The sequence below is a fragment of the Corythoichthys intestinalis genome, chromosome 14 (assembly GCF_030265065.1).
Source record: "Corythoichthys intestinalis isolate RoL2023-P3 chromosome 14, ASM3026506v1, whole genome shotgun sequence".
Taxonomy (NCBI): Eukaryota; Metazoa; Chordata; class Actinopteri; order Syngnathiformes; family Syngnathidae; genus Corythoichthys; species Corythoichthys intestinalis.
This window is the reverse complement of record NC_080408.1, coordinates 44,243,255-44,360,498: the sequence shown is the minus strand read 5'-3', so window position 1 is coordinate 44,360,498 and position 117,244 is coordinate 44,243,255. Positions and strand designations below refer to the sequence as shown.

The 117,244-nt window shown below is 39.8% G+C and overlaps 1 protein-coding gene across 1 annotated transcript; it reads left to right on the top strand.

The window, feature by feature from the left end:
- Positions 1-15,523: 15,523 nt before the first annotated feature.
- ptch2 (patched 2) lies at positions 15,524-73,852 on the top strand. Its single transcript, XM_057858395.1, has 23 exons — positions 15,524-16,116; positions 17,875-18,067; positions 38,483-38,672; positions 38,759-38,828; positions 38,915-39,006; positions 43,915-44,023; positions 44,110-44,196; positions 44,276-44,397; positions 46,356-46,503; positions 48,803-48,934; positions 49,029-49,184; positions 51,519-51,611; positions 51,670-51,795; positions 53,905-54,277; positions 54,357-54,878; positions 55,282-55,424; positions 55,505-55,685; positions 56,797-57,077; positions 59,596-59,733; positions 60,075-60,217; positions 65,883-66,261; positions 69,669-70,164; positions 72,528-73,852. Exons 1-23 carry the CDS (start codon positions 15,973-15,975, stop codon positions 72,560-72,562), a joined length of 4,353 nt encoding a protein of 1,450 aa, XP_057714378.1. The 5' UTR covers positions 15,524-15,972; the 3' UTR covers positions 72,563-73,852.
- The last annotated feature ends 43,392 nt before the right edge of the window (positions 73,853-117,244 follow it).

Sequence of the window (117,244 nt, the reverse complement as noted above, 5' to 3'; positions counted from 1 at the left end):
CTTTAAAAATCAACAATGTGATTTTCTCTTTTTTTTCCCCCTTTTTTTCCCCCACATTCGGTCCCTCATGGTTGAGGTTTACCCATGTTGACAATTACAGGCCTCTAATCTTTTCAAGTAGGAGAACTTGCACTATTGGTGGTTGACTAAATACTTATTTGCCCCACTGTACATCTCGTCATCTCGTCAGATGAAAACTGGCATTCCTCTCATTATGTTTTATGCTTCCAAGCAGAGGTTGCGCTAGACTTTTTCGTTGTCTGTCATTTTGACTGACAGGGTCATAAAAATCCGGTCATAATCTATTTTAACCCGTCACTTAAATTTTTAAAATGATGACAATGACATTGTGGTGACCCTTTGTTTGGCATAATTCACCTTCCATACATGTGTGTCCATTTGGCCGAGCGAGTTAGCGGCTACGACACAGTCACGTGACAGAGACACTTAAGAGCCGCGCGCGTTCCGGTGTTGTGCCGAAAAATAGCCGCCCCGCGTGAAATGTCCCCCCTGACGGGAACGCTTATTTCTAACGCTTCATTGAGCGTTTATTTGATTTATGTGTTTATTTATTTTATTATTGAGCGGCCACACGTCACTCGTACATCTTTTTCTTACCAATCAATGGACCTGGAAACAATTTTCTTGTAGCGTGAATATATGTATTATTTTACTCTGCTTGAACTAATAAATGTCATACCTGTGTCTTTGTCATTGAGATATGGTCGTGAAAACCTGTAGACTAATACATTTCTGTTTAAAGATGGGTTATGTGGCCCAGTCCACGATTTGTCACTAAAATAAAGTACTAGTATTTTGTCTAATTTATTTATTTAAAACTGATTTTACAGTCCTAAATCGATTGCTGTAATGCGTCCATGAAAACATTTGATGTTTTCACCTCAATAAAGCGTTATAAATGAGCGTTCCCGTCAGGGGGGACATTTCACGCGGGGCGGCTATTTTTCGGCACAACACCGGCTTGAATAGAGAGTTCACAGAGAGCAGCAGAGCTACAGCGGCTGGACGCAGCAATTCGAGCTAACAAGACTCTTAACATTGCATACCGCTTCCACATATTCAATAGTATTTGGTTTTCATTCATTTTAAATTAATATTCTGTCCAAACAAGCTTAACAGAGAATCCACACCGTGCCTTCCATCAAGCAGATGAATATGTAACTTTTTCTCCGCAGTGACAAAAACAGCTGACTGTGGCCCCAGTAGGTAGGCTACATTATGGAACAATGAAATTAACAGTTCACCTGCTGTGGCCTGAACGGAGTCTTACACCTTCCTCCTGGTGCACATGGACTTGAATTGCGTGCCCGCTTGCGCAGTCCCTGTTTTTTCACCTCTTTTATCAACACCATCGTCGTTTGGGGGCTTTTTGAAGAAACTTCGGACACTCAGTTGCCTTGACATTTTTCAGAGTAAGGCCAACGACGTCATGCATCATGAGAGACAATAGCGAGTTAATATGCTCACTCGCCACCCTGTGGTCTGGGGTGTGAATTGCAACCTGCCAAAATGACAGGTGGACTTCAGTTTTTCCGTCACCATTTTAAAAAATTGGTCAACGACGGAAAATATTCGGTTAACGCGACCCCTGCTTCCAAGACACATTTTTAGCTTGTAGTCGTCAGGTCATCATCATGAAAAAATTTGTAGTCAAGGAAATATTATCTTTGTCATCGTTGACGAAAACAGCAGTGGTTTAAATAATTTTTTTGTTTCGGTCCATCGAGCATGTGTTTGTCTTGCGGTGAAAATGTAAAAGAAAATAGGTACAAATCTTTTTTTTTTTTTTTTTTTTTTTTTTTTAATAATAATAAAAAGAGAGAAAAAAAAGAAAAAAACATTTTTCAAGAAAAGCTAAAAAATGTAAAAAGTTAAATCATCACTGGAAAAAAGTACAAGTAATATAGAAAGGTTTAAATCTATTGATGAAAAAAATGGAAACCTTATCAGAGTATAGATGTAATATTACTAGATCAATGTTTAATGGTTTTTTTGTTTTGTTTTGTTTTTTTCCAAAAATTGGCAACTGATTTGTCGTTCGTCATTACCTGTCGTTGGCTTTCTCCTTTTGTGTCGACCAATCCGCTGCCTCTCATGTCACCCACCATTGTCTCGCTACCCCATGTCTGTGTATTTAACCTTCCCATGTTCAGTCAAATTGTTGCGTCATTGTCCATGTCAGAGGTGTTTCCTGGCCTCCAAGCTTGCCGTGTTCCTGATTCCTTGTAAATTGATCATGATACACAGTCTTTTGTTTGCACCCCTGAGTTTTGTTTGTACTCAGTTTTTCTGGACCTTTTCCTTAACCCTACCCAGCCTCCCTGTTTCCTTGCATTTGGGTCCACCCACACCTTGTTCCTCGCCTGCTCGTCCTAGGTACCCTGACTAACATATTTTTAGCTTTATTCCACTATTGAACTAGTTTGAACCTTGTGTCAAGAATACGATAAATGCATAACCACTGGAAATATGCTGATATCAATCTAATACTAAAAGTGTCTTGTTTTCTTTTCACTGTTTGAGGTCCTGAAACAATAATTTCCATCCAGTTTACGACAAAAGAAGGGTCGGGAAGGCTTTTTCTTTCTTTTCTAAATAAACACGTTGTGGGTCTGAACCTTCAGGGTGTTGGCTGTTGCGAGGCTGCTGGATACCAGAGTGGTTCCGTAGCGCTGCTTATGGCACATACACGGCCCCGGTCGGAAACCCAGCCATGCATGCATGGACGAACGGACAGATGGATGGAGTCACTGGGGAGAGATGAAATGCACACTGCTTGGTGGTATGAAGTCAGAAAAGGAAGAAAGGGGGGGATAAGACTGACGGAAAAAATTGAGGTATCAAGAGAAATAAAAAGTATGAATGTCGGAGTAGAGAAGAAGTGAAGAGCCAAGGGGGAGCATGTGGGACACAGAGTCTTGGGTGGTTTGTGTATACGCTACAAGGCGCTGCGATGGCAGATATCTGCACAACGCATGGTCATCCCAGACGGTTTATTTATCCAAGGCCTCCAGACCAGGCCTCGGACCTCCCTGAGTTTGTTAGGCTTGAAGGGGGCCCCTACCGCACAACGCAATTCCTCACATTCCACTTGAGCTCCCATTTCCAGCTGCCTGTTTCCCTCTACCACTCAAACCCGAACCGAGCCTGTCAAGCCATATTCCAAAGCGGTGGAAAACAATAGGGGAAAAGGGCCCTTCCTCAAATGTGAGCGTATTCCTGCTGATGATGCCTGCCTCCAGATGCACCACTGATATTGAAAAAGATTACAACATACAAACCCTAGCAAAAAAGTATTTGAATCACCAGTCTCAGACGAGCACTCACTCAGACATTTTATCATGTTGAACAAACTCTGATAAAAAGCTTGAAAAAAATAATGAATTAGTTCAAAAGTGCAACTCTTTAGCATTCAGAAACACTAAAAGACATGAATAAAAAACATTGTGGTGGTCAGTAAATGTTACTTGTATGGAGCAAGTGTAGGGGAAATATATGGAATACCTCCATTCTGAGGAAAAAAAATATGGAATCATGAGAAACAAACAAAGAAATAACAATCAAAACACATCTCTAGTATTTAGTAGCACCACCTCTGGCTTTTATGACAGCTTGCAGTCTCTGAGGCATGGACCTAATGAGTATTCTTCATTAATTTGGTGCCAACTCTCTTTGTTTGCAGTTGCCAGATCATCCTTGCAGGTCGGAGCACATGTCTACCACATGTTTTCAATAGGGTTGAGATCTGGGCTATTTGCAGGCTATGACATCGACTGGATGAGTCTCCAATGAATGCTTTAACAGTTTTAGCTCTGTGGCATGAGGCATTGTCATCTTGGCAAATGACAAACATATTTTCATTTGAAGGGATAAGAAGGCTGTCTAAAATTTCAATGCAAACTTGTGCATTTATTGAAGATTTAACCACAACCATTTCACCAGTGCCTCTGCCTGACATCATCAAGGACTGAGGGAATTTTGATGTTTTCTTCAGGCAGTCATCTTTGTAAATCTCACTGGAACAGCACCAAACCAAAGTAATTTAAGAAATGCATAAAATTGCGAGCATGTCATTATGTTCAGACAAATGATGAGTCAAATTCATCATTCAAAATTCATTCTTATATTCTAAATTTTTCAGGGTGTATCCCGCTGGATAGGAAAGGAAACCATAATATTGGTATTAGTTGTGAGTAGCTATATGCCCCTGTTTTGCTTGGGTTTGTGTATCGTGAATATACAATATACAACCGAAAGACAGATAAAACATACTTTCCTTAGAGATGCAGCTGTAATGTAGTAATAGTAAAATGACACAATAAAGGGGTTAATGTGCAATCGCTTTTCCAGCTCTGTGTACAGTATTGTGGCAAGTGACGTGTAGAAGAATGAGAGAAACAGTTTTTATGTTTCACACTTGCTGCTCTTGTACCCCATACACCGCCTTTACCACCGACAGCGCCTTTATTGAGCAGAAAACACCAGAACATATCAGGGACAACCACCACTCCGTGTCAGGGTTGCCAGAACTACCCATGAACGATTGCGACCGTAACACATAATGAATAGTTGCGACAGTATGAATATACGGCTAAAATGAATCCCGTTGTAATATTCCGGAAAATTGTACATTTTAAATTCAGCGTCTTTCTGTGGAGTACTCAAAGCCACAATGAATCTTCACAGCACATTTAAATATGTACATGAAACCGTAAAGTTTATAAGCCCACTGCGACATTACAATTGCAAGAGACGTGTGTTTTGCCCAAAAGAATGCTCTGTCACCTCCACAATCAGGGATTTTCTATGCTAATTTATGGACTTTCGAATTATTTTCCGGACTAAATGGAGGCCTTCAGAGATTACACAAATCTATGAATACTCCCATAAGGACAAAGTACAACTGTGGAAAGTACCCAGCGTTTTCGGAGTGCATTGGGAACGAACAGACACACCCTGACAAAGTTCCATTTATATGTAAGTATAGATTATTTTTATTAGAATAAAATCGTATTAATAAAGAAAAAAAATAGTTTGAAGTAACTGAGTTACTTACTCAATTACTTTTTGGGTGAAGTAATTTGTAACTGTAACTTATTACATTTTTAAAGTAAGATTAACAACACTGCAAACTGATTCATTCATTCTTTGTAGTAATACTATTACAGTGATCCCTCGTTTTTCGCGGTTGATGGGAACCAGAACCCACCGCAATAAGTGAAAAACCGCGAAGTAGCGTTTTTTTTGTTGTTGTTTTTGTTGTTTGTGTGTTTAATGTATTTATTCAGACTTAGCATTGGAAAGATATATATATATATATATATATATATATAGGACGTTTATATATATATACATATATATATATATATATATACAGTGCCTTGCAAAAGTATTCGGCCCCCTTGAATCTTGCAACCTTTCGCCACATTTCAGGCTTCAAACATAAAGTTATGAAATTTAATTTTTTTGTCAAGAATCAACAACAAGTGGGACACAATCGTGAAGTGGAACAACATTTATTGGATAATTTAAACTTTTTTAACAAATAAAAAACTGAAAAGTGGGGCGTGCAATATTATTCGGCCCCTTTACTTTCAGTGCAGCAAACTCACTCCAGAAGTTCAGTGAGGATCTCTGAATGATACAAAAAGATTTCCCAAGCTTTAAACATCTCAAGGAGCACTGTGCAAGCCATCATATTGAAATGGAAGGAGCATCAGGCCACTGCAAATCTACCAAGACCCGGCCGTCCTTCCAAACTTTCCTCTCAAACAAGGAGAAAACTGATCAGAGATGCAGCCAAGAGGCCCATGATCACTCTGGATGAACTGCAGAGATCTACAGCTGAGGTGGGAGAGTCTGTCCATAGGACAACAATCAGTCGTACACTGCACAAATATGGCCTTTATGGAAGAGTGGCAAGAAGAAAGCCATTTCTCAAAGATATCCATAAAAAGTCTCGTTTAAAGTTTGCCACAAGCCACCTGGGAGACACACCAAACATGTGGAAGAAGGTGCTCTGGTCAGATGAAACCAAAATTGAACTTTTTGGCCACAATGCAAAACGATATGTTTGGCGTAAAAGCAACACAGCTCATCACCCTGAACACACCATCCCCACTGTCAAACATGGTGGTGGCAGCATCATGGTTTGGGCCTGCTTTTCTTCAGCAGGGACAGGGAAGATGGTTAAAATTGACGGGAAGATGGATGCAGCCAAATACAGGAACATTCTGGAAGAAAACCTGTTGGTATCTGCACAAGACCTGAGACTGGGACGGAGATTTATCTTCCAACAGGACAATGATCCAAAACATAAAGCCAAATCTACAATGGAATGGTTCAAAAATAAACGTATCCAGGTGTTAGAATGGCCAAGTCAAAGTCCAGACCTGAATCCAATCGAGAATCTGTGGAAAGAGCTGAAGACTGCTGTTCACAAACACTCTCCATCCAACCTCACTGTGCTCGAGCTGTTTTGCAAGGAAGAATGGGCAAGAATGTCAGTCTCTCGATGTGCAAAACTGATAGAAACATACCCCAAGCGACTTGCAGCTGTCACTGGAGCAAAAGGTGGCGCTACAAAGTATTAACGCAAGGGGGCCGAATAATATTGCACGCCCCACTTTTCAGTTTTTTATTTGTTAAAAAAGTTTCAATTATCCAATAAATGTTGTTCCACTTCACGATTGTGTCCCACTTGTTGTTGATTCTTGACAAAAAATTAAAATTTTATATCTTTATGTTTGAAGCCTGAAATGTGGCGAAAGGTTGCAAAGTTCAAGGGGGCCGAATACTTTTGCAAGGCACTGTATATATATATATATATATATATATATATATATATATATATATATATATATATATATATATATATATATATATTGATAAATGGTTTTTAAGCACTTCAAATGTAATAATTTTGATAAGTTTTAAACATGTTACTATCCCACCGAATTATTTTTAAACAAGAATAAAGCAAAAAAAAAGCTTTGCTTTATTAAATGCTTCATTGCGTGAGTCCACTGAAATCCGTTCAAGCTGCTCACGGACACATAATGAGTTGCCACAGCAACTGTTTAACAATTTAAACGATGATTGACGCATCCGGTGCTTTGATGTCTGCTTTTCTGGCAAGTTCAAACATTAAACGTCTGGCAATCATTGTTAACTTTAATAATAAGCAACTCCAGTGCACTCACTGCCTGACCAACAGATGGCAGGGTGAGGGACGGAGGGAGTGAAAGTGAGACTACATGATCGGCTCGAGACAGTTCATCTGTTTCTTTTTTAAAATGATAAAAATAATCTGCAATGGACTGAGGGTGCAAAATTTGAAGCGCGAAGTAGCGATGGATCACTGTATTGTAAGCATTTATACGGTATTTTTCAAGAAAATGTTTAAAACATATTAATAGCTTTATTTCATTCAGGAAAAATGATTTGAGGTACGAGTGTTTTGAGTATTGTGGCATGGCCACGGAACGAAGTCAAAGGCAACACTATAATCGCTCTTAATGGCTCCTACAGCTGGGATGTGCATTCAATATTGATTGAAGTAAATCACATCTTTTCGTTTCATTACAGGCTATGGCACATAACTCGTGGTAAAGATTCCTTCTGCCTTGTTAAGGCCAGAAAAGCCAAGCCAGAGAACGTGCGTGGTCCCCAAACGTGCAGCCGCCAGTAGTGGACCAACACCTAAATCCAATTACTTCACATCCGCTTCCAATTGTTTTTAAGTCAAGCAAAGGGGCTCAAATTAGCACCAGGCGCCTGACAAATGTTCCGCACAGCAGCAGCGCTCGCCCTGTGAAGACAACCCTGCTAAGTTGTGACCCATTTGTTTTCCCCCGTAGTTTTTACTTTGCAAACTACACTTTAAGCTATTTTTTAAGGAGTAGGGGATTATAAAGCAGTTTTGTCTGGGAACCTTCTTTCCTGGCTCATGTGAGCTGCTTTGTGAACTCATGAAATCATGCATGTCAAGACATGGAAATGTTCCAACGAGTCTCCTTAGATAAGAGTGTCACTCTGAACCAGGCAGCCACCTCTGGGGGTCTTTAGGTGGGGGGTTGGAGGAATAGGATACATGTGAATTATAAGATCTGTCTTGCTTTAATGTCTCTACAGTGTTCAGAGAGCTAAGCTTAGTGCTGTGACTTCTACTCATTAATGTTTGCAAACTTGCATACACAGCAAAGGCTTGTGGGTTGATAAAAGAGAACGGATGCATAATTGTGGTTGTAGGGGACCCTGATGGAATAGTTTTAGATATAGCATGTGCGTGTCCCATAAAAGTTCAATCCAGTTTGAAAATTAAAGGTTATTAACAGTTTCCCTCAACTGTAAATAAGTCACTGGAGTAGAGCAGGATATTACTGTATAGTACAACACAGTTCACATTTAAAAAAAGACAGTAATTGCACAACATTTGTCGTTATTTATGTGGTGATAAGTCAAAATAAGTGCTGATATTGCACAATTATAGCATTAGAATTAGATAGGAAAAAACAATGATAACTTTTACTAACAAATTGCAGCAAAAATACATAAATACAAAGGAATTGCACTAATCTAGGTCATTTCTTTCTGTTGCGGTTGCAGTAAATGCTGCTTTGATTTAATATGTGGTGGTATTTGGTTGGATTTTTCAACTTGAATTAATAAATAGCATAAGCATTGTAAAAATATTGTGCATGCGCGAGCAGAATACCCGGACCTAAACTGCGATTAACAACAGAATAATATATGCGAGCAGGAAAATAGTGACCAAAAACAAGGAATATTGTACACAAACAATAAATTGCAGGAAACAACAAAGAGGAATAATGTGGACTAGCAGGCAACAATATGAATAATGTAAATGATGGTCAATAACGGTAATTTCAACAAGAGGAAAGCAAGGAGTAAACAGAATTTCCACTACTCAGAGGTGGGTAGAGTAGTTAAATATGTTCCTCAAGTAAGACTAATGTTACTTCAAAATATTACTCAAGTAAAAGTAAAAGGAGTCGTCCAAAAAGTTCTCAAGTACAAGTAAAAAAGTAATGATTAGTGTTGTGAGTAGCTGCTTACGATTTTTTTTTTTTTTTAACAATGGTATTTTTTTCTCAGCACAAAGTTATCTACATTAACTGTTATTATTATTATTTTAACATATTACAAAACCACATTAAGCCAAAGAAAATAGGGGAAAAATTTGAATTCTGGTGAGAGAAAAAATATCTACAGAAATGTCATTTGTCCAAAGATCATGAGTGCCCTCTGGTGGAAAAAGCATATTTCCGTTTATGAAATTTACACGATCATATCGCCGTTTTTTCGTGGTCAATCGGTGCCAAATAAAAACTTGGAGAGAGGTTAAAATCTGCGCTTTCGAGACATGTTAATGGCAGCGCTCTGTCAATTTTTTTTTTACAGTGCTTTAAAGACGCAACGTGATTGAACAGGCCGGCGTACTCATAGAACGGCAAGCTTGAATCTGGTTGGTGTAAAGGAATCATGTGATTATTGTTGTGACATCTGATTAGTGAAACTGGTAAACCCACTGTTGGCATAAGAAGCAAAAACTGGGAATATTGTTATATTGTTATAACAGTAACAAGGAACAAGGAATATTATGCACAAACAAGGATTAATGTTCAATATTTATGCTAACATGTAAGTATAACCAGAATACTGTACTGTACTTATATCAGAAACGATATAAAACTTATGAAAACAGTAAATGATATTTATTGTACACTAACAGGCGCCATTATACACAACCAAGGCTAATGACCATATGTACAATCAGGAAGTAATGTGTATTAAATTAGGAATATAATTTTGAATACTGTGCACAGTAGAATATATGCATATTTACATCTACATTCTGCAGTATTTTACATTAGTAGGAAATATTGGGTACACTCTGGGAATGAAAAGGGAATGACACAATATGGAATATTACATAACATGCATAACATAACAACATGCATAACTTAATCCCTATAACTGGGAATAATGTACACTATCAAAAACAGCAACAAGAAATAATACACCCAAACAGGAAATGAGATTAAACAAGGACACTATGCACTCACAGAGAACAAATGGAACATTACCCATACTTGGAGTTATGCACTCTTACAGGGAAGAATGTAATATGTGAATGTGAACTAAAATTCAAGTTTAACTGAATAATGTGCACAAAAAGAGAAAAATGCATAACAAATCTCAGCGCTGTTTCCGTCAACGATGACGATAACGAAAATATTTCGCCAACGAGCACTTTTTTTATGACGATGACGAGATGATAGCGAGCTAAAAACTTGCTCTGGGAGACCAAAACATAACGAGCCTAATGCCAGTTTTCGTCTGACGAGACGAAAATGCGCAATAGTTTCCCGCACATGTTCACAATGTGTGACATTGTATATGTAGTTAGACTGAATCGTAGCTTTGTCTGGTTGTGTCACTCATGTGACATGCTGCGCCCCCCACCCCTACCATCACCACCACTCACCGCACGCACTGTAAGATTTGTTTTCTTATCTTGGTCAAAGAGAATATGCAATGTTGCTCTAGCCTTTGAGAATCTGTGCTAAGTGATCATCACACACTAAATGTAACTCGTAGCGTTAGCATAGCGTTCGCGTCAGCATTAGGCTAATGCTAACGGTGAGGATGCTCTTAAACTTTTTTTTTTTTTTTTTTACCTGTAATACCTGTAATACCTGATAAAATCGGAATTTTTTCAATTTTTTTTTTCATTCACTTGTGTTTTTTTAATTGCAAGCAAAATAAATGAAGATATTACTACCAAACAAAGGAGCAGGTTTGCATAGGGACGGTAGGGACATAACATTACCAACTTTTCAGGATGCTCAAATTTTCCCCACCAACCTTTAAGCAATCTATATGCATTATATAATTGAGTTCAGTTATACAGGTAATTTAAATTGTCTTCCCGTATGTTGTAAGGATAGAATCGACCCTACCATTATTGAGTTAATTATTTCATTATGTTTAAGCTTACATTTACCCCTTTTCACATGCTGAATGCACCATTCCCCCTCCCTAATTGCACGTTTGATTGGCTGATGACTTGACCCACCCCCAACACACATGCACGATCACACTCACACAGCTCCGACAGAAATACATGTCGACAACATGCCGCCTCCTGTACCCCTTCGAAGATGAAGGATATTACAAGTTTTTTTCAGCCAGCAGCAGCCACTGTAAGTAATTCTAAAAGACGCCAATGTTGTGGGGGTGGGAAACACATCAGTAATTTTGCTAGTGAAAGTCCGACCTGCATCAGAGTTAGCATAACTTAAACTGTGTGAACTTGCTAACCTGCAAAACTCAAGTAGGAAGCTGCTTAGAATTGTCCATCTGTTTGTGTTTTCTACTTTGCTAACGTTAATTAAACTGTGAGAAATGTAGAGAACCAGAAAAAGGTGAGCAAGAAGCTGCTTGGAGAGAGACTGGTGCTGCATAACTTCATATGTTGCTCACACAACTCAACATACACACAACATAATCATAATTAGCTATGTACATTAAAAAAAAGGTTTTGGGGGGATGCTATGAGCTACCCACACTAGCGTTCCAATTGACTGGTCGATCGTGATCGACGTAATGAGCACCACTGATTTAGCATATCGATTCATTACTAGTGCTGTCAAATTTATCGTGTTAGCGGGCGGTAATTAATTTCTTAATTAATCACGGTATAAAATATTTGACGCATTTAACGCATGCGCAGAATGACCCGCTCATGCATTGCCTCAAACACATTACAATGACGCCGTTTTTTGAACATTAAGGTCTAAGAGGCAGAGAAAGGCAAGTGGACACAGGCGTTCATTGGACCGCGCCCTTTATTGGCATAAGCTTCAGCAACTCCTTCACAACAAACATAAGTATCATTTTGTGAAAGCATGGCAAAAATAATATTCCTATCCCTCAAAAAAAAAAAATTCACAATGAGAAAAGCGCTTCAATCTGTATTAATGAGGCCCTATTCTCACACAGCTAAACAACAATGCAAAGATAACTGGCATTCCCAATCAAAATAGCTATGCAAAATACACATAAAACTTACTCAGACTTTGGAAAAACTATTCAAACATTTCGTTTAGCTCTTGTTTAGCTCAGCAAATACACTGGATGGCAATATTTAGTCACAATATACTGTACTAACTATCGGAGTTCTCGTATGTTGTGAAGCCAGCACTCAAATGACCGTGAAGTACAATGGGTGGACAAGTAAACAGAGAATTACGGCGTCAGTCGAGGGACAGAACACACTCATTGGCTTGATTTCTAAGTAATTTAAAACTCAGCATTGACACCTTATGGTGTATTTCAATCACTACCTGACGTAGTTAAAGACTGTGGACGAACGGCAGGGAGCCCATGGGACGTCACCGCTCGGCGACGTCAACAATGGCGAGCTACTAGTTTATATTTTGATTGAAAATTTCACAAATTTTATTCAAACAAAAACATTAAGAGGGTTTTTAATATAAAATTACTATAAATTGTTCTAAAATTTATCTTTTAAGATCTACAAGTCTTTCTATCCGTGGATCCCTTTAACAGAAAGAATGTTAATAATGTTAATGACATCTTGTGGATTTATTGTTATAATAAACATATACAGTACTTATGTACAGTATGTTGAATGTATATATCTGTCTTGTGTCTTATCTTTCCATTCCAACAATAATTTACAGAAAAATATGGCGTATTTTAGAGATGGTTTGAATTGCAATGAATTACGATTAATTAATTTTTAAGCTGTGATTAACTCGATTAAAAATTTTAATCGTTTGACAGCCCTATTAATTATGTTCATATTCGTTAGAAATGTAGCCCTGACCACTGTTCACCCAATCTCTTTGGTCTTATTAATGTCCGATCCCGAGCAAAAAGTGGACATGCAGGTTACGCTGTTATATCGTCCCTACCAATGTTAAGACCAAACCTACGCCCTTGCTACCAAAGCATTTGCAATTAGGAGCAGGAACCTCTTGGTACCTCACGATACGATACGGTTTGCGATAAAAAGCTCACGATAACGACAATCTGACGATATGGCGATACAACGATTATCGATAAATTGGTCAGGAAATCATTCTAGGATATTCTAAAAACAACTAATAAACAGAAAGACAAGTTTATGCTGTGAATTGGAATGAGTTTATCACTAGTAGACGTCCAATCCATTTGAACGTCTATGGCCGTCAGTAGCAGCCAGTGCCAGGCAATGAGGTAATTTTGGGCCAATTAAGGTCATTTACTTGTTGATTTTCAGTTACTTCCTGTTGATTTTGGGGTATTTTATGGGTCACTTCCTGTTCATTTTGTGTCACAGACCTAGGAATCACCCAAATGAATAGGCAGTGACTCAAACTCAACAGGGAATGACCTGGAAATGCCCTAAAATGAACAGCAAGTGACCTATAAATGCCCTGAAAATCTGACAGAATGACTGTGAATGCTCTGGTTTTGAATGAAGGAACGTTCCCAGTCTAAATGGATTGGGTGTTGAGCACTGTCAAGGCAGCCTTAGAGTTAACTGAGACACTATTATGGTGGAAGATTTTGGACAGCAACTTCTTGTTTCTTTTTTTTTTTTTTTTTTTAGACATTGACAGGTTTTTAAAACGATATCTCGATTCTTGACACCTATTTAACTTATTTGCTCCCAAAAACGTTCTATTTTTAATTGTTTCAGTGTCCCAAGGATGTATTTATACGTCTTTTACGTTTTTTTTCATAAGAGACATCTCTGGGTTCTGATTCAACTGAGTTTCAAAGCACAAAGCTGAAAATCCATTTTAAAGCAATAAAACTGGCCACTGGAGAGCAGTAGCACATTTGGTAAGACCCACAACCTGATTCAATGGCAATGAATGGCCGGAAGGATGCCAGGCGGTGGATGACTGAGCAGAACAACCGAGAGGACGCCCGGGATGTCAGGTGCTGGACGACCGAGCAGAACGACCGGGACCACCAGTGCAGCCGAAGATGCCGTTGAGTCCGTGCTGCTCGCCGAGCAGACCGCGCAGAGACAAAAAAAATCCGTCTTTATGAGACGTGCAGCAATGAGGGAAAGTTTACCCAACTGTCGCGACGACAACAGCGTCATCTTGGCGACAACAGCGTCATCTCTCAGTTAGTTATGTGTAAATTGTTACTTTGCTATCAAAAGCTGTATTTGTCTTGTTGTTTATGATATTTTGTAAAAGGAAAACATTCAGATGTTTGGGATGTAACTAAAGCCAAAAATAGCTGTGTTAAAGTCAAAGTTGTTAGGTTTTGTGTTGGTTCCGTCCTAGTGTGTTCCTGTGATTGCCCATTGATTTCACCTGTTGTACCTGCTCCTAGTATATATACACAGGACTGTCTCAAAAAATTAGAATATTGTGTATTCTAATTTTCTGAGACAGTCCAGTAAAACGGCGCCATTGTAGGCTGTTTGGGGCAATGAGTGAATGAGTCGTACCGCGAATGTGTTAATTGCGATAAATATTTACAAGGGATTACTTTAAAAAAAATAATTACCGCCCGTTAACGCGATAAATTTGACAGCCCTACAACAACAAAAAATAAATGCATTCATTTGGGATGAAATGCATAACTGATGCTACAACAATCTAACGATATAATGACAAGCGGGGTGGCCAGTGGGGTGGCCAACCAATTTACAGGGGTACCTGGCCACCCCCTGGTGGCGCCACTGTTGAAATGTATGCTTTCACAAAAAGCTCAATTTCTTTGTTTTTTCATCAGAAATTGGAAAATTTCTCAAACTAAGATATTTTCTAATGCTGATTTCTAAAGAACAGAAAAAGATATGAACTTTTTTTTCCTGCTGAAAGAAAAGTCTCATCTTTCTTTTGGTGGATTCCATGTTTATATAGCAATAGAACAGAATTTTCTGTGGGCCTTGCAAAATCAGTCAAAATCCAGTAAAACGGCCAGGAGCGAAGGGCCTTGCGCCGGTGAAAATGGCTGGGAGTGAATGAGTTAAAATGATATCTCGATTCTTGCGGGAGCATATCGATAACATTTTGGGATACAAAGTATCACGATATATCACAATTCCGATATTTTGTCACACCCCTCATTTTCTGGGAGAAATTGAGCATTATCTGACAGAATTGCAGGGGTGCCAATAATTTTGGCCAGCAGTGTAACTGGGAATAATGTCTATAAACTGGAAGATGTGTGTACAAACAGGGAATAATGTGCACAAGCATGCAGTCAGCAAGCATGCGTGCGTGTGCGGGATTTATTGAAAGAGTTCCTCTCTCTCCCTCCCTCCCTCCCTTGCTCCCTCCATCCCCCCGCCTCTCCTCTCCCTACCCAGGCAGTAGCAGCCTGGGTGGTCTCCCACTCTCTCTCTCTCTCCCTTCCCTCGCTCTCTCTTTCTTTCCCTCTCTCTCCACTTTGGTGAGCTGTTGCTTAGCAGCTAATAATAGGCGATGTTTGCAAAGTAATTTGCCTCTTCCTCGGCCAATGGGAGCCGCGGCACTTTTCCATCAAAGCTCCCTTTTCAGGATTTGCCGAGAGGCGAGCTCCTCCAAATGTTGCCGCAGCGCGATCGGAGGTAGACGTGACGCGCGACCACCAGCAAGACCGCCGCTACAACTACTACCGAGACTTTCGGAGACGCTGTTTTGTGTTTTTTTCTTAGTTTTTATATTTGGTGTGTGTGCTTTTGAACAACTTCGCGATCGAATGACGACTGAAGGATCTTTACGGATTTGGGCGCATAATGTTGGGATGGAGTTTGGCGTCTTGTTCGGCTCCACGGAAGACTAGCAGGACACTTTCTTCCAACTCGTCGGCGCCGGACGCGCTCCTCTCCCATGTCGGATTATTGCGGCGCTCTGTGAAATCGCAGCCGCTTTGTGTGTCGCTTCGCCCCCCAAACCTCTTCGGACCATGGCCTCGGATCGCGGGGTCCCAGGGGCCGGCGTCTTTGGAGAGTTACCCCCGAGCTACGCGCGCTCACGGCCGGCTGCCGACGCTCTACGGACACCCGGCGGCTACTGCCACGCCGCTTTCGCACTTAAACAGATTTCAAAGGTGATCACTGGGATTTGAGCTGCGTTTTTGTTGGTTTTCAATGTTTTGGAAGGATGGCGTCTTTTAATCGGGGCTCCAAAAGCAGGCAGGTTGGAGCCAACTTCCAGGAGGTTACATGTATGGATGACAAGGTTTGATGTTTGAGTGTCAAGGTTTGACTTTTTACTGACAACACAGGTTATTTATGTTACAATGGTAGCTTTTTTGATGGTGTAAGGAGTTTGAGAGGTATATAGTCCTTTACCACTGGTCCCAAAAACCAGCTGTCTGGGAGCCAACATCCAAGAAGTCTCAATGTATGGAAGAACTATAGCACTACCTTCATAGGGTTTAGTTCACGTTATTGCATTTTTGTTGTTGTTGTTTGACGGTTTAGGAATTTGTATAGTCTTTTCCTGGGTCCTGCAGAACAAGCACTCTGGGAATGAACTTCCTTCAAGTCTCACATATTGACGATGCACCAAAAAGTCAAACCTTGAAATTGTATTAACTTTGTTCAACTTACACAAATTACAAGATTTTGTACATGAAGCAGCTAAATTTGTTAGTGAAGTGTCCCAAATCCACTAAAAAGCCAAAGCCTAAGTCTTTTAGTAGTGATTTTAGCAAGAACGTCATTGAACTTACACAAGTTGAGGGTTTAACTGCCCCCTCCACCAATACAATAGGAAAGCTAGTCCTTCTCCAGAATCATAGATCTCTCTGTTTTTTACACGATTTTTGTGGTTGACTCACATTCCCATTCCATGTTGTTATAATGTCATCCTAGCTTTCCCGTGCATTTGTCTTTGACTTCAGGCAGCCTGTCAGAGCAGCATGGTGGGCTCCACCAGGCTGTTGTTTGGAAATGTGGTGGGTCCTGTGAAGGAATTCACTGATTGAGTTTGATCTGACAAAGCATCTTTTCGGACCGCCCGGATGCTTGGATGTGTTTCAGCGCCGCGGAGAGGAGGGAGGGGAGAGAGAAACACAGCGGTGACAGTTGCAGCGCTCACAAGCGAAACTATCAAGCAAATATGCAAACAATCCAGCAAGATAAATGAGCTACAGTCTTGTTTTGAATATGTAGAAAAGTTAGTAGGCGGCTTGATTAATGTGGAACATTTGCGACTTTCAATAGTGTAAATTGAAGCCATTCGGAGGTCTGATGTTGGCCTCTAAATCGTCTTAATTGCGTTGCGTCATGGGAGATCCTGCCTCAGCTTTGGACCCAGTTCACGTGACGGATACTGGGTTCTGACAGAAGATTGCTCATAACCCTTGCAGAATGCACACGCTTAAACATCATGCAATTGTGCAAGAGTTGACTTTAGGGGTGTCAAAGGTAAAACAACATAGATGAGCTGGGTTAGGGTTAGGCTTATCAAAGCGTGTTTCTAGACCTTAGGAAAGAAGGGCCTTGGCGACCCATCTACAAAAATATTAACCAGGCTAACAGAAGATTTTTTTTTTCTTGATCGTTTTTAAATAACTGAAATCAAAATTTAAATGGAAAAGATGGACCTACAATCTGCAAAAAGGACAATCATGACATGTCATTTCACTGTCTATAGTAGCATTTTCAATTGTATCGCTGTTCTTTGTGGCATCTCCCTGATATTCACCCTATCATATCACAATTGTCCCTGCATTTGATTATGATTGTTTTTATAGCTAGTCAAGGATTTGTAGAAAGTTAATGCAGGCCATGAGTTTGACATCTGTGGTTAACAGTACACATCGTAATACTGACTGCCCACCTCCTTACTTCCACTCCAGGGGAAGACGGTAGGTCAGAAAGCCCCCCTGTGGATCCGCACCAGGTTCCAGGCCCTCCTGTTTTCTCTGGGCTGCCACATCCAGAGGCACTGCGGGAAGGTGCTCTTTATCGGACTCTTGGTGTTCGGGGCCCTCTCAGTGGGACTCCGAGTGGCCGCCATCGAGACGGACATCGAGCAGCTGTGGGTGGAAGGTGAGTTGACGTTTTTTGCGGGTCAAACAAAATGCAAGAGCCGCCGTGCTTCCTTTGCTGGTTGAATGGTCACTTAGCTGTTTGGTGTCTTCCCAATTTGTGCAAATGGGAGCTATAATGGTACATGTGGCCTTATGTCACCTCTGTTTATTGGGATGGCACTTTTGGTGTCACATGCAGCCTCTGGGTGTGTTTGGTTAAAATTACAGGGGGTCCTCATTTTACGACGGAATTCCGTTGCTCTGGCTGAATTACGCCAACACAGTCGTAAAGTGATTACAGTCAATATTTGAAAAACACCTCTAGGCCATAAATATAAAGCAGTGGTGCAGTGGTAACAGTGGTGCCCTTTTGTTCGATACAAACAAGTACTTTGCTAACTTTGGACCAGTGTTGTTTTCATCAACGACAACTATAACGAAAATATTTCGTCGACATATTTTTTCATTACGATGACGAGACGATGATGAGCTAAAAGGTTTATTGGCAAACTAAAACATAATGACACTAAAATGCGCCATAGTTTTTGTCACATGCTCACAATGTGTGTCTGGTTGTGTCACTCATGTGACGTGCTGTGCCCCCCCATTTCACTCGCTAGTGTCCTCTCTAGTCTCCCCATTGCCTGTTTTGAGATACACACGCTAATATTAGTCTTCTTTTCTTGTCAAGACGAAAGAATATGCAATGTTGCTTCAGCCTTTAATGCTCTTTGCTGAATGATCATCACACACAGTAAATGTAACTAGCATTAGCATAAGGCTATTGCTAACGGAAAAAGACTCAGACTTTTTTTTTTTACATACGGTTCGTGGCATCCTGGTGCGTATAATTTTATTTTATTTTTTTCCCATTTTACAGACGAAAACATTTTTATTAAACGTCAACTAAAACTAGACAAATTTAGTCTTGAGTCTTCGTCAACATAAGCTAGACGAAGACAAACACATTTTGAGATAAATTTGACTAAGACTAATAAGTATTGTCGTCCAAAAGACTAAGACGTAAATTAAAAGGGATACCAAAAACATCACTGCTTTGGACAGTCTGTCTTTACCTTGGTAGTTTACAGCTGAGTCCCCGATGTAACGTATGCTAACACTGAAAAAAGTCTTATTTAGCATTTGATGACATATAACCACGCCACAGTGTAATCTGTCATAAATTTATGCTACAACGAAATGCAAACCTGGGAGTAGTGCAATACCTGAGGATGACAGTTTTCTTGTGCTGCAGTGTTGTGTCTCACCAACATATGCTAAAACTGTGGGATAATAGTAATTACAGTAAATATTTGTTTGAAAAACGTCTAGGTATTCCATGTGAAATGATCAGATGAAAAACATTTTGATGATAATGAGCATGAGGCAACTACTTTGCAAAAGGATCAGATTTTGAGTGTTGCAAATTGAGGACCTTGACTATGACGGATTCAATTGCTAAGATTCTGTACTACCAGTCAAAAGTCTATACAGTTATTTAAGCAGATTAGAAAATGTTTCCAAACCTTTGATAGGTAGTGTGTATTCGAAACAAATGGGAGCTGCACTGTCTGTCTTGCTGTGGGCTCAGTGTCAGCTCTCTGATGTCAACTTCCCACAGCTGACGTCATGTTGGCACTTCTTTAGACATCAAACTCGATGGGAATGAATCAACATTTTGCTCCGTCCGGCCTTCTTTTGGATCTCGATGCGATTCATCAACAATCAATTCTTAATGGATTATGGAGTCGGAATGATTTCATCTGTGTCTATTAGTATTAGGCGCTCATGTGTCCTGTCAAGCGGAACATGACCGTGTCGCACCTCACGCACGCTATTCCTCGGCCCGGCTGCCGCTGAGTTTTAGGTCAAAGTTATCTGCGCGTTATTTATTTTTTTCAGGGGCAGAAGCAGCTTTATTTGGTTTTTCACACTGGCCAAAATTCCTTTTAAACCCCCAGGCTTTCAGTGGCGGGGCTGATCCCTGCAGCAGATGGACTGTGTGAATGGTTAGCCATCTTTGAGAGAGGAGGAGGGTGCTGAGGGGTGTCGGACCCTCCCCCCCGCACACACTCACCGCTCTCTCCCCCCCGTCCTCCCCTACGGCTCCCTGTGTGGTCCCTAACTATTCTTGGATTCCATTCAACAAGAGGCAAGGCAGGCAGGCACCCCCTCCTGAAACCACCGCCTCCTGCTCTACCTCCTCCTCCTTGAAAAATCTAAGTAAATGCAGCTGAAGTTTACCCACCTGTTTTGCACGCTCTAAAAGCGCCACAGCAGTTGGTGAATATAAACACACCCTATAGGGCCTTTTTTTTCGGCCCACCATGTCAGCACAGGACAGGGTGGGGGTTACGAGACGGCTCCGGCCTGAGCCGAACTGTCATAGGAGTCGCACGCGCTTGATATTTAGTAGATGAATGTAGACCTTTTTGCTATTTAACACACATTTATTATCAGACTGTTTCTTTTTCCTTTGACTGTAAAGATTACGGATTACCAATTGAGCTAATTGGCCAGGCTGTGTTTATTTTTTTATATTGGAGATGTTGAAACACTTGTGTACCAGTTGTTTTGCTGCGGGACTGAAAAAGGAATGGGGCAATGAGGAGGGAGAACTGCACAGGAGCAGGGGTTCCTATAAAGGAATGCTGTGCCTTTAAGAGGCCGTGGCCATGTTTCTAAAGTTTCTGCCTGCCTTGTTTCCACCAATAGCCCATTCACAAAGCTGCTAGGGGCCTCAATGAAGAGTAAAGTGGTTGTGAGACAAGGAGCGGTTAGTTCTCGCATGCACAAATTCAAGTAAACACTTGCACGGAAGCACACAACAAACCGCATGACAAAAGCTGATAAGGCCTGCGTTATCTCAAAGCAGTTATTTTGATTGTTTCGATTAGTTTAGGAGGAATTGGACACTTTTTGAGTCGCGTGTAAGTGTGAGTAAAATAGTTTTAATATTCAATATACAAGATGCTAAGTATGCATAGGAAAAAGTGCGGTTTGATTGCAACTTTCACTCAAAATTCAATATAAATCTGGCAAATATTATGGTTAAGTAAATCATTTTTTATTAAAAATAGCAGCATTTCAAAGATATGACATGAATACATTTTTTTAAATTAATTTTTATCTTATTAATCAAAGAAATGATTGGTAAAATACTCAATTCTGCTGTAGATAAAATAAAAATACACAAATTAAATACAATAAAATGAGTACATAATAATACAGTAAATTATGGCATGTTTGCAACAAACTCTGTGTCATTTTTAATAACCACAGTATTGAATAAAAAATTATTTCAACACAAAAAAAACTTTTAAATGGTTTTCTTTTATATTATAATTTTACTCATAAAATAAATAAAATGGAGTGCAACATGTATTAGCAAAATTTAGCATTTAAAAGAACTTTGAATAGAATATAGTGAACATGTTCAATATGTGTGTGGGTATATCATTCAACTAGATTGTATTAGACCAATATGGGATTTTCAAATGCCGCTACAGATATAAAAACAAAAACATTTCAGCCGATTGCCAAAGCCGGATTTGTAAGCCAATATTTGAGGCCGATATACAAGTAGATTATGAACAGCTTCAAATTGGTCTAGTGCTACCAATCCAATGAACTCAGCACTTCTTTTTATGATTATACACACTCAGCAAAAACAGTACATTATTTTCAAATAAATTAAACCCACCGGGACGTCACGACAAGATGTAAAAAAGCACACCGTGCTAATGCTAACGCGAGTGCTACGCTAACGCTATTAGTTACATTTAGAGTGCAAGGACCACCCAGTAAACACCTTAAAAGGCTAAAGCAACATTGTATATTCTCTCATGCAAGATTAAACAAAAAATCTTACAATATTTACAAAACAGGCAAGCCTGTAGCGGCCTGCCTTCACACTGGTGCAGGGTCCTTCTGGGGTCCTATCGTCGGTCAGCGGTGGCCACAGTTGCCCACACAGATGCCTGATCAAAATCCTTTTTTATCGGCTTTTTATTTTGTTAATCGGCCGATGTTGGAAAAAAAGTCCATATAAAGGCCCGATATATCGGCTGGTCGACATATCGGCCCACCTCTAGATTGAATGCTTTAAACTCAGAAAAATACAACTACCATACATTTTAAAGGCAACATCAATGGAATTTTTAATGCAGCTTAATGAATTTCAACCTCTTTCTTTAAATGATTCACAAAATTCCATTGGAAGAATGCTCTTTAGGGTGTCAGGAATGCCACGTTGAAGGGTGTTGTTTTGAGAACCATCCTCACACAACACACAATCACACTGTCATCTTTGTCGCCTTTTGTGTACACGGACAGATTTGTCAGCTGTGTGTGTATTTTGCGATTTTAGGCTTCCTGCCTCCTCTTGACACCTGCGTGCTCGTATAAAAGGTGTTAAGTCTGATGAGGGGCCACAGAGAAAACACTGTATGACATCCTCATGCACAACATTTGGGTACTGTAAACAAACATTACCCCGCTTTCAAGTGTGTAACTTGATCTTAGCAAAGTGTGACCCAGCCAGTATTGTCCTTGAGTGAGGGTGTATGAATGGTGTTGTTTGGGAAAAATAAAAAGATGCAGGAAGGCAAGAGTGATGGGAGTAGACACCCAGGAGGAGGGGGGAATGGTTCAGACAGGAAGACTGGAGGTTTATGACTTGCTGACACTTTTTTGCCTTGCCTTGTCTCATTTTAAAATATTACATTCCCGTGAGTGGTGAGGTGTTGCTATTGAAGAAAACATCTGTGGGGGGAGGGAAAAAAAGATAGAAAAGGCCTCACTGTTTCTGTAAACAAATGCTTCCTAGCTGGGTTTGAGGTGAGCCGTGACAGAAGTGTTCAGTGATTCCAACTGTCCAAACACGAGTGCAGTGGAGAGAAGGCCGAGCAGGCGGGCCACATGTCCCATAAAGAGGATGTGAGTGGTGGGAGTAGGGGTCTCAAGACCGCAGTAATGTTCATGCAGTACAGTATCGTTGCATTCAAATGGGGCTTGATGAGAGAGAGAAGAAAAAGAAAACACCTCCGAGTTTGAACAAATGAACTTTTTGGGACAACCCCTCCCCTTACCCCACCTTCCAAACAAACCACAGCAGGTAAATGCTACAATTCATGCAAGTGCACACAGCGGCCCAGTTTGGACAGAGAAAGGGAGCTCTATGAGGCATTATTGGAGGTGAATAGTGCGCGCTGGGTACCCCAGCTAGATAAATAAACTCGCACCGCTCAGGGCCCAAGACCTCACTGGTAGAGAGAACAAACAAGAGCAGAGTTAACCTGGGTCACCTCCAAATGTTTATTTCACCCCCCTTTTTTTACACTCCATCTTTCAGCCTGAGTCACGCCTTGCCTTTCTCAGCATCCCCCGGTATAGGACCTCCCCTCAAATAAACATCACATTGCGCAACTTTAGACACATGTTAATATGACAAGTTTGTCTAAACACCCTGAAAGCCCTCTGTTTTCTTATCATGGATCACTCAGGGTAAAAATGCAAATGACAAAAATGGATGTAGCCCACTCTTGTTGTCAGTAGCAGAATTTTTGAATAATCATTGCTAGCCATCCTAGTCAAGATGGATTGGACTTCTTTTGTGGTCAATGGTAGCCAATGAGTTAAAAATGACATAGATGAAGGTAGCCCACTCTTGCTCTCAGTAGTAAAAGTTTTGAATGACAATTGCTCGCCATTCTTGTCAAAATGGATCGGATTCTTTTGAGGTCAATGGCAACCAGTGAGTTAAATATGAGGAAAAAATGGAGGTAGTCCACTCTTGTTTTCAGTTGCTCAATTTGTGAATGATCATGTCCTTCCCTCCCAGCAGTGGTGGATGAAGTACTCACTTTTTTTTATTTAATTAATTGTACAGATATAGGTACAAAAAAATTACAAATACAAAAGTACTTTCTTTGAAATTTACAAGTAAAATGTAAAAGTATTTTCTCCTCATGCAAAAAATGTAATATAGTTATATATTATATATACATCCATACATACATACAGACAGACATGCAGAGATGTGAGTCAATATTCAAAGAAAGAACCACAAAACAAGCAATAAAATTGAAACAACACCCAAACTTAGTTTAATGGCGTGTTGCAAGCAACTATCAAATGCATACCACCAACTACCGTACAAAAGTGTGGTGGTTTTTATTGGTCGATATCTTGTTCACCTGCCAAATCTCGCTTGTCCTCATGTTGCTGCCTTTCGTGCTCAATTACGGTATAGTTGCACAGAGCTTATCGATTGCACCGGAGGCATGGAAACGATACTATCAATTCACAATGAGAAAAAAATGAAAGCAAACAGAACTAACGTGTAACGCAGGCGAGAATTTAAAAAGTAGTGGATTAAAAGTAAAGATACTTGCGGTAAAATGTAGTGAAGTAAAAGTATAAAGTACCACTTTGTATTTGTACTCACGTAAAGTACAGATACACATGAACTACATTTACCTCGCTACATTCCACCACTGCCTCCTAGCCAAAATGGATGGGACATCTATCAGTGTCAATGGCAGCCACTGAGTTAAAAATGAGAAAAATGGAGGTAGCCCCTTCTTGCTCACTGTTCTCTGCTCAATTTATGAATGATCATTTCCTCCCCTCCTAGCCAAAAGTGATTGGACATCTATCGCTGTCAAAAATGGAGGTGGCCTCTATACTTCATGTCTGTCATGTAGTGCCCTATTTCTATCAATTGCATACAGTTGACAGAATCTACACTGCAAATATATAACATCTTAATCAGATTATTAATTATTATTAATTATCAATCATTTTCCCCCATCTTGTTCGGATAGTTAAAGACTATTTCACAGATTAATGCGTCAGATTATTCCACTTACTTTAAGTAAATCTTACCGTAATTTTTGGACTAAAAGCCACTACTTTTTCCCTCAATTTAAATCCTTCGGATTATCTTCCAGTGTGGCTCATTTATTAATTTATTTGGGTTAATAGGTAACATTTTATTTGACATCAGCATCATAAGACTGCCATAAGACCGTCATAATTATGACACGACACTATCATGGGCATTGATGAATACTTATGACAAATGACATTTTGTGTCATCCGGCAAATTATGTCACTTACTCCATTTATGTCTAGCTTGGATCTTTTACATCCATTGAAAAGTGAGATAATTTGCCAGATGACACAAAATGACATTTGTCATGAGCATTCATTAATGCTCATGGCAGTGTCATTTCATAATTATGATGGTTTTATGACAGTCTTATGGCGCTACTGTCAAATAAAGTGTTACTAGATATCATAACTAGTAATTAATGAAACAACTAGAACAGTAACTGAAGAAATAATTAGCACAGAACATGAATTTTAATTGTTATTTACATCTGTAGCGCTGCAATGCATGCTAGGAGGCATGTTGGATGACAACAGTGTTGATAGCAGGTGGCAGCAGAGGTTGACTGTCTCCCCAAGGGAGCAGTGATGGCCAGATGAAGCTTCATGGAGTGATGAAGTTTTCTGACGATTGGTTCAAAGCTTCATGGTGGTTCATTGGGTCTCATGATAGTCTTATGATGCCACTGTCAAATAAAGTGTTACCAAATATCATAACTAGAAATTAATGAAACAAATGGAAAAGTAACTGAAGAAATAATTAGGATAGAACAACAGTTTTGATTGTTATTTACATCGGTAGTGTTGCAATGCATGCTCAGAGGCATGTTGGATGACAACAGTGTTGATAGCAGGTGGCAGCAGAGGTTGACTGCCCCATGGGAGCAGTGGTAGCCAAATGAAGCTTTTTGAAGCAATGAAGCTTTGCAGCCAATTGGTTCAAAGCTTCATGGTGGTTCATTTGGTCTTCTGGAGTCTAATTAGGCCGCTGTCAAATAAAGTGGTACCTGCTAATATCTATTGGTGTAAATATCTCATAATACAGTGAGGACAGCTGTGGCTTATCTATGAACAAATGCCGTTTTCTTGTCAAATTTGGTGGGCTTATAGTCAGGTGCGCCTTATAGTCCGAAAATTAGGGTACTTTTTGTTCTTATTAAGCCCATACATCTAAAAGTTGGCGATTTTATACCCTAAATTTTGGGAAAAAAATTGAATTGAAATCGATATTAGTCTTGAATTAGGAACATTTCTTACAAGTCTTATTTTCAGCTAGCTATTTTTTCATTATCAAGAAATATTAGTAAAATTTACATGAAGCACTGACAGATAATTTCACTTATTTCTAATAGATTTACTCGGAAAACAAGGGAATTCAACTAGTTTTAGGGAGATGTGTTTTTGCAGTGTAATGTGATGTAACGCATACATTTTCCTGATATATTTGGCTCCCGAGCTTTTATGGAGGCCGTGGCCCGCAAATATAGGATTGTTGTAAAAGCTATAAAGCGACTCAGAAAAAGTGGCATAATGAAAATACAATCATTATTGGGTGGCACTCACTCACTCTTTGGCCAAGGAGCCAACCCTTTACAGAATAAAGCGACACCAGTCACCTTTGAGCTTGCACCATTTTCCTTCGTCTTTAGATCGTGCTTGTATAAAACCTCCATGTGGAGGAAAACTGGACGTTCTTTTGGTACTTGTAAGAGAAGGAGTGTATGCGTGTGTGTGTGTGTGTGTGTGTGTGTGTGTGTGTGTGTTGGGGGGTTAAAAACAAAAAAAAAAGAAAAAGAAATGATTCCCGGGCTCAATAAATTCATTTCTGCTTTGAATGAGACCAGCAACGTGGAAAAATTTTGCCTTTCAGGCGAGGATGAATGTATGTTTCAACCACACATTAAGCAGTATTAGCGGTCAGTGGAGTGTCTAATGTGACTATTTTTCACAGTGGCCAACACTGGCCACGATTAGCATAATTAGCAGAGGCAAGCCTATACATATGGAAATAGAAAGTGCCTAAATGCCAGCCCCGGTGGAAATTTATGTGTGGTGGCTAACACCGCTGGCACATCTGAATAGAATGTAAGTGAAACAGATTTTTTTTTAATGTTGCTTTCTCGTTTTTCTACTGGAAGCGCACCTCTTTTTCATGTACATATCTATCACCTATTTCATTTTAATACGTCAATTTTCAATTTGATCCAACATTAGTTTAGGATGATACGAAAGACGACAAAAAGCTTACACTGTATTTCTATAGGTAAGGTAGCTAAATGCCAGCTTGTCTCTTTTTTTTGCGCCCCCTCTCAACCTCCCACTCCCACAGTTGAGCCTGGCATTGTTTTACAGGCTGGGAACGTTTTGGTCCATTTGCTTTTTGTTGTGAGAAAGAGGGAAGAAGGGAAAAAAACTCCAGCTTTATTTTATTCTGCTGTTTGTTGGGAAACATCTGAAAGAAATTGAAGGGTTGACTGACAACAAAAGGGTGGTGCATTGGGAGTGGAGCTACACTCTGGAGGGCCCTGCCCATCTGCTAGCGGCAGCACGGTTAAGGCTGTGTGGGCAGAAGGAACCGTGCTAGTTGAGTCCACATGTTACAAATTGATTTAGAGGATTGGCATTACTAGAGAGCTGACTTCCATCCTTCTAATATCTGGAGGTTGTCCTGACTGGAATGGTTGGTGCTCAATCGCAGGTCATATGCAATAAAGAAACAATGATAATAGGTACGGTAATTTTCGGACTAAAAGCCTAATTTTTTCCTTCGTTTCAGTCCAGTGAGGCTTATTTGTTGATTTTTTTGGGGAGGTTAATAGTAGGGGTGTAACGGTACACACAAATCTCGGTTAGGTACGTACCTCGGTTTTGAGGTCACGGTTTGGTTCATTTTGGGTACGGTAATAAAACAAAATGCAAAATATAAATGTGCTAGTTATTACACACTTTTGTGCTTTCCACAATAGGAACATTAGCCTATAAAGAGCTAGAATTCTGCTCAAAAATAGAAAATACAATATTCTGAAACTTAGATATTTTAAAAAACAAAATAAAAATAAATAACATTGGCTCAGACTTTTTCTTTAAAAAAATATCTGATGTGCGAAATTGAACAGTTGCAACACTGAACAGTTTCATGTTTCTCATATTAACTAAGAAATAATTAGCACAGAACATGGCTTTGGTTGTTATTTACATCTCTAGCACTGCAATGCATGCTAGGAGGCATGTTGGACAACAACAGTGTTGACAGCAGGTTGTAGCAAAGTTTGACTGTCTCCCACAAGGGAGCAGTGATGGCCAAATGAAGCTTCTTGAAGCAATGAAGCTTTTCAGCCAACTGGTTTAAAGCTTCATGGTGGTTGATTTTGGTCTTATGACAGTCGTATGAAGCCGCTGTCAAATAATGTGTTACCAGTTCATATCTTTTGGTGTAAAAGCTATGTTCACCCAGGACCAAAACCATTCATACTCACATTTATACTAAAGGACAATGTTGGAGTTTTCAAATGAACCGATCATAGACATTTTCAGAAAGTTGGAGGAAGCCAAAAAAGATGAAGAAATACTTCGAATCCAGAACCTCTAACAGTGCTGCTAAAATGTTTTTTCATTATTCTAGAAAATGCAACACTTAGTTACAGTATGTGAGTGACAGAAATGGTAATCAAATAGCTTGGTAGTATGACACTAGTGTAGAAGGTGAAGGTTAAAAAAAAAAAAAAAAAAAGCCGACATGTCACGTTCAGCCCTCCTCATCTCGGGTCTTCCTTCAGAACAGCGTGGGGCCTTTCAGAGGCCCCCCCTAATCCAGCTAATCTACCACACTGAACTTTGAAGGTGGCCTGCCCTGACCCAGCATGGCCTGAAACAAGGGACGAGGGCCTGTACACCACCAGAAGAAATAGAATAGAATAAATAGTAGGGATGTAATGGTACACTGAAATGTAATTTCTGTTCAGTTTAGGTTTTTGAAGTGCTCGGTTCGGTTCATTTTCGGTACAAAAACCCTGAACCTTTGTGTAGTGTTTCAAATATATTACACTCTGAGCTCATAAAATTAAAACATAAATAAGCAATTTTAGCAATTATAAAATGAACAAACAAAACTAAAACATAAAAATTCAACATTTATTGTCTGATTGTGCCGTTTTAAGTGGGTTACCATATCCCTGCAGCAATTATCGACTTAACTATAGATTTATCCACTTGCCTTTGTCCTTTGATAAGTTTAACAAGGAAGCTAAAAACACTTCAACAGCATTGGTACTGGCGGAAGCGTCTTTAGCCGCGCCCCCAGTCGCTTGAGGCGTACCGGCCTAAAAGTAGACGTAGAAGTAAGACATTGATTTTTGTAGCTCAAGCATCTCGCTAGCATTTGTCATGCTGCCATTTGTCATCCTCTAAACTACCCTGAGTGTCCTGCACTCAAGGCTTCCCTGCAGAAACTCCAACAGGACTCTAGCTCCGCATGCAGCACTTCACTGGCACTAATAATAGCTATTATGAGGAAAATATATGTATTGAAAAAAAAAAAAAAAAAAAGAACGGTACGCAAGTACCGTTATACAGTGGTACCTCTACATCTACATTTGGAATTTTCAGGTTTAGACATGCCTCACGGGAAAATATTGCCTCTTGTTAAGAAAGAAATTTCTGGATACGAAAGGCAAAAAATACAGTATGGGCTGCTACTCGCAGCTCCTAGAGTTTACTGAACGTATCATATTTATAGCTGCTCTGCCATTGGCTATTGCTCAGCATCTTCCTGGCATTCAATTGGCTAAGAGGGCCCTCTACTGTATATGATGTGTATATGTGTATCCGAGTGGTCTTTTCATTCACCCCTCGGGCCATGAGATGTTCCGACAGCTTTACATGAGTGTATTAACATTTACTATTTTTCTTTCTTTATTCTTAGTTTTTTACATTCTGCAAACCTTTATTTTATGTTTATTGTGCAATAATCTATTTGTACCATGTATTTGTGACTTGTTTTGATACATTTTTATGCTTTATAAAGGATTTATGTCTGAATTTTGGGGGCTTGGAACGGATTTACATGTAAAACGCGTCTCTACTTATGGAATTTTCAGTTTAAGAAACTACTTCCACAACCAATTAATTTCGTATGTAGAGGTACATACTGTATATGTGTATATGTATATGGACATATATTTGTATATAATCTATGTATACCCATAATTTTCGGGCTATGAGCCGCTACTTTTTTCTTTCATTTTGAGTCCTGCGATTTATAGTCCAGTGGGGCTTATTTGTTGATTTATATGGGTTAATGGGTAACACTTTATTTGACAGCGGTGTCATAACACTGTCATAAGACCGTCATAATTATGACATGAGACTATCATGGGCATTACTGAATGCTTTTGTTATTGTCATCTGGCAAATTATGTCACTAACTCCATTTATGTCCAGCTTGGATCTTTTACATCCATTTAAAAGTGAGATATTTTGCCAGATAACACAAAATTACATCTGTAATAACGCATTCATAAATGCTCATGACAGTGTCATGTCGTAATTATGATTGTCTAATGGCAGTCATATGGCACTACTGTCAAATAAAGTGTTACCAAATACCATAACTAGCAATAGATAAAACAACTGAAACAGTAACTGAAGAAATAATTAGTATAGAACATGAATTTTGATTGCTATTTACATCTGTAGTGTTGCAATGTATGCTAGGAGGCATGTTGGACAACAACTGTGTTGAAAGCAGGTGGCAGAGGAGGTTGACTGTCTCCCCCATTGGAGCAGTGATGGCAAACGAAGCTTTTTGAAGCAATGAAGCTTTGCAGTCAATTGGTTCAAAGCCTCATGGTGGTTCATATGGTCTTATGACAGTCATATGATGCCGCTGTCAAATAAAGTGTTACCGGTTAATATCTTTTGGTGTCAATATCCCATAATACAGTGAGGACAGCTGCGGCCTATAGTCCAGTTCTGTCAGTACGGGATATTTAATCTTAAAAGGGGAAGGAAACGGTCATGAATAGAGGAAATGACTGAGGTTGTTTGAGTCCAGACTTTACGCCAGGCCACACACGTTCATCTAAACATTAAGTCTGTACAATCCAAAGTCATGAAGCCATGTCAGGGCTTGTTTTGACTTTTCCCTTCACCTTTTCAGTGTTGTATTTCTTTGCTAGAGATGTTGAAAGACTGACGATGTTGTTTCCAGGCATGTTTTATGGCTTTTTTATTCACCTTTATTCGTGAAGCCGACTACGGGCTAACAGATTAACTGTAAGCACCCAGTCTCTTCACTGGAAGGTGTATATTCTTTTTAATAGCCTCTGGGGAAAACATTTTCCGAGGAACGGTTGCGGTCCACGGTTTGCGAAAGTGAGGGAGGGGGGCACGACGACGCGGAAAGACGAGAGGAGACTCAAAAGAAAAGACAAGTGGTCCATCTGGGGCCGAGCAGGAGTGAGCGAGTGTGGTGGTTTGTAAAGTTGAGGTGTTTGGGGCCGGACCAGGGGAAAGAGTGAGCGAGAGAGCTAGGGAGAGAGGAGGCGAGAGGAGGGCGGATCGGGCCGCCTGGGTGGTCCAGATGGGAGGAACGAGACACAAATAGCTATAATTTACTTCAGGAGGCCTGTAATTACAGAGCCAGAGTCTCTCTCACTGAAGCCACCCAGTTCCTGTTGGGATCAAAAATCCCGGCGCTATAGAGGTTAACATCCAAAACGTTAAAAAGGTTGTATCAGATGGAAGCAGTTCCGCTTTGTATTTATACATTTGAAGGTAGCCGTAGGGCATTACAGTCAACTCATCGATTGCTCAGATTTTTGTGGAATTCTCATATTCCGAAGCAAATGAGGCATACATAAATATCGCTTCAGTCCTGATTAGTTTACTCTATAAAGAAGTGAAATGCGATATGTTAGGTCTGTGCGATGGGGAAAGTCTTCCTGGTGTCATTCTTCAGCTTATTGCAAAACTGGGATGTTTTTAATTATATCGAAACAAAATTGATCGTCGTTCAAATCTGGCTCGAACAGTGGCTTCCGACTGGGGTTTGTTCAAAGTAGTAGTAGTTTGTCAAAGTAAGAACCTGGCTTTGCCCGAAATGGCTGCTTCGAAACAAAATGCCCAACTTCTTGTACAGTTGATTCCGAGAGATTTTTTTGTGTGAATCCTGTTACAGCAGACATGTCGAACCAATTTCATGTCGATTGATGAAACTAGTGCACAAGGGATTGTTTTAGTTTCTAACTTTGCAGGAGGTACTATACACATTTGAATCAGGATACGTACCCTAGCTAAAAGTAGGGAGCATATCGAGGCCCCCAAAACGGTGATTCATTTGTCATAAGAATAATAAACAATTCCAAGAAGGCCTTCACACCACCTAAAAGAAGCAATTTCAATATTGCATGTATTAATAATAGATCCAGTTCTCCCTGTGTGAGCACCAGTTAGTGCAAATGTGATCCACGAGGAAATGACCTAAACGCTCTTTTTTTCTACTGTTGCCGTTCTCGCCAAATGAAAACTTCTATGTCAACATTGGGAAGAATGTCCATTTTGGGGGATGCGTTCAGCTCCGCGCCGGCGACTGCAAATAAACGCGGTGATGCGATATCCTCTGGTCCCGCACGCACCGAAGGTAATTAAAGCCTTGAAAGCGCGGAGAAAGAATATTGGAACCCCCTTTCCCCGAGGTCCAACTTGATCTCACACGTTCATAGGCCTCGTCGTTTGTTTTTTCTTTTACCCCGCGTCAATTACAGGCTGCATGGGGGAGGTGCACAGCTCGCGAGCGTATAGCGAATCCCTATTTTATCATCTTCGATATGTTCCAGACTCATCTGCGATCAGTTTTTATACAATTTTAAACTTATTAAAATATACTTTTTGGGCTGCGTTTAGACTGTAGGCATATCTGATTCCAGTCAGATTCCTCCTCAGATCTGATTTTTAGGGCTGATTGTTCAGACTATTTGTATCATGTGTCAAAATCGGATTTGGGCCTGTTCAGGCAGATCCTCCAGTGTAGAGTGATGTAGTGTAGACAGATAGTGAGATCCCATCTGAGCTGTTCAGACTGAGCATATTGGGTATGAAACTACTTCCCGTATGTGGGTTCAATCCGTCTCGCACAAGTCTGATTTCTGTGCTTTCTGACATTTCAGACTATAAAAGTGCCACCCAGTTTCAATCTGGATTAGCTAAAGAGTGGATTTTGGCTGACGTTTTAGTGATTTTTCTCCCTCCATCACTATTAAGAAATCATTAACTTCAAGTAATGGAGCTGACGGCTTGGGCTGGCCCGACTAGAGGTGGGCAGGACTCTTGCTTGTTCAAGCTTTTCATTAAGACGCCATTGGTGTAGCCACTTGTCACTCAAACATGTTTGACCAATAGTGAAGTGTAATATTTGTCTCAAAATGATTCAATTAAAAAAAAAAAAGTGTTCAAAACTTTTTGCACTTCGAAAAAAAGGTACCATATTTTTCGGACTATAAGTCGCACCTGAGTATAAGTCGCACCAGCCCAAAAATGAGCAATGAAGAGGAGAAAAACATATATAAGTCGCACCGGAGTATAAGTCACATTTTTGGGTGAAATATACTTTATAATATCCAACACATAGAACAGATATGTCATCTTGAAAGGCAATTTGAAATAAAAATACAATAGAGAACAAAATGCTGAATAAGTGTACAGTATGATAATGTTACATTACGCATGAACAACGAAATGCGAACGTGGCCGGTATATTAACGTAACATAACTAATAAACGTTATTTAGATAACTATAGCATAAAAAACCATGCTAACAACTTTACCAAACCATCAGTGTCACTCCAAAACACCAAAATAACATGTGAAATGTTATAATAATGTGTTAATTATTTCACACATAAGTCGCTCCAGAGTATAAGTCGCACCCCCAGCCAAACTATGAAAAAAACGGCGACCTATAGTACGAAAAATACGGTAGTTCAATTTTTTTTTCCAGTTCAAAAAAAGGTACTTTACCTTTTGCACTTCAATCAAAAAATAAAATAAATCAAATAAAAATAATATTTCCCCCCAAAAATTAAATATTATTTAACTTTTTTTGGGGTTGTGATGATTTTGACACAGTATATATAACATTGCCAAAGCACAAATAGGATTGCTTGGATCAATAAAAAACATGTTCAATTAAATATTAAGTGTTTAAATGCACATTTTTGAGTCTCAAAAGTTTTTTTTACATTCAAAAATTTTTTTTTTCTGTGATTGAAATTGATTGATTGATTGATTTTTTGGGGGGAGGTTGAAGTGATTTTTCTTTTGGAAATATTTTTTTGTTTGAAACAACTTTTTTTTTTTTGATTCATTAATGAAGACACAAAAGTCCAAGCCAAAATGTGGCCCGAATGCAAAACAGCATTACTTCAATCGAAAAAGTTTTTCCTGTCAAAAAAACTTCACTTCAATCAAAAAAAAAAAAAAAAAGATTGAATCAAAGAAAAATTGTTTTCAAATGTTTTGTTTTTTTTTTTTTTGAGTCACAAAATTATTTTTGCATTCAAACACTTTTTTTTTTTTTTTTTGATTGATAATATACATTGTGATTGAAGCAACTTTTTTTATTGAATAATAAAGACACATATATACCTCCGGAGTAATGGGGGGGTTTTACATTCAGATTTGAACTGTAAAACAGATAAATGTTATGCTAAGAAATCCACCATATACTGGTTTCAATTGGATTTCTTGTGTTTTGTTTCTGGTCTTGCTGCTACGTAACCAACATATGCTGGGTTCCCTTGCAGCGTGTTGTTGACATTTATTATATATCTTCACACAACTGCTACTTTAACACACTCGTAACAGCAAAACATACAACTCTAGTCATCAGCACAATTTGGTACTACACAGATGGTGTCCAGCTCTCGTTCGCTATACCAGGAGTTGAGATACATGCCCAGGTTCGAATGCAAAGTTGTGAAAGTGACTACAAAAGTGACAAGAGTTAGAATAAAGGAGGAGCTACTTCTCCAAAGCTTCCCACATTCCCCCCTCCTCAATCTACTCCTGGCATTGTCATGTAGAGGGACAGCGAGAGAGGGGTAGACGGGCCCTCGGTGATCCGGCGCGGCATGTTTCATGTCCACTTGGCACAGGCACAGATCCCCCCGGCTGGCAAACTCTTTTCTCCTGTAATTAGGAGGCTGGAGCGTATATAGCGCACACACACACAGCAAAGCATTCCTCTTCCCCTCTTTCATCCGTTGCTTGTCTTGCGCTCCTCTTCATCGCCGTCGCTTCGACGCGTCTTTAATCAAATCCATTTACTTGACTTGATTCGCCTTTATGGCTTCCATCCTCCATTTGTATGCACAGCAAGCAATCTGCAATATGTTGGTTTTAAGGAGCAACAGTTGACTGGATTGCCATTAGAGTAGATTGCAATACTTAAAAGATCCATTCATTTTGGCTCCAGTTGACTTTGAACAGCCATTCACATGCATATTCGTGGACAATTTGGAGTGTTCGAAAACCTAAGATTCATCGTATTAGGTCTGGGAGGAAGAGTGGCTTCATCCAAATTCCACACAGGAAGATAAGGAAAGATACAGAACCAGAACTTCTTAGATAAGTGTATTCGATTCGGTTCATTTGGACTCAATTACAACTTTTACTAATACAAATATTAACGTCAAATTTGTTGGGGGATTAATATACTAGTATTAACTCGTTTAATGAAAATGTTGAGGCGTAGGCGACGCAGAAGTCGGTTGCGGAGGTGGTCTTTCCGACTGTTGTTGCTGCACAGAGACTAGCAGTCACATTACGAATTCTAGCCTCCGATGGAAGCCAGCAAGCTGCGTTGTCCAACGTTTTGTCCAATTTCTTTGCTGTGTCCTACAACCAGCCAGTGGGAAGCCAAAACAGATATCCCAAACTGCCTTGGAAGCCTTGATGGTAAACATGTTATCATAAAAGCACCGAGGCACTCTCAATCAGTGATGATGTATCAAATGTGTGAACTGTCTGTTGTTGAAATTTATTAAAAATTAAACACCAAAACAACACTTTTGACACCAAACCTGTGCTTTATTCTTCATATACTTAAAGTGTAAAATGTAAATACAGTAAGTCACAGACTCACCGCAACCATATATACAAAATAAGTGATAATGTGCACCGACCAAAAATAGTGATAAAAAGCTGGCAGTTTTTAGCCGACTGGGTCACCGCTACGTGTGGCCATTCGCATTCGAACACACACATACTTGTCTCGGATGTTCTTCCATTTTTTAAGCATTTGCTGACCTCCAGCCCCGTATTTTCAGCAACCTCCTTCCACGAAAATGCTTGCCATTTGGCAATCTTTATAATGCCTTGATGAAACATTGTACAGGTGGTCGTACTTGCGGACCTCTTCAAGGATCCTCTTGTCGACTTGGTCCATTTTTTAATGTACCACAAGAATGGCGGTGATGTTACGCTGAACTGGAAACATCAGTTTGAGCGGATCAGCCTTGCGTCACGTCACCACGTGTTGACGTGATGCGTAGTCAGAATTTTGTGGAGGTGCACGTCAGGCTACGGCGTAATCGGGTCTGCCTTGACGGTGTAGGTCTGCCGCAGAAGCATAACTCAGCTTTAATCCTGTCAATGGCAACAAATGAGTTAATATTTGATAATAATTTTGAGTTTAAAGTCTTTCCCCTGCATTTATGTAATATTACACGCTACCTTTTTGCTCTCAATGATTCCAGTGTTGTTTTTGGCAGCCCTTTTAATTTTCGTCTTAGTTTCTTGGAAGAAAGTGCTTATTAGTCTTAGTCATATTTCAGTCATTTCAAAATGTGTTCATCTTCGTCTAGTTTTAGTCGACAATTACTCAAAATTTTTCTTCTTCAAACTTCAAAAGTTTTAGTCCATGAATAATTGAAGAAATCAAAGGTTTCGAATGAACATTGACTGACGAGCACATAATTGGTAGAGTGTACAAGGACATCACCATCTTCGTGATGATAATATACACAGTCCTTAGGAAAACAGTACATTTTTTAATTAACTAAACTCACCTGGAGGCCACGAACTGAATGTAAGAGTTTTCCAAGATTTTAAGATGCTCACTACGCTAAATGCTAATACTAACGCGAATGCTATGCTAACGCTACAAGTTATATTTAGTGTGTGATGATCACTCAGCACAGACCTTTAAAGGCTATAGCAAGATGGCCTATCCAGCCAAGATAAGAAAACAAAAATTACCAAGCAGCACCTGACATGTGTTTCACAAAAGGAGCCTGGAGTGGACACACTCTTACTTACCGGTGTGGGACAGCAGGGCGGCACAGCACGTCACATGAGTGACACGACCAAACACTGCTACGATGCGTGCTAACTACACATACGATAAGAAAATGTCACACATTGTGAACTTATGACGGAAACTATAGCGAATTTTCAACTCGTTCTCGTCTCCTGAGATTAAAACTGGCATCCATCTTGTATAGTTTAGTCTCGTAAGACACGTTTTGAGCTCGTCATCGTCATGAAAAACTTGTTCATGTACGAAAAACAGGCCGATTCTAAAAGAATGTGCCAAAATCATCATGTGATAAATAAAGTGGTACCAGTTGATGCTGTTTTCGTGTCAAATTTGGTGGGTGGCGGCTTATAGTCAGGTAGTCTTATAGTGCAAAAATTACATTTCAAGTGCTCAAAGGTGGCCATCACAGGCACTTAAGTTGACCTACATTAAATAATACTTCAACACATTTGCCTATGCCAGTTTTGTAATGTTTTTCATTTTTGACATATCACGTCATGATTTAGGCACATTCTTTTTGAATCACCGTGTATTTTTGTTATCATCATTGTTGACAAAAACAACACTGCATGATTCCCAATAAACAGCTAAAAATCGTACCTACCTAGTAGGCATACAGTACATGCTGTTAGACTTATATTGTGCTAAAAAATTGAGCATGAAAACATTTTTGGGTCAAATGTTTTAGCTTTAAATCAGTTCCTCATTTTTTTCCAGTAACCCCAAATTCAATAAATTCCCCATTCTGTACAAAATTCTACAATTCCCATTACATGTTATTTGTGTACTTTTAAATCTAAAGCATCTAAAGCCCCCTGAAGAGAAATGAGATGATTTTTTAATAGATTTGAGCTAGGTGATGGTATCTGCCATGCTGAGTGGGATGGTGAAGGGATGCGGGGGATCAGGGGACTTTTTTTTTTTTTTTTTTTTTTTTTTTACAAAGTAACAGGGCACATCTGTTTCACAGAAGGAGCCAATGTGAAGCTGCATTAGTCATTTCTCTTGGCCAGACGCTGCCTTGTGTGAAGTGCCTTCAAAACCAACACTGGCGAGGGCCAAGGGCGTTGCTCGATATACACGTGTGCACGTTCATGTGCAAATATATGAACACACTTTTGTTTAGTGCTGCCAAATGTGTAACACTGATGGATGCCTAATGTGATGTGTGAATCCAAATGACGGACTATTTATTTAAAGGGTTGTTTTTTTTTTTTTTTTTAGCTGGTAGTCGGGTGAGCCAGGAACTTCGTTACACCAGGGAGAAGCAAGGTGAGGAGTCCATATTTACCTCACAGATGCTCATCCAGACCCCCAAAGAAGAGGGCACGGATATTCTTACCCAGGAGGCTTTGCTGGTGCACATGGAAGCTGCGCTGTCTGCCAGCAAGGTCCAGGTGTCACTGTTTGGAAAGTAAGTGGAGAGCTTTGTGAGCGATATCCTGTGTGTTATTTGATAAAAAGAGTTTATTTTGTTTATTTTTGTGTTTGCTCTCGTAGGTCGTGGGATCTCAACAAAATATGCTATAAATCCGGAGTCCCCATAATTGAAAATGTCATGATTGAAAGGGTAAGTTTCATCACACTTTATTATTTCGACCACTTGAACTTTTCCTCTTGACGCGAATGAAAATGTTGCTATTTTTCCGTTCCCAGATGATTGACAAGCTATTCCCATGTATGATAATCACCCCGTTGGACTGTTTTTGGGAAGGGGCCAAACTACAGGGAGGTTCTGCCTATTTACCGTAAGTGATGGAATACTTAAGCCCATAAACTTTTTAACGCCGTTTTTATTAGGTCTGGTTGCAAGGGACGTAATAATCTTTTCTAATTTGTGCTGTTATGTTAATGAATGACATCAGTGGGTAGAATCACAGCAGCTAGCGCCTGTTAGCCTATGAAAGATAGCTCTTTGCCCAAAAGCAAATGCAGGATTTCTGTCACAGAAACAGAGCAGCTAGCACCTGTTAGCCTACCAAAGATAGCTCTTTGCTCAAAAGCTAATCCAGGATATCTGTCACAGAAATAGATGGTAAAATGTTAAAATTTCATTTTACTGTCATACCTATTGCAAATTTACAGTAATGAGTTCCCCTTTTTACACATTAAAAGGGCATTTCTTATGTATTTTACAAAGCAAAGTTACATTAATGGGTTGTCACTTTTTTACTCGCGACTGTAACCTCGGCCTAAAGCTTAACTGCACCTCGTGCATGGCACGCATGCTTTTCAGAGTATCTGCGGGGTCTTAAAAAGGTAAAACAAAACAAAAAAAGTCTTAAATATAGTAATTTGAAGGCCTTAAAAACTCACAAAATGTCTTAAATACTATTTTGAAAGGTCTTAAAAATTGATTGACATTACTTTCATGGAGAACATATATAAACTTCACATTTGGGGAACATGTCCTGGTCATATCAGGTCATATGGGGGACATGTCCTGGTCATATTAGGTCATTTGGAGGGATATGTTCTGGTCATATCAAATCATTTGGGGACATTTTGTGTGACACTTCCTGGTCATATCTGGTCATTTCCTGTTGATTTAGAAACATTGTTTTTTTTTTTTCCATTATAAATGAATGGGAAATTTGGACGTCCAAGGCCGTCAATGGCATTAACTCACATATGCGCCGATGGAATCCAAGTACATTGGCATCAATAGAATTGACATACATGGCCGTCAATGGCATTAACCAACGTATTTTATCAAAGTATTTTACCAAAGTATTCATATCCAATGGATGTGAATGGGAAATTGAAACGTCCATGGCCAACAATGGTATTGACTTGATTTTTTTTTTTTGGGGGGGGGGGGGGTTCTTCTTTCACATTTGTTGGCTTTCAAACGTTTCCATTTTTGAGGACTTCTTGTGCTGCCCGGTCATTTTTGTTTGTCTTTTTTACATTTTTTTCTTAAACTGTATTCAAGATGGTCTGAAAAAAGTCTTAAAAAGTATTAAATTTAGCTTGTTGAAACATAGCAGAGACCCTCCTTGTATGAGCACGAACATAAAGCAACAAGGTTTTGACCCATCAAATCAGCACCAGAAACGTAAAAACAGTAGCAAGTCTTAAGTGGGTTAGAAATGTGTTTTTGCCCAGTGGAGACAAGGAAACAGCGCTGCTTCTATATCAATTAGCAATTAAGCTGACTCTAGGACACCATTGCAGATTTTTTTGACGGTGTTCATAACGTTAACCATAACCACACACTGTATGGAAGCATACAGTCAGGCTGTCAGTGGGCGCTGTGACTGACAGCAGTGGTCAGTAATAGAGTTCTTTTCGGGTTGGAGTAGTGGGGGGGTGTCCCGACAGAGAAATTCAAAAAGAGAAAGTGAGGCACCGAGGGAGAGATGGTGGGCTGGTAGAGGGAAGGAGGGCGGGGTGGTGGTGGTGGCAGGGGAGCCCTTTGGGTCAGACAATGGTAAGCATTCTTTTAGTTTACGAGTGAGTGTCCATCAGTGTAGGGGCCCCGGAGGAAGGAGGGAGGTAGGGTTGGGAGTTGGGGGTGCCCCGGCTTTGTCAGCTCGCGGCTAACACTCGCCATTCTCATGGTAATGCCCCCGCGCTCCCAGCTCCCCAAGTTGTCCAACAAATAAAATGGGCCGCATTCAAACCTCAAGTCCCTCGAGAAAGACACAGAGAGGCAACAAGACGGTTAACATTGGAGTCTGGGGCGTATTTTTTTTTTTTTTTTTTTTTTTATACTCCCTTTTCTAAAAGTTCTCCAGAGCCAGAAGTGATATTTCAATTGAGCGCTTCATTTATAAAAGAGACTATACGGCCGAGCTTTCTTTGCAAATTTGTTTATGTTCCCGTCAAGGGCCAACATTGTTATGCTCTCCCACTCCACTGGAGAGGGCCAAGTGTTTTGAATGTGCTGCACACTGCCTTCTCAGCATCTGTTGTTATTTATTTATTATTAATTGTTTTTGAAAATGGACCCATGGTTGTTCTTCTTACACTTCACGTCAGCTAAAAACTTTTTTTAAAAAAATAAAAATAAAAAAACAAGATAGTGAGAGGAAAAAGAGTGGGATGGAAAAATAATGTCAAATCACGTCATCTTTAGATGATCGGTCTCAGGTGAAAAAGATTTGGTTTTTAAAATGTATTTTTTTTCATTGTTATTTTGAAGTATTAAGTCATTGGCTGCCATTGACGGCGATAGATGTCCAGTCCAATTTGACTGTAGGGATGGAAGCTTTTATCGCCGTCAATGGCAGGGTAACATAATCACTAGATACCAGCCTTCGCAATTCAAATAAATTTAACGTCTATCACTGTCATTGGCAGTCAGTTTAGGGCTACAAGCAATAAAATAATCCAGAGGTTTAACGATGGTGGATGTCCCTGAGCCGATCAAGTGGTCGGAAATCAGGCTCATTTTTAGATCGCAGTCTGGTGAAAAAGGTTTCTATGAATTTTTTTTTATTTAAGGGCTACAAAGCAACCAGTGTTGTTTTTGGCAGGCCTTTTAATTTTCGTCTTAGTCTTTTGGACGATAACACTTATTAGTCTTCGTCATATTTTAGTCATCTCAAAATGTCTTTGTCTTCATCTAATTTTTGTCGACGAAAACTCAAAAGTAATTTTGTCTAGTTTTAGTCGACATCTACTAAAAATGTTTTCGTCTGCAAAATTTAAGAAATTTACTCCATAAATAAAGGTTTCCAACTACTTCGAATGAACCTTGACAGACAAGCACATATTGTAGCGTCTACAAGGACAAGGCCAACTTGGTGATGGTAATACACACTCAGCAGGAAAATAGTAGATTGATTTCAATTAATTAAACCCACCTGGACGCCACGAACTGTCTGTAAAAAAAAGTTGTCTGAGAGTTTAAGCGGCTATGCTAACGCTACAGTTTATATTTAGTGTGTGCTGATCACTCAGCACAAACCTTTAAAGGCTAAAGCAGTGCTTCTCATTTTTCTGTTACGCCCCCCCACGAACACGTATACAGTTCGGGCCCCCCCAACTCTCTGCCGCCACTGTAAATAGTACCATTTGTCTCTAAAATTGTTATAAGTAAACCTCTGCATAACACTGCCCTTTAATATTATAGGAAAGTTTTTATTTTTGCTGCAGGCAGTATCAGCTCCTTTGCTATGGTGTTGGGTTATTTTGCACTGAGCATGCTAACAGTGCACGCTGGTTTACTGCTGTAACATTGACAAAGAGGGACGATTGTTGGCAATGTTCGACACGTTTTCGCTGCTCAAGAAGCTCATCAATGTGATTGGTGTCTAATGTTTACCTGACGTCTTAATTGATTTGGTTTCCCGCTGTCCGCTGCAAACATTTTTTACACACAGTGAACAGCCTGGTCTTTCCTTGTCTCCTACTGTATTCTTTTCTGTGTGCTCTTATTCTCTTCAAAAATACTGCGCACACTCTGAAAATGAGAGCGCCACTGCCACCTACTGAGTGGGTTGGCAAGTACACTTTATTGTTGTACGGCAAAAAAGTATGTTTCACCGAGGTCACATGTGCCACCCCCGGCATGGCTCTGCTCCCACCTGTGTTGGGGGGGGGGGCACGCCCCGCTATTTGAGAAGTACTGGGCTAAAGCAACATTGTACATTGTCTCTGGCCAAGATAAGAAAACAAATCTTACCTGTGTGTGCAAGCGAGTGACACAACCACTCACACATTGTGAACATGTCACGGAAACGTGCGCATTTTCGTCTCGTTCTTGTCTAGTCAGACGAAAACTGGCACTCTGCTCATTATGTTTTAATCTCCCAAAACATATCATCATCATGTCGTCATGAAAAAAGTGTTCGTTGATGAAATCTTATCGTTATCTTTGACTAAAACAACGCTAAAAGCGACACAAAAAAGATATCGTCAAAAGAAACGAATGTATGCTTTGATCTGTGCGACATTTCGGGTGGAAATAAATGATGTTTTTTAGCTTTTTAATGGCTACAAAGCAACCATATGATCAGGATGGACAAAGATATTGTCGAAAGAAACAAAAACAAATTGTAATAAATTAATACATATATTGCCAAGGTATCGGATCGGTACTCGGTATCGGCAGATCTTAATTATTTCAAATATGTGACATGTACTTTGGTACGAAGTATTATCAGGGTTTAAAATTGACAATACTAAATTGTTTCTCCCAACCTGTTATTTTGATATTGATGTTTAAAATACACCCATGATTTTTTTTTTTTTTCTACGTTAACATTGCTGCATTTCAATCCTGTCTTGGAAGGAGTTCGTTCAAAAGGCTAATGTGGGTGTATGCAGATTCAAAAATGTCAAGAAGGGATACTTCGGTATTCTTCCCGGAATTGAAAGAGAAAGATATTCTAGCACAAGGTTGAACTTTTGACTGTATTTTTCCCCTTGTGCGTAGGTGAAACATATCAAGATGTTTAGGAGGCAGAGGTAATTGTTATGACTCGGTGCAGGGCATTGAGGAATGGAAGCCACCGTGCCTTTCCCCTGGGCATTGTGGCAGTGTGAAATGGGATAATAAAGGCCATTTCATCCTGTATCTGCTGAGGGGAGGGGAGCATTTAAGCGGACTAAAAGCGTTTTCGCTTAAACAGGGTGCACAAAGCGTTTAGTTTATAGCTCTTTGGATGTGTTTGGGTTGGTGTTGATTATCGTCGTTTGCTCCACAGGGGTATGCCAGACATCCAGTGGATGAACCTGGATCCAGTCAAGCTCATGGAGGAACTGAGTCAGTTCACGTCCCTGGAAGGATTTAAGGAGATGTTGGACAAAGCCCAGGTGGGATTTCACTTTACTTGCTGGTAGGATCGCCGTGATTTACCGTAGCGGATTAATGCATAGCCTGTTTTTGTATGGTTCTGCAGGTTGGACATGCCTATATGAACAGGCCTTGTCTGGATCCATCAGATCCTGACTGCCCTGCCAGTGCTCCCAACAAGGAACAATTAGAGGTATGGACGCACCCAACACATAATTTACTGGGATGGAGCGCACTATCCAAGTGGCTCATCATTTCTTTATCCCTTGTAGTCTCCTGACATCACCGGACGCCTGCGAGGCGGTTGCCATGGTTTTAGCCGGAAGTTTATGCACTGGCAGGAAGAGCTGATCCTGGGAGGGCGCATGAAGAACACCCAGGATGCTTTGATGAGGTGAGTTTAAGCTCCTCCCCATATTCCAGAGAGTTCATATTCTCAGGTGCAGGTGCGAAAAGCTGTCCTGGCATCGACTCCCCTTATAACTGTGGAATTTTTTAACTGATTTTGTGACTAAAGTCAATTTACTCAAATGTCAAATTGTATTTTAAATCTCTGTACGCACTGTATACTGTGATACCTTGAGTCGCAAGTGTCCCAAGTTTTTTGTGTTGAAAGCAAAAACGCTGGTGGCACACTAAAAAAAATCTGTCTAGAACATATTAATAGCACTTAAATCAATTACAAAAAAAGCTTAGAATAAAATTTTGCTGCTTCGAGTATTCGTTTAAGTAGAGTGGTGTTGTAATGATTTATCGGGTGGATACACTGCCCTCTAGTGGCAACAGTGAATATAATATAACTTATTTTACATGGCTGAATCCAGCTGCTCCCTGTTAAGACCAACATAAGGAGTTTTTTTTTTTTTTTTAGCTAATATGTTTTTATTATGCATTCGTAATTTATTGTATAGGTATTTTTAGCCGTTTTATGTGGGAATATGTGGCTGAACGATTTGTTATGAGAATTGTAAGAAAAATTTTTTAAAAGTTAGCATTTCATTGTATTTAAGCCAGCGAAATTTTGCTATGCAAGTTAGCCAATTGTTGTTTTCTTGTACTTAGATCTTCATTTATTTTATTATTATTATTATTTTTTATACCGTTGGAGGCTAAGATCATGTATCATAATTTGTTTGTAAATGAAAGTGCAATCCTGCATAGTTTGAAGAAACACTCAGGGATTTTTTTGTATTCACATTTAATGCTCTTTTGAAAGTGCAGTCTTAGCTGGCCTGTTTTACTATACATCTCCTAAAATGAATTCTGCAACGCATTAAATGTTCGTAATTCGATCATTCAAACTAACTAGTTGATAGATTAATCGACTAATAAAATAATCGATTGCTGCAGCGCTATTGCCATAGATGCCCACAGTGGCTCTACCAGCGAGACGTCACATCAATAACAACATTATGCCAGTCAGACGTAACAATACCGATCACGCCTGTTCAATCACGTGGTGTCTGCAAAAAATGAACTATTTTCACACACCATCAGCATTATTTAAAGCGCGAATTACAACCTCTCTACCAGTTTTCATTTATTACCGATATAATACTGAAAACCGTAGATATGATGGTTTTAATTACATGGTAGGAAAGGTGTTTTCCTCCACTAGCGAGCCTTCATGCTCTTTGAACGGGTGATGTTTCATTTCTCTAGTTTTACCTGGTCGCAGTTCGATCATTTTTGTATATTTCTTGGCCTAATATGGTCATGTATGTAATAGGTTATTGTACGGTATAATAATAACAGTTTATATCGATGACATGCAGAGAGAAAAAATACACCATTGTTTCCCAAAAAATCAGACATTGTAAGCAGTTACTCATTACTTGAGTATTCTTTTCACCAAATACTTGTACTTGAGTACATTTCTTTGGATGACTACTTTTACTTGAATAATATTATTTCGAAGTAACGCTAATCTTACTTAAGATTTTTGGCTACTTGACAACACAAAAAGAATTCACATTTTTTCCTGAGTGAGTGTTTCAATAAGACGCTCACCCTTTTACTGTGCCTTCATCTGCACTTGGATTTAAAAATCGCGCCGACCGCATTGGGTCCGGGCCCAAAATACAACCTACTTGGGCTCCGAGCTGCTGTGATGTGAATGAAAGAGGATTCTCATCCCACTCACGTTTAATTTACGATCATTTTTAGAGCAGCGCTGCCGCTCGTCTGGCTTGTGCCAAGAAAACCTTTTCTGTCGTCTGGGATGTCGGCCCAGAAAAGAGCAGACTGACCAGATAACACTAACACCTGCTTTCTTAGAAGCACTTCTAAACTCTGGGGACAAAAGTGTGGCTAAATTTATTGTCTTTTTGGTGTTCTTTTATTTCTCTATAGCGCGGAGGCTCTTCAAACCATGTTTCTGTTGATGAGCCCTAAACAGCTGTACGAGCACTTTAAAGATGACTACGAAATCCACGACATCAACTGGAATGAGGAGAAGGCTACAGCCATCTTGGAGTCATGGCAACGGAAGTTCGTGGAGGTAGGGAAGGCATTGGTTAATATTATGTATTAAGGGGTGTCAAATATACGGTCCACGGGCCAAAAGCGCTCCCTCAGCGGGTCCAGTCCGGCCAGCGGGATTGTTCAGCCTGACAGGCATGTTGTATCCAATTCATACTGTACAGGGGCGCTGGAAGTCACTAACGGCATGAAGTACTAAGGACCTTGTTTTATTTTTCCCATCCAAAAACAGCTGTTTTGGTCCAAATTTGTGATGCTCGCTCTTTTTCTCCAAACGAGGCGTGCAAAATGGCAGTTCACACGCATGCTGGATAGTTTACATACTACTACTAGGCTACTACAAAGGAAGCGTTCCATTTCACCTACAATGTGTGCTGGAGTTTTTGTATTGGAAATAAAAGCATCAATGTTTATAATGCAAATCCCAGCAGCTAGACGGTGCAGTGACACACAAACACATTTGAAAACTAAAAGGTTCAATAAGCCTCCGTTTAGCACCCACTTTTCACAACACAGGGCTCAACAAACAATATTACGCCTACAATGCAAGCGTGTCCTGCAGCTACAGTAACTTTCCCTCGCTGGGCACTATTATAGACTATCATTGTCATCTTCATTTTTGACATTCAATTGAATTTTAGAAAATGTTGCTGTTTTTGTGAAGAAAAAATGACTAATTTGTTTTTGCGCCTTCTTAATAGCACCTTATTCAACGTCACTTGGTTGCAAGCCAGGTATCAGGAGGTGTTATTAACATGTTATTAACCACAAAAAACCTTTTCTCAACATCTATATTTAATCCCCAAAGTTGTATTGCGTTATTCATTTATATCGCTATTTAAATATGTTTTATTTATTTTTAACCAAAAAAAAAGAATCTAACCAAACACTTTTTTTCTCCCTAACACCAGGAGGTGCTGCAGTTGCAGCACTCACTTCCTGCACCACTGATACTGTACATACAAAACATACAAAATTTATGTTATCAAGTGCGTGCACTACTGCACTTAGCACTTTCCGCAGTTACATTCATTCATTCGCCCACTCACGATCAAAATGGCAGCCGATGAGTTAGCAAGGAAGTGACCCAAAAATATCCCAAATCCAACAGGAAGCAGCTAGGAAATGCCCGAAAAATCAACAAGAAATGATTCAAAATTTACGGGAAGTGACCTGTGATCTCTTAAACTTACAAGAAAGTCACACAAAATGAACGCATTATCTGCCATTGACAACAATAGACGTCCAATTCGCTTCAGCTGGAAGGACTGGCTGTAATTGCTCATCTTTCAGTGCCATTGACGGCGCTAGACGTTCAATTAATTTTGACATAAACTAGTCCTCCTCACATGAGATCTAATTGCCGTAAAATGTGGCCCACAAACCAGAATGAGTTTGACACCCCTGATGTAAAGTTTTGGTCTACTTAAATAAAAAAAATCGAACTAAATTTTTAGAGGGAGCTTTGGATGTACCTGGAAAACTTTTAAAACACAGACCGTTTTTATGCATTTTAAACCACGGTAGCATTTATATAAACACTCGTCTCTGTAGTCATACAATGAGGAGATATTTCCATGTTCTTACGCACACTCTCACTCGTGTTGGAATTTCGTCAGCTTCCTTGTAAGCAAATCGCGGAGCTGTGTGTGCGTGTGTGTGGTAGGCCAATCATCTCTCACTGTCAGAGCCCTCGTTATGGGAACAAGCTGTTGCTCTGATAGCTGACACCCTGACTGTGGGGCTAAGCGGAGAGGGCGGGAGGGCGAGCGAATATGTTTATTTGGGGGAAGGTATCGCAACATCACACTGTAAAAAAAAATATATATATATATAAAAATAGGATAAGACAGTGCAAGAAACCACAATCTAATTTGAAAATGTAACGATGATATATGACCAGAAAAAGCTGAGTCGCGTTCATGGCGGCCTTCTGAGTCATGTGATCCCTATTCCTTTCACCTTTGACACCGCAACCTCTGGCATCTGTGCTCATTACTCCTTGGTTGTCATACTTACACACTCTAGCACATGTGAAAACACACACACACACACACATTTGTGATCTCTTTCAAAGGGTTATTTTTTAGTTTGGGGGGGTGCTCTTAAATACGACGGCGCTGAAAGGGACATGCAAGCGCTGGTGGTACTGGACTCTTTCATGTTAAATAAACAACGTGCAGAATGTATGTAATGGCATCCAACTCAGCGCTTATGTGTAATGCTAATAGCATTTGGACAGGCCGACGTGAGCTAAACAGGAGATTTGAAAGCACTTTGCTGGGGCTTGTGCTGATTTATCGCTGTTTATCCCTCAGGTGGTCCACCAGAGTATCCCGTCTAACTCCAGTCAGTCCATCCACGCCTTCTCTACCACTACTCTCAACGATATCATGAAGTCCTTCTCCGATGTCAGCGTCCTACGGGTTGCCGGAGGCTACCTGCTTATGGTGAGCGTAGAAATTGATTTGTCCATCAATTTCAACTGAGACCACTCCAATCGTCGGATTACTGAAGATTTAACACACATTTGCCTCTCCCCAGCTGGCTTACGCCTGCGTGACCATGCTGAGGTGGGACTGTGCCAAGTCCCAGGGCGCCGTGGGGTTGGCCGGCGTGCTGCTGGTGGCCCTGTCGGTCGCTGCGGGACTCGGTCTCTGCTCCCTGCTGGGACTTTCCTTCAATGCTGCTACCACTCAGGTAACAACATGGACAAGTACTCATTTATCCGACAGCAAAGAGGGGCTGTTTTTTTCATTTTGATGAGGGTCATGCATTTAGCATCTGGGACTTCAGTGGGGACGAAAACAATAGTAGTAGTAGTCAATGATGGCACTAACGCCCATACATTCATTACGTTACATACATAGAGAAACTACCTTTTGCTGTTTTTCATTTTCTCACTATATAACAGCCCTATAGCTATTGTACTAGCATAACCCAAGTTTATATAAATTGATCCAAGTGAAAAGTTTCCCCTGCAACGTGGTTGCACGTGAGTCTATCTGTCATTTTATAGATGTCTCTGCCGCTCTCTGTGAGAGAAACCGCTATCTGTGATGGTATCTGTTGACAGCTTTGTGCTTTCAAACTAGCCTTGGACTCCACATGGTTCTTCTCACTCTAACATGAATGCAGCATGTCACAGAAAACGTTATTGACTGGTTAGCATAGGGCAATAATTAATTATACCCACCTGGACGCCACAAACTTTATGTAAAAAAAGGTGTCAGAGGGTTTAAGAGGACGTTCGCCAAATGCTATGCTAACGCTACGAGTTACATTTAGTGTGTGATGATCTCTCAGCACAGACCTTTAGAGGTCAAAGTAATATGCATATTCTCTCTGGGCAAGATTAGAAAACAAATCTGAAGGAGATTGTACCTTTTCTCGTAGGCACCGTCTAACTCAGGGGTGCCCATTACGTCGATCGCGATCGACCAGTCGATCGCAACGCTAGTGTGGGTAGCTCGTGGCATCAAAAAAAAAAAAAAAAAAAAAAAATTTTTTTTTTTTTTTTTTTTTTTTATGTACATAGTTAATTATGTTATGTGAGCAAACATAATTTACAGTCCATTTTTTATTTATATTTTTTTAAATGTACAGTTATTTGTGTTTTGTGAGCAACATAACCTCATATGTTGCTCACAAAGCATAATTACTGTAACTGTACATTTAAATTTTTTTCTTTTTTTAGTTCATCCTCCTCTCTTAAGGTAGATCGCGGGAGGTTGTCTCATTTAAAAGTAGATCTTGGAGCAAAAAACATTGAGCACCCCTGGTCTAACTGTTTGCATTACTCTAACACACCCAATATAAAATAAATAGCACTTATGCCATAGTTTAAGGAAAACAAGCTGAATATAGGGCATAAGAGATAAACAACGCCTTCTTATCTTGGAAGCCCAGCGCGTTTGTCATACAACTTACTGAGCAAGATTGACGCTGACAAGCCCACGTCTGCACCACCAAGTCTCGCAATTAGTTCTCCCGGACAGTCCACAACAAATGGTGGGACGTTCTGTCCTAACACAAGGAACACAGGAGAACACCCGGTACCTAACTGATAACACGACTGACAAGACTCCAAGAGCCCCGTTGACGCTGAGGTGGCAAAATCCACATCCTCGTTGCCCGGACAACAGTAATTGCCGAATCCTCCTGTCCAATCCACAAACAGACAATAATCCCAAACAAACCCTTCTTCCTGCCCACGGCCCACCCCGCGAGAGCTTTCAAAAGACTGAATGTTTAACGAAGCGTTGTCATTTTTCTCGGGAACTTTTATTGACATACGATAGGGTGACCTTGCCTCCCCGCCTGATTGTTTCTGTTTCGCCTTGCCATTTTCATCTGTGTCGATTCGAATAAATTGTCAACTTCTTGGTGAGCCTTCTTAAAACCTTTCAAGATGGAGTAAGTACAAAGGGTTAAGATTAAGGTGAACGCGCAGAGTTTGCCCTTCCGGCCGGATTGCCGGGGTCTCCCCGGACCGGACCGTTGGATCTGCGCCAGCTCGGGTCCGGCGGTTCGGCTGGCGTGATTCCGGCGATCTGGCTAGAAAGTCAGATTCCTTCAAATCTTATTGTGTGTGCAAGCCTTTAGAGGAGAGGACATTGATGAGTTGGCGGTGGGGTGTACATGAATGACACAACCAGACACTGCCAAGATGCAGGCTAACGACACATAAAACGTCACACATTGTGATCATGTGACGGAAATTATTGCGCATTTTTGTCTCGTTCTTGTCTCGTCACACGAAAACTGGCACTCGTCTAGTTATGTTTTAGTCCCCCAAAACACGCTTTTAGCTTGTTATCATCTCATCAACGTCATAAAAAGTGTTCGTTGATGAAATATTTTCGTTATCGTCGACGAACACAACAGTGCTACAAAGTGACAAGAATACTGAATACCGTAGACAAATATTTGAATTTAGGATGTAAATCAAAGTCAGAAGACATTACTATTGGATGTAAAAACTGCGTTGGGATGCCGAGTACTCTGTCTGACCCTTTGTGTTACTCATCCCAGGTGCTTCCCTTCCTGGCACTTGGAATTGGTGTGGATGACATGTTTCTTTTGGCTCACTCCTTCACAGAGGCCGGGACTAACATTCCCTTTAAGGTAAGTTTCCGCTTCAGTCCTTTTCTTCTTCTCCTCTAAGATGTGTTCCGTCTCCCAGGAACGAACCGGAGACTGCTTGCGTCGCACGGGCACCAGCGTGGCTCTGACTTCCATCAACAACATGATCGCTTTCTTCATGGCTGCCCTTGTGCCTATTCCAGCCCTGCGAGCTTTCTCCTTACAGGTATGCACTTTCTGTTTTTTTTTTTTTTTTTTTTTTTTTAATATAGTATGCAAAGAAATAAACACAATTGCGCCACAAGAGGTCCACGGCTCCTTTGAAAATGAAAGTGATAACTTAAGAGGGGACATTTATTCAGAGCAGGGAAAGCCTTTGTTCCAGTTTTTATTGCCGCTGCACCGACAGCGGCAACTTTTTCTTTTTTCTAAGGGTGTGTTTGTGCAATGTGGAAGAGTCACAGCAAACTAGAGAGAGAACTAGAGGGGAGCGCTCGGATCCGTATATCACCAGTTCGTCGTTGCGCTCCGCTCTGATCTGTGACTTAACAGTGGGTGGTCCACAACACACAAATACACACTAGTGGTAGTAGACACAGTGCAAACTGCAGCCAGTCAGGACGTCAGCTCAGGGGTGGGGGGCTGCAGAAGGCTGATGGTTTCGCTCAGACTCACATCATATATGTATATTTTTCCTACCCCCTCCTCCCTGCTATCTCTCTTACTAATAGTTTTAGAGCTTTACCTTCTGGTCTGTTTCTCCTTGCATGGCCTGCTTAGTGTTGCTGGCCCTCTGTTTAGAACACGGATGTCTAACTTGTTTTTATCGTGGGCCACATCATAGTTATGCTTGCCCACAGAGATCCCGGTCAAATATATATGCAGTATTTATAGTGAATATATGTATATTGTCAGGGTGTAACGGTCTGCTAAAAATCACAGTTTGGTCCGTATCCGTGTCTCTCAAAATTGCTTATTTTGGGTGTAAACACAAACATATTTTCTGATAAACAGGCGTTTTAATAGCTTAAATATTTTCTTTGGAGGAATGTTCAGCATCAACAAGTGCTCATTTTAAGGAATTACTGTTTTTTTCGCACTATAAGGATCACCTGACTATAAGTCGCCACCCACCAAATTTGACACCAAAACGCCATTTGTTTCATAGATAAACCACACTGGACTATAAGCCGCAGCTGACCTCACTGTATTATGGGATGTTTACACCAAGATATTAACTGGTAACACTTTATTACCATACGACTGTCATAAGACCAAATGAACCACCATTAAGCTTTGAACCAATTGGCTTCTTAGCTTCTTTGCTTCAAGAACCTTTATCTGGCCATCAGTGCTCCCTTGGGGGAGACAGTCAACCTCTGCTGTTAACACTCTTGTCGTCCAACATGCCTCCTAGCATGCAATGCCGCGCTACAGATGTAAATAATCAAAATTCATGTTCTGTGCTAATTATTTATTCAGTTACTGTTGTAGTTGTTTCATTAATTGATAGTTATGGTATTTGGTAACGCTTTATTAATAACAGTGGCGTCACAAGACTGTCATGAGACAATCATAATTATGACATGACACTGTCATGAGCATTAATGAATGCTTATAACAGATGTCGTTTAGTGTTATCCGGCAAACTATCTCACTTTTGAATGGATGTAAAAGATCAGAGCTGGACATAAATGAAGTGACATAATTTGCCGGATGACACTTAATGACATCTGTCATAAGCTTTGAGTAATGCCCATGATAGTGTCATGACATAATTATGACGGTATTATTACAGTCTTATGATGCCGCTGTCAAATAAGGTGTTACCAAATACCATAACTCGCAATAATGAAACACCTGGAACAGTAACTCAATTAATAATTAGCACTGAACATTAATTTTGATTGTTATCAGCCACGCTGCAATGCATGCTAGGAGGCATGTGTTACCTATTAACCCAAATCAATCAACAAATAAGATGCACTGGACTATAAGCCGAAGGATTCAAAATGAAGGAAAAAAGTAGTGGTTTGTGGGCCGAAAATTACAGTAGTGATGCAGACAAATACGACAGTAACATTTTAAACAGTAAGAACTGTAGTGCCAATGTTAGAAAAATGTCTTGTCTACTAATACTATTGTGGCATAAAGTGGGCCTGAACTTGGTTATTGCTGTTCACAGAGTGTGTTTCAGTGCCATTGACAACAAAAGACATCCACTCCATTCGAAATGGGAGGGCTGACAATGATATCTGATAGTCAGTTCAAATGAATAGGACATCTCACTCAGCGTTGCGATTTTACATTACATTCTCAATTTCATTTTTTACAGGCGGCCATCGTGGTGGTGTTTAATTTCGCCATGGTGCTGCTCATCTTCCCCGCCATACTCAGCTTGGACCTCCACCGGCGCGAAGACAAGCGCTTGGACGTCCTGTGCTGTCTGTACAGCCCTTGCGCCAACCGGGTCATCCACCTGTCCCCGCACGAGCTGTCGGAAGGTGCCGAGCAGAGCCAGGCTTCGGCCTCGCACCAGTACACGACGGGCTCCACCATCACCACCAGCACGCAGATCACCACTACGGTGCAGGCGTTCACACAGTGCGACGCCGCCGGGCAGCACATCGTTACAATCCTGCCTCCTACCTCGCAGATCTCAACCAGTCCAACTTCCATAATCCTGTGTCCTACCTCTCATTCACAAGGTAAAAAGGCGGTGATAACAACCTACTGACAAGGTAATTTGATCTGTTGTAATAGTTCTCATGTTTTAACCCCCTCTAGCTATTACACCTACGCCACCTACACCTGTTCAGGATCCCTACGGTTCCCAGCTCTTCACCCCAACATCCAGCTCCACCCGAGACCTCCTAGCCCAAGTGGAGGACTCCAAATTGGGCAAAAAGTGCGTCCCGCTCCCATTCCTCCACTGGAACTTGTCCCACTTCGCCAGGGAGAAATATGCCCCGTTTCTTCTAAAGCCCAAAAGCAAAGCCATCGTTGTCATCCTCTTCCTGGGACTCCTCGGCCTCAGTCTTTACGGGACCACCATGGTGCATGACGGCCTCTACCTGACGGACATTGTTCCACGCGACACCAAGGAGTACGACTTCATCGATGCCCAATTCAAATACTTCTCCTTCTACAACATGTATCTGGTCACCACGGACGGATTCGATTACGCGCGCTCACAGAGACTTCTGATCCAACTACACAACGCCTTCAACTCGGTCAGATCTGTGGTCCGAGACAGCGACGGCAAACTGCCCCGCATGTGGCTTCACTACTTCCAGGACTGGCTCAGAGGTACGCTATTGTACACTTTTAGATGGGGTGAATTTGCAGGTTTTTTCAGGTGTGGTAATCCCAGGAGTGAATGAGCAAGTGGGGGTTGAGTGTGAAGGGTGAGTGAAAGTTCAGTCGCCATGTTTACCCCCATCCACCTGGGCTCAGGGGTGGAGTGGTAGACAGATTGGGGTGAGGTCAGAGGTTATCTTTTGCATGTGCGTGTGCGCGTGTTTGTGCGTTTCCTTAGGGTAGAACATGTCAGAGGCCCAGTCAGGAGGAAGTAATAGCTAACAATTCGATCAAAACCAGCTGCCCAAATAAGACAGAAACGTTTTCTTTCGTTATTTATGTTTTTTAACACCTATACTCAGCAGAAATTAAAACAACAAAACACTCCAATCTTTTAACATTGCTTTTACAGGTCTTCAGGCTGCTTTTGACGCAGACTGGCTGGCGGGGAGGATCACTTCAGACAGCTATCGGAACGGCACAGAAGACGGCGCCTTAGCGTACAAGCTCCTCATCCAGACCGGATCCAAAAAAGAACCCTTCAATTACAGCCAGGTAAGATGAGACGTCGCTTCTGTCTTCCACTGCGAACATCTCTGTTGGGTGCCGCCTCTGACGAAATGCTCCTTTTGTAGCTGACTTCTCGCCGGCTGGTAGATGCAGAGGGTCTCATCCCACCTGAGGTGTTCTACATTTACCTGACCGTGTGGGTTAGTAACGACCCTCTGGGCTACGCTGCCTCCCAGGCAAACTTTTACCCCCATCCCAGAGAGTGGATTCACGACAAGTACGACACCACAGGGGAGAATCTGCGCAGTAAGTCTCTGAGACCTATCCTATTCTTTCTAGTATTTTGCAACGTTTAGCATCTGTGAATGTAACATATTAACAGCTATTCAGATAACTGTAGCCTTTGTAACTCGTTTATCAAACTCTTGATCTTAATCCAATTTACGACCAAATCCATAAAAGTCTTCATCTTCAGAATCATTCCTAAACAATTTCACCAACACTTCAGAAGCAGCAGAAACAAGTTCAATAACGCTATTAACGCATTAGCTAGCGATAGATGTCCAACAATAATAACACCGGAGCAGTGTTGATTTTCGCAGCCCTTTTAATTTTCGTCTTAGTCTTTTGAACAAAAATACTTTATGATCTTAGTCATATATTTGTCATTTCAAAATGTGTTTGACTTCATCTAGTTTTAGTCAACGAAAACTTTTAAAAGTTTTAGTCGACATGTACTCAAAAGGTTTTCGTCTAGAAACTTCGTTTTAGTCCATAATTAGATAAATAAATAGGTTTCCAACAATTTTAAATGAACATTGACGGATGAACACTTATTTGTAGAGTCTACAAGGACATCACCATTTTCGTGATGATAATACGGAAAACTATTCAATTAATTTGAATACACTCACCTGGACACCACGAACTGTATGTAAAAAGTTTCCAAGAGTTTAAGACTACATGCTAAATGCTAATTCTAACGGGAACGCTATGCTAATGCTTCAAGTTACATTTAGTGTGCGATGATCACTTTGCACAGACCTTTAAACTAAAACAACATGGCATATCTAGCCAAGATAAGAAAACAAAACAAGCAGCACCTGACATGTTTCACAAATGTCTGGAGCCTGGAGAAGACACACGCTTATTCACCGGCCGGTGAGTGAGCGTGTGTGTTTGGGGGCTCAGCACGTCACATGAGTGACACCACCAAACACTGCCATTATGCGTGCTAACTACACATACAATGAGAAAACCTTAAACATTGTGAATTTATGACAGAATCTATAATTTCCCAAGATACGTTTTTAGCTCGTCATCGTCATGAAAAAAAATATTCATTGAAGAAATATTTTCGATATTGTCATTGTTGATGCAAACAACACTGCTAAGATACTCCTTCTCATCCTTGCAGTTCCGGCCGCAGAGCCTCTAGAATTTGCTCAGTTCCCGTACTACCTGAACGGGCTGCGGCAAGCCAGCGACTTCGTGGAAGCTATCGAGAGCGTGAGGGCCATCTGCGACGAATTTAGCCGCAAGGGCGTGTTCAACTACCCCAACGGATATCCGTTCCTCTTCTGGGAGCAGTACATTAGCCTCCGACATTGGTTCTTATTGGCCATCAGCGTGGTGCTGGCGTGCACTTTCCTGGTTTGCGCTCTGCTCCTCCTCAACCCGTGGACCGCCGGCATCATCGTAAGTCCCTCGCGCTGTCTTCAATATAATTTACCCCCTTTCCTTCCCGTTTGTCTTTCCTCTCAAGCCGTTCGGCACAGCTCAATAACGTCGTCCGACGGGGGGCCCCGCTGGCTCTACAGAGGGCCGGTGCGCACACACATACGGGGGACCTTTGTCATTCTAATGTAGGCAGGGCCGGCCTTAGAAAGGGGAATGCTAAGGAGCGAGAAAGACTTTGCCCTCCCAAAGCCTCTACCTCTAACTCCATCACTGCTTTTGTCAGCGGGAGAACGAGAGGCTCTGAGGACAGGACGGATCTGCCCAGTCGCGACCTTGGCCCGCTCGACCCATCCATCAGAGAGATGTGTGAGCCAGAAAAAGGGAGACAGTCTTGAGTCGTTAGAAAACGTTTCACACACAAGCTGGTGCCCACCCACCCCCCTACAACTGCATGTCCACAGACATTTTAGGGGGTGGGCCGGAGCACAACAACAGTTGCAGCTTCTGCTGGAATGTTTTTAATTGGACTGAAATCAGACACACACATACATGCGTGCATCCGTTCGCCTTTGGAAGCTTTCAGTCAGCTTGTATGTGGTCGGGCTGTAACACGGTTTTTATCATTTGACCGCGAATTTAACCGCGGACACCCATCGTGATCAAAAGCTCTTAGAAACTACTTTCTTGTCTATAATTGCACCAGTAGGGATGTTGTACATCATTGTAAACTGGTGCCTTGAGATAAGAATTTGATTTGTTCTGTGACCTTGTTCGTAAATGAAAGTGCACGTATCGCAAACGGAAATGCAGTGAACCATTCTAGTCAGTTACTGTAATTTTTGGACTATAAGTTGCAGTTTTATTCATAGTATGACTGGGGGTGCGCCTTTTACTCCGGAGCGACTTATGTGTGAAATTATTAACACATTATTATATCATTTCACATGATATTTTGGTGTTTTGAAGTGACACTGATGGTTTGGTAAACTTATTAGCATGTTCTTTATTCTATAGTCATCTGAATAACTCTTAATAGCTATGTTACGTTAACATACCGGCCACGTTCGCATTTCGTTGTTCATGCATCATGCAACATTATCATACCGTACACTTATTCAGCATGTTGTTCTCTATTGTATTTTTATTTTTAAATTGCCTTTCAAGATGATATATCTGTTCTATGTGTTGTATTTTATCAAGTGAATTTCCCCCAAAAATGCGACTTATACTCCGGTGCGACCTATATGTTTTTTTTTTCCTCTTCGTTGGGCATTTTATGGCTGGTGCGACTTTTACTCAGGTGCGACTTATGGTCCGAAAAATACGGTACTCGAAAAAAATGAATCTTGAGGTTACCGTTTTCGAAAAACATACTCTATAAAACATAACTTTATTTTTTTTAAAAAGTGTTTTAACTAGAGATTGACCGTTTATCGGCCAGGGCGATTGTCAGCGCTGATATTTGGAATTTTGACATATCCGTATCGGCCTTTTTTTTTTTTTTTTTTTTAATCTGAGGGCTGATATGAAAAAATCAATTTAAAACTGGGTTATATATTTGTTATTTCTATGATTAGTTTGTCCACTAGTCTAGACCTTTTGTTATATTTGTGGTTATATATTTTCTGTGGAAAAAATTCAGAGAGCTATTTTTTCGAACTTTTATTCAACTTTATAAAAGATGTTTCTGAGTCTAGGAAATTCAGGCACTTCTGGAGCTATTATTTTCAATGAAGTTCAGTGTTTGCATTATTCACTTTTTTTACGCTAATTTTTACATCAATATGTGTTCAAAAAATCGGTTATCAGCCGCTATAACTACTAATAATCAGTACCGGTCCTGAAAATCCCATATTGGTCAATTTCTAGTCGTAACATGTTAAATACTGTAGAATGTAACGTAATCTAGATTTTATTCATCATGAGGTAGGATTAGGGTTGATGGCCAATGTTATTCAAATCTAAAACTCCCACTGTGGATGCTAACTGTTAGCATAACTTAACAGTAATTTGAATGGCTCTTTAGCTCTAAGCTAAGTCGACATTCCCAAAGCAAAAAGCTATGATTTGTTTTATGTTTAGTTTGACAATATACTTCCACTGAGAGTGGTTATAATAATGGAAATTATGTCCACTTTCTGAACAAAGTTCAATTAACTGGGACCATACAATATTTTTTTTTCAAAGCAAAAAAAACGGCTCGTAGCTCAACAAACTGCAAACTGAGCATTAGTGCGTTCCCAGGAAGACAGTTAAACATAAAAGGAGCTATTGTCTGCCATTCTGTCAATCATTACGAGCACCTCTGTTGAAGAAAAAGCACAAGCATGGTCGGACGGAGAAGTATTAGCCTCAGGGTGGGTAATTTGATGCCACGCGGCTGGGACCCTGAGGTCAAAGATTGTGTAGGGTGAAAAGGCAAAAGAGCTCAACTCAGTCCCTCACGTCACCTTTAATCTTCACGCCGTCTCGCTTCTATTCTTTCATTAGGTTTTTTTTTCCCCTTTTGACAAAACATCCCTTTTTTTGTATTTAGGTGTTTATCCTGGCCATGATGACAGTGGAGCTGTTCGGCATTATGGGATTGATCGGCATCAAGCTGAGCGCCATCCCCGTCGTCATCCTCATCGCTTCGGTGGGCATCGGAGTGGAGTTCACTGTACATATTGCGCTGGTGAGTCCACATGGCGAACAAGCCGTCAGACTGTGCTCACACATAGTTCAGTACATCAGACCAAAGTAAAAACAAACAAAAAATACAGACAGATTGTTAATTTCCTCCATAATCAATTAAGGAAATGCCATTGAATTCAAATCCCGAATCAAAACCTCCGTGCTTAACTTACAGCACCCCATCCTGTAGCTATATACGCAACCACCCCTAACTAAAACAAATCCAGGAATTCCAAATGGTGCCAAGCCTTGCCACCACAAGCGCAAGTTTTGTGCGATCGGCAAGATTTCCAACTCATTTCTCCTTCCCACCTTCGCCCCCTTCCCCCTTTTCTGCGGCAGGGCTTCCTGACAGCCATTGGCAGCAGAAACAAGCGCTCGGCCGTGGCTCTAGAGCACATGTTTGCCCCGGTGGTCGACGGCGCCATTTCCACGCTGCTGGGCGTTCTCATGTTGGCGGGCTCAGAGTTTGACTTCATCATGAGGTGAGAAGCTTATGTGTTTGGATGGGAGATGGCAAACGTACTCACATTATAGAGGAGAAAACCATAACAGATTTTGTTTAATTTTATTTTTTTAATTATGTGAAAGTTGTGACCCTCGTGAGGAAAAGCGGCATGGAAAATGAATGAATGAATGAATGAATGTGATTTACTGCAGTGCTTATTTAACACTAATATGTTTTAAAGCTTGTGTGTCAAACTCATTTTGGTTCGCGGGCAACAATATGGCAATCATCTGGGACGAACCGGTTTATTTTTCGCCTAAATAACTGGCTGTCTTTCATGGCGCTAGATGTCCAATCCGTTTGGACTAAGAGGGGCTAATGAACATTCCTTAATTTGAGACTCCCAGTCCAAATGGATTGGACATCCAGTGCAGTCAATAGCACTGAAATGTGAGTATTCACAGTAGTGCTGCAATGATTAATGTGGGGTGGCGTGGCTCAGTGGTAGAGTAATTGTCCCCCAACCCGGAGGTTGTGGGTTCGATTCTTCACCCTGATGAACTCGTCTAAGTGTCGTTGAGCAAGACACTGAACCCCACGTTGCTCCTGGTGCTGCGTCACCAGTAGGTGAATGGTGAGATAGTGTAAAGCGCTTTGAGCGCCTTGAAAGGTGGAAAAGCGCTATATAAGTGTAACACCATTAATCGATTGACTCAAGTAATTTGTTTAGAAAAAAGCTTCAAATTAAATTTTGCTGCTTCGAGAATTTGTTTAATTAAAGTAGTGTTGTAATGGTTTGTTTTGATAGTTTTTGCATTTAGTTTTATTGATTTGGGTGGATACAATCCCCTCTAGTGGTAACAGTGAATATGTCATAACTCATTTAACATGGCTGAATCCAGTTGCTCCCTGTTAAGACCAACATATGTTAAGTTTTTGTTTGAGTTAATGTTTTTTTATGCATGAATTTAGTTTATTGGTATATTTATCAGTTTTTTGTGGGAATATGTGTTTCAACAATTTGTTAAGAGCATTGTTAAAAAAAAAAGTTAGCATTTGTAGCACTTAAGCTAGCGGACTTTTGCTCTGCAAGTTAGCCAATTGTTCTTTTGTTGAAATTAGATCCTTGTTTATTTTTTAATATATACTAGTATACCGTCTGAGGCTAAGCTCGATTGGTTGCTGTGTTGACCGTGCAAGAGATCCAATCCATTTTGACTGGGAACTCTGGTTTTACTGCGCCAATGTCAAGCAGAACAGCTCAGCGGGCCGAATTGGCCCCCTGCCAGGGGCTGTATGTTTGACACCCCTGCTTATAAGGATATGGCTAGTTTTGTGCATGTGGTAACAACATGCCCGAAACTCAACATTCTAAGTCAACTGGATTTTTGTTTGAGTAAATATCTTATGTAAATATCTTCGGAAGTTAAGGGGGTAAAGGCTAAGTACACAAAAATTATCATTTCAAATTCGGTTTACTCAGAAATACATTTATGGCCCACAATATTAACTTGATAAAATGAGTTAATTTAATTTGATTTGAAATTAGTTAACTGAGAATAAATAGAAGTCTAGTTCAGTGGAGGCAAAGAAGGTAAAGAAACACAGAGCCATATTTTCGTACGCTGATTAAATCTAGGCAAAGTGGCTTTTTAGACCAGGTTTTGGACTGGATTGCTCCCAATTTACAGGCTTAATTCATTTCTTTTAACTGCTACTCGATCTGATGGGAGGTGGAACTGGTTTGCTTAGTGGAAGGTTGACTCTCACTTGGTATGAGGGAATACAACAGACCAATGGGCAGCATGGTCTCAAATTTTCACCTGTTTATAAAACATACTGTCCAAATGAGAAGAATTCTGAACGGGGATTTGCGAAATTATTAGCTAGCTAGCTTAGATATATCGGTTTTGAATTTGAAAAAAAATGCTTTTTTATCTAATTCTGAAGGTTTTGGTAAATCCAGATGTTAAACTTGTAAGGTTTGGTACCTTTAGCGTGCTTAAGAACCACTGCTCTAGTGAAAATATTAACAAAATCATGATGAATTGGAGGCCAGTTAATTTTTCCCAGCGTAGTAAGTAGGTAAGCTCTGGAGAAAAAAATGATGTGACGGAGAAAAACTGAGATCACTTTTGGATTCTGCGTCCAATAATTAGTTAAAAACAGCTGTCAGACAAAATAATCTGTTTTTCAAACTGTTGCCCAGTGTGATTCTAAAGTAACAGTACTCTGATTGAATTACAGTTTGTGGCTACATATACTGTGTAGGTACTTTGTTACTTCCTACTACTAGTGGGGGTCGACCTCTGTTTGCTAGGCAGTAGGCACCATCCGTACTGTATGTTACCCTCAGAGAATGTTTTGGTTTGACATTGGTGTGGCGTGGAGCCAGTTGTCTTCACCCTGGGAAAGCCTTGTGGGGGGTCAGAGTCGCATGCAGGTGGAAACGTTACAGCCCTATTTATCACAAGCACTCAAGCTCGTGCGGCAACAAACACACACCTGGTTCCGTCACTCCGGACACACACGCGCATCCGCCTATCCGACCACAGAACACACAACAAATGGGGAAAACATCAAGGGTGTGTAGCAGCTGCTCGTAAACATGGAAGTGTTCTACTACCCACTGGGTTGTGTCTCTCCTCTCCGCTCTCTCTCACATACGCGGGAATCTGTAAAAATTCCGATCATTTTGCTAAGCGCTCTCCTTTGCCTCTGTATTGGGTGCCGTAGTGGGCTATATTTGAACTGGTCAGGCTGTTAGATTGCGCGTGGGCCACCAACAGACATGGATGTCCTTTGCTTGTGTGCGTGCGCCTGTTTTCTACCAGTGTTTCATGGTCAGAGTGGAAAAAAAAGAAGGCAAATAGCTCAATGTTTTTCAGCTGAATGCGGTCTCGGGCCCAGAACCCAAAACCACAACCTTGAGCTCACAGACTGCTAGCGGGGCCTCCGTGACATAAAAAGCACAGTTTGTCTGCAGAAGCGAACGCAAGCGAGGAGAGAGAAAGGAAAGGAGATGTGCTCGGAGGGGGGCTTCCTGGCATCCAGATGGAGGAGGAAAAGGTGGAAACATGGACAGTGAAGCCTCATATATCATAAGATCTTACTTTCCAGACCCACCTGCAATAAGTAAAATTCACCTAAGCAGTATGGAGACCTTATAAGAAAAACATTTACCCCTCCCGCAATCTTTAAATATTTTTACTTCAATTAATAATCGACTCGATACAATTAACCCTATATGATCCAAGTGACTATTAAAAAATTACTTAACCCCAAAAAGACCTAACGTCCACATATGTGGGTCATCTAGGGCAATTTTTTTAATAACTTTATTTGGTGTACAAGTGTGGCTTGTACAAAGGTTTGGTTTCAACATTGGTAGGGACGATTTAACAGCATAACCTGCATGTACACTTTTTGCTGGGGATGGGACACTAATAAGACCAAACAGATTATTGAACCTGGTCAAGGCTACATTTCTCACGAACATTAACCTAATTAATTGATAGGCTAAATGATCAAAGCAAAATATATCTGTATTGACTTATACTAACTTTTATGTGTATTGGTTTAGGTGATAGAACGTTTGATTCAGACCTATGTTTTCACAAACTACTAAAGAAACATTTTAAAGTGTCCCTTTATGAAAAAAACGAGGAGCTATCCAAGAATAGATCCACTTCTGGGGGACACTAGCGCACCCCTAGACTCAAATTTAACTATTGTAAAATTAAAGTGATTTGGGTTAGAAAAAAATTAATGAAAAAAAAATCTGAGATATCCAAGGACAGATCTACATCTGTGGCATACTAGACTACCCCAAGACTTAAGATTTTATTGTTTTTTTATGTCAGTTCATGTTCATGTCAGTGTCCCCCTAAAGTGGAGCCATTCTTAGATAGCCCCACATTTTATTTTATTTTGTTTAAATAAATGTTCGTGCACTCTGAAGCCACCACATTGCCTTATTGTAATGCACATAATGCAAACAATAATCTAAATGAGGGACGACTAAATGACTTTGTTGTTCCTTGTGGAGGCTGGCCTGACCGCAGTAGTTTTTCAGGTTAGCAAGTTCACATAATTTAATGTTATGCTAACTCTTCAGTAGCACAATTAGTGGTTATTCCCCCACCTTCACAACATTGACGTCTTTTTACATTACTTAAAGCTGAGTTATGCTTCTGCAGCAGACCTACGCCGTCAAGGCAGACCCGATTTACGACCTCAGCTGTAGCCTGATGTGCAGCTCCACAAAATTCAGACTACGTGTCGACTCAACATTTGTATGATCAACATTTGTTGTTCAATGTTGATGAGCTGAAGATCCACAATTAAGCTTTCCATCTCCGTTGGCATTATTGTATAACCGGAAGAAAACTAGAGGAAGTCGACAAGAGTTTCCAAAAACCGCACACAACGCCACGCCCCTCCAGTGGCTTGGCGGTGAATTACAAAGCAACACCGCGGAACTATCGAGTGCTCATTGACGCCATAGTCGCTACGCCGTCACAGCAACGTAGAAGCATAACTCAGGCTTTACAGTGGCTGCTGCTGGCCGAAAAAAAACTTTAAATATCCCTCCTCTTCGAAGGGGGTGGAGGAGGCGGCATGTTGTCGACATGAATCTCTCGGGGCTGTGCGTGTGTGGCGGGAGAGATGTGTGTGGGGGGGGGGGGGGGGTCAAGTCATCAGCCAATCAAAAGTGTGTTTGACGGGGAAAAAAATGGACCGGCACTTTAAGCTAGTAGAAAGGGATAAATATAATTCTGAACATAATGAATATAATTCACTAAATAATGGTAGGGTCTATTCCATCCTTACAACATTATATAACTGAACTCATTATATAATGCAAATAAGGTTGCTGAAAAGTTGGTGGTGTTACATTCCTACTGTCCCTATGCAAACCTACGCCCTTGTGTCAAACTTATTTAAAGTATGAGGACTGCCTGTGAATGCTCATATTTCAGTGCCATTGACAGTGCTAGATGTCAATGGCAGCCCGTAACTCAATGAGTGCCCGATAAAGTAGTAGTAGTAATGTACATATGCACGAATCCCCTTACCCTGATGGCGGATGGAAAAGATTAAACGTTCATATAAACAAGAGAATTCCGAAAAGACCGACGCCGTTGGAGGTCCCCGCTCACATTTTTAGGGGCTCAGTTGGTGATTTCTACACCACTTTTAGTCAATCTGGAAATGGGTTCATGGCGACAATGTTTGGTTCGGTCGCCATTATCCCTTTGTCTTCTCTTTCTTCATTCCAACAATATTGTCCCTCCTTCATCTCTCTGCTTTCTGTTAGTGTTTAAGTGGACTCCTCTCTAATTTTCTTATGTGCTCTTTCTTGTGGCGCGCCTTACCCCAATTCCAAAACCCCCCCGCCCTCCCTATAGCTCGGCTGAGATGCACGCAACACAAAAAACGCACAAGAGAGCGCAGAGGGAAGCGTTCTTGTAGCAAGAGCCAAGCAGGCATCAAAGGATGTTTTAGTTGGAGCAAGAGGGAATCAAATTTGCCCACTGCTCATCCTCAGCTTTTAAAACACAAATTTGTCTTTGACTTCTTCTCCCTCAGCGACTTGTGTGATATAGTGCTTGTGTTGTTGCGATTTTTAAAGTGTGAATTTGTCATAATCGAAACAAGGTAAACATAAATTGATAAAGTTCCTCCTCTTATATCAACAGATATTTCTTCGCCGTGTTGGCCATCCTCACCCTTCTGGGAATGCTAAACGGCTTGGTCCTCCTGCCAGTCCTCCTCTCCATGCTGGGCCCTCCGGCCGAACCGGCCACATGCGAAGACGGCGGCTGCCCGCCGGCACCTTCCCCAGAGCTGCCTCTACCCCCGCCCATGGCTCACCACGGCTACATGGCAGACCGCCGCGACCCCCACCGAGCATTCTCCGAGACGTCCGACTCGGAATATTACTCGGAAGTGACGAGCACGTCGGGAATCGGAGAGGAGGAGTACAAGTACTGCGACCGCAGCGCTTACAGCTTGCCACCTGCCTCCTCGCACATTCTGCTGGAAGCAAGCAAGAATCCCAGCTTCCCTAAACTTAAGGTACATATAGTACACACACATATCATTTCTGGTTTTGGTTCTTCTTAGACAGGCATAGCTAGTGACGATACATTTACTTAAGTAACTTTTTGAGAAAAGTATACTTCTAAGAGTACTTCTACTACGCCATACTTTTTACTTTTACTCGATTAGATTTGTGAGAGAACAAACGCTAACTTTACATTATTGCTTTTTGTTCTACATGTTAAGATTTGACATTTTTTTTGCCGTAGATGCCCATAGTGGCTCTACCAATTTCACCAATGACACAGTGCAACAATAATCACACGACTCCTTTATTCCAATTAGACTGAACAATACAGTCACATGACCACACACAAACTCGTAGTCGGAGGTCCTATGATCACACCGGTGTTCTGATGAATGGGCATCCCGGTCGAATTGATATCCAAATCGCTACTGAGCATGGGCACGACAACCACGCCCCTCCAGGGGTGATCACATGTCAAATGTTCTTCGAGTTCATCTAACATTTTGACTACAACGTCGTTGCTGTAGTTGTTGCTGCGAGTAATATATTTTTTAAAATAATATCCATTTTACAGTGCCACTAAACTCTGTAAGCAATTACTGTACGTGTATGCACGAAAGACTGCAATACAATATTGATGACATTGCGAGATAATAGCGTTAGGATATTGACGTCGTCTGATAAGCAGTAAACATGTGGATCGCCTGGGTTTTGATAGTGTTTATTGCTCTAATGTATCTAAATATTAAATTTATTAATATATCTATAACATATCTACAGTAATTTTCGGACTATGAACCGCTACTTTTTTCACTCATTTTGAATCCTTATAATCTATATAAGGCTTATAGTCCTGTGCGGCTTATTTGTTGATTTATTTGGGTTAGTAGATAACACTTTGACAGCTGTGTTGTAAGACTGTCATAAGACCGTCATAATTATAACATGACACTATCATACTATCATTACTGAATGCTTAAGTCATTAAGTCAATTCTGTCAAATTATGTCACTAACTCCATTTATGTCCAGCTTGGATCTTTTACATCTATTCAAAAGTGAGATAATTAGCTGGATAACACTAAAAGACATCTGTTATAAGCATTCATTAATGCTCATGACAATGTCATGTCATAGTTATGGTTGTCTAATGACAGTCTTATGAGGCCACTGTCAAATAAAGTGCTATCAAATACCATAACTTGTAATTAATGAAACAACTTGAACTGTAACTGAAGAAATAATTAGCACAGAATATGAATTTTGATTGTTATTTACATCTGTAGTGCCGCCATGCATGCTAGGAGGCATGTAGGATGACAACAGTGTTGACAGCAGGTGGCAGCAGAGGTTGACCAATGATGGCCAAATATAGCTTCATGCTTCTTGAAGCAATGAAGCTTTGCAGTCAATAGATTCAAAGCTTCATGGTGGTTCATTTGGTCTTATGACAGTCATATGATGCCGCTGTAAAATGAAGTGTTACCGGTTAATATCTTTTGATGTAAATATCCCATAATACAGTGGGGACAGCAGCGACTTATAGTTCTGTGTGGTTTATCTATGAGCAAATGCCGTTTTAGTGCCAAATTTGGTGGGTGGCAGCCTTATAGTACGAATATTACGGTAAATAGACGTGTCAAAACGTAAAGGAAATTTGTTCAACATTAAGCTGCTATCAACAACAGGGAGATTACGAAGTAGGGCTAATTGACAGAACACCGGACTGTTCAGTCACGTGGCGTCTGTAAAGCACTATAACAAATAAACTATTTTTACATACCATCAACATTACTCGGTCATCGGCCCAACTTATCGGCTGGCCGATATACCGGTTGACATTTCGAAAATATGTTTTCTTCACTAGATGCTCCGCTCATAGTCTTTGGATGGGTGATGTTTCATTTCTGTAGATTTTTCTAGGCGGAATTTGATGATTTTTGCATATTTGTTTGGTCTAACATGATCGAACATGATAGGTGATAGTAGAGTATAATACAGGGTTCATGCGGGTCATTAAAAAGCTTTAAAAGTCATTAAATGGATTTTGCCAAAATTCAGGCCTTAAAAAGCATTAAACTAAATGTTTGAGGCATTAAAAATTATGTAAACTTGATGGTTAATAAAACTTTCTTTTTTACATAATTTATTAGTGTTGTCTGACATTATCGAATAGTCACTAATATCGGCCGACAAAAGCATTTTAAAATGATATCGGATGATATCGACATCGGTTTTAGACCAATATGCATGTTGCCTTCAAAGTGAATCTAGAAGCCTTCTGCCTTTGTACAAGGGCTGGTCACAGCTTACCGCAGCAGTTATGCTTATTGACCAGTAGCTGTCACCAAACGAAGATGCTTCGGTTTTGTTATGTGAGCAGACCATTTGCATTCATGGTGCAAAAATTAAATGAACAATACATGATTAAAAAATAATGAATTATAAACTAATTACATACCTCATTCTCTGTACTGAAGCTGTGTACCTTTGTTAATATTTTGTGCCAGGAGAAATGTGTGAGTGATATGGCAGTGCCTTATTGGCACTTTGCACTTGCACTTGATCCCAAAAAACGGATGTTTGCATTATTTTGACTTCATTTGATTTCAAGAACATTATTATTATTATTATTATTATTATTATTATTATGGACATCTTGGGAACTTACCACAAAATGAATTCATTTTGACAAGACGTTTTCCAGATAAAGAGATATTATAAGGACAGTGTATAAATTGTCCTTCTTTCTTAACTCATTCATAGCCATTGACAGTGATAAACATCCAGTCCATTGCCATTTGGACCAAACAGATTAGCCTCCTATCATCGTCAATAACAGCCTATGAGTTGATGGTGGAAAAACCTTCCCTTCATCTGATAATACGACAAAACACAAGCATGTCCGTGAGCGCTATAAAATACCTCACTGATTCTGTCTTCCTCCCTACCAAATGAGCTGGAACTCAGTGAGGTTATTTGCCTAGCTGCACAGTCATGCTAATCTATAATCGTCATACAATGAATTGTTGATGTGTTGACCTTGTTTCAGTGGCGTAAGTGATAACATGCCAAAGTTAGTGTGTGGTCAATATGAAAAGCAGCTCATTTGTAAAGCAACTCTTGTCCGTCTAACATCATCATTTGCAGCCAATGAGTTAACCGAGTCAAATTATTCCAACTTCAAAGTATTATTCGACTCATATTTCCCAAATTCATTCATTTCTACTAAAAAGTTCTCAAATGAAGAACAGTGATGATTTATTAAAACTATTTTTGGCATATATTGATTTAAAAAAATAAATAAATAAAAACATGAAAAAGAGTAAGCATAACAATAACCAAGTCGTCTTTGTGACATCTTTCACAATGCTAATTTTATTTTTTTAGTTACATAAATATTCTTTCCATCCTAGGTGGTGAAGCCACTGAGGGACACAGGAGGACGAATGGAACCATCCATCGACTCTACACATCATGCTCAGTTGCCTTTGAGCTCTCAGTTGACGTGCTGGGATGGTACCAAGCGAGACCACCAGCAGCAGCAGGCAGGACAAAAAAACTTATCCGGGGACGGAGCTCACCAGCCTGGGCGGACTTATCAGAGCGGCCCCAGGCTACAGGGCGGCAGAGGCCCTCAGCCGAACAGGACTAAAGGGCCCTCCAACTACGCGGTGGCCGGGGGGCCAGTCACCATGGTGACGGCCACGGCCTCCGTGACAGTGGCCGTGCATCCTACGCTGCCGGGGGCGGCGTATCAAGGTTACATGCACGAAGGCTTCGACACAGACACTGAGTCGGACTGCTTCGAGGCCACTAAGAGGACTAAATTTTCTTCGTATAAAAGAGACTCGTTAGAGCTTCAGGATGTAGAATGCCCACAGGATCACAAGACGCAACACAACAGGCAAGGTGAGATATGGCAACAAACAACATTTCCACCTCTGTGAAATTGGTCTCCCATTAGATGCAAATTTATAGAAAAATGATGTCTTTCGTCTGTGCTAGGTTTGTGCTGAAAAAATTTTTGTTCTGCTATCGTTTTTGAGATACAGTGATCCCTCGCTACTTTGCACTTCAAACTTAGCGCCCTCATTCCATTGTGGAATTTTTTTCAATTAAAAAAAATAAATCAATAAATACGGAGAAGCCGTCCCGAGCCGATCACGTAGTCTCACTCTCCCTCCTGCTGCCTTTGTTGGTCAGGCAGTGCACTGGAGTTGCTTATTAAAGTTAACGATGATTGATGGATGTTTAATGTTTGCCGAAGCTTCAAAGCGCCGCATGCGTCAATCATCGTTAAAGATGTTAAACAGTCAGTGTGGCAACTCATTGTGTGTAAGTGAACTGATTTGAGTAGACTCACTCAATGAAGCATTTAATAAAGACAAGCATTTTTCTACTTTATTCTCTAAAAATATTTCGGTGGGACAATAACATGTTTAAAACGTAATAATTAATTTAAAAAAAAAAAAAATTATTTAAATATATATACTGTAATTTGCGGACTATAAGGCGCACCTGCAAAATTTGATATAGATAAATTGTACTGGACTATAACCTGCAGCTGTCCTCATAGTGTTTTGGGAAATTTACAGCAAAAGATATTAACAGATAAAACTTTGACAGTCGCATCATAAGACTGTCTAAGACCAAATGAACCACCATGAAGCTTTGAACCAAATGGCTGCAAAGCTTCATTGCTTCAAGAAGCTTAATTTGGCCATCACTGCTTCCTTGGGGGCGACAGTCAACCTCTGCTGCCACCTGCTGTCAACACTGTTGTCATCCAATATGCCTCCTAGCATGCATTGCAGCGCTACAGATGTAAATAACAATCTTATTTCATGTTCTATTCTAATTGTTTCTTCAGTTACTGTTGCAGTTGTTTCATTAATTGCCAACTATGGTATTTGGTAACACTTTATTTGACAGTGGTGCCATAAAACTGTCATAAGACCATCATAATTATGACATGACACTGCCATGAACATTTAATGAATGTTTATGACAGGTGTCATTTTGTGTCATTCAGCAAATTATCTCACTTTTGAATGGATGTAAAAAAAAAAAAAAAAAAAAATGTGAGCTGGACATAAATGGTGTTAGTGACATCATTTGCCAGATGATACTTAATGACATCTGTCATAAGCATTAATTAATGTCCATGATAGTGTCATGTCATAATTATGACAGTCTTATGGCAGTCTTAGGACGCCGCTGTCAAATAAAATGTTACCTATTAACCCAAATATATCAACAAATAAGTCGCAATGGACTTGAAGCCACGGGATTCAATATGAGGGAAAAAAGTAGCGGCTTATAGTCCGAAAATTACAGTATAAAAAGTTTTTTTTGTCAATTATACTGTACATGTCTTATATGCATTTCTTGCCAATGCTAAATCTGAAAAAAATACATTGAACACACAAAATTGTTTGTTTTTTTGGGGTGGGGGGCTACTTCGCCGTTTTTCACTTATTGCGATTGGTTTTGGTTCCCATTAACTGTGAAAAATGAGGGATCACTGTATTAACAGTTCTTTTATAGGTCAATCTGAGGTCAACCAGCCCCCCATTTTTATTAAAAATGGCTTAAAATGGTGTGAATCATTTGCGCTATTTAAAAAAAAAAATTTTTTTAATCAGTTTGGGCTGCTATCATTTTATAGCTATTGAGTTATTAATTTCAAGTAATGACGTGACTCTCAGCCCCCCATTTACTGCAAAATGGACCTGAAGGCATGCCATTCATTTGTGCTACGTTTGCGCTAGTTGTTGGGACAGCCCTCTGTTATTGAGAGAGTTGGTACGCTTCAGCCGCGATGGAGGTGCTGCAATTGACTTCATCAGTCGACATTAATATCTTAAAAGCTATAAAACAATAGCAGCACACACGAAAATGTTTACAGCACAAACGTAGCATAAACGAATGGCACCATTTCGGGTCCATTTTGCAATAAGTTGGGGGCTGGTGACATCGACACTTGAAATTAATATCTCAAAAAACGATAGCAACACAAACGAAAATTTTACAGCACAATTGATTAACACCATTTTTCATTGAAATGAGGGGCTGGTTGAACTCAGATTGACCTAGAAAAGAATCATTAAACTTTTTTTTTTTTTTTCTCAACACAAACCTAGCACAAACGAATGACATAATTTTTTGATAAATTTGTATCTAATGGGATTACAACTTCATACTTCTTGTTAGATTATTTTCTGCCTTACGTTTCCAAAAATCTAATTTTCATCTTTTCTCATGTTTTTCAGGTGGGTCGAGGGTCCAGACGGCCAAAGGGTGCTAGAATCCTCAGCACGCTCGTCCTCTGGAAGCTGTGTATAGACACCACATAGGATTTATTTGAAGGACATTATGTAAATCTATGAGTATATATTTTAATACTAAAAAAGAGGGAAGCTATTTAAAGAGTACTGTATAACTTTGGGTATACTCGCGTAAAGTTTCTTTTTTTTTTGCAGGGGGTAATTTTGTTTTGTTTTCTTGCCTCCTTGCATAGTGTATAGAATAAAAATAATGTGCTATATGTAAAAAGTGTCCACACAGAGTGAGATCCTATTAAGATATTAGGCTATTGAACATACATGGTCAGTGTTTTATTTCTATTTGTATTATTTTGTTGATTTTTTTTTTGCTGCTACACAAAGTCATTTTAAGTGATTTGCCTTAAAAAAATGCAGTAGCCCCTCTTCCTCCCCCAAAAGCCACACACGCACACACATGGAATATGATATTATACTGTGAAATCTAACAGATTTCTTAACAGCGTGCCTTCATCACTATTGTCAATGCAGCATCCAGAGCTCAGTATTAAGTCCTTTGCAGTTTGATCTACTTGAAGGTTATGTTATTTGTGGCAGCACCCACATTTAACACAATGGGAACTATAAGGGAGTCTTTTAAATTTGTTGTAACCCCAATGGAGTTACTAATAAGCTATTTTTTTTTACATTCAACAGCAGCTCTATTTTTTTTCTCTGCAGTTCTTACATGACAGAAATGGTCTTATCACTGCCAGTGTCGTTTGCAGGGAAGCTCTTTTCTGTAGTTTTTAAGTGGCAGCTTTTTTTTTTTCTTATATAAGAAAGAAGATGTTGAGTAGCTACTGTGCAGTTATGGAAAAAAAATCACCCTACCTAACCGCCGTTGGCTGGCCTTGAGGAGTTTATAGGGAGGAGGTCGAGGGGAAGCTTGTGCATTATTTGTAGTTAAAAAATGTTAATGTCATGCCATATAAATTATTTATATTAAAATTTTATTTTTGTAGTTTGTACAGTTGTTAGTATTTAGACTGAAGTTCTATTTTTAAAGAGTAAATATATATTATATATAAATATATCTATTTGTTGCTGAGTTTGATTTTCTATTTGTTTGCTTTTAGGATGTTTGGGGAGGGAGGTCATTATTATGTTGCATTGGAGGTGTCAACTTTACGCCTTGTTTTTTTTTTTCCTTCCCGTCAAGGCCCTCCTCCCCTCTATTGTCATTGCCCATGTCTAAAACACTGTGACTTCTGAAAACTATGCTCAAAAAAACCCTTGTGTGACCGCTATGTTCTCTCACCTGCTATAGAAAATTAACTAACAAAAATAAATTCAATGAAAAAAAAAAGCTTGTGTCTGCTAAAGCTTCATTTGCATTGTTCATTTGTACAGGGATTGGACAAAATAATGGAAACACCTTTAAAAAATCAATTAAAACTCATTTAAAATGGCGTAGGTTCGCCTTTTGCAGCAATTGCAGCCTCAATTCTCCAAGGTATTGATTCATACGACTTGTGAATTGTTTTCAAAGCCATTCTTCAGTTAGAATACCCTCTAACTATTTTAGAGGCAATCGGCGTCTTAATTGAATCTCTAAAACTGACCATGAATGCTGAATAATGTTGAGGTCTGGAGATTGTGCTGGGCGCACAAGATGCTCAACTTCATTAAAATGTCCCTCATGTCATTCTTTGACAATTGTGTTTAATTATTATGATGTCAAAATGTGAGGTGTTTCATTTTATTTCGTCCTGCCCCTGTAGTTATTCGGGTATCAACTTGTGTTCAAATAAAACACAAGTGTAGGTTTTATCAGTGGGTAGGGTGACCACCTGTCCGGTTTTAGGACGGACACTCAGCCTTTTCAGTGATGTGTCCGGCGTCCGGCACAACCCATTTTTTTAAAAATGGGCCACGATTTAGTTTATGTGACGCAACTCAGCCCCACGGTTGTCACAACTGATCTCTGATTGGCCAAAAGTGGTTTCAGTTGTAAACGTCCCATATCATTGGTTCAATAAAATGTAAACATAGCTGCACGTGCGGCTATTCATCCATCCATCCGTCCATTATCTGCCGCTTAACCCGGGGTTGGGTCGCGGGGGTAGAAGCTTTAGCAGGGAAGTCCAGACTTCCCTCTCCCCAGCCACTTCAACCAGCTTCTCCGGCGGGATCCCAAGACGTTCCAAAGCCACCTGAGAGACATAATCTCTCCGATGTGTCCTGGGTTGTCCCTGGGGCCTCCCGGCGGTGAGACATGCCCAGAACACGATCTCAGGGAGACGTCCAGGAGGCATCCGAACCAAAAGCCCGAGCCACCTCAGCTGGCTCCTCTCAATGCGGAGGAGTGGCGGTTCGACCATGAATCCCTCCCTGATTACCAGGCTTCTCACCCTGTCTCTAAGAGAGAGCCCAGACACCCTGAGTAAGCGCTCTGTTGCAATTTGTTGTGTCATAGATTTAACAATAACCTTGCTTGACTCTTGATATGACTGCTTCAACCTGTTAAGTGCTTGGCTTCTCAATTCTGATTTAGGAGGAAACTTCTCTTCAAAAGAGCTTTGCTCTTTAACATAATGGCATTTCACATTTTCACTTTTAACAGCGCAATTGTCTTTAAGCATATTAAGTACATAGGTTAGGTACTTGCAGTTCAGAAAATCGACGCATATTTGTCAGTCCATTCCTCATTGAAACGACAATTTTCGTTGTCCACTTTTCTTCTCTTGGTCAACTTTGAGTATGGTGGCATGTAAAGAAAAAGAATAAAGTGCTGGGTGCGACTCGCGTTTCACACTGCTGTGGTCCATCCACTCTAGCGAGCAGCATGCAGTCTCTCTCAGCCAATCTGCGCATCCATGCAGGCTCTCTCAGCCAATCAGCGCATCGTTGTCATCGAGATGACAACAGAAGTGGGAACATGGAAGATATTTGACTAAAAATGAAACAGAATTTAGCAATAGAATAGTAGCACATAGCGATGGGTTGGTGATTCATACAAATAATATATGTTAAAAAAAAAGGGGGGGGGGGGTTTATTCGTTTTTTTTTTTTTTTAAGTGCCATTTGCTCTGGGTCCGCAGAGAGGTGTGCCGTGGTCCGGTCTTGGACCGCGGTCAGCTAATTGAGGACCCCGGCCTTACGATGATGAACACAAATGGAGTCAACCGGTACACCTAGACGTGAACATATTACCTCCGTGCTATCAACGCTCCACTGGCTTTCAGCCCATTTTAGAATTGATTTCAAACTTTTCAAATTAATTTTTCAAACTAATTCTATTAATGGCCATGCTCCTTCTTATTTATCGGAGATTTTAACCCTCCGTAGCTCTGGCAGGGCTCTTCGTTCAACCGGCTAGCTTCTTTTGCCTGTGGTCGAGACAAACAGTGAAGAGGCAAGGCAAGGCAAGGCAAGGCAAATTTATTTATATAGCACAATTCAACACAAGGCAATTCAAAGTGCTTTACATCACATGAAGATCATAAAAATAACATTTAAATCAACACAACGTAGAAACGAAGACAAAAGATCGCATTTAATCACAGAATAAAAATAAATAAATAAAATAAAAATAAAACAAAAACTACTACTACTAATAATAATTGAAATCAGCAATGGAGATAAAAACAAGAGGAATAGAAAGCAGGTAGATTGAAATATATAGACAGTTATAGATATGCAGTGCTAAACAAAAGCGTTTTTAGCCCTGATTTAAAAGAGCTAACAGTTTGAGCATACTTCAGACGTTCGGGTAACTTGTTCCAGAGGTGAGGAGCATAATAACTAAATGCTGCCTCACCCTGCTTGGTTCTTGTTCTTGGAACATGCAGAAGACCGGTTCCAGACGACCTTAGGGGTCGACATGTCTCATAGGACTCTAACAAGTCAAGCATGTATTTTGGTCCAAGGCCATTAAGTGTTTTGTAGACGAGCAGTAGTATTTTATAGTCTATCCTTTGACTTACTGGAAGCCAGTGTAGCGATTTCAAAACTGGTGTAATGTGGTCCAGCTTCCTTGTATTTGTGAGGACTCTGGCTGCAGCATTCTGTACCAGCTGCAACTTCCTGACTGATTTTTTATCAAGACCTGTAAATATACCGTTGCAATAGTCCAATCTGCTGAAAATGAATGCATGCATAAGTTTTTCCATGTCTTGTTGAGTCAGAAGCCCCTTAATTCTGGTTATATTTTTTAGGTGGTAATAAGCGGATTTAGTGACGGACTTTAAATGGCTATCAAATTTTAGGTCTGAGTCAATAATAAGAGACAAATCTTTTGCAGTTGCTGCCCCCAGGTTGAGGAATAGCCTACCCCCTGAAATCCGCACCATTACAAATCTATGCCTTTTTAAATCTCAGTTAAAGACTCACTTTTTTAGACTCGCTTTTCCCCAGACTAGGGTAACCTGGTTTTATTTCTTAAGGGTTTTAATGTTCTCGAATTTTTTATTAATGTCATAGTATAATACTTATCTGCCTTTTATTTATTATTAACCATGTTTGTCGTTGTTGTAAATAAAGCACTTTGAGGACCTTTCCGGTTTTTGTAAAGGGCTATAGAAATAAATTTGATTGATTTACCCTTTCCCGGACGGGGGTTACCGGGGCCCCCTTTTGGAACCAGGCTTGGAGGCGGGGCTAGAAGGCTAGCGTCTGGTTACCGGACCTGTACCCATGGGGACCGGCCGGGCACAGCACAGCCCGGAAAGGAAACTTGGGTCACCCTTCCCATGGGCTCACCACCTGCGGGAGGTGCCAAAGGGGTCGGTTGCGTAGGGAGTTGGGCAGCAACCAAAGGCTGGGGCCTTGGCGGTCCGACCCCCTGCTACAGTGTGGCTATCTGACAACATAATTTCCTTGCTGAGATTTTACAACAGTGCTAGCAAACATGCAAAAACGGCGGACATCTTTTAACATTGAACTGACGAAAGAGCACGATTTCCTCGCCAAAAGCAGTTGAGACTCGTTCCACGGTTTCTGCACGCTTTGCCGGTGTTGCGTGGACGTCAGCAGCAGGGGCATAGCGGCCGTAGGATGTCACGCGAAAGGTGCGAAACATAAAGAATGAGGCGAGCAGCATGTCGTTGACATTGAAAACATTTTTTCGAGAACCCTCTTTGCCTTTGGATAACAACATAACTGCAGCTGAACTTTGTAAAGTGGTTCCACATATTAATGGTTCGCTTCTATTGAGCAGTTCAATGCTTCCATTAAAGTTTTTACACAAAAAAATCTTGTTCTTAAGAATTTTCTTTGTTGTTTGTTTCTACCAATGGGGAATTTGACACCCTAAGTACTACCATGCACATTCACCTTGTTTTGTTTAGATGCATACAGGAAGAATGTAATAAAAAATGCCTTAAAAAATACCTAAACATAGTAATATCAAATAAGGATGCTTTAAATATACTACGTGACTAATGTGGTCAAAAGATGAACACTCTGGTTTAAAACTACCACAAGAAAACACAATGCTTACAAGCTATCAGAGGAAAACACACGACAAGTGTTTTGAGGCAATGGAAAGGTTAAAAAAAAAAAAAGACTAATAAAAACAAAAATAATAAGTACTGCTCTTAACTGATGCGTTGATAGACGTTTTGCCATGTAGGATATTTTGACAGAACACTGTTTCAAAGTAAGTTTTGTTCTTGGGCACGTTGCAATTTAAAAACATGATATTGTAAACGAAATCAAATGTCCAAAAAACGTTTGACCTGTAATTGATATTTTTTACCATTTAGTTACACAAATATGATATATGAACAGTTCAAAACTTATTGATGAAAATACACTGCAGGACTGATTTTTTTTTTTTTTTTTGGTAAATATGTCCTCCATTTTGACCCAGGGGAAGTGTATGGTCACCCTATCAGTAAGTAAGCTAACGTTTTGGCTAACTTGCTAGCCCAGTCAAGTAAAACCATCTGTAAACATTGAACATAAATATACACACTGCATTACACACTCACTCGCAAAACTAACATAAAGAATGTCATTAGCATCTAAAATGTGCAAAGTGACTGATGTTTTGTTTGACAAGCTTCCATGCTTGATGGTGATTCACACTGTCCGACTTGAGAGCCTCACACAAACAAAATCAGCCTCAATTGGAAGCATATACAAACATCTTCCATCCTTTCCTTCCTCAAACATAAACATATGGACACACACACTGGGACCACCTGTGAAGATGAAAGGTAGAGGTTGTAAATTCCTTTCCTTTTCATCGAAGAGCAGCACATTTGTCTGCATCTGATAATTTGCTTGAAGCAAACCTCAAATACGACAGATTATTGAGGTTGGCGTCCTTTTGATATCGATACACTATTTGGTTCCGACCCGGCGAGTCCCAAAACGCCCGCCTGGAGGTGTCACACAGTCATGTTTCAAACTGTTGCCTGCTGTCAACTGTCGAAAGGAATTAACCCAAACCCTGACAGGAAATGTTCATTTATAAAAATAATAATAATAATAATATTCTGGTGTGAAATAGGCTTTTATTCAGCAGTCATGATTCATAAACCAAATTTTGTCGACTGATGCAGTGTACCAGAATGTATATACAGTAGTACCTAACGAAATAAACTGGTTCTGGAGGTAGTTTCGTAAACTGAAAATTCCGGAAGTAGAGATGGGTTTTCAGTGTAAATGCCCTAAACTAAGCCGTTCCAATCCCCCCAAAATTCAGACATAAATCTTTTATAAGGCAAAAAAATAGCCATTAAAACATGTCATAAATTACATGTTACCCTTAGATTAATGCACAGTAAACATAAAATGAGAGTTGTGCATAATGTAAAAAAAAAAAAAAAAAGAATAAAGAATAAAAGTAAATACACTCGTGTAAAGGTGTCAGACCACCTCATGGCAAATGAAGAGGACACTGGGCTATGCACATACACATAGTGTATCACAAAAGTGAGTACACCCCTCGCATTTCTGCAGATATTTAAGTATATCTATTCATGGGACAACACTGACAAAATGACACTTTGACACAATGAAAAGTAGTCTGTGTGCAGCTTAAATAATAGAGTTAATTTATTTCCCCCTCAAAATAACTCATAATATAGCCATAGCCAAACCCCTGACAAGAAAAGTGAGTACACCGCATGGGAACTACGTACATCCCTAAATGTCCAAATTGAGTACTGCTTGTCATTTTCCCTTCAAAATGTCATGTGACTCATTAGAGGAGTGCTGTTAGCATTGATGCAGAGATTGAAGGTGTTTTTTTACTTCCATTTATTTACAAACTCTTCCATTGTTCCATATTGAGGAACACATGTCAAGGACAAGATTAGGGAAAATTATTATCTGCCACCTCGCCATTCCCTGTCATGTTTTTTTTTTTTTCAATTTGATGAAGTGAAGTTGCTAGATGGAAGCTTACTGTGATTGGATAGGATTTGTGAAACTGCTGCCACCTTAAGGTGTGGCATTGTAATGAATGTATTTAAAAACAAATGAATGGATGCTTTTATTCCCCATAAATGTGGTGGTGTAGACGTATTTTTTTCCCGAACGTATGAGGGCAGTATCCTCGGTTTAATAAAAATAAATAAATAAATAAATAAATAAATAAATAACCTGCTGTGTAGGTGTATGCATGGTCTTACGCTGAGTTCAGACTGCAGGCATGTCTGATTTCAATCGGATTCCTCGTCAGATCTCATTTTTAGGGCCAACTATTCAAACAGATTTTAGCGAGTGTCAAAATCAGATCTGTGTTTGTTCAGACTGTGCCATATTAATGACAAAGCTGACAGGTTGCTGTTGCAGCAAAGGTGTCATACAATATAGTGACGTCTCAGATAGTCAAAACCCATCTGAGGTGTTCAGACTGAGAAGCATCTTATCCATTCCTGATATGAAAGTACTTCCCGCGTGTGGTGTCAAAACGTCTCGCAAAAATCCGATTTTTGTGCATTGGGACTGTTCAGACTAAAAAAAGCCATCCAGTTTCAATGTAGATGGGTTAAAAATCGTATTTTGGCTGACAATCTGAACAGGGCCGAGGCAGGAAATGAACCAAAACACAAAACAAAACCAAACCCTAACACTTTCTTGCACTCTTCGTCCTATCTTTCCTTACCACCTTGAAGTTCATTTAAAAGGCATACAATGCATTACATCGCGTCACGGTTCGTGTGTACGCGTGCTTGTGTGAACTGCAGAGTGGGTGGCCCGAGGATGAGCGACCATTGTTGGCGGAATTCAAAAGCGCTGATTAGCAAAAAAAAGTGTGTTTGAAAGTGTGTTGAAAAACATGCAGCAGCATGCGCACATGTGTATGTGTGTCTCCTATTGCTCTAAACAAGCAACATGAAAGAAGAACAAGGGAATCAGAAAAGCCAGGAAGAAACCAAAATTGTGGATGTCATACTGCACATTCTCGTTCAGGCCATTGTTTCTCTTCCAGATTGAAGTCCTCAAACATCACTGAATATGGTTAGTCATATGAATTATCAGGTTCAGATGTTAAAACATAAGCAACAACACTGAGTTCACACTTTTGAAAATTGGCTAACACAATTATAAAATGAATTTTGACAGAGCAAATTTTCACATTTTTATAAATAACTAGAAAATGCAATTTCTGGAGAAAATGTGATGGTAGCTTTTAGGGGTGTGACAATATGTCAAAATGGTGATATATCGTGATACTTTGTGTCCCACAAGGTTATCGATATGATATAAAGGTGTCAGTGTCAAAAAAATAAAGAATAAAGAGGAACCAACAAGTTGCTACCAGAATTTTCTCCCATAATAGTGTCACAGTTAAGTCTTAGCCTGCATTGACGGTGCAGACGGCCAATCCATTTAGACTGGGAACGTTCGTTCATTCGAAACCAGAACATTCAGTCATTCTGTCCGATTTTCTGGGCATTTAAAGGTCACTTGCGGTTCAATTTAGGGCATTTATAGGTCATTTCCTCTTGAGTTTGAGTCACTGCCTATTCATTTGGGTGATTCCCAGTTCACTTCCTGTTCTGTAACTCAAAATAAACAGGAAGTGACCCGTAAAATACCCCAATATCAACAGGAAGTAACTGAACATCAACAGGTAAATGACCTTAAATGGCCCAAAATTACCTCATTACCCACTGACGACCATAGACGTTCAATCCGTTTGAGGTGGGAGGGATGGCAGCGAATGAACGAATATTCATTCGCTGCCACCCTCCCAGTTCAAATGGATTGGATGTCTACTTGTGATAAACTCTAATTCACAGCAGAAGCTTGTTTTTCTGTTTTATAGTTGTTTGTAGAATATCCTAGAATTATTTCCTGACCAATGTATTGATAATCATTGTATCGCCATATCATCAGATCACCGTTATCGTGAGCTTTGTATCGCAAATCGTATCGTATCGTGAGGTACCAAGAGGTTCCCACTCCTAGTAGCTTTGCTATCGCCGTAAACCCCTTGGGGTCACGTCCTGCTGATTTCAGGTCACTTCCTGTTGATTTGGGGACATTTCTGGATCACTTCCTGTTGATTTGGGGATATTTTAGGGTTACATTCTGTTGATATCAGGTCACTTCCTATTGATTTGGAGATATTATTTTGTCACCTCCTGTTGATATTTTGATGGATATGTCCGTCAATGTCATCGACTCACATACAGTATGCGTCAATGGAATCCAAGAACACTGGCATCAATAGAATCGACATATATGGCCGTCAATGGCAAGGACGTAAATGGCTGTCAATGGCATGGACATATATGGCCCTCAATGGCATGGATGTTTATTGGTGTCAATGGCATGGACATACTTGGCCGTCAATGGCATGGACATGGCTATCAATGAAATCCAAGTAAATTGGCATCAATATAATTGATATGCGCAGCCATTATTTGCAAGGATGTACGTGGCTGTCAATGGCATGGACTTGGGCACCAGTTAAATGTCAATGGGCTGTAATGGTAAGTTTTTGGTCAAAAATCACAACCACCCATGGTTTTCTGCCATTGAAAATTAAGGGGAAATTTTGGCCAATAGAAATGAATTGAACGACGTACATGGCAATAACATCCCATTAGAAACAAATGCATACCTGTCAACCCAAGGCCGTTGGCAATCTTACAAATAGTGACGTATGCCCATACAAATTGGTGACTAATCTTACAACGTTGTATATAGCGTGCAATATGAAACAAAAATAAAACTTCATTTTTTAAATAATATGAATTTATTGGTAATATTGTAACATATAACCTGGTGCAATCAAAAAACAATCGATATCTTCAGCTACATCATGATCACTAAAATTTGACTTTTTTGTAGAACTTTTGTCAATTTCTATCATGTCTTGATGGCTGCACTTCATGGCTCTTCAGCTCGCAATTCAGTTTGACTTGAAGGTAGTTTGTTAGTGTGTCCAATTATAAATCAAAAAGGTCAATTGATAAAATTAACTTACCGATGCAATCTTTGAGTCAGGGAACTTTCCTTTTGCTAATTCTGAGAATGATCAGCAATTGGCAGAATAAAATCTCTGCATTCGTCACTTTTCATTCTGCAGACTTCATCTTTATGACCAGTGTTGTTAATCTTACTGTTAAAAAGTAATTAATTAAAGTTACAAATTACTTCTCCCAAAAAGTAATTGAGTTAGTAACTCTGTTGCCTGAATGTAAGAGTAATTAGTTACTTGGCAAAGTAACTGGTGTTACCTTTCAAGTTTAGTTTTTTTTTTTTTTATTATTATTATTTTAAAAAAACAACAACAAAACAAACAAAAAACAAAAAACATAGTAACCTCTGCTATGTTTGGAAGTCATTTAATATTGTGAATCAAATGTTTAAGTTGTTAAAATTGCTCCCGTTTTTGCATTAGTTCCCTTCTGTCTACTTTCGACATGTGAAAGTTTTAAAACTGTTTCGTCATTTAAAGATAAATTCAAGTCATGATTTAGGAGTATTTTAGATAAAAAGTTACCTAGGTTCGCTAGGAAGGTTCACTACAACAGAGCCTTTCTGAGAAGTCTACTGCTTAAAATGGCGGCTGTTTACTAACGCCCCCGAGTCTGTCATTTCGCATGGAGTTTTATATGCATGTGATGTCTAGGTGTAGATTGTAGGCTGTCGACTACAGTCAGGAAATATTGGAACCACCTAGCCTAGCATCGTGTTTGCTACAGCGTCACAACAAACACTGTTCTCTCTCCGTGTCTCTGACTTTTCTCGCGTCATTCAACCAACGTAGTAACGCATAGTAACGCACATTGTCTCGTTGCCGAAACGATGACAAAATCCGAACGGAGAAAAAAAACGTAATGCACGAAAAACGTACATATTTTGAACGTACGGCGTACGCATTTAAAAATCAGTGCTCACTTGTACAAAAGACGCCGAAACCGTACAACTTGACAGGTATGCAAATGGGAAAGGTTTGGGCGAATTTTGCGGGAACTGTAGGTTTTTGGCAAATTCTATAAACGACTTTTATGCCCCTTACCTTCTTTAATTTGTTTAACTATGATTTATGTGAATTGGATAAAAATAATAGGACTAAATATTTTGAACAAATTTTTAAAAATAAATAAATAAATAAAAAAAACACGTTTTGGCACGAATGGTCATTTTTGAGGGGTCAGTCGAAGTTTTCCCTGCATCGCACGATAATTTATGTCATTTCGGTATTCCAACTGTGTTGATGGGCCAAACAGTTTGGGCTGTGTGTCGTGCCAGATGATAAAACATCAAGTAGCACTCGTGCCTAATGTGCTCCAATACAACTGGTATCATACATTTATTTTGAACACTGCAAAAACTGAAAAACTTATCAGGACTTACAATTTAGACTAACCTAAAACTTAATTACAATATAAAATTAGCTTGACACCAATGGAAATTCAATTGGGAAACTTTAAAAACTTTTAAGTGATGCGTGTTATCAAGCGTAATGACATTTTTAGGTTAGAAATAAAGATTTTTTTTCCCATAGGTTTTACATTTTTTAAGTGAAAGCAGTGAATTTGTTGTTGTTGGGATTTTTTTTTTTTGCAATTGTTGGCTGTTTTCAACAATGTGCATCTAAAATAAAGACATTAGGTGTCTAAAATGGTTCAATATTAGGCGAAATGTCTTTTTTTCTAATGTATTATTATAATTGCTCTTTAACAAAAAAATGTTTTATTCTATCAGACAATTGATGGAATTGTCAGTAGAATACTCGATTACTAAAATAGTTGATTGCTGCAGCCCTAATTCATTTCCACTGTTTTGTAAACAGCTAGTTAAAAGTAAACCAAAATTGAGATTCTGATTTCTTGCAAAACAGCTAACTAAAATTAGTTGACAAGCTAAAAGTAGCCAAGCTAAACTAAGAACAGAGCAATCATTCTTACTTGACACTGAGTTGAATGGAGGTTTAAATTTGAGTTTCTAGCCTGTGAAAATTATCACTCCTCTGGATTAGCCTTTTTGGGTTTTTTTTTAGGTAGGGTTGCCACCTTTCAGAAATAGAAATAAGGGACTCCCACCTCGTTCCCAAAGCTGTACGGGCGGGGAAAAAAGGGACACCTCCATAACTCCTAAAATGCATAGAAATGTATCTATTTTTATATATTCCGTATTGGTTCAATACAGAACGAAAATTTTAATTGCCAATTCGGAATAATTCCTTATTTCAAGGGACGGATGGCAAGCCTATTTTTAGGACATTGAATCTTTGTACTTAAAAAGACACCTATGGCTATGAGTCAGAATAAACAAATTGATAAAAGAAAAAACAAAAAAAACGGAATATTTGAGATGTGTTTAAGAATTAAATGGAATTTTATGGCGATACACTTCTTATGGCACTATTCTATCTCCATAGAATATGGCGGAAAACACTCAGGTGACTTGAAGTTCCGTTCCGAGACCCCCAATGAGGCCAAATTTCAAAATTGTCCTATATGCATGTGTGATACATCATTTGAAATCTTAAAATCTCAATTTTCTGGGGGAAGAAAAATTTAGAACAGGAGGGCATTTAAAAAAAAAAAAAATTAAACCCCTAAACTGTAACTCAAGGTGAGAGCATGAAAGAGCATAATTAAAGAGACCATGATTTTAATGAGATATTATCACGTACTTACCTTGTGTCGATCCAAAAACTCCGTGTAGCACGTATCACCTTGTGTCAAGACACAGCTGTGAATAGCCACAGCAGGATTTTGGGGGGATTTTATGGGTGAAACATGGTAATATAACAAGTTTCGCAACGCAGAAATCGTAGACATCAAGGAGTGGTCGAGATTTTCATTCTCATATATTTACCCTTTTAAACTTTTTTTTTTTTTTTTTTTTTTTGGATCGATTATTTATCATCTAAAATATTGGGGGAAAATAAGACAGTAATGAAAAAAAAATTACAATTAAGCGATAGTTATAAGGTAGATATCCGTGACTATTTGCAGACGCTAATTTTTTCATTGTGATGTAATTTGTTTAAAAGTTTAAAATATGTGAGTGAATAATTTTTGAAAGTCATTTTTTTTTTAAACGAAATATTAGACATCAATTAATGATTCTAATCTAAAAATGACAGACAGTTCGAATAATAAATACGATTACTTACCTTCTTTTTATGGCTAGGTTGAAACAAAAGCGGTTGCGCGACATTTGTAAACGGGTGTATCAGGGTAAAACGGACAAATTGAAAATAGTTCAGGGGCTTAATGCGCTATGAATCTGCTATGTCAGCATATAAACATATTGTTCTATCAACACAACAGTTCTTTTGGCCTAAAAAACAGCAGTTTATTGTAAAGAGGGGTGCAAGAGCAGAAACTGCTTTTTCAGCATTTTGTGTTTTCCGCCATATACTGTACATGAAAAGTGGCAAACAAAAACAAAAAACAGCCAAGAGTGCTCTGTGATGCTAAAGCACTAAAGACATTAGCTGAATAAAAGTTAATAAACACTGGATCCACTGTTCATACATGCAACAAATGTCAATATTTTGATTTTTTTCTTCCTTTTTAATTGTGACCCCACTCAACTTTTTTGCTCTTTTTGATTTTTACACCTTCTCTCACTCATAAAATTTCTTCATTTGTTTTTCCGCTCTTTTGATTGCACCATTGCTCATTTAATCATCAGACGAAGAAGTGAAATCAATATATACTGAAATCAGCCTAACAAATGTGTTTGCAATCTACATCCTATGTGTATATACGTCTGTGTGCGTGCGTGTGTGTGGTGTTTGTGGATATACCTTGGCAGCAAGGAGGAGGAGGAATCAAGCAATCATGTAGACAAGCAAGAGGGCCTGTGCAGTGTAAACACGTTTTAAATAAACAGGAAGCAGCGTAATGCCCTTTTAATTGATTCATTCTGCGCTGGGGTGTTTACAGAAAGTTCTAAATATGAGAGGGCCTCAATGTTTAGAAGCGCTTTGTTTAGTTCAAACCATAACACTCCGAGGGCCAGACCTGACGCTGGATCATTGTGTGCGTAAAAGAAAGCAAGGGAGCGACCCCACAATGAATGGACATCAGAGACATTAATCAGGATTACCGCTCACACAATTCTCATATATATTCAAATTCGGAGGTGGGAAGTAACGCGTTACATTTACTCCGCTACATTTAGTTGAGCACACACGAGCTTGCAGTCGGAAGTCCGATGATCACGCCGGCCTGTTAAATCACGTGGTGTCTTCAAAGCACCGTGAAAATTTTAACTCTTTCACATACAGCGCTGCTGTCAAATTTACTCTAAAGCATGGCTATCGACCTCTCTCCCAGTTTTTGGTTGACACCGACAATTGGAAAGCAGCTTGGTGAGAATAAATCAACTGTTGCAGCAATTGTTAGAAAATGGAAAAGGCTAAACATGATTGATAATCTACCTCGGACTGGGGCTCCATACAAAATCTCTCTTCGTGGGGCATCACTCATGATGAGAAAAGTGAGGGCTCAGCCTAGAACTACACGACAGGTACTGGTCAATGACCTGAAGAGAGCTGGATGCACAGTTTCAAAGGCTACTGTGAGTAGAACACTACAGTGCAATGGTTCAAAATCCTGCATTGCTCAGACGGTTCCTCTGTTGAAGCCAGTACATTTGAAGGCCCGTCTGAAGTTTGCCAGGGACCATCTGAATGATGCCTGGGGGTCATAAGAGAAGCTCATATGATCAGATGAGACCAAAGTAGAACTTTTTGGTGCAAACTTTACTTGTCATGTGCGGAGGAAAAAGAAGGGTGAGTACAATCCCAAGGACACCATCCCCACTGTGAAGTCTGGGGGTGGAAACCTCATGCTTTGGGGCTGCTTTTCGGCAAAGGGGACAGGACGACAGTACTGTATAAAGCAGAGGATGAATTTGAGCTACAACCTCCTTCCCTCAGTCAGAGACTTGAAGATGAGTCGTGGCTGAATCTTCCAACATGAGAATGATCCAAAGTACACAGCCAAGGTGACCAAGGAGTGGCTGCGTAAAAAGCATATAAAGGTTCTGGAGTGGCTTAGCCTGTCTCCACACCTCAATCTAATAGAAAATCTTTGGATGGAGCTGAAACTTCTTGTTTCTCAATGACAACCCCTAAACCTGACGGATGTAGAAAAGATTTGTGTCAAGGAATGGGCCAAAATCCCTCTTTCCATATGTGAAAACCTGGTGAAGAACTACAAAAAGCTTCTGACCTCTGTAATTGCAAACAAAGGCTTCTGCACTAAATATTAGCTTTGATTTCCTCAGGGGTACAAATACTTATGAACCCCAGTAAATTACAAATAAGTTATTGTAAATGTGAGTTACAGATTTTTTTTTTTTTTAGATTATGCCTCTATAAGTGGAAATGCAATCTATAATTGAAATGTCCGACCTCTACCTATTTTCTAAGTGGGTGAAATTGCAAAATCATAAGGGGTGCAAATACTTCTGCTCCTCACTGTGTATCGTCAAAGAACATTTTGTCATGACGATGACGAGACGATGACTAGCTAAAAAGGTGTTTTGGGAGTCCAAAACAACGATGCCAATGCCAGTTTTTGTCTGACGAGACGAGAACGAGATGAAAATGCGCAATAGTTCCCGTTTTGTTCAGAATGTGTGACATTTTATGCCTAGTTAGCCTCGATCATAGCAACTGTCTGGTTGTGCCACTTGTGACGAGCTGCACACCCCCGAATTCACCAGTTTCTTCTCCAGTCTCACCAACTTGCACGTACAGTAAGAGAATATACAATGTTGCTCTAGCCTTTAAATGTCTGTGCTGAGTGATCATCACACACTAAATGTAACTCGTAGCGTTGGCATAGAATTCTCATTCACGTTAGCGTTAGGCTAACGGTGAGCATCTTCTTAAATTCTCGGACAAGTTTTTTTAACGTACAGTTCGTGTCATCCAGGTGGGTATAATTCATTGAAAATAATGTACTGTTTTCCTGCTGAGTGTGTATTATCACCAAGTTGGCATAGTCTTAGCAGACGCTAAAATATGCGCTCGTCTGTCAGTGTTCATTCAAAGTAGCTGGAAACCTTTATTAATATATTTTTGGAGTAAGTTGTGTTTAATTTTTCAGACGGAAATTGTTTTAGTAAATGACGATGAAAACTAGATGAAATTAGTCTTGAGTTTTCGTCACCAAAACTAGACGACGACAAACACATTCTGAGAGGCCTAAAATATGACTAAGGCTAATAAGTGTTATCGTCCAAAAGACTAAGACGAAAATTAAAACGGCTGCCAAAAACAACACTGGTTTATATTTAATGGAAGGAAATATATTTGTCCACTAGAGGGCACTTTGGACGGGCGATGTTTCATTTCTGTGGATTTTTCTAGTCGGAATCTGATGATTTTTATGTATTTCTTTGGCCTAATATGGTCACTTAATAGGTTATAATAATGCAGTATAATAATAACAGTTCATATAGATGATGTTGTGCTATATATATATATATATATATATATATATATATATATATACCAAAAAAATAGACATTGTAAGCAGTTACTCATTACTTGAAAAGTGTTCTCACGGAAATGTATTTACATGTGGTTAAGAAATTTTGGGGATGAAAAACTTTAGTAATATTATTTTGAAGTAACACTACTCTTACTTGAGTAAAAAATTTTTGCCCCCCCGTTCAATTTAAGTTCAACATACTGTACTACAGGAGTGAATAGCAATGTGCTGTGTGATGGTGATTTTATACAAAGGGAGGAGAACACAGTGGTATAAAGAAGTATCTGAACCTTTTGGAATTTCTCACACTTCTGCATAAAATCATCATCAAAAGTTATCTGATCTTTGTCAAAATCACACAGATGAAAAAGCAGTGTCTGCTTTAACTAAAACCAAACATATTATAGGTTTTCATATTTTAATTAGGATAGTATGCAAACAATTACAGAAGGGGGGGGGAGTGAGTGAACCATAACATTTAATATTTTGTGACCATTCTTGACCACAGTTTGACCACAGATATTGGACTGTGCCAGTGATTTCTGTAAGTCTTTAGCAGACACTCTAGGGTTCTTTTTTACCTCTCTGAGGATTCTGCGCCGAACTGTTGGCGTCATCTTTGGATGACGATGATGATGATTAGAGATGGTTTTGTAGCATTTCCCAGCTTTATACAAATCAACTATCCTTGATCACAGGCCTTCAGACAGCTCTTTTGACCAAGCCATGAAGCACATGAGACAATGCTTCTCAACAAGACTTTTTTTTTTTTCTTTTTTTACCAGGTGTGTGTTTTATAGTGGGCAGGGCAGCTTTAAACCACTCATCAGTGATTGAGCACACACCTGACTTAAATTGTTTGGTAAAAATTGGTTTCAATTGCTCTTTAAGTCTCCTTAGGCTGAGGGTTCACTTACTTATTTCCCCCCCTTCTGTCATTGTTTGACATAATATCCTCATTAAAATATGGAAACCTATAAATGTTTGGCAGTTTTAGTTAAAGCAGACACTGTATTTTCATCTGTGTGAGTTTGACAAAGATCGGATCACATTTGATGGTGATTTTATGCAGAAATATGTGAAATTCCCAAAGTTTCAGATACTTTTTCATCCCACTGTATCAGAGTGTTTGACAGCTTTTTCAAAGTGAGTATGAGAATGTTTCGTAGCAGGTTATCTAAAGATCCCAGTTAGCCTCTTATCCCCGATGGTGTGCTCTTTACAGTTTGTGGGTCTGAAAATGTTATTAAAGTTTAAACTGCTGCTGCGGTGAAATAATGGAAGGGGGCTTGCTGCAAAAAAAGAGAAAGAGAGAAGATGGAGGTGGGCGGCGCTGGTAATTAGACAAGTCTGAAACACACACACACAGGGGAGTGTGTGTGGTGAAGGAGAGCAAAGCTAAACACATCCAAGTGGGCTAGTAAAATCTAATGAAGGCTCAGTGCTAGGCTGACACATACACACATTTCATGTGGTGAGGAGGAAGGGGAAGAGAAAGAATGGGCTGGGCCAGGACACCGAGCAATGAAGCTCACTGGGGTCATTTGGGCTAAAATTTGACACCATTCAACATATTTGCCTTTTAATTTACCCTCTTTACATCTAATACAAAAGGATGCATTCACGCTGTAAACACAAATGACTAAAGTATCTTTGATGACAATTGCCAAAAATGATCTTTGACGTTTAGTGTGGCTTGTTTTGTTCTTCCTGTATTTAAAGGAATTTTTCTTTCAGATCCTACCGACATTGCCACGACTGCTGTGAGGAATTAACTAGTTTGCTGAACATTCAGTCTTTACAATGATGTCTGATCCAATGTCAAAGGACGGCCATCATCCTTGGAGGACTTGATAAAAAACATACAGTAGTTCATACCAGTCATACCACAGTGGTCTGTCATGAGCTCGCGTAACTGAGCCCAAGTTAAGAATAAAGTCTTTAAGTCAAAGTGCCACTGTATGTGCTCTGCAAATGACTGGCGACCAGTCCAGGGTTTATCTGGCATCTCACACATGTTGAAGTGCCTGCATGTATTACACGCTACGTAAAAATAAAGCCACATGTCGCAAGCCATTGTTCATATTTGGTATCAATGATTCTGGCGTATATACACATATTATTGATCAAGTCAGTTGAAGATGTAGTAGACTGAATAATTAAGCATGTTACAACGTTAAAACTAATAGAGGGCGTATGTGGACTATTACGGATATTTATAAAAATTGCTGGAATAGAATGAGGAATAAACAAAGCAAACCAAAACAACGTTTTGAGTTGAGAACTTGGCCAGATACTACAGTAATTTCAAGCCTTTTTCATTACAAAGAACAGAAACAGTTATAAATATAGTCTTACTCAGTTTGTAAAACATGTCATAGTGTTTTCAAATGTTTGCTGGCTTGCAGAAAAAGCACTACAGTAAACACTTTAATATTAAACAATTTATATTTCCTTGAGTGAAACCTTGATGTGGTAATATTACCCTTTTTAAGTCTTGTGTGCTTCACATAACTGTGGTGTAACGGGGGACTATAAAAATTTAAGATTTAAGTGTAGGTTGACTTTTTGGGGGCCACATGTTGCACCTATCACTATACCAACAAACAGATGGCCCTTCTGCTGCGGTCACTAATAAAAATAAAGGAAGGAGGGAAAAAACTTACAGCCATGGGTTTAAAGAATTAATTTAAAAAACACACTAACACATTTTAGTGCTGTATTTGGTTGTGGCTGCCCTCTTCAAAGTTTATTTTTAAAAAGTCTCTTACAACGTTATTTAATGTGGTTTAGATGTAGAAACAGGCAGAATTCATTCACATTACTCAATATTCTCAAAATATAACTTCAGTATTTTGTTGACTTTATCCGGCGTGCTTGTTAGCTAACGTGCTAGTTAGGTTTCTAGCAATTTAGTCGATAATTAGCCATTCGGGAAAAGTGATTGTGTCCACTTTGTGACGTAAAACCTTTACTTACAATTTTTTTAGTAAACTAGCACACCACATATACTAGAACAATCTAATTGTTGAAAAATCTTAGCTGTCTTGTTAACGCAGTGGCTAACTAGTTTTCTAGCTTAATTGTAAATGAATAGGGCGGAAAACACTCAGGTGACTTGAAGTTCCGCTCTGAGACCCCCAATTTAGCCAACTTTCAAAATTGTCCGATATGCATGTGTGATACATCATTGGAAAGCTTAAAATCTCAATTTTCTGGGGAAATAAACATTTTGAACAGGAGGGCATTTTTTTTTTTTTTTAATGTTTTTTAAACAGCAAAACCCTATCGGGAGGCGAGAGTATGTGAGAGCAGAATTACAGACGCCATGACTTTAACGAGATATTATCAAGTGCTTACCTTGTTTCGATCCAAAAACTCCATGTAGCATGTATCACTGAGTGTCAAGACACAGCTGTGAATGGCCACAGCTGGATTTTTGGGGGGATTTTATGGGTGAAACATGGTAATTTAACATGGGTCGCGATGCAGAAATCGCAGACATCAACTAGTGGTCGAGAGTTTCTTTTTCATATATTTACCCTTTTAAGTTTTTTTTTTTTTTCAAATTTTTTTTGTTTGGGTCGATTATTTATCATCTAACGTATCGGAGAAAATGCGAGAGTAACACAAAAAAAAATACAATTAAGCGATAGTTATGAGGTAGATATCTGTGACTTTTTTACAGACGCCATTTTGTTCATTGTGACATAATTTGTTTAAAAGTTTAAAATATGTGAGTGAATAATATTTGAAAGTCATTTTTTTTTAAACGAAATATGAGACATCAATTAATGATTCTATGCTAAAAACGACAGACATTTTGAATAATACATATAATTAATTACCTTCGTTTTATGGCTGGGTTGAAACAAAAGCGGTTGTTCGATGTCTGTAAACGGGGGTTTTCAGGGTAAAACGGACAAATTAAAAATAGTTTGGGGGCTTAATGCACCATGAATCTGCTATGGCAGCATATAGACATGTTGTTCTATCAAACACAACAGTTGTTTTGGCTTCAAATACAGCAGTTTCTTTTAAAGAGGAGTGCAAGAGCAGAAACTGCTTTTTCAGTCTTGTCTGTGTTTTCCGCCATAGACAAGTTTCCGAGGTACTTCCGCAAATCTGCTCGCAACTTCTGTTTTAGAATATCTCCATCCAAAACAACAGTGGAGCTGGAGTAACATTACTCATCAAAATCCCTTTAAAAAGACTATTTGGAAATACGGCATTCATCTGCCATCATTACGACGGGAGAGGACAACTTGTTCATGAAGGAAGACGTGGAACCAAGATCGTGCCAACAAAAAGACATGGTGTTTTTTTTTAGCCATGTTGCTGCTGTGGTATGGAAGGTATGTTCTTCCTATCCCCGCATTTTAATGTGTCCGGTGCTCAAAAAATACTAAAGCTAATATCTTGCGTATGAAATAACTTGTTGCCTTCTATATTGTTGTTATGATGATGATGGCAATTATGATCATCTTTTACTACAACTACTGCTGTGGCAGCAACACATACAGGCTGCTAGCCTGTTGCGAATGCATAAATGCAAGTGTTACAACTTTTTTTGCTCGTTTGTTTACAGGTGGAAAACGCTGATAGGCAAGGGAAGACAACTTTATGTGCCTCACAACACTTACTATGCGTTGATGGACATACATCAAGACTACGTGCGTTCTACTTTGATGACGGAAGGCTCGACTTATGCTCCACCTTCGTAAATATTTTTCTAATAATTTTATAAATTGTGATTTATTGTTTTGCTCATATACCAATCATTTTAAATAGAACAAGAAACGAAATTATGTTGTCCAAAATCCAAATATTTTATGTCGATCAATATCTGTAATAAATAACAATGACATACTATTTCTGTTCCTTGTAGTAACTCCTTGTAACAGCCCTTCGGCATTCGGTAATGCAATAAATGTAATGTTATTTGTAATTTCACCTCATTTTGGTCACTCAAGTGGCCAGCGTATGAATCTACACCTCACGTCAACACAGGCTGACAGGTTGTTATACTGTAATTTTGTCCAAGAATGAACAACGAAGTGATAAGAACAATCATACAATCGTTTAGGTATATCCTTAGGTTTAAATCACATCCTTAACTTCTTGTCAGCAGCTGGTTTATATAATAAGGTAGATCTACACTTTGAAGCTGGTCGCTGATCAAAACATTTCACTTATATATGGCGCTTCCAGGAGTTGACGCACAGCACAGAAAGTCTCGGAGTGTCATCTACGTCGTGCTGAATCCATTTTGGGAGATTCCGTGGGTTCCTATGGTTTGATTTTGCAGTTTTAACTTTGTCAACACACTGCTTACGTCATGTTGTTCTTTCTAAACCGGAAGTTCAGAGCAGACATTTTCCAAGATGGCCCCGCCCATGTTTCACTCAGGAAATTCGTCTATAGTCAGAGGATATATTGGGTACTTGCGAAAACCCACCCCCTAGCCACAAAATGGCATCCCCGGAATTGGCACCTTTTTGTGAATCCAGCTTTGCATGCCCTCTCGTGGAAAGCCTTGAAACTATCGTCACAGAAACTTTATTGTTTACTCCAAATTCTAGGTCAGGGTCTTGTTTTGAAGCTGACTACATGTCGGATACCCTTATGCAAATTTCAAGAACAATGAAGTTAGTTAAGGTCCCTTATTCATGATTTCAATTATGGGGACTTTTCAAAGTGACAATGGGTGATGCAAAATTATAGATAGGCCTATATATATGAAATTTTGACCTGCTAGGTTGTTGTTATGTTTTATATTACTTGTATATATACAGTGTATCACAAAAGTGAGTACACCCGTCGCATTTCTGCAGATATTTAAGTATATATTTTCATGGGACAACACTGACAAAATGACACTTTGACACAATGAAAAGTAGTCTGTGTGCAGCTTATATAAAAGAGTTAAATTATTTTCCCCACAAAATAACTCAAAATATGGCCATTAATATCTAACCCCTGGCAACAAAAGTGAGTACACCCCATAGAAACTACGTACATCCCTAAATGTCCAAATTGAGTACTGCTTGTCATTTTCCCTCGAAAATGTCATGTGACTCGTTACAGGAGTGCTGTCAGCATTGCTGCAGAGATTGAAGAGGTGGGGGGTCAGCCCGTTAGTGCTCAGACCATAGGCCGCACTCTACATCAAATTGGTGTGCATGGCTGTCACCCCAGGTGGAAGCCTCTTCTGAAAACTGTACACAGGAAAGCCTGCTCGTCTCATCAGACCATAGCACATGGTTACAGTAATCAATCCATGTGCTTTGTTTACATGTCCTCAACAAACTATTTCCGGGCTTTCTTGTTGCTTATTTATTTGTTTTTAACCTAAAATTTGGCTATTTTTAAGCTGGAAATCGCCATGTTCCTTATTGTTGTCAGAAGCAGAATGTATCAAGTGTGTAATTTTTAAAATTAGGTCATTTTATTGGTCAAAAGTCAGTCATTGTAAGGTCAAAGGTTAAGTAATAGGAATACAATTTGAACGTCAAAGAAGATCATTTGAAACAAAAAATGTTGATCTATTGGAAAATTGAGGGTTAATTATGTGAAAGGTCAAGTTGTCAGGTCAAATGTCAAGTACATGACCTAAATGTCATAAACATTATGTACTGAAAATTTGATTTAAAAAAATAAAAATTGACTGAGATATAGTTTAAGACATTCAGAGTCCACTATAATTCATTCTTGTTTGGATCACAAATGTAATGGGGTTTTGTGTCAATGGGCCAATTATTAGCTCACTTTTCCCCCAATAACTTTTTTTCTGTTTGGAATTTTTGAATGAAATAAAAAGTGGCATTATTGCGTCAGTGAGCCTAGTAGGATTCAGGCAAAAATTAGTGAAAAGGATAACTTGTAATTTTTTTACAAAGTGCCTCGATATAAGCAGTTGTGTCTACTAGGTTGCATTAATTTTCATTTTTTAAGCTCCATACTAAACTATCACACCTGGCTATTTTTTTTTTAAAGACAAGATGATTCAAAAGTCAGTGCTGTAGACCCCACTCACATGACGTCACAACCACGCCTAAGCGCCATATTGTCTGTCAACTCGTCGTGTTGACGCATTACCGCTACGTAAATTCCTCCTATTATGGTGTGTTTTTCTGCTCGTTAACATTAATAATCATAATGGTGAAGGCGTGTGTGGCGGTTGGTTGCAGTAACAGAGAAGATAGACGGAGAGACTTGAAATTCTACCGTATTCCAAGAGACCCAGAGAGGAGAGCGAGATGGACTGCTGCAATCCGACGAGAAAACTGGGCACCAAATGATCACCACAGATTATGTAGTAGTCATTTTACATCTGGTAAGATGCATTTAATATATATTTAGAGGGTTTTGGGCTGACAACCACAATTAAGATCATTGCGAGGCTAATCCCTGACAACATCCAGTTTCAAATGCAAGATGCTTATTTCTTCCACCATCATTATATTTTGAACAATATTTAGCTGGTACCAAGTGAATGAAGCTGGCCTCGTCTACGGATCATCAGTTAAACAGGTGTGTCCAAACCTTTTGCAAAGGGGGCCAGATTTGGTGTGGTAAAAATGTGGGGGGCTACCTTGGCTGATTTACATAGAATAATATATTCAAACAAATTTTAGCAAGCCCTTCTGTGTGTCACATTTGCTTTATTTTTTTTTTTAATTCATAATTTCAACAATCTCGTCTTTGTGGCGTTCTCTTTCGACACTCGGGCTCTTGCGAAATACTGCTGCTGTGAAATTAAACTAGCTTCAAGTTGCTATAATTTCTCGCTGCGTATCTTCCCTGTAATGTTGTCATACATGTCAGCGTGTCTTGTTCGGAAATATCATTATCGCGTCACATCGAACTCTTTGAAAACAGCGACTGTCTCTTTGCAAATGAGGCAGACACAGTTGTTGCGTGTTTTATTGAAGAAATAGTCAAATATCCACCTATCCTTGAAGCGTCAGCCATAGCAGTCAACTTTTTTTTAATTGATTGTCGCCATTTTAGAAAATTGGAAGTAAAGGGTCACACGGGGTAATGTTGCTTAGAGTGCTGCTCTTGAAGTTTTTCAAACTTTCATGAGAATAGGCTGATTTTGTGTGGACAAGATAGTTGTAGATATCAGGGTAGCAGATGTCAGGCAGAGAGGGCGAAGACAGCGGGTCGAAAAATATCGATTTAGGCATCAAATATGGATCTGGCGAATGGATAGACTGAAGCTTTTCCACATAACGCCTTTTATGCAACGCATCCAATGAGTTTACAGCGTCTGAAAGCACCGGGGCTTCCATGAATCGCACTATATATTGCACGGCAAATTGAAACCATTGAGAATACGGATAAACAATGACGGACAATATGGCGGCCGGATACAGCGACACGTCATTCTGTGACGTTGGTGAGTAGGGTCTATTGTTAAATAGTTGAAGCTGTGAGGCAGTCAAACAGCGTAAACAAAAGGCTAATGAGCAATTATCCCGTGTTCCCGCAGTAAATGTATTTTATTAATGTCATAAATAAATAGTTTGGATCTTAAATTGTTGCTGACAGAGGAGAGCGCACAAGCCGTCCCTGTGGTGGTGCACAGCTGTGTGTGCTACTCTCACCACACTTTCACTGCACAGACCGGATAAATAAACAAAATTAGAGCTGAAGAAATGGATCAAATTTGCCAGCTGGGCAAACGTACAGTAGGTGGCCGCTGGCATGCCTGCGGGTCTCCGAGGCCGAGCTCAAAAGGTGAACGGGCTTCTTGTTGAAACTGATGTGTTTGAAGAGTAAGTTTAGTCTGCATGGCAGCTTTTCTCTAATGATGCTCTTGGAAGCAAAATGGGCCCGTTTCAGCGTGCGCCGCCAATACTAATGCGCTCTAATGAGAGAAGATTCCAGGCACGCGGCTGTATTTGCTCAGTTCGGCTGCTTGGACACACACTAAGTTCAGTCATAATTCAATAAATCAACATAGACCGTCCATTGGTCCACATCAGTCTATAAAATGACACTTTGGGAATTGGGAGTACAGTTCAAATTCTTTCTTTTTTCTTTCTTTTTTTCAAATAAAATTCAGGCAGGTTAAATAAAACACCTCTCTGTCTGTAGCTCCACTTCCCCCTGCTGGTGACCCAAAATAGATTAAAATTTACAGTTTCACTTACCATGACGACTATGTAATATTGATGCTAGGCTAATAGTTGGAGATCAGTCAACTTCCGGATGCAATTTCCTGTTTGTTTGTTTGTTTTTTTTTTTTTTTTTTTTTTTTTTTTTTTTTTTTTAATATGACATAGATATATATTATTAAATCTGAATGAATACTTTGGTAAGTACAGTAAGTACACTATAGGTATTTAAAAGCAAGAACAAACAGACTGAGGAACAGTTTCTTTGCTAAAGCCATCGCCACCCTGAACAGCCGTATGTAACACCACATCACCCAATGTCCAATATTCATTACATGCAGTGTACCACGTGCAATATTTACTATGTGCAATATTCAATGTCTCACTGTCAACTGCTGCTACTTAATTTCTATTCACACATATTCTATGTGCAATACTTATTTAAGTGCAATATTAATGTGCAATATACAATGCCTTCACTGTCAACTGCTGTTACTTCACTCATTTTTTTGCACTGCCTTCACATAGGACTACCTCATACACATTTTATATTTATTTAGATTGTATACTTTTATTCTTCCAGGTCACTTTTGATATTTTTACTTGTCCTGCGCTGTAAAGGGAGATGCTCCACAATTTCTTTGTACAACTGTATAATGACAATAAAGGGCTATTCTATTCTATTCTATTCTATTCTATTCTATTCTATTCTATTCTATATGATGTATCTATGTTGTAGAGCTGCGGTGTCAAACGTATGACCCATGGGCCGGAAGCGGCCCACCATGGGGTCCCAATGTCGTCTTTCTGCCTGACAGGCAAATTGTGGGTCAATCAAACTGTACATCCAAAATCACATGCTTTTATTCAACATTAGCATCATAAATCCGTAGATTTGTGATTTGCGTGATCAAGTGCATGCACTACTGCACTTATCTCACTTTTGTGTCCACAATAACAGTCGTTCATTTGCTGCTTCCCAGTCAAAATGGACTGGAAGTCTAGAAATGTCAAAGGCAGCCATTGATTTAACAAGGAAGTGAGCCAAAATTGCCTCTAACCGAGAGGAAGTGACACTCAATCACCAGGCAGCAGACTGGAAATGCCACAAAAATCAGCAGGAAATGATCCAAAATTTACAGGAAGTGACCTGTATGTATCTAAAAAATTACATGGATATGAGACAAAATGAACTCATTGCCTACCACTGACAATGATAGACGTCTAATTCACTTATACTGAAAGGACTGGCTGTGAATGCTCTTCTTTACTGGGAGGGTCAAACTACATTGGACGTCGAGTGCCGTCAATGGCAGCCAGTTAGTTAACTTGTTTGGACAAAAATAAACTAGTCTAGCCCACATGAGAGCTAATTGCTATAAATATGGCTCGTGAACCAAAATAAGTTTGACACTCCTGCAATCGAGAGACCATAAAACCATTTTAATGGATTTTTTTTTTTTTTAATACACTTTTTAAACAAACTTCATGTACAGGACATGTTAAATGAATGTAATGTTCTAGCAATTTGATGTATTTGGATTTTGTGTGCCATTGATCCGTACAACTTAGGCACATACTTTAGACCCAAAATGGCAAAATTCAAATATTCCTGAAGTAGTTAAATGTCTTTTCTGCAAGCTTCATCCTTCTTGGGTGGTTTGTCAGTTTGTCGAGCTCACGTAATGTATGCATGTGTGTTTATTTAGTCTGCAAAGCGGAACAGAGATGTGGCCTCGGCCAATTTTCTTTACATTGAGTGGAAGAAAATATGCTTTTCACAGATGGAAAAAAAAGTGGGGGAGCAGTCAAACAGATTCAAAGCCAACAGATACAAGAGTTCTCCCTTCCATCACGTCAAAACACCAACGCTAACACTTCTGCTGCTTCTTTTTCAATCTATGCATTCCCCTCCTGGTACAATCATTAGCGAGATTACAACTCAAATGTTGTCAGCGGGAACGGTACGGCAGGCTGGATGTCACTAGTTTGTTCGTTCGGAAATTCAAACCTGGCGGCTCGTAACCTTTTATTCATCTTTGGGGTTTGAAGTTCATGATTGGAAACACATGTTGGATGGTTCAAGTGACACTAATAGCGCGCTTACTTGGAGCTCGAGTAAAATCCCACCTGACCGCCATAGTAACACTTGGCTAAAACGTATGCTAATGAGGCTCCAAGTAGGCTGTATACAGCAAAAACTGATATTAGGAGCATCACTTTGTATAAAAGACGTTGACTAGTTCAACATTAGCTCTGAATAACACATACTAGTTCAACTGGCATTCTTTTTACTTTGACTTGAATGAAACACTCTCAGACATATACCGAAATTGTTAGCATACACATAATGGATACGCACTCCACACACTGCCGAAATTCTTTTAGACTTTCACTAATACATCGCACTAAACCTGAAACTCTTTTAGACACTATGGAAATTCTTTCATACGCTACGAAGATTCATTCATACATGTAACTGGTCTGCATACATGTAACTGGTCTTCATACAACCGCGCTACACGACATGATCCGTCCGCTTCGTCCAGGTCAGGACTTGAACTCGCATCACACGGCGAGTCCAGCACAGCAGAAGAGCACGCTAGCTGCTAGGTTAAAAGCCAAGGCTAGCGGCTCTGGCCTCCAGCGTACTCTCTTGAAGGCATCAGGAGGGAGGTTTCACATGCAACGTACACAACAGACCTGCGTGCACTCGTTACATCGCCCCCCCAAAACCTGCACTGCTGATCCGGATCACGGCACCAATGATTCTGCATAGATTCGCGCCGCATGATGTGATCTGTCCTCCTCGTCCAGGTCAGGCCTCGAACACAGCATGGCAGGAGAGCCCGCAAACTGCTAGGCCAAAAGTCCAGGCTAGCAACTCTAGCCGCCACCGTGCTTTCTTGAAGAAATCGAGAGGTTTCCTATGCAACGGGTGCACCCGCGTGCACCCGCTACATACACCTTCATCTATCACAAAGTCAAACTGTTGATATGACCCAAAATGTAAGTAGGACCGTTTCAACTCACCCAACCTCAGCACAGGAAAAACAACATCTTTTAAATGTAGTGTAAAAGGAGCTCTCAATTGCACTCGGCTTAATTAAGGTAATCTCTGCTGCGATCAAGGATCTAAATGATTGTTTCCTTCCTGGAAATCCGGGTATCTGCTAACACTGGCACATGTGTGCCAGATGCGTTTTTCCCCCTTAGACCTTTTAAGAGCCATCCATCCATCCATCCATCCATGTTCCTTACTGCTTATCTTGTTCAGGGTCAAGTGGTTACCAATCAAAAGGGTAGGTTTGTGACTTTATATGACTGTTCCTGTTAATTGCTTTCAATATAACTTAGAATTGTACAGGTCCACAAAGACAGCAATAAGTATCAAATATTGAGAACAAATGGGTGTCTACGTCTGAACACCGTGATTACCCAGCGACCAATCGAGGGTCTTGTCTAGTGGGATAGGTTCCATCTTGAATTGGGACAATGTAGAAAATGAATGGATTGTTAACAGTCATGATTACGTGTTTTGTGTCAAATACTAACAGCATACTCATGAGACTTCAGCTGTAAGCTTACACATTTACAGTATAGATGCAGTAGTGAATATGTCAAAGTCTCGTGAGATGTGAACAGAGGTGGATGAAGTACTCTTTTTTTTTTTTTTTTTTTTTTGTTACTTTAAAGTACAGATACAGGGGCAAAAAAATACAAGTATGGAAGAAAAAAAATACTGAAGTAAAAGTACGATAGTACTTGCTTTAAAATTTACTTTACAAATAAAAAGTAAAGGTATTTTCTCCCGATGCTAAAATGTGATATAAAACGCACACACATCTGAGCCAGTTTTCAAAAAAGGAACCAGAAAATTTATTGGCTGCTCAATTTTTATTTACAACTGTGCAGAATGGAAACAACAAGCAATAAAAATGACGGTAATAATTTATATGTTGTATATTTGACAAAATAATCGTGCTTCCGAAGTTCAAGCCTGAAAGGGGACGAACCCGGAAGTGATACGTCACACCGAGAACAGCGATGGCAGCGCTCCATACGGGCCATACAAAGCCCTTCAAACAATGATTCAAACAGCGATATAAGCGATAGATCGAGCGCAAGGGAGGAGATCCAAGATTTTGAAGAGTTGGAGGAAGAAGAGGAGGTTGGAAATTTATGAATTTTATGACCTAACATGTATTAGCCAGACGCTAATCAAGATGCAAACAATGTGCCTAGACTACCTGACATGGAATGGAGACAAGACCCATCGAGATTACAAGATTGGTAAGATATAGGCTGTTATTATTTTCATGATTTGAAGATGCAGGCATTTGCACATAATTTTATGTTTTTGTCTATCTGATGACATTGTTTAAAAAAATAATAATCAGACTGCATGTTAATTTTGGCAGATCCGGCAGCGCTCATGCATATAAAATAATAATATAAAAACGTTGGGGGGGGGAGAAGGAGATGAGTCGTTGATGGCTTTCTCCACTTTATTGTGGCAACAATAAGAAAACAAAATAATAGCGGACTGCCGCCATATTCGACCGTGAAGTTTTGCTTCTCGCCCATCTCCGCCTCGCCTCGTACTACCAGCTACTACTTCCAGTCCCAGCGTCTCTTAAACGGATCATGCATAGTGTCTTGTTATGAGCGTTTTGTTGACAAAGGTATCGAACACACGACGTGCTTACAACTTTGTTTCTTTATGAACACATAGAGCTAACAGTAGCTGGGGCTCTCTGCAGTAAGTGGCGTCTAATGGCGTGAGGAAATGTAGTTTTTTCACACAAGCGAACGGATTACAAAGCACCACTTCAGTGTTGTCCAGAGACTACATTTCCCATGATTCACTGCATGACTTGAGCCGCTCGCTGATTCGCTGCGAGATTGACTCATTGCCAACACGCTCGCTGTGACCTGTCAGCGGCCCTCACGAAAAACAAACTAGAAGGCTATCAAGCGATCACCGTGAAAGAAACGCCGCTACATATGCAATGCAATGCTTGAAGCATGAAGGTGGAAATACATAATACAAATACAAATAAATCTGCACAAACTCACCGGCGGTGTAAACCTGCCGCTGTCAACGCTCTGGGAGGTCGCATTTCACAGTATTCTGCCGCGATCCTCCTCGCCAGCTGTTTGTTCGCCATTTACGCTCGTTTGCATTTGATCGCTAGTCTGATACACTCCCGCTTTTTCGGTGAGGTCTTTTGTGTTTATTCGTTATTGGATCGTTTTTGTTCACCACAGTAAATAAGAGCACTGAAGCAATAGGTGTAAGTCGCCATTTCTGTTCAACCCGCTTTCTCCTGTTTTGTTTAGCGTAAGAAGCTAGGTTAGTGGCTGTCTTTTCTTTGTTCTTTTTCATGATCAGGGTTTAGTTAGCGGGTGGGGTTCAAGTGTAGATTCCTTTTGTTTGTTGTTTTGGTTTGGGCTTACCCTGAAGCCGCACTTCATCCACATTTTGTACATATTCATTGCGAGTTTGATTGTTGCGTAAATAAGTTTGTGCCACTTGTGAAATTGTGTGGCTCGTTTTATGTTACGCCCTTCGCGAGCCATCCTTGGGACGTAACACTAGCGAACACAACAACAACTATGCCACGACTATTGCCACAAGTTGGCTTTCGGCTAACGTCGCTAGCTTCTACTGTACATTCCACAACAGTTGGCAGCTCTGCTTTGACAAAGTCATCAGTCATCTATCCAAGTCATCTATCCAAAAATCACACTTACTTTTTGGCAAATACTTGATCATAAGCAGACCGATTAAGGAAGCAGGCATCTTCGAAGTGTTTGCATCAGAGAACACTACTCGATGATGGCGTGAAATTCATTCGCTTCGTGCGAACGAAAGATTTTGGCCACTTTGGCCACTCATACAATTGTTCGTTTGAGTGAGAACAAAACATCGCCACACACCGCCGTGGCATCTTACCGAGAAGCAATGCAACAAACAATACTGTTCTATGGCGTACTTCCCTCGCACTTCCCGGTGTGACGTGATTTCCAAAGATTTCCGAAGATTGCCGAAGAAAAGCATTTTCCTTGTCAAGGGCGTTGCTAAGGGGTTAAACAACGAATCTGGAAGGGTTGCGTTAAAAAAAAAAAAAAAAAAAAAAAATATGCTTATAATTGTTTTGCCATTGATATTATTCAAAAACATGGTTGGCCAACCTTAGTTCACATTTCCCCTTTAACACTTAGATGCATTTTAGCTGCAATTACTTTTACCTACAATTCAACTGAATTGTCCATTATTCAAGTGATTTTTTTCCAGCTGATTTGGTGCCACTTCGTGTTAGGTTTGGGGCATTTTTAGGTCACTTCCTAGTTAACTCAATGGCTGCCATTGATGACGCTCGATGTCCAATCCATTTTGACTGGGAGGAGGGCAAATGAACGAATGTAATTGCAGACACGAAAGTGAGTAAAGTGCAGTAGCGTACACATTCGATCACGAAAATCTACAGTATTACAACACCAATGTTTAAATGAAAGCATGTGATTTTGTATGTACAGTATGAATGAGCTGCAACGTGCTTGTCAGGCAGAAAAACCCCATGGGCCAGACTGGACCCCCTGACGGGCCCGTACATTTGACACCTCTGCACTACGGTATACGGTTATTGCTACATGAAAAAAATATAAAATCAGTTAAGCGCCTAGCCACTAGGGGAGTGTTACTGGATGTGAGCAAGTGGACGGGAAGTGAAGAAAAGGAGGGTGGAGCATGAGAGAAGAGCAGAGGAGGGGGTTGTGTGAGTTGGGGGACAGGGGGCCTGGGTGGAGGGGAATGCCACCCACTAAGGCAGTTGTGGAGAGGCTGTGGGGGTTGGGCAGCTCACAGGAAACAGTTGTGGCTCCGTCCCAGGCCTCACACCGAGCAGCCCTGGGCCACCCAGTCATCCACAGGCGAGACCCACCAAATGGTCCGAGCCCACAGAGATTTGTTTATTTTTCATCCTTTGCTGAGCGGAGGGAGCGGGGGGCCCGCCGAGCTGTTTATTAAACCTTTGATATGTCATATGTCAGCGTCACTTGCGGGAAATGTGTACGCATACCTGCTTGTGTATAGTTTCTAGGGGGTCTGAGAGGGTGTGGACACAAAGGAGTGTTTAGGCTTGGGGGGCTGGAAGTAAAGAGGAAAAATGGGAAGTTTTGCATGCTGAGGGCAAGGCTGAGCTGAATTATGGGTCATTCTCCAGCTGTCCTTGCTGGCTGATGTCATGTCAGAGTGAGCCACGGAATGCAGTGAATGATCGGGGGGTGGGGGGTGGGGGGGTTAGTTTGGGATACCTGCACTCTGATTATATGAAGAATGCAATGTGGCACTATTGTGTCATACAGGAACGATGTACAAAAAAATTAGTCAGTCACTGACACACATTGTGCTATAAGGGGTTGGCAGTGTGTATGATTGATGACCATAGAGGGAAAGATGGATGGGAAGGGCAAATTAAATTAAAAAATATATATTTTCTGACATGTTAAGGGGTATCGCCTGAAAATTTTATTTTACAGTATTACTGTATATCATACCATGCACTTTTTTTACAAGATGAGAAAGAAGAAGCCAAAAGCAGACCCAGAAACGCCAGGTCATATACAGTGCTGGCCAAAAGTACTGGCACCCATGCAATTCCGTCAGATAATGCTCAATTTCTCCCAGAAAATGATTGCAATTACAAATGCTTTGGTATTAATATTTTCGTTTATTTTGCATGCAATGAAAAAACATAAAATAGAATGGGGAAAAAATTAAATCATTATCATTTATCACAAAACTCCAAAAATGAGCCTGGCAAAAGTACTTGCACCCTCTGAAAAATCAATTGATGCTTCCCTAATTTGTTTAATTAACACCACCTGTTACTTACCTGTGACACATAACAGGTGGAGGCAATAACTAAATCACACTTGCAGCAAGTTAAAGTGGATTAAAGTTGACTCAACCTCTGTCCGATGTCCTTGTGTGTACCACATTGAGCATGGAGAGAAAGAAAGAAGACCAAAGAACTGTCTGAAGACTTCAGAAGCAAAATTGTGAGGAAGCATGCGCAATCTCAAGGCTACATCTCCAAAGACCTGAATGTTACTGTGTCTCTGTGCGTAGTGTCATCAATAAGTTTAAAGCCCATGGCACTGTGGCTAACCTCCCTAGATGTGGACGGAAAAGAAAAATTGACGAAAAATTCAACGAAAGATTGTGCGGATGGCGGATAAAGAACCTCGACTAACATCCAAACAACTTCAAGCTGTCCTGCAGTTAAGGGTACCTCCGTGTCAACCCGGACTATCCATCGGGTCTGAATGAAAAGGGACTCTACGATAAGATACCCAGGAAGACCCCACTTCTGACCCCGAGACATAAAAAAAGCCAGGCTGAAGTTTGCCAAAACCATTGATATCATAATTTACTTGACGAGTCACTTGAGGTATTCTCCGCGCACCACCCGCCCGTAGGGGGCTATGTGAGTCAGCTTCATTTGTTAGACGTAGGTGGGAATAACTATCACATATGCTGTGTTTGGAATTACCTTCAAAAAGTACGAAATCTGGAACGCATACTAACAACAAGGATTGTCTCAGGAGTGATTTGTTTGAGGATTAAAGGTAATTATTATATTTTTCGAACAATGCATGCATTTTGAAATGTCATGAAAAAAAATCAATGGGAGCCATTGGCGTCATTCTTCGACAAATTTATGTAAAATAACTGCCCGGTTTTTGCTTTTAACCAAGAATCGAGGCTGTTTTAGGTCCATACCTATAAAAAATTTAGTGATTTAAACATTTATTCACAAGAATTTTGTACGTTAAACACCATTGTAGTAGCCCCCTAATCATAACAAAGCTAACGGACTAGCTTAATTCTTCGACAGATTTAGGTTAAAGTGAACTCAAACTGCCCATTTGTTTTGCTTTTAACCAAGAATCAAGCTAACAATTATAAGTAATAATAATTGACCACAGCATCCCGTCTCTCTATTAGCCTCCTTTTTTCGGGAGGGGGGGAGTCCGTTGTTTCTATTTCTGAAAGGTGGCAACCCTACTTTGGAAACGGTTCCCAAATTACTGCAGCGTTTCTTTAAGTAAAAGACAAAGTAAAGTTGACGTAGTGAACTGACCAGAGATTGTTGCACCGGTCCAGCGCCCTTCCTCTGGATAGCAGTCCTGCTCTTGCAGGCTCAAACTCGTTGTGTTCGTTCACGTTTCGTCTTCAAATGTTTTATCAGGTTCGAGGTATTGAAACTGGCCGATTTAACTCCACATCTCGAAACTTTCAGGCCGCAAATCTTGCATGCAGCCATTGATTTTAATCGACGGGATTTCTATTTGGAAATATTTCCCGACCGCCGCCATTTCTCCTGGTTTATTTTCCTTCATATGAAAAAGCGGCCTTGTAATTGGTCAGGAGTGGCTATTGGCCCGTTCTCATTGGTCTGGAGCAGGCCAATAGCGGTTGCTGCTTGGTGTTCACATGTCATCACACAACACAGAGACAGAGCGTAGTGAGCGCCAGGAGAAAAAAAAGGCTGCGGTCAAATATTATAATAATGGACCGGTAAATGGTATCGGCGCCGTCTTTGTTGGTACTCGCTGATACTGATACCACCATTTCGGGCCGGATCGGCACCCCCTGCCGATACCAGTATCGGTATCGGTGCATCTTTAGTTTTTACGTGAAGTAAATGCTTCCTGCAAGGTTTCTTTTGCTTTTAACCAAGAATCGAGAGTGTTTTACATCCATATCTATAAAGAATTCAGGGATTTAAGCATTTATTCACAAGAAATTCAATGTAAAAACCTCATTGTTTTGCTACGGTGGCCATATTGGATTTTGTATCTCTAGATTTTATTTTAGATATTACTGCATCCATATTTAAAACCAATCAGCTTTTTTCGTGTTTTATTTTGTGTAATATTTCAATCTAATAACTTTCAGTAAAACACCATGGTTCTACACAAACCCCTACGCCAGTGGTCTCCAAACTATTCCACATAGGGCCGCAGTGGGTGCAGGATTTCACTTCAACAAAGCAAGACCACATCTTTTCACCAATCTGATGTTTTATAAGTGTAATCAGTTGATTGCAGTCAGGTGCCGCTTGTTTTAGTAGAAACCACATTGGTTAAAAGGTCTGTGCTTGATCAGTATGAACAAAAAGGAGGACCCACAGCGGCCCTCGAGGACCGGTTTGGAGACCCCTGCCCTACGCCGACGGCAACAAGCAGATCTTAATCTACTTTGACCCCGTGCACCTTTGGAAGAACATCTACAGCAGCTTCTACAATAACGGCTGTATGGTGCTGCCCAGGTGTCCTGGGGCTGAGGTAAGTGGCCAGCATTATTCACTTTATAAAAAAGGTGAATCAAAACACCTATCCTTCTAAAACAAAGATGTTTTGTAGGAGCCTGAGAGGAATTCTCGAGCCTGAAGGCGCTTTCTAGCTGGGAGAATTACATGTCTGTCAAAGCAGGCTACAAGTTGACCCAGAAGGTGCTGGCGCCCTCTTGGATCAAGAAGCAGAGTGTCGGGCTCATCATGGCGGTCGTCAACCCCTACACGTTCGCCGGGCTGAGGCTCCTCGCCATGACCACAGGCATGGAGGAACACAGGGACGCGGCTGACGTTCTGGAGATGTTCCAGAGGAAGATCTCTGTGATGAATGTGCGCAGGCCGGGGCACGACGTGCGCTGGAATGACAACTACCGATGTGTGCTGCAGCCAAGGGCAGGAGGTGATAGGGGCGGCCTATCAGGGGTACAGGTGCCAGGAGGGGGACAGCAGACCTGTGCTGCCCATAAGGCAATTTAAGCAACCGCCTAAGGGCGCACCAGCGTCCAAAAAGGCGTCAAGAAAAATATTCAAATAATATTTGATGAAAGCAGTATTAAAAAAATTACACAAAACAATAAATTAAAAGAACAACAAAACCGTTCATAATAAGTCTTTAAATAATAATGAAATCATTTTTCTAGTGTGTTTTCTGCCCGTTTCACCTTTTCCTATGATGCGATCATTTCACCACGGACCCTAGTCTCACCACCCAGCAGACCAGCGAGCTACCTGAAGGTGCTATTTTTAGCCTCCGCAATTGAGTGATGTTACGGTGACAAGTCAACTTCATGAAAAGAAAAAAGCCCTTCGGGTCAGAAGAAAAAGAAAGAAGACAGCAAAGACGTGAAGAAAAACAGAGGTTTGTTGTAATGATTTTTTTCAACAGCATAAGCACGAGCAAGACTAGCGGCAAGCTAGCGGTTATTTACATAGAGCTTGTATGACTTAGTGCTAAAGCAAAATTATACTGTATCATTAGCCAGGCTGTTGTAGAAATATTTTCAGTATTCAGCCAGCTGTGGATTAGTTTCAATTAAATTTACTCACACTCCAATTTTAGAGAAATTTGGACAAAGTGTATGGGAGACTAAAATTGTCTTGCTTATTTTCATGTGATGTGAACCACTTTTACCTTGTGTTAAATTGTGCTTTTCAAATAAATTTGCCTTGCCTAAAAGTGCTAAGGTTAATTAAATAAATACACCATTAAATATGGAATTAATCATTTCAAAGTTCTGTGGTATTGGAGACTAAAAGTGCCACAGATTTAAATGCAAACATTTGTTAATAAATGTGTCATTAATTCATTAAAATGGCGATCACATTCATGTAAAAACATATTCAATTTATTTATTTATTTATTTATTTTTCTATCATATATTATTTAATTAATTATTATTGGATAGTCCTGTGTAGTTGCCATGCTTCAATAATTTATTTTCTTTTAACTACAAAGATAGTGGCCGGATCCAATAGACAGGTATAGTAGGCTGCAAGAATTTAGGCGCTATTATGGTTATGTCATGCTGGTTTCACAATCAACAGCTATTTGACTAATATAATGTAATGTTCCACTTTCTTCTCTTTGTAGATGCTCATCTGAAATATTTTCTTTCTATCTCTGTACATCCTGGGCCATCTTTTACAGCTAACTTATCCACACCAGCACCAAGTCCAAGCCCACCAAGTTCAGGAAAGAAGTCCACCTTCCAAAACAACTGTCATATGAAAGTGCAATAAATGATTTTGCATCAGTGAAGACAAGGTGAGTAAGATTTTAAGTCAAGGTGAAAAAAAAGTTGCATTTTAAAGTGTTCTGTGTGTCTTTATATAGGTTTGTGTGGGTGGGTGTTAATCATATTGTAATAACAATTGTAATTTATTTAATGCATTTGTTTTTGAAGTTTTCATTGGTGCTTTTGAATAGTTATTGCAGCATTGTTCTTTTAATTTCTGCACTTGTTCGTTGTCTTTTTTAAAAATAATAAATTACAAAGAGATAATGTGCTTTTTCAGTGTGAGTGTTTAAATATATGTGGTGAAAATAGGGGGGGGGGGGGGGGGGGGCGCCAATAAATATGTTTCCTAGGGCACCAAATTGGTCAGGAACGGCCCTGGGGCACAGGCTGGTCAACACCATTTCGCCGCACATCAGCAGGTCCCTCTTCAACTGTTTTGGTGCGAACTTCTCCAAGGATGTGACTTCCGAAGCGAGGACGTACAAGGCCTTAGAGTGGCAGACCGGCAGAAAGGAGATGGAGAGGAACAGACTTGTACAAGTCGAGGCAGCTGACCGGAAAACACAGCAATCGTCTAATATTCATTTGCATGCATATTCTATGTTCAATACTTTCTCACCTACAATATTCAAAGCATTAACTTTCAAACTGCTGCTCATTCACTTCGATTATTTGCACTGCCTGAGCATACGACTATCTCATACGCATTTTATATTTGTTTAGATTTTATACTTGGAAGTCACTTTTGAGATTTTCATTTACAATGCGCAGTAAAGGGAAATGCTCCACAATTTCATTGTACACAATAAAGGGTGATTCTATTCTATTCTATTCTATTCTATTCTATTCTATTCTATTCTATTCTATTCTATTCTATTCTATTCTATTCTATTCTATTCTATTCTATGGTATAATAAGTTGTGATTGTGTATACAATTTATTAATAATCTATTTATATATTATTTATAGTTTATTCGGCATGTTTTCTTGATGTGAAAAACTTGCTGTAAATGAAAAAAATTAAGTTGCTATTTTGGCCAAAAACTAATATGATATGTTTAGTATTGCTATTGATCCTGAAAATATAGGTGATTATCTCTGCATTTGGTGATTTTTGTGCATCTAGTGTAAAATCTGAGAATTTTATAGCCATTTTAAGTTTTGTTATCTAAAAAAAAGAAATTTATCGGGATTTTATAACTTTGAATTTATTTTTTTTTATGCCGCTGCTCATGGAGACTCATATATGGCTAAGTTATGTGCATGTTTTGGTTTTAGGTCGGTAGCAGCTTTGGTTTTGAAAATGTTTGAATTTGAAGTTTTTGAAAATAGGCCGCCCTACAGATAGGTCCCGTTTCCCGTGACTTGTCAAGCAATTTGGGAGCTTTTTGGGAAAAGGCATCAACAAAGTTTACAGGAAAAAAAAAACAGGCTTTCAAAGAAAAGAACACGGTCCCCACAGTCAAACATGGCGGAGGTTTCCTGATGTTTTGGGGTTGCTTTGCTTCCTCTGACACTGTACTGCTTGACTGTGTGCATGGCATTATGAAGTCTACCAACAAATTTTGCAGCATAACGTAGGGCCAAGTGTGAGAAAGCTGGGTCTCCCTCAGAGGTCATGGGGCTTCCAGCAGGACAATGACCCAAAACACACTTCAAAAAGCACTAGAAAATGGTTTAAGAGAAAGCACTGGACACCTCTAAAGTGTCCAGAAATGAGTCCAGACCTGAATCCCATGGAACAACTGTGGAGAGATCTGAAAATGGCAGTTTGGAGAAGTCACCCCTCAAATCTCAGAGACCTGGAGTACTTGGCCAAAGAAGAATGGTCTAAGCAGAGCATTGTAAGAATCTCATTGATGGATACTGGAAGCGGTTGTCGCAGTTATTTTGTCTAAAAGTTGTGCTACTAAGTATTAGGCTGAAGGTGCCAATACTTTTGTCCGTTTTGTTTTTTGGAGTTTTGTGTAAAATGTTAATGATTTAAAAAAATTTTCATTCTCTTTTGTGTTTTTCATTTCAAGCAAATACATGAAGATATTACTACCAAACATGAGCATTTGTAATTTCAATCATTTTTTTGGGGAGAAATTGAGTATTATCGGACAGAATTGCAGGGGTGCCAATACTTTTGGCCAGCACTGTATAGACACCCTGTGTGATTCCTGAATAAATATCAATATATTAGGGCTGTCAAAATTATCGCGTTAACGAGCGGTAATTAAGTTTTTAAATCAATCCCGTTAAAATTTTTGACACAATTAACGCACAAATGCCCCTCTCAAACAGATTAAAATGACAGGACAGTGAAATGTGTACTTGTGTTTTACGGAGTTTTGCCGCCCTCTGCTGGCACTTGGGTGCGACTGATTTTATAGGCTTCAGCACCCATGAGCATTGTGTAAGTAATTATTGACATCAACAATGGCGGGCTACAAGTTTATTTTTTGATTGAAAATTTTAAAAATGTTATTAAAACGAAAACATGAGGAGGGGTTTTAATATAAAATTTCTATAACTACTAACATTTATCTTTTAAGAACTACAAGTCTTTCTATCCATGGATCGCTTTAACAGAATTTTAATAATGGTAATGCCATTTTGTTGATTTATTGTTATAATAAAGAAATACAGTACTTACAGTATGTACAGTATGTTGAATATATATCCGTCTTGTGTCTTATCTTTCCATTCCAACAATAATTTACAGAAAAATATGGCATATTTTATAGATGGTTTGAATTGCGATTAATTGTGATTAATATATATATGTTATATACAGTGCCTTGCAAAAGTATTCGGCCCCCTTGAACCTTGCAACCTTTCGCCACATTTCAGGCTTCAAACATAAAGATATAAAATTTGAATTTTTTGTCAAGAATCAACAACAAGTGGGACACAATCGTGAAGTGGAACAAAATTTATTGGATTATTTAAACTTTTTTAACAAATAAAAAACTGAAAAGTGGGGCGTGCAATATTATTCGGCCCCCTTGCGTTAATACTTTGTAGCGCCACCTTTTGCTCCAATTACAGCTGCAAGTCGCTTGGGGTATGTTTCTATCAGTTTTGCACATCGAGAGACTGACATTCTTGCCCATTCTTCCTTGCAAAACAGCTCGAGCTCAGTGAGGTTGGATGGAGAGTGTTTGTGAACAGCAGTCTTCAGCTCTTTCCACAGATTCTCGATTGGATTCAGGTCTGGACTTTGACTTGGCCATTCTAACACCTGGATACGTTTATTTTTGAACCATTCCATTGTAGATTTGGCTTTATGTTTTGGATCATTGTCCTGTTGGAAGATAAATCTCCGTCCCAGTCTCAAGTCTTGTGCAGATACCAACAGGTTTTCTTCCAGAATGTTCCTGTATTTGGCTGCATCCATCTTCCCGTCAATTTTAACCATCTTCCCTGTCTCTGCTGAAGAAAAGCAGGCCCAAACCATGATGCTGCCACCACCATGTTTGACAGTGGGGATGGTGTGTTCAGGGTGATGAGCTGTGTTACTTTTACGCCAAACATATCGTTTTGCATTGTGGCCAAAAAGTTCAATTTTGGTTTCATCTGACCAGAGCACCTTCTTCCACATGTTTGGTGTGTCTCCCAGGTGGCTTGTGGCAAACTTTAAATGAGACTTTTTATGGATATCTTTGAGAAATGGCTTTCTTCTTGCCACTCTTCCATAAAGGCCAGATTTGTGCAGTGTACGACTGATTGTTGTCCTATGGACAGACTCTCCCACCTCAGCTGTAGATCTCTGCAGTTCATCCAGAGTGATCATGGGCCTCTTGGCTGCATCTCTGATCAGTTCTCTCCTTGTTTGAGAAGAAAGTTTGGAAGGACGGCCGGGTCTTGGTAGATTTGCAGTGGTCTGATGCTCCTTCCATTTCAATATGATGGCTTGCACAGTGCTCCTTGAGATGTTTAAAGCTTGGGAAATCTTTTTGTATCCAAATCCGGCTTTAAACTTCTCCACAACAGTATCTCGGACCTGCCTGGTGTGTTCCTTGGTTTTCATAATGCTCTCTGCACTTTAAACAGAACCCTCAGACTATCACAGAGCAGGTGCATTTATACGGAGACTTGATTACACACAGGTGGATTCTATTTATCATCATCGGTCATTTAGGACAACATTGGATCATTCAGAGATCCTCACTGAACTTCTGGAGTGAGTTTGCTGCACTGAAAGTAAAGGGGCCGAATAATATTACACGCCCCACTTTTCAGTTTTTTATTTGTTAAAAAAGTTTAAATGATCCAATAAATGTTGTTCCACTTCACGATTGTGTCCCACTTGTTGTTGATTCTTGACAAAAAAATTAAATTTCATATCTTTATGTTTGAAGCCTGAAATGTGGCGAAAGGTTGCAAGATTCAAGGGGGCCGAATACTTTTGCAAGGCACTGTACATACATATATATATATATATATATATATATATATATATATATATATATATATATATATATATATATATATATATATATATATATATATATAAATATACAGTACTGTGCAAAAGTTTTAGGCAGGACACCTGCCTAAAACCTTTGCACAGTGCTGTATGTATATATTTTTTTAATTATTAAATTTATTAGGATCATGGAAGCTTCCACTTGGGGAAAATATATACACACAGTTTAAATTTATTAGGATCATGGAAGCTTCCACTTGGGGAAAATATATACACACAGTATATCCTGTATATACATAATATAATAAAAATATACAGTACTGTGCAAAAGTTTTAGGCAGGTGTCCTGCCTAAAACTTTTGCACAGTACTGTATATATCATATATAATATTTTGGCTTCCTATTCTCTGCCTATTTATAGGGTCCGTTATTTTCATTATATGGTCCATAGGTGAATGGGATAAAAGGGTGTGCAGTACGCCCTGAACAGTGATGTTTTCACGCGGAAGCAAAACATAAAAAAACTCTTAACTTACTGCATTGACGGTGGATGTCCCTGTCATCTGACAAATCAACAGTTATAAAATGTCCGAGATATGTAGCCTCACTGTAGACATTCTGCGCCTTTTTGCTCTGAAAGAACCGAGGGATTACAGCCCCCATATCTTCATTAGAGCGTATAATCATGTTACTTTTCTCTGCATTGTATTTGATGTCAAATTGGTCACTAAACCTAGAACATAATGAGAGTATCTCAGGTAAGCCAGCACTGCATGGAGAGAGCACCACCAAATCATCCGCGTTTATAAGATGGTGAATGGCAGTGCTTCCTACAACACAGCCAGTATTACATATATTGAGACGGCTGGAAAAGTTGTCCATGTAAACATTGAACAGATATGGTGAGAGTATTCCTCCCTGTCTCACACCATTACTTACTTTGAAGAAAGAAGAGGCTGAGCTACCTCATTTAATGTGAACAAGTTGATTTGCATAATAGAAAGCCAGAATACGGATGATATATTTGGGCACCCCCCTTTTTGTCAACATAAGAAAAAGTTTGCTATGATTATTCCGATCAAAGGTTTTCGATGAGTCAATAAAGTTTAAAAACGTTGTTCAGGCTTTGATACTTAAGTAAAAAGTTCCAACGCAAATATACAGTGGTATGAAAAAGTATCTGAACTTTTTGGAATTTCTCACATTTCTGCATAATATCACCATCAAATGTGATCTGATCTTTGTCAAAATCACACAGATGAAAATACAGTGTCTGCTTTCACTAAAACCACCCAAACATTTATAGGTTTTCATAGTTTAATTAGTATAGCATGCAAACAATGACAGAAGGAGGGAAAATACGTAAGTGAACCCTCTGCCTAAGGAGACTTAAAGAGCAATTGAAACCAATTTTTACCAAACATATTAAGTCGGGTGTGTGCCCAATCACTGATGATTGGTTTAAAGCTGCCCTGCCCACTATCAAACACACACCTGGTAAGAAATGTCTTGATGACAGGCATTGTCTGATCTGCATCATGGCTCGGTCAAAATAGCTGCTTGAACACCTGCGATCAAGGATTATTGGTTTGTATAAAGCTGGGAAAGGATACAAAACCATCTCTAAAAGTCCGGATGTTCATCAATCGACAGTCAGAGAAGTTGTGTACAAATAGAGAGAGTTTGGCACTGTTGCTTCTCTCCCAAGGAGCTGCCTTCCACCAAAGATGACGCCAATGGATTCAGCACAGAATACTCAGGGAGGTAAAAAAAAAAAAAAAAAAAAAAAAAAAAAAAAGGAACCCTACAGTGTCTGTGGCATGACCTAAAGACAGTGATTCATGCCAGAGACTGAATTACAGCAGTTTTGTAGAGAAGAATGGATCCAAGATTAGTCTTGATCGATGTGACAGACTTATCTGCAGCTACAGGAAGTATCTAATTAACGTTATTGCTGCCAAGGGGGGGGCACAAAATATCAAATGTGATGGTTCACTTAATTATTTTCCCCGTTCTATCATTGTTTGCATACTATCCTCATTAAAATATGAAAACCTGTAACTGTTTGGGTGGTTTGAGTTAAAGCAGACACTTTTTTTCATCTGTGTGATATTGACAAAGATCAGATCACATTT

Excerpts from the sequence above, each read along its gene's own strand:
- ptch2 (XM_057858395.1), top strand. The coding sequence starts at position 15,973 with ATGGCCTCGGATCGCGGGGTCCCAGGGGCCGGCGTCTTTGGAGAGTTA. Across the intron at positions 44,398-46,355 it reads ACCCAGGATGCTTTGATGAG|CGCGGAGGCTCTTCAAACCA; the intron begins GTGAGTTTAAGC and ends ATTTCTCTATAG. Across the intron at positions 51,796-53,904 it reads TGCGAGCTTTCTCCTTACAG|GCGGCCATCGTGGTGGTGTT; the intron begins GTATGCACTTTC and ends CATTTTTTACAG.